Source organism: Microplitis mediator, chromosome 1, assembly GCF_029852145.1.
Source record: "Microplitis mediator isolate UGA2020A chromosome 1, iyMicMedi2.1, whole genome shotgun sequence".
Lineage (NCBI taxonomy): Eukaryota > Metazoa > Arthropoda > Insecta > Hymenoptera > Braconidae > Microplitis > Microplitis mediator.
In genome coordinates, this window is record NC_079969.1 from 25,008,132 (window position 1) to 25,152,310 (window position 144,179).

Below are 144,179 nucleotides of genomic sequence, written 5' to 3' on the forward strand. Positions count from 1 at the left end.
TTTTAAAAAATGAAAGCACACTCAGAAATAATTTATTTCGTTTAATTTTTACAAGTACGGTGATTATAAAATAATGGTAGGATAAAAATTGAGTTAATTGAGACGGGTGAGGTAAGAGGAAAAAAAAAAATAAAATAAAGTGTTGTGACTTTTTTCGCGTACTAAAGTAAGGCAGGAAAATGCAGAGTTAAGTTATAGTAAAATGAAGGCAGATGAGGGAAATAAGAGTAAAGAGAGACAAAGACAGAGAAGGATTGGCTTTTGCTCGGTTGCCCGAGGTCGAGAGCTAGTGACTATGAGTTCACGGGACAAAGGAAACTTGCGTCGTATGTTAGCTACCAGACGTGCCGAGACACACACGTTCTCATATACTCTCAGTCACACGAGTAAACTACGTAGTGAGTAAAATGCTTGCATACATACACTTACAAACACATAAACTCCCACACAAATACACTGACTAATTCAAGTACATAAAATTCATACACATACATGGCTCAATACAACAGTAATTTCAAGTAGATGTTAACCGCACTCCATACTACTAGACATATCAGTCTATCTGACGTACACAGACGTAAGCCGGAAACCACCATGTGTTCCTCCAACATAATGTTCTCTTCTCTCAACACACTCAACATTTGACCTACCTCCCGCCTCGATCAACACAAATACACCACAAAGATCATGTCTAGGTATGTATGCGAATACAAATAGTTGAATTCGGTGGATCCAAGGTACGGAAATATGTGCGCCCTATTGTCTACAAATATTAATCGCTGGCTCAAGTTGGTCTGTTGCTGCTGCTGTTCTATACTATACTAGAGAAACTTGAGAGCTAGTGTTCCTTACTATAGACATATATATATATATATATATATATACTAGACTAGACTCTTGGAAGGTGTATACGACGAGTCCCTTGCACCACCTGACCCGTACTGTTCTTATCCAATTCTATCTTTGAACGATTCTATATCACTATACCTATATCACTCATCACGTCACCACCGCATTCGGCACGCTCCAACTGGTGCGCTCATATTAGAATACTTGCTAGTGGATTGGCCATGACCAGCAGCCGTACCGTCAGCTTTTGTGTACATCCGTTGAAACGAATGTTCTAATATTGTCCCGCCAAAACTTCTCACTGGCACCAAAGACGTCATTCCAAGCTCCTTGCTGTGGTTTCCCAAGATACTCCGTGTGGTTTCATATAAACTACCATGTTAATTTTCTACTCCAAACCTTGCACTATATTGCAGGACGGTTGATGCATTATTATTATTGACTTAATAATTAATGACTTAAGTAAGGTTAATTTGTCAGAAAGAAGAAATTTATAAAAGAGAACCTGCATTTTGTAATTTTAAAATATTTCGATGATTAGTACAACAAAATTTGATATTTTTTACCGTTAGAATGTATCAGGAAAATTAATGATATTAAATTTGCTTGGACAGCAATCATTAAAATAAAAGTTAAGCACAGTAAAAAATATTGTGTATTTGTGTCGAAAACGGTTTGTGTTAAAAATTGTAGTGTGTTAAACTAACACAGAGTTTGTGTCACTTTATTTTGTAACATAAAAAATGTGTTATACACTCTTTATTAACACATTTTGTGTGTTATTGTGGAATTCTTTGCGCCCTCTTGTGGCGATATTTCAACATAATCTTTGTGTTAAAAAGGGGTTACGCAAGGTTTGTGTTAAAATTTCAATACAAATTTCGTGTCAACCGTTTTTAACACACAAACTGTGTTGATTATACACAATATTTTTTACTGTGGAGGAACAAGCAGTACCTTCATTGTATTTTGGAGCAGCCATACAAATGTTACGATAAAAATTTCTTAGTGAGTTGTTAAAACTTATTATACAATAATTGATTGCATAAATCAATAAAACTACTAAAATTTCATTTAATAAGTCCCTTACAGGAGTTCCCAGGATTGGACAGAGGGGCCATGCTGGGCCAAGCTCCCGAAACTTGAAAAACTAAATTGTAGAAATTAAGAATTTTAGTTGCTAAAAAAATAAGACACCTCAAATCATCGAAAAAAGTCCCGGGTAAAAAACAATCAATTGCGATTTGAGACAATTTTAAAAAGTTAAATAAGTAAAATTATTTTAAGAAATTTTCGAGTATTCTATTTTGCCCATCCCTCATTTGTACATAAAAAACAATTTATATATTATGTGCATGTAATAACATGGATATTAAATATTGTAGATGTTGTTAAAAATGAGGTATAAGTATATATGTATGTGAGCATAAGAATCATAATGGTAATGGGTGTTGAATTATAGCGCGATATCAATCCGCAACAACTTAATTCAAAACGCCAGAGGTTATTCACTGATAATAATGAACAACCATTAGTTGCACGTTCTCTAAGTTACAGAGAGAACCAATGAACGTTGGCACGCTATATTCGATTGCTCTGAGCGCGAGAAAAACTTAAACAATATTATTGCTCTTTTATATACATATGAATATATACATATATGTATACATAAACACATATATAAAAGGAGTTTTTATTTATATATTACAGTTTCGGGTTATTATCAAAACGCACCTTTGACCAGGCGCAATATGAACGGCATAAAGACGTTGATAGTATGCGCAAGTTAAAGATTGTATAAGTAGTAGAGGTCAACGAGTAGAGCTGCCGTATGTCGTGCTAAAAAAATATCGTTCCGGAAGTGTAAAAACTACAACAATTACCACTGTGGCAATGTTACCTAACACAAAAATTTTGCTGGGAATATGTAGATATGAAGCAATAAATAAAATAAAATTGTTGAAGTAAGAAATCGTGGAAATAATTAGTCACTTGTTATGTTAAAAAAATAAAAAATTATGTTTAGTAAAATATAGCGAAAAAAAAATAAAGAATATAACAATTTTGATGTATATAACTGATAATAAATTCACTTAGGATAGAATAAATAGCGTAATAAAATTATGCAAATACCTAGTCGATAAATATAATCCTTTTTGAAAGAATATTGAACGTTATCTCAATGTATAATTCAGTGGCACGAGCTCTGAAGAAGAGAGCCCGCTGCAATAATCGTTTACATAAATCCATGTAAAATTTGACATATGCCTATCAATAATATGAAGAATATATATATATATATATATATATATATATATATATATATATATATACATATATTTAAAAATTATACATACATATATATATATACATATATATATATATACATATATTATATATCTCCATATTTATAATGATATAAAAGTCGAGATGAACTGACATAGCAACGTTTAGAAAATTGTAGGAATTTGTGAATTTAAACCGGCTTAATTTTTTTTTTAACTTTCAATATAAATTTGAAGAAATAAATATAAAGCAAGTATTTCATGGTTGAAGCAAAAATGTTGTTTTTAAATTTGAAAATAGGGCTAAAGCATCGATTTTAGACATCATCTTTGAATAATAAGAATAGAAAAATATTGTGATACGAATAATTGCAGGAAAACCAGGGCAAAATAAAATACCATTTCAAAGAAAATTTCCCCTAGGGGAGTTTTGGACAATAGAAATTGTAAAAAAATTACCAATATATATTGAGGTTAGGTCTTCTATATTTTGACATTTATATTGAGCACAGCAATAATTATAAGCTCTTTTCCCATGTATTCACGTGAAATTATGTTTAAAATTATAAGCAGTTGATGACGAAAATTTTCTTTTCTTCATGAAGTTAAAGAAATAGACTTTTTATTGACCATCATTAATATAATTTCCTTAAGTCACAAACTGTCATATGGCTTATATCAACCATACCACGAAATAACATTTTACATTGTACCGAAATATAAATTATTCTCATAGACTGTCACTTTATGGTAACTATTAAATAATTCAATGTTTTTGCTATCCCTTTTATGAAATTATAATTTAGTGAGTTACTAAAACATTGTACAAATTTAAAACGTAATATTCTATGGTTAGTTATTAATACCTGAATCAATTATTCATTGAAATATTGTGCTTCTTATCAAGAGTTATTCCTATTAAGTTTAAATTTATTCAAGTATTAAGACTCCGGACCGGAGTGAATGCGGATTGAAATAAAATCCATATTCACTCCCAATTTTTCCCAGTATGTATGAAAAATATTTGAATCCTACTCTAAATATTCTAAATAATACTGTTTTAATGGCCTAATCAAAGTTCTTAAAGTATTCAAAGTCGGTAGTCTTACCCTAAAATCGCTCTAGGTAAACTATTTAAATTACTACTTTGTAATATATTTAAAATCCAATATCATATTTACAAAAAAAATACAACAAAAGTCAAAGCAGATGGCTGAGTTAAAGACTTTTAGATGTTAAATTTAGTTGCTGCCAGTGTTTAATTAACACTCTAAAAATGAATTAATGAAATTCACTGCGAATCAATAGATAGTCACTGTTTCCCCAGCTATAAGTGTACTTCTAATTTAACCAGTGGTATATTTATAACTGATTACCAGTGCATATTCGCTACATCGCAGTGAGTTTCAGTAATTTTTAGAGAGCATCGTTAATAAGGACAAGTTATTTCATTCTTTAAAACAGAAACCATTTCTAAATATGTAATTCTGCGAATCTGCTAAAAATTGCAGCTAGAAGCGTCATTATTAATACGACTGGAATAAATGATTTTGCCTGTTAACAGGATAGGAGAACTAAACTTTATTCGACGACCTGGTGACGTGTCAATGAAGTCTATTTTAATCTAACTTTACTTATAATTTCATAGTACAGCAGTACTTATATATATAAGCTTTATATATTTTTCTCTTTTATTAATAAACTCTTTAATTATAGAAGAAAATCAAATTTGAATAATAATTGAAATGTAAAGTATTTTTAACTTTTTTAATTAAATAGTGATCTCATATTGTGGTTCAGTTGAATTTTTTCTGATACTTTATTTAATGAGGAAAACGGATACATATTTTATTCAAGTTAAGAGCATGCTCTGCATGTTCTGCATGTTTTGCAAAACATAGACAATGAAGAAATCATTTTTATACGTCAAGACCGTGAATTGATTCATTTTTACTCGGGTTGAAAAAATTTTTTAAAGTTATGAAATTTTTATTTTTATAAAAAAATAATATTCCATAGTTTTAATGCATTTTATAAAATAACGTACTTTATGTATGATTTGAGTGTAAAATACTATTTTTTATACAATCGATAAGTAACAATGTCAGAAAAAAAAACCCGTTTTCGAGTACACGAAATTTTTAGAAAGAAATTATATTAAAAATAGTAAATTTCACATTAAATAAATTAATTGACACTCGACTGTAAAAGTAATAAACGAGGGTGTAAAGTAATTAGGGAATAAAAAGAAAATATTGATTGCCGTATTAAGCCCAGTCTTCAAGTAAGAAAATGAGAAAAACACTGTAATAGGAGCGTTGTTAAAAATAGACTTAATTTAACACCACGCGGTGTCAAAATGAAATAACACTGGTGTAGGAAATGTAATTTGGTGGTGTGAAAATACCGGTGGTAATTCGGTGTAAAAAAAAATTCCACGCATAGAAATTAGAAAAGAAACTGTATTATATATAAAGAAATATAAAAATTTAATGTATATTGTCTCGAGAAAATTTCAATTTTGCATGTACTTATTTAAATAATTATTTATATTTTTATTTGTTTATTTAAAAATTACACAATTTTACCTCCACCATTTCAATCACCAATAATTAAATTAATTAATAGAATCATTGATTAACTGTAGTGATCGAGTAAGAAAAAATATTCACAAAGTAAAATATTTTCCACTCCGAAAAATATTTTAACACCGGTAAGGAATATTTACACTGCCAGCCGTGTTATTTTAACACCGCTTTCAGTGTTGAAATTTAACACCGAAAATTTTACACCACCTGGATTTACCCCGGTTTTTTTTACAGTAAAGAGATGATGCGACACAAATATATAATGACTACAATAATAATAATAATAGTAATAATAATAATAGTTGATAAAAGGTGATTTTCAGCACATAGTACAGAAGATATTCTCGAGTGTTTGAAATCTTAGTTCCTTCATTCTACCCATATTCTAAAATCTAGAGCCTAGAGCTAGTCTCACTGCCACTCACTCGCTCAGCAGATGCATTAGGCTAATCTGGCGTCGAGTAGGTCTTGAATGCCAGACAATGAGTAAACACGAAAAGCAGCACCGAGGCATTTAGTTGAGGATTTCGATTGACTATATACCATACTACTTACACTACTTTATATACATACATATTATAGAACTTTAACAGTAAGTGTCCTCCATTGTCAGCCATTTATCCGAATGACCTCATTTCATAATAAAATTTGATAAAAATGATAAAATTATATTTAAGGGTGGATGAAGTACCTTCATATAAATCTATAGTTATACATTGCTAGTGCAATATATATGATGCTATGGATATATGAAGTTATCATAATAACAATGCGATGACTCTTACTGACAACAGTTGACTTTGGAGAGATGGTGTATGAGAGAAGTTGATGTAAAATCTATTACGTCTCCCATGAGACGTCTAGGTCATTCATCATGCAGTTAGTGGCCGCTCACGTCGCGCCATCAGGCGGTCCGCAGGGAATATAAAAACACCGATTTACGTTTTAGATTACTTCTTTAGTTTTATTGTTATTCGTTTCTAGCTGTAAAACTACAACAATGCCGTGAAATTGGAGCCACGTATCATAAAATCAGAAAATGCTATAAGTTTATTTTTTTTCTTCCATCCTCTATTTTTATGTATTATAAATTATAATAAGCTATTTCAAGTCGCTATTGTAAGAGCTTATATTTATCATAAATGTAAATGGAAAATATAATAAGAAACTAACTTCTCCAATAAATTCCGCTTAATTATCCAATATTATTCTTACACTGAGAGAACAATTTATCAAATATTAATAAAATTTATCAAAATTTAGTAAACAATTTACTTAGATTGTTTCCAAGTAAACCATTATCAAATATTAATAAACGTGTTTTTGAAATATTGATACACAGTTTATTAAATATTAATAAATACACAGAGAAGAAAAATCAGTAACCATTGCTGCACAGAACAGTTATCCAGTCAGTAAGCGTGTTAAGGCGAAAAATCAAGTATAGTAAAAAAATATTTAACTATACTTATATTTATTCAAGTAACTGAATTACTGTTCTGCGCATTAATGGTTACTGTTTTTTTACTCCTTATATGAACACAAATATCAAAATTAGAAATGATTTTTGCAAGTCCCATTTTCTTAATAATTTTTCCATAGCACGAAGATACGACGTCTGAAAACTGTACAAATCTCACGTATCGATAATTACACTGTATTTACGTGTACTTACGATAAATACACCGTCTAATAAATTAAGTCGAATATTTGATATAATTTATCAAATATTAATAAATTATTTTATCAAATGTTAGTAAGCTTTTCTCTCAATGTAAATATAATTCATCAAAAACAATATGAAAAAACGCTATGGTTTGAAATATATTTCATTAAATATTTATTACAATTTTGACCAAAGACACGACGGGAAGAACAAATATTACTTTGAAGACTGAATAAAATATAAATACTCGTTTATTTATATTTTATTTTTACATAGTTGAATTTCATATTATTTCTATTTTATTTACTATTTTGCATTACACGCACTCAGTCTTTAGGTTTTAACCCTCTAGTATTTCATACGTTTCTAGAATTTGTTTGTAATTTATGATAAGACTTTAATCTGTGTGCCGGTACGCCCATATTTTTACAGCTACAACCACCAAAGCATTTTATATATTACATTTTATACAATAAATAAAAATAAAAATGGAAATAAAAATCACCAATTTAAGCAACAACTGAAATAAAATGAACAATTTAAAATATCTAATAGAAAGAATGAAACACGTTGTCAATAAACAGACTGAGGAATTTAGTGAGTCAATAAGTATAAAGTAAAAGAAGGGACAATATCTTGACAATAAAGTGCAAGTACTGAGAAGGTAATCAAAGCGAATTGCGTTAAAGTTAAGTTGAGCTGAGTTGAGTTGAATTGTTGTTATGTATTTACTATATACTACATATAGATAGATAGATAGATAGATATATATATATATAGATATAAATTACGAAAGAGAAGTGATGGAATTCTCAATGTGTATTGTAAGTTGTACAGGAAGCACTAGTGCCAAATATTTTGACTTTCAAATATCCTGTAGGGGTTCAAAGCTTACGAATATAAAGTAGCACTTTTTTCAATTAGAAAAGTAAAAAGTCAAGTTGATGGCTCACAAAGTCCCAATAATAAATATTTCATGAATCCCATCGACAAAAGAGCCTCAAAACACCGTTGGCTACTATCGATACTTCAAAACATACCAGAGACTGAGAGAGTTCCGCTACTGCTTAATTGCTAACATATATATATCTCTATATAAATATGCCACACACAAATATATCGATACATACTACTGGTATTATTATGAATAACAAATTTCTACATATTTTGAAATTTATCCCAGTCTATTTGATGCATATGTATATATATATATATATAGATGCTTCCAATATTTTTGGTCTCATCCCTCTATCGTAGATAAAGTAACCAGTAGATGAAATTTCCAATCAAAAACCGGAAATAACGTCTGCTTCCGAGATGAGATTTTCGCAAAATCTAAATCTAAATTATCAGACTTTTGTATCCGTTGACATGACCGTTGGATTACTATTAAATAAAATAATTACTTATCATCACCGTTCAGTCATTTTATTTAAAAGTTATTTCCGTTATTTTATATTAATTCAAGTGTCTTTTGATGGCACGAAAAAAAAAATAAGTCAAGACATCAACTAAATTTAATGTATTTATTTTGTCAGAGTAATGATAATAGAAATAGAAATAAATGTAAATAAATAAAAATATAAATAAAACTACATTGAATTGCGAGAAAAGCAACTGCAAAAGGAGTAGATTATGCCAGTATGAGGCTAGAGCGTCCTCATTATGCCAAGTACTCGCTGTCATTTACGCCGAGTTACCAAGAATTCTCTAGAACCCTTGGAACGTTCGTTGCCTATAAACTCGAGACTAACCCAACTACTGCTACTACTACTACTACTACTACTTTCTACGATGTCTGATGCAACGATGCTCTTATCCACTTGCCCCCCTCCCTCCTATTCTTCCTGTACACCAATGACTCCCGCCCTAACCCTCCAATTCTCCTGCCCTCACCCCTCTTCTATCCACTTCTTATACACATTGGCGTTGTTACAAATATTCATACAGTCTAACTCTGTCACTTTTTAATTTTTTACTGTCTGCAATACTCAGCATATAAAAAATAAATAATATCATAATTATACCACCGCTCTATTGTATTCCATGTCAAAAATTTTTTGTATTTTTCGTTATTTTTTCATTCACATATTTCATAAAGAAACGACTTTTTTTACAATAAAATAGATTTATTTACAAAGAAGTCTACTGGTATTGGTATTGAGTATAATAATGAATAATTGTTATGATGACGACAATAATAATAATAATAATAATGAAGGGTAAGTATATAAAAAAAAAAAAAAAAAACAATAATGTCGTTATATAAGGTGTTATTATTATGAAAGACTTAACGCGTATCAGTTTTCATTGACCAGAGAGACTCATTAAAATATATAGGTACGATAGGTCGCGGTAAAACCTTTTTCCTCTTTTACACATCGACTATAGTTAGAATCTCACACGATACCGATAGGAGCGGCATACAAAGAGTAAAAGAGACCGAAAGATAAAAAAAGAGAGAAGGTGTGGCTATGTGTGCGTTTGTGTGTATGTGTAGAGCAATCCCCTTTGGTTAAGTTGCTCACGAGGGGGATGGGATATCAAAGTACTGATCGCGAAAAAGAGCCAGCGGGTTATCTCGGTCGGATTTAGATATGTCTGAGGTGAGAATTAGGACGAGTGTACAAGATACGAGGAGACTGGCGACTGTGTGTGAGTTTAGTTGGAGCTGAGCGAGACCGCGCTCTTGACTGGTCGATAAACGAGATTAAACCTCCTCTAATGGTTTTCAGAGTGAAAAAGACAAAACAGAAAAAAATAGTTTTAAAAAAAAAAATTAGTTGAGAGGACAGTGGCTCTGGTATCACCAGTCAGATGGATCTCGGACACTGACCCTGATTTCTCGAGGGATATATGCGACAGCTTGCGACTCTACGTAACGTCAATCGAACTCACGTGTCCTTCTAATGCCAAATATCCTCTCCGTTTTTTTTTTATTCATTTTATTTATTTACTTTTCTATATATATATATATATATTTGTGTACTCTTCTCTCTTTTTATCTCTCTTGAGCCACCGTCTCACAAATCCTCTCCACAGAAATGCTTTCACTCAAAAATTCTCTCATGACATTTTATACATCATAGTCTTCATATCAATCTTATTATTATTATTTTTTTTCTTTTATATTAATCATAATTACCAAGCAAATTAAAAACAAAAATTCACAATATTTTTTAACCACACATATTCTATATTATAATCACGAGAGTGTTATAATACGTCTAGAAAAAAAAATATTTTTTTTATTATTGTTCTTTTGCAGTTATACGGTAATTCCGTTCGCTCTCCGACAATAATGTATACTTATACATATGCATAATGCACATGTGTAATGTGCGTGTGCATATATATAGACATTATAAGGTTGGCTGTTTTATATATGTGTATATATATATAGATATTAAAAAAAAACATAAAAACTGGATGGGAGGTTGTGAATTGCTCCTTTAATATACGAAAGTACGTAAGCCCTTGTACTAGCTACTACCACTATTACTAGATTCTCTGTCTCTCTTTCCTGTCTCTCTTCTCTTTCCCTCACTTATTTTTATCCAGCGACACAGCAATATTAATCTCCCAGTTTAGCTTCTCGAAGCTAATCTCAAAACTTTGATATACTGCATAGCGCATAGCATCTATTTATATTATAGTTCACTAACAAAAATATATAATTGCAATTATACACCCTACTATATTATGAATAAAATTATAATCATTGTTATTATTGTTGTTTTTGTTATTACTTTTAAAGTATCAGAAAAGATAATACAATATTGTATACAAAATTACTGTGCATGTGTATCATTTACTAAACAAGTTTTGTGTATGCAATCGATATTGATGTACACATATAGAGGATCAGATACTACCCAGCGAACAGAAAACAAATATCTATGCATATATTGTTTACCTAATTTCATTCTCCGACAGTATATTTCGGTTGCTCGATTGCACACTCTGGGGAGCAACAGAAAATACTAAATCGTAACATAATATTCAAATTCTCAGGCATCTCACATATCACTATATCACTAATGATTAACGAACATACATATATATTAGCATACATAGATTATCTATTGTCACGAGAGCAATCAATAAATGTTTGTAAATGAACAAACCGAATATTAGTTCATGCTAAAACACATCTATATGTTTGTGTGTATGGTTGAATAAAAGTTAAAGAGAAATAACAAAAATGAAAATAGCAAAGAGTAAATGAGAATTTAAGAGGATGAAGAGATGGACCGAAAGATAGCAAGTGTAGATTGGTCGAGAGAACGCACTCGGGTATAGTCAAGGGGAGAAGGGGAGAGAGAAAGTCGAGTCCATTTGTTGCTGACAGAGTAAATCCCAGGAAAACTCTGCTGACTGAGTTTCTGACTTAGAATCTCGCGAAACGACTGAAACGTCGAGAACAAAATTTACCGAGGAAAGCGAATAAAATGCGAAGGAGAGAAAGAGTTGGAGAAATAGGGGAGATATTTTGTGAATGCTGGTATAAAGAAATAGAGAATGAAAACATTAGTTAACGTTTTTTTTTTTTTATTTTTTTTTTTAAATTTACTCGTCAGTCTTTAAGTATAGCTTCTATATAGTCTACTCCTAAAACAACAGTTTTTATGCACATATGTTTTCTGGTTACATACTCGTCTACTCGACACTCACTTCAAGTTTTCCGGTTGGTTGAACCTTAAATGACACGTCGGTAATCGAACGTATTCAAATATTTTGCCAATACGTGACCAACATTCGACGCCAACGAGGACACCCCGCCGTCCACCGATTCAATTTACGTTTATTTCATTTTGCATTTGTTTTATCCCGTCCAGAATTCAAACCTCGTTTCCACCGGTTCCTCGATGTGTGTATTTACCACGAGAATAAAATTCAATCACACCCATACAACTTACTTTACTAAATATTTTCGTATAATCATCCCTCGTACCAGAAAATATCTAAGCATATATAGATAACTATGTGTTTGTAAATGTGAATGTGTGTGATATTGATGAATTTTTTCCACCTTTTTTTACACTCTATTACCACAAGGAGAGATATATCACTGGGTAATAATTTACCTTTAACCGAAATTACTAACGAAACTAATCTTCAGCCACAATATTTTTGTTTTATCTATTCCAGATGGTGTATTTTTTTTTTAGCCAGAATTGTATGAGTGTAAAGTACAACCACATGTATACATATATATGAATTTACATCACATCTAAAGTTAAAGTTTTGCGGCTTGTAACTTGATGTACTAACTCCCCGGAATAACTCGTCCTAGTTGTACGCGAATTTCGTACTCGACCAATCGAAAAAGTTTAAAATCTCAGAGTTAGAAATCCTAAGAGAATTTACCCGCAAAAGTCTACTTTTCCTTTAGATAGAATAAGCTTCGAACGAATTGAACCCATGATTTTTGTTATCTATTTTTAAGTGTATATATATACATATATATATATATATATATATATATAGATATATATATGTATATATAAAAGTCTTGCAAAAAGTTAACGTGATACATATATAGGAGACTGTCTTTACTTGAGTACTTTCGATCATCCAACTGGATACAATAAAAAATGTATACTTATGTTGAAATAAAGGAATAAGCGTGATGTCGGTCATTGAAAATCAGAGATGAAAATCCGTTAAAACAGCTATTACACAAGTCAAACGTTTAAAAATTCAATTAAATTGAACAAATTTGCAATATTTATTATTTTAATTCTGATTTAATTTTGTATTTTCATTAAGATTTACGAAGTTTGTCAATTGTAGCTGACGATTTTTGATAATTTATTCATAACTAATAAAAAAATGGGTTAAAATATAATTATTTATCAATATATGACGTTGCTGTACTTGGTGAATAAATCTTTGATAAATCTATCCGGCAATTAAATAAAGCTTTTGAATTTCTTTATAATTAAACAGTTGTCTGAAGTATTATAAGATCAATTCCATAAAAATCGGGTCAATTCATAATATATTGATAGATGACTTTGGCGAGATATGAAAAGAAAATCTGATAAAAACATCGCAATCTGGAATTTTTCTCAAAATATATATATTGTTTCTCTAAACTCTCTATTTTATTGTAAAAAATTTTTTAAATTTCCTCTGGAACAATAAATGCCATTTCTTTATTGAATCCCTCATAAAAAGAATTTAGTTCAGCCTATTTAAGTCCACAATTCGCTTTAGTCTTCATAATCATTTCACCCCATATTTCCCTAAATAAGTGATAGAGTCATCATAAAAACAATTAAAGTAATAATTGTGTAACATATATATATATATATATATATATATATATATAGATATATATATTATAAAACAGCTTTTGTATGACCCAAAGACACAATCAAGTCCGACGATATAGATATGATACACTTTGTTTAAACTCTCAGAAATTCCTTTAGGAACCGTAAAACAAACTCCACTTACGGCGTTGAGGTTGAAAAATACCGAGATCCGAGAAACTGCCCTCTAAAAAAGTCGTTGAGTCAGAGTTAGAGGTACCCCCAGGCTTTTTATCTTCCCCTTTTACTCTACTCTTGTATATATACATATAGATATATATTTATCCTCTACTCGTTGGTTATTGTCATCGTTTAAGCTAGCTAAAAAGAAAGGCAACTGCTTTGTTTCGTAATGCACAAACTCTCTCAAAAGATTCCGGTAAAAAAGATATAGTATAAAAAAAAAAAGAAAACATGAATAAATCTTCAAATTTAATGACCAAGAAAAGCATTGCGATTTTCGATATAGAGTGAACTGAAGAAGAATTGGCAGAGTGGAAAAATAATGTATTTATAATAATTTAATCAAGATTAAATTATTAGAATTATTAGTATCCAATTATTGACCCTCATAATTAATATTTAGATTGTTGACTCTAGAAATAAAACAAATCAGGTACGGAAGGACGACTAAATGGGTGCTGAGGAAAAATACGATTTTTTATGCTGAATCAGCTAAATCTTTTACTTTTCGCTTTTATTGAAAGAAAATAAGACAAGTTGTCAATCGCCATAGAAGAATTTTTTTTTAATTTTGAACACAATGGAGACTCTTAACAAAATAAAATATTTTGTTAGAAGAAATTTAGCAAACATGGTGATCTAAGGGTAATTTTGAGTCAAAATATAATTGGCGTTACAATTTAAATATAAAAGAATCGATGACGAAACTTTAAAGACCGAAGCTTCGATATTTTTTTTTCAAATTATTTTTGTAAAATTTTATAAATTATAATATTATTTCATCAGTTGAGCTTTGATTTAAAAAAATTAAAAATCTTCCAATAATTCAATATTATAGTAAAATTATATTATTATTCAATACCGGTACGAAATCGCAATTAGAGCGCGAATATTTAAATAAACAAATATTGTGATTAAACCTGTTGATGACAAAATACAAATCAGTAAATGGAAGTCACATTTGTAAAAATAGTTATTCATAAATTCTTTCAAACAACCTATTTTACCCAAATTAACTCTGGATAATTTTTTAATGAAAACCGATTTCTCAATGAATGAATAAGTTATATACAAACTTATTTACGAAATAAGCAATAAAATTTTATATTTTTAACGGAAACTGAATGAATTTAAAATAGATTAACTTTACTTTTTCATAAATTATCTATGAATTCTCGGCACCAACCAAAGCCATCAAATAATAATACAGTTGCTAAGTATAAAAATCAAAAATACTATCTGGTATTCTTCGTTATATTCTAAATACATGATTCAAGATGAATTAAAATTTAACATCATATTACTTATTAAATATAGAAATTTATATTTCACGATTACAGTGAACGAATGGAAGAGCTGAAAATATTACTAAGACGGATTAAACTTAAAAAATATATTCATATCATGTTTCTCAGAAGCACCTAAAATTTATGAAAAAATATGTATTGAAATAAATGTTTAAATTTTTAGCCTTTACATTTTTATCGAAACTAAATAATTCAAAGATGGATACAATCTACCGAAAGCATCATTTTTTTAAGCAACCTTATTTTGTTGGCCTATCCTAGATTTTAGTTGTCATCACTAATCTATTCAATCAAAAAACTAACGTTAATAATTTAGAATATTTAATCCAAATAAAAAAAAAAGCAAGACAACTTTAAATAATTAATTGATTCAATAATCGAAAATGTTGATAATATTTCTTCTTTCACTACATGATTTATGTGTCCTAATTTCGGCATGAAAGACATTAAAAACAAACTTCAGTTGATATAAAATACAGTTTCAAACAAAAAATAAAAATTTAGTTATTTTCGTTAACTTCATCATCGTTATCTCCATCATTTTAAAACTGTTCAAAGTAAGTCTTTTTTTTTTATTTTATAGAATTTTGACTTTGTCGTTCCATAATTCTTTCAACTTGAACAAGTTCTCTATATAATAGTTTAGTAAACACGTCAAGCAAAAAATTATTTAAAAAATGATAATGCAAAAGTAAACTTTTTTTATGGACCTAAAAAAGGAATTTTGAATAAAATGTGATCGATTAATGACACGTGTGATATAAACTGGAGATGCAATGTGATTTATTGGAATAATTTATACAAATTTTCAAGTATATATTAATCGGTATGTTGTCATATGTGTGTTGTCACTCATTATCTAATTTCCCGCGTGCATTAGAGCAGGTGTCATAAACAGATACACAAGATCTGCAGTATACTTGCTCTGACATGAGAGAATGACATCTCACGATTATGCAGCAAACAGGTAATTTATTATACCAATCATATGTATACATCTATATACTAAACAGAGTAGTTGTTATATAGTTGTTGCGTTAAGATTTAGATTGATATCAACATCATACACACAAGTAATAAAATAAATATAAAAATATAGACATTAAAAATATTAATAATAGAAGAAAAAACGACTTATTCACCTCTGTACACATTCACATTCACTTGCATAAACATGAATATATATATATATCGGTAATATGTATATAGATATATTAAAGACCATGGCCTAAAATATATACACAATAAATACAACACAACGGACTGGGCCGAATATCCATCAATCACACGCGATGTTCGCATGTGTGATTAATGCTCCGCAAGTCACTCTAATTACTCGTGAACCACGACACACGTGTCTAATACGTCATCATTTACGATCAATCTACGCCAAGTGTAGATTCTCTGCTCGGATAACGTGATTATGTGTTACACCCAAATCCAATATTAAATAAAAAAAAAATAATAAATTAAATGAATAACTCAATTGAGGTAAGAGAAAACGAAAAGTTTTTTCGAGCAATTAAATAAATAATAATATTTTAAGAGCCTTATTTCACCCGTAAATAACATTTTTATCGATATGTAGTAATAAAGATAAATAGATTAATACAAAGTGAGTAAAAGTGAATAACTAAAGCATGAAATTGTGTTATAGCACTCAATTAGTCTGTAGTGGTAATTTGAAAGCATCATATTTTATCAAGTCATGCGGTATGAGCTCTCACCAGCTATACCAATCCAAAGTTCGAATTTCAATTAGTCTAGCCACTCGGTGAAACCGCGAAAGCGACCATTTCCACAACTGCATACACTAATTCGATGAAATAGTATATACCTACAGTCTATATGTGTCTATATATATATATATATATATATATATATACGTATGTGTATATACGTGGATGCACTTTAGAGACATTAGAGTCTCTGCAGTCTTTCCATTCGGATCACGTTTAATGTTCATTCTCGCCAATGCACCCTGCCACACTATATTTATACAACAAAAAACATATACGCGCAGTAGCTCACTGTATTTCTTCTATACAATAAATACACGAAAGTAAATTTAAAAGTAATAATAATAATAATTCTAATAATAATATGATAAAAAATTCTTCAAAACCATTTTACGAATAACGGAATAGTCACTCTCTGTTTTATTTCTTTTGCCATACCGACTATTCATATCCACAGATCCATTATTTTTTAAACTTTTTTACTTTTTGTTTTTTTTTAAAACACTATTTCACTGTTATCCGACAAAGTGCTTGAGATAAGATCCTGTCTTTTACGAGGCAATTCCCATCTGCCTCAGCTATACTACTTCTACTACGAACACTACAACAACTCTCGACATCACTCTCATGCCCATTCAATCTGCTTTACGAAAAAAATTTCTCCTTTTATTATATATATATATTTGTTTTTTCTATACCAGTCACTATTGTTGTTATTATTTTTCATCGTCTACGAGACATAATTAATTTTGCCTAACACGGCGAGTTGCGTATATATGCAGGTATATAAAATAATGAGAGTATATAAGCAGTAAAGAAGAGAAGAGTGGAACAGAGCCGAGGTGTATTGTTAAATTAATAAATGCATTGGGATATGAAACAAGAGCTTTTCATAGTTACCGTGGCATTGTTTACTAGGAAGAGGCCAACATTTGCTTGAGTACCACCGATCGTTAGTGTGTTTGGTTTAATGATACAATTGTGTACTTAGCACTGGGTGTGGGGTGTTGTAGAGTATGCCTTCTGACCGTTTGCGTGGAGGCATAACGGGATGGATGTCGGTAGTAATCACAAGGGTTTAAGCGAAAGAGCAAGAGAACAAGAGACTAAGTGAGTGAGTGAGAAACAAGAGAAGAAGAGAGAGAGAAAGAGAATTTGAGATAGAGAGAACATGAGACATAGACTATCCTCTACATGTCCTGGATATATCAGTGTTTGTCCATCGAGGATCCGTTGTCGAGGCTCCTGACGCCAATGCTAACGTGCAGCCGACGCCTCGTCTAAATCCAAAGGGATTTCTCTGGACAGTTGAAACTGAAATTAACGAGATATATCGACTTAACAATAGTCCTTGAGAGCAACTAACAGCCAATCGATCATCGACAGCTGGATAAGATGTTAAGATCTCCCACGACAATGATCAAAGCTGCCCTAATAACTTGTGAGTGTATGTATGTGTACGCGCAATCAATATCCTTTGATGTATTTACTCTGTTTAATCATCAGTCGCATACATAGATATATATATATATATATTACCCCATCAACATTATTATTGGTAGTGAGGGTATAATTCAAATATTCACGATTGTGTGGCTAAAATCATTTTTAAAATGTTGTCACTATCGATAATCTAGACGATATAAAAAGTATACAATTATAATTGAAAAAAATCGTTATGTGTATCGGTCAAAATTTTCTGGATGTTATGTTAAAAGCTTTAGCGGCAGTTGTTTTTGATTGTCTTTGTTTCCAGTTTAAAACTTTTCGTTATACCCACTTTATTCAACAACTTTTTATGAATTAATTATGCCTGGTATTTGTACTTGTATTCAAATACTTTAAAGAAGTACTTTTTACCAACATAAAACTGGGGTAAAAGAGTTTTCATAAAATTATCAACAAAGGAGTCTGCACATTGCTTATTAAAATTCACCGTTTCATTTTTTATATGGTGTAATTTATGAAATGTCAATCAAAGATCATCAAAATCTCATTTTCAAAGTATGAGATTCTACTGATAAAAATTAGAACATAATAAAAATGTTTTCAATTAAATTTTTTGTGTTTAATTAGCTTTTAAGCGTAAACTTAGCACACAGAAATAATAAGTCATTTAAGAAACAAATAATGGCCATTTTAATAGCTGTAATAGATCATTCATGCACTTTAATGAACAGATATTGCTTGGCATGGATAAAAACTTTCAAACAGTATTCTTTTCATAAAATAATTGCAGCATCAAGTGAACAATGAAGTTGAGCTTTTTTTTAACTGGTATAAATATAAAATAAAAAAATTATATTTATATACACTTAAAAAAAAACCATACCCGGATAGGTCCAGGCGGTGTAGGTGTTAAAAATATTCGGTGTTAAATTTCGTCACTGAACGCAGTGTTAAAATAACACTACCACAAGTGTAAATATTCTTTACCGGTGTTAAAAAAATTTCCTAGTGTTAAAATATTTTACTTTGTGAATATTTCTACTTACTCGATAACTACAGTTAAACAGTGTTTTTATTAATCAATTAAGTTTTGATAATTTAATATTCATTAAATTATTAAATAATTATAGTGACATCGTTTTTTTTATCTCAAGCACATTAACTTTTTATCAATATCACATAAACAATAACATATAAAAAATTCAGCGAATTCTATCCAAAGCCGATTTTCATGAGGAATATTTTAAGTGCATTCTTTGTAAATTTTATTTCCTAGTATTTAATAAAGATTGGAATTTTTGTTTCTATTTGAAAACGTATGTGAGTTATTTTTTATTAAAATACGTACCGGGATAAATTCATTCAATAAAATATTTCAAATATTTTTCACCTGTTTGGATTATTAATTAAATACCTACTCTCAAAAAGTATTTGCATACACTCAGAGAAATTTCGAGTTGCGATAACTAAAACACCTAAACTAGAAGCACTTAGTTGAGGTGCTTAGTTTATTAATTATTATTATTTGTCGAGTTCAGTTGCTCTAACTATTCACATTTTTCTGAGTGTAAATGGTATTTCAATTACTAGTGCCATTGATGTACTTTGATTATTATTTCGATACTTTTGAAAAGTATTTTATGAAACTATTAGTATAATTTCGCACCAATTTATCAACAAATATCGTATATATAGATCTTAGACTTTTCCGAACTCTTAACAAATTTATAGAATAAGTTGCCCAACTAATGGAAGGTTAAGCTTTTTTTTGTGGTTTTTTAAAAAAATAATATATAAAACTAAAACGTTGCTCAATGTTGCAATGCTATGTTGTATTTACATGAAAATTCGAAAGGAATTAAAAAAATCTTATAAAATTATTTAAAAAAAAAACTAATCATCCCGGTGAATGGATCAAATATTCCAATATACGTCTTGTTATACCATTTCAATAAATTCTTATAAAAATTTTTTATCAGAATTTAGTGGAAATTAGCATCAGAAAGTCGGTACTTTTTCATAAAATTTATAACATTTTCTGAGTTAAATGAATAAAAATATTTTTCATCCAATTATTGGGAGGTCGTCCATTTGGTAGTTGAGTTACCCTACACTGTTAAAATTTTTTTCGATTTTCACGGATAATTGCAGCAGAAATTTGTTAAAATTTATTGATTTTACATGGATTTCGCTCTGATTAATAATTAAAAGAGTTGAAGCATGATATTAAATGAAAATATCATATTACTACTTTTAAAAATTTATGTTTTATGTGACTAATAAAGATATTGCGCTGGATTTTAATTCAAAAAATTGTTCAAATACAGTACTAAATTCTTATTTTTTTTTTCTTTAGACAACCAGTGTTTGATTATTGCGAGGTTATCGAAGTCTTGCTATGAAATACCTCATATTTAAAAATGAATTATACATGAAAAATAATAACTTTAATTTAGGATTAAAGCTTTTCAAATATCAATCAGCTTCGAAATTGATATTACTTAAATTTAACTGACTTGTTGACAATAAAAAAAACAATTATTTACATGAAATAAAATAAAAAAAGATTTTGATTTTAATTTTTATGACCTTTAAGACTTGAAAATTTAGAGCAATGTGAAAATAGAGTATACAAATGAGTTAATTGATAATGATATTTATATTTTATATTTCCGACTGTTTTTAACTTGTCAGTACTTTCGAGTAACTTGCTTTAAATTATAGGAAAATTTTCACCAATGTATCACAGTATTTTTTCATTTAAAAATAAATAATTAACACAATTTCTATTACAATAATAATATCAGTCTTTATTAAAAATATTTAAATAAAAGTTATTTCATAAGCATTTGTTGAATTTCAGCAAAACTTCTACCTTTTGTTTCGGGTGTAAGAGTTAATAAAGTAATTGTTGAAACTAAAACAACAATGGCAAAACTCAAAAATGGTATTGAGTGACCAAGATTTGAAGCAAGAACTACATACATTTTTATAGAAACAACAGCAATTAAACTGGATGACACATTAATAAGGCAACTAGCGATACCTTTAACATTGGGCGCCAGAATTTCACCAGTCAATATCGGTTGAATATTTGTCAAACCTATACTCGAAGCAAATACGAGTGATGTTGCTGCTATAAGTGGTACAACACTGTACTCCGTAATATAATCATTACCGGCGTATTCTTTAATAAAAAAATAACCGCCAATAATAAAATCACATATGCCAATAGCAATACCTGCACCACAAATAAGAGGTTTGCGTCCTACTCGATCAACAATGAAACTCGATATAATTGATGCAATAACTTGAGTTGTTGCTATTGAGATGATAGCAATATGGTCACTAATTGAATTTCCCGCAGCCTTAAATATCATATTTCCGTACACAATAATAGTAACTAATCCCCCAAAATATAGGGGAATAATGGTAAGATTAATAATAGCAAACGAACGTAAGTTACTCTTGACTCTAAATAGTAACTTAAATGATTCCATAAAGCCCTGATCATTTTTTTTCGAGCCACTGTCGTTAATCAAACTTTTAATCAACATCAATTCCTCCGAAACATCAAGCTTCCCACGTAATTTTTCTAATACCATTTCGGCCTCCAATTCACGGCCTTTTGACATCAAAAAATACGGTGACTCGGGAATAAAATAAATAGCTATTTCTACAGCAATACTGATTGTTAAAAATATCATAGCTGTCATTGAAATACTTAGATACGGTACTATTATATACGCAAACAGTACTCCTAAATTAGTCATCATGCTCATTGTAGAACTAATTATTCCACGGATTTCAATTGATGCTATTTCACCTAAATAGAGTGGGGTAACACTGAAAACAATACCTAAGGCGACACCAGCTGACAATCGTGCAAGTATCAGTAACTGAAAATAAATATATAATAATAATTTCAAATTGTCTTTCTAAATAAAATTCTATAAGATATAGAAAATTATACACCAAGGAAGGAAAGTAGGACGTTTCAACCCGCGTATGTAATAGCGGATTTGAGACGTCTTACCTTTCTCCCTTGTTGTTGTGAATACTATTTTTCACTAAATATGCACCCGAAAGTTTAAATCAGAGCCTCTGTTTGAAGGAAAAATGACACCTGGGCAGATATAGTGAAAGATAGGTATTGTTAGTGTTACAATTATTAATATTAAAGATAAATTACCCAAATATTGTGAGCGTAGGAGGTCAATAACCAACACATTGTCAGAGGTAATCCACCCAAGAACATTGAATTTTTTCTACCCAAGCTATCGATCATCAGTTTACTGATTAAAGCCACAGCCAAATGACCTATCGCTGATACAGCTGCGATTGTTGAAGCACTGTCATGATCGATAGGAATTGGTGAATCTGACCCTAATAATATTACCAGAGTTGGCGAGCTCCATCCTATTATACATCCAATACAAAATGCCTGAACTGAGCCTAATTTATCATATAATTGCAATTATAATCGCAGCTATTATCACAATTAACTTTAATCTTAAAATACTTGTATAATTTGTAGTCAATAATAAATTAATAAATTAATCTTACATACAAATGCTGCCCAGTACTCCCAAATTTTAGATCCTTCTGGTGATGCATACCTTCCTTTTCCACTCATTTCGATAAACTAATAAAACATACTTGCTAGTAGTATTCATTAGATTTGTTTTTCCATTTTTTTTTAAATTACTCTACCTAGTGATATATCTGTACACAGATAACATGAACTGATAGGAACACGGAATTAATTGACAGTTCAAATATTTAATTGTTATCTTAAACATGTTATTGTGTTGCAATTAAATAAATTAAATGTATAGTCTGATGACATACATTTTTTTTTTATTTAATCTCAAGTATTATCTAGCTAATCATTTCAAAATACCTGATTAATTTGTTTACTTTATAATAATTATCGTAATAAGTCAACGTTTAGTTACTTTATTGCCATGACGGGTTTATTGTCTCATTTTTTTCATATTTCATTCTTCAAGATCAAGAGATCGGTTTCTGACATAAAAATTTTTGGCGTTGTAAAATAATGTTTTCAAAAATTTAAGAAAGTTGAGTTAGTTCATTTTTATTACAAAAGTTACGTTATTTTTAAAAATGATGATTGTTACCATCATATTTCTACAATTTTCAAGTTCAGAGTGTCTAGAATATAAAAGCTATTTTGTCAACTCAACTGTCATAAAAATAAAAATTTTGAGTTATATATTTATTTTGAAATAATTTTAAAATTTAAAATTAATCTATTTGTTCTACAAGAGTTTTACTGTAAGCCATGAAGTTCTTTATGAAATAGGTATTTTACTTCTTAATGCAATGCTCAACCTTCAGCAGTGGCGAGTGATTTTATCGGAATTTCAATAAAAAATAAAGTTTTAGTTTTTAAAACTAACATATCTACAGAATTTATTCATGGGGATTTTTTGTAGAGAATTTAATGTTCTATAAAACTGTATGATTGATAAGGCTGGAAATATTTTTTATGATGATGAAAAGTAATCATAAAAATATTTCATCTTATATAGGATTAAGAAGTATGTTATGAAATTAAAAGCCGACCTTAAAATTAAACCTGATTCTTTTCTTATTACTTCTAAATGTTAATATAGAATTGAACTACATTTAATTTCCAAACTGTATTTCTTGTTGTTTAGTTATAATAAATATATCAAAACCAACAGGCTTTTTTCAGTCTAATCCGATGTATTTATCTATAGTTTTTTTCATATGAAAAAAATGGCGCCTGTTAATAAAAAACGTCGGTTAATTTAAAAAATTTATGTGCCATCGCCGATATACAGCCTAACGATTTGATAGTCATATCAATCAATAGTAATCTCGATAATTTTATACTTCCGCATAACGTAGTAAAGCTTTTACATATTAATTGAAAAATATCACAGTAAATCACAGCAATAATTTATAATTAAAAATTTCGAAGTCTGCAGTTTTCAATATTCTGAATTTATTGTCATTGACTCGTCACATACGTTCTTAATATTTGCGCACCATACTTGTTCAATTTTTATTTATATTAAAAAATCAAGCCCAATGGTTGTCATGACTCAAAAGATTTTTATGAAAAACAGGTGCATACCAACTCATATATAGATATGTAGATATAATACATGTCTCGTTACTGGAATGCTGAACGCAGCATCCTGCAATTACAAAAGCAAGTGACAATTCAACTATCACTCAAGTGACTGACAATTAGTGCGTATACGATCCACCAAGTGGGTCAATAGCACGATTAGAACGGACGTCAGGGAACAGAGAGATTGCCAAATACGTATTTCGAGAGAACACATAGAGACAGATAGAGAGAAAGACAGAGAGATAGTCGGGGTTGATTCATCGTTATATATACAGAGAGATATATACACACATATATATATATATATATATATATACATCCCAGGAGAATAGACAATGTCAATATTATTATATTGATCCAATTATTAACTTATTATTTGTTTATTATTAAATTAATAATAATTATTTTATCATGACATGAGACAACTACTGATACAGCTGATTGATGTACTCCAATGATATATACTACGAAATAACCAATATCTTAATATTCGACTACGTTAAATTTTATTAAATTTATTTATTTATTTTATCATTCATCATTTATGATAGCACACCATTTATATTTAAAATGCCAATGATAATATTGGAACTGCCTTTTTATACGTATACTTGCTCAATAAAGTGACAAAGTTATAGATAAGAAAACGTCGTCACTTGTACAGCTTTGCGGTAGTAGTATACGCGGTAGAGCTACTGAGATGTACCGTAAACTAGTGTGTCAATTATATAAGATACAGACGACAGTAGACAGAAGTGAAACGTGCTTACAGGAAAGCTCTAGCGGAACAACAGTTGCTGAAGTAAAAAGGAGAGAATAAGAAGAATAAAGATAAGGATAAGAAAGCAAGTAATAGTCACGCGTAGCTACTGTTTTACTGGATTGACATCTTTAAAATCAGGACTTTTACGGCAGCACTGGAGGGAAAGTTTTTCAACGTCAAATATGTCTTAATACAATCTCCCTACGGAATTTTCATCTTTCCCACGAGTAGTATGTCGTGCAACGTTTTTCTATTCAATAACACCAATGGAATGCTTTTTCTATACGTTTTCTCAATATTTACACTGCTATCGAGTGATGTATGAAATTTTAAAAGAAACAGTTGCCATCGACATGACATTTTCGTTATTTTTTTCATTTATTTCTTTCTGTTCATCACGGACAAAGGCAAAAAGCACATATTTTGAAGGAGCTTTTTATAAATATCAAAGTTATATCAAAAGCCATTGACGCGTGAAAAAATTTATAACTAAAATAATATTTTGTTTTTTTAGTTACGATATGCACACTGTAAAAAATTTACGGAGTGAATCCGGAGTGAACGCGGAGTGAATAATTTTTTATTCATTTAACCCCCTTGGAGTGAATTTCAGTCCGAAGGGGAGTTATGCAAAATATTGGTTATAAAAAAAACTCCACGGAATGAAATCGTAGTAAAACTTGGTGACATAAATTACCTATACGTAGTGAGATTAGGTCTTTTATATTTTGATATTGATGTTAAGAACACAAAAAAAAAATTGTAGTTTCTACAACAGCATCTGTAGTTGAGGTTACTACAAGTTGGAGTAAAGAAATTCCATCTCCAACTTGGAGTAACCTCAACCACACATGCAGTAACGCCAATAACAATGATCAATATTTACTACAATATTTAATTATCAGTACTATTTATGAAGTATCTTTTACCACACATTGGAGTACCCGCTACTAGAATGTTTTTCTACAATATTGTGGTTGGAAGAACCACAATTTTTTTCCGAGTACAAAAATAATTACAAGCTCCCTTTCGATATATTCACGCGAAATAATTTTAAAAGAAATAGATTTTTCATTTTTCATCACTAATGTAGATATACTGAATCACAAATTGGCATATGACTTACATTAACCATACTACGAGACATCATTTTATGCTGTACCGGAATGTCAAACATTCCTATAAAAAACCATGTCTCTATATCTGTTAAATAATTTAATGTTTTTACTATATGTATTGTATGAAATTATAATTTCTAAATTAATTTATAAATTTAAAAAAATATTGTATGTTAAATTATTAATACAAAAATCAATTATTTGCTAAAATAGTTTTTTTTCTCATAAAAAAATTATTTCTATTAAATATAAATTTAATTGAGTGTTTAAATTCCGGCCCGGAGTGAATGCGGATTTAAATAAAATCCGTATTTACTCCGGATTCACTCCCAATTTTTTACAGCATAAAAAAAATAATCAAAAAATGAATGGTCATTTATAAATAATTAATGTTCAAGTTGCTGCGTAATGGGCTAGGTTTTATTTTTCGTTATTTTTTTATATTTTTTCTATATAAATATATATGTATTGATAAAATCAATTTTATAGCGTGATGAAGCAAAGTGTATATACAGAGAGCTAAGGAAGATTTCAACGAATGATATTTCATAGCTCCCCCTCTCTATTTACTCTGGCAATGGCCCTCATATAGCTCCATTCACTCTTACCAACGATATCCGACAAGCCACTTTGAGGAAAAATATATATGTACTATATCCTCAGCTCGAATATCTTCGACAATGTCATTCTAGATGAAATCCATTTCTCACAAAACACACCGATATATATATATACATATAGATATACATCCCAACCCCTCTCGACATTCAACAGAAAATCTTTTGGGTTTCTATTAAATTTATATTATATTGATAGAGAATAAATTTAGGTCACTAAATTAAGTGCTAAGCTAAGATTTTATGAGATATATTTAGTATCGATATCTATGTACATCTATATATATTTATAAATAACATAAAAAATATATGTGACATAAATGCAACCTTAAATATTTTGAAAAATAATTGTTTTGTATTTGTTGTCCATGAATTTGAATTTAATTACGTTTCATGTGCATGAATATATATATATATTCTTTTGACTGGGCCAAAAAAATCAACTATTTTTTTTTTTAACGATACTGTGTAAATATTATTTGGGATGACAAAAAAAAATTATTGTGAAAATTTGAGCCCTTAATATTGATATTAAGAGGTGTATCATGGCAATTTTCAATTTTTTTTAAATGAGCGGGTTTTTGTCTCATAACTCTCAATCCATCGAGATAAACGAAATCGACTCAGATACATTTTTTGAAGGAAATTTGATGCTCTACAAAAAAGGCCTGATTGAAATTTTTCGTCAGATGAACCGTTTCCTTATAATCATGCTTTGAACGTTGGTATGATTTTAAAATTTGATTGTTCAACTTTGGAATTTTGTAATTCATGTAAAAATAAGTTTCCGGAAAAAGACAATGAATATTCTTGAAGGAAATTGAATGCTCTACAAAAAAAGTCTCTTAACGATTTCCGCTAAATTCACTCCTTCAAAAGTTATTCAAGATTATTGAAATCGTTTTACATAACTTCAACCTTGAATAACTTTTGAAGGAGTGAATTTAGCGAAAATTGTTAAGAGACTTTTTTTGTAGAGCATTAAATTTCCTTCAAAAAATGTATTCGAGTCGATTTCGTTTATCTCGATGGTTTGAGAGTTATGAGACAAAAACCCGCTCATTAAAAAAAAATAAAAAATTGCGATGATACACCTCTTAATATCAAAATTAAGGGCTCAAATTTTCACAATAATTTTTTTTTGTCATCCCAAATAATATTTCCACAGTATCGTTAAAAAAAAAAATAGTCGATTTTTTTGGCCCAGTCTAATATGTATATATTATGAATTCATAAAACTCACGTAATTTAAGACTAATATAATATCACAACCAAATAATAATCCTTATTTCTGACAAATTGTAATTTAGCTTAATTTCTTTGAATTTCTGGGTGTATGCAAACGGGAATCAAAGAGTAATAAAAAACAATTAATCAACTTGATGTTATTTTCAGCAGTAGCTTTGCATATGTCTGATACATAACTTAATTGAAAGTGCATTAAAATTTTGCCATTCGATTATTAATAAATTAATTTAAAAACGACACTATCGTAGGGTTATATCCTTACTCCCTAATAACTATTTCTAACATCAGTGTTCACTGTTACCACTAGTCACAATACGCTTTGAAAGTTGATAAGAGTTCCATATTATTACTTATATATTTTATAAAAATTTATTTTTCAAGTACATCAACTTTTTTTCTTATTAAATTGTATTTTCAATATATTCGTCATAGAACACTTATGTAATTGCTTAGATGAGTTGAAAAAAAATACATAAAAAAGTTCAGACAAAGTGAAGTTGCTTATATTTTTAACACAAATGATTAAACGTCAATCATGTCAGTTCTCATTTAAAAATTCTAAACATTAGTACGTCAATCGCGGAATTTGAGCATAAAAAAAGAAATTAATAAATTATTACATTATGATAAATGTTTATGACATAATTAAAATTGATTCCGAAAGGTCAAATAAATTTAATTAGCAAACAGTTTGAAGATAAAAAATATATTTAACAATAAAAGTGAGTGTCAGCTCACAGCTAAAAACTTTATGTAATGTTTTGATCCATCGCTATAAATACAAGATTATATCTTTATTGTAAATGAAATCAATTTAACTAATGGAGTAGAGTGCTACCGGTTTTAGACATTTTAAGTACTTGTTCTGGACACTAAAAAAAATGATTTATACAATATACAAATAATACACAATAGATATGCTTCTATTGTATTTAAAAAGGGGACAGTGGGGTAAAATGAGTCACCATTTTTTAACAAGAAAAAATAAAACATTTTTTTTTTGTTTATGTTTAGGTATAATCTCTAATTATAATCTCTAGAAAACATATGGGATAATTAGGTCACCCATAGAAGTATGAAAATTTTTTAATTTTGACCGAAAAAAATGTTTGCCTATTTACTATTATTGATAATAATATACTAGCAATACTTGTATAAAAAATAGAAAAATAAAACTTTCAAGCTCTGTGTTGAAATTAAAAGCGGTAATTTAACATGAATAAAATATCAATTTCAAGCCATAGTTTATATTTATAGGATAATTTTTTTTTAAATTATCGGACAATTTTAATGAAAAAAAAAACTCTATTCGAAAGTTTATCTAACCCTCGAATCAACTTTTTGCCGATTCATACAAAAATAACTTCCATAAAACGTACGAAAAAAAATTTTTTTTTGTCAAATTTCGAAACAGTCGTACTACTTAAGGTGACCAGCTCGCCCTTTCTTGTTATAGAGACTGTAGATAAACATTTACAAACACAAAGGTTGATTTTTAAAAAAATGGTGTCTCATTTTGCCACACTCACTTATGAAGAGTATGGTGTCCCCTTTGGTCCCGCTCTTCTCTACTTTAATTACATTTTTTATTTCACACAGAGATTATTTTTTGTTGAAATTTACAATTCTAGACCGGCAAAAATAGACTTTACAATGCTCTCTATAAAATGCACAGGTCTATAGCACGCTTTGAGACTTAATATTGAATTAAGAGCACTATAAAAAATCCGGTTGGTCCTAGTTACTCTGGGTTTATTAGACAGACACTGTAAATTTTTGTAAAAAATTATCTCTGTGTAGTAACAGTAATTTTATATTTTAGATTTCACAATGGAATATAGTGCCTACAAATAATGTAGTATCCAAAACCAGTGCTATATATGTCCGATTTTTCTTTTAATAGAGTGAATGAGCTATTGACTAAGTTCATAAATCACAAATAAACTCCCACATTTCTTAAAATTTTCACGCGAAAGAAATTTGAACGAATTAAAATAATAATTCTTCAAGTTACTAGTCAAAAGATACACGGAAAAAACGAGTCTTGAAAATATGTTAATATTTAATATGGTTCAATCTAAGAAATATCCATGAAAATCAATAAGCGCATTACTTTAACTATTTGTTACTAAATGTTTAGTAAAAATCACAAAATATCGATCAATGTTGAATGTTTATCCGAAAAATTGCTACATTATTACTTTTATTACTAATTCATTCGTATTCTTTATCAATGGAACAGCAAATTTTGTAAAGAAAATATTAAATTATTACCAGACGTTTAACAATACGTTTTATTATACGATTCAACGATTTTTATTCTGTAAAAATATATAAAAATTAACTTAAAATATCTATTTAATACTCTACAGAATACAGAAATATTTTTACGTGAGTGAATCAGCTGGTACCGAGTAAGCGTTAGCAGAACACCACTCATTGCTTCGCAATTGAGTTGTGCAATTTCTGCACAACCAGATTAATAGCGTAGTAACAGCAACTAAAAATTACTAAACGGTTTGTAATTTTTCCAAAGCAGATCGACAAAATTAAAAGTTGGTAGGGATAACGTATACGAAGATTCAAACATTCAGATGACTTAGTTCAAAGGAGACAACGGACCAACAGTCTAAGGAAAGGACTCGCGCGCGGGAGATTAGGATTCGAATCTCGATCAAAGCAAGTGATTTTTTAAAAATAAAAATTGATACCAACACGGAAAAAACAATATAGTACTGGCAACTCTCTGGGATAACACTGAGTACTTTCTGTAAAAAAGAATTCAGACACTACTGTATGCTATCTAAACTGTATCCACTACTGTCTGGGATAGTAGTCAGTAATATACCAATTCAGATGACATGAATATTAATAATAAAAAAAATAACTAAAGTAGTAACAATAGCAATAATAAAAAATTCAAAAACTAATAAAAATTTGATTTTATTTATTTCCATTCTGATATCGTAAAATTTACTAAACTGAATAATAAAATTTACTAAACGGGATAGTAAAATTTCCTAAATATACAGTCAAGTTTACTAGTGCAGTTTACATTTTTTTCTATATGCAAATAATAAAAATTACTAAATATCAATAAAAATTAAATTCTCAAGATGGTAAAAATTACACAATTTCAACTGCATTTTAGGTTTACAATATGAATTTCGTAATCTTAACTCATATTTTGAAGTAAAGTCTCCTAATTTTTTTTCTCCGTGTAATCAAATACGGCATTGAAAATTCACCAAAAGCTAATTCTTGCTTTGACCTAAGTTTGTCACACAAAGCAAACGATGCTAACATAAAAAAAAAACTATGTTTCAATAAAACAAATTCTAATCGAAAGAAGATAGAATAATGTGCAATAAACATCACAGAGTGCAAAAGTACTACTAAAATCAGCTCTTAAAAATTTCTCTCTCTGGCTTTCGAAATCGGACAGCCGAGTGTTCATTCACTGGATCAATATACTATAAAAAAATATATTTATCTAACTTTTTAGCGATACTTGAGGAAAAATCACAGGCGATTTATTTTCAGTAAAAATATTAGTCAGCCTATTTACAATCCACACTCATACTATTTTCTACAACGATCCCATTTAATCCTCATTTCCCAACATAAATACTGCTTAAATTTATTCAATATTTGACGTTTAGATTTGAAGTAAAAATAAAAATACCTAAACATACATTTAAACAAAAATTTCCCAACATTTAACGAAATATTATCCTCTTATGATCTTGAGCTCTATTATCATTTCAATATAACTTTAAAGCGAGTCAAGTGCTTGTTAATTCAACGATAGTCCTCTCTATGTATACATTAGTGAACCAACCATTTTCACATCAACATATATATATATATATATATATATATATATATATATATATATATATATATATATATATATATATATATCATTTATTGATTGAGTTACGATAGGCAATATGCGCGTATAGTATATAATAAATATATACCAATAAATTCAATCGGAATATAATAAAGCTACGAAAAAAGTTCAAACTCATCATATATTTGAATACATAATGTATCTATAAATAATAGCAACCAAACAGAATAAAGAGAAACTAAAATAAAAAAACAAATAGTTAAATAATGCATGAGTAAATTTTGAATAAAGTAAGCAGTAGACAGTAGCACGAAATAAAAAGTGAAATGCAATCTGGCATCGATTACTTTACAAGTAGATTATATTCTTATTTTTTTTCTTTCATACCTATATATATGGTTTATAACTGTATACATATATAGTGAGGTCAGAAAAGCCGTTAAAACGAAAATCACACACGTTGGCGTGTCTGTAAACCGTAAGAAATGATAATACCCCAGCACGTATTTAATGTACGTATGTATTAATGTATATATATGTGTATATGTATTTATACATGGTTTTCGCGCATATCGCGACTCAGACATTCAGAGCACAGAGGATGTATGCGCCAGCAAGGATATTTATGTCTGACATAGCGTGAGCACAAAGCATACTATGTTCGTACTCTCCACTACTAGTAACCCCCTCGCACCCTTTCCTTCTCTCTACTCAGAGAACCCTGCTCCCTGCTACCGCGACTTATTATTATTGTACTCTCTATATACTGAATAGAACAGAAATAGAGAAGAGTACAGAAGAAAGTAACTTGGTGGTTGCCGTACCAAAGTCCCAAACACTTGCGGTGCTTATGTATATACATCCTTTTCTTCTCTTCATTGGCTTTGGCTTCAGCTTTAGCTTTGGCTTTGGCTTTAGCTTTAGCTCTTCCAGCTATTCTACTACTCTGGATTATATTACTGGTTAGATCGCCATTATTTTACCACTGTATAACTCATCCGATAAATATCAAATTGAGTAATTTTACCTTAATAAGGCCACGACCCAATAACACTATTTATGGATACATACATATATATGGAAGTGAATTTATAGTTATCTTATTATATGTGATGACAAACATTACATTTTTTTTCTATTATCTTATGATATAACACGAGAAAAAAAAATATATGTGTATAAGATTTTTATAAAAAACATCCGGAGTTTAATTTTTTTTGTGGATTAAATTATTGTATGATGGTATATAATGTATACGGTGAAAGAAAATGAAGAAATTTAATATTTACCGAGTAAAAAATACCGGCGCTTATATATGTATTGTAGGGAAGTAAAGAATGTATAATTGATTTTATGTATAAATAGGTCATATCTCGAAGAATCCTTAATTAAATATCAATAAAGGGGAAAAAATTTAATATTGGAACGTTGTATAAAAAATGAAAATAACTAAAACTTGATGAAATAACGTTATGTATAATTTATGTTCAAATAATCCATTAAAGAAAATAAATTTCAATTTTAATGGAAAGTATTAATTGAAAGCTAGTGTAATTCGATATTGTAAAATAAGCTCTTTGAAAATCTATTGTAATTTTTAATTAATTAATACAATTTAATTTATAGATATTAATTCGTGATGTTGTAAATTGTATGTAAGCGATGAGAATAAAATGATTCTGCAAATTAAAATTAATGAAATGTGACATGATTTAAATGAATTAAAATAAATAATCGTTGATATGGATTTTATGATTGTTATTGTTATTAAATTTTTGTTCATTTATTTTTAATTTTTGATTATTTACTGAAAGATATTTAGTTTTCTATTATAATTTATGGTAAAAATGTATGCTATTGCTGGTAGAATACCGGCGGTTGATTTGAATTTTTGGTAGAAGCCAACTGATAATAAGATTTTTCTTAGCAACTGCTAGTATACATTTTTATCAGAGGACTTTCCCAAAAAGCTACCCTGATATCCACACTTTAAATATAATTGCTCAGCAAGTTCTGCAGTAAAACATTTACGGCTAACTTAACGACAAGTTTCTGGTAAGCCTCGGCTGGGTATTACCCTGATAGCCACCTTAACCGTAAGTTAACTTCAAGCTACAGCCGTAAGCCAACTTAAAGGAAAGTGTTGGAGAGGAAGCAGTTACCTTCAAGTTGACAGTAAATTGTCTGTAACTTGAATTCAATTTGACTGCAAGTGTTACAGTCAGACAATGATGTTAAGTTGATTGAAAGTTTCACTTCAAATTGATGGCAAGTTTTTCATTCAGATGATGGCAGTAGATTTGCATCAATTTGCACGCAAGTATTATTCAGCCGAGGCTTACCAGAAACTTGTCGTTAAGTTAGCTGTAGATGCAAAGTTGATGCAAATCAACTGCCGTCAATTTGAAGTGAAACTTTCAATCAAATTAACGTCATTGTCTGACAGTAGCACTTGTAGTCAAATTGAATTCAAGTTACAGACAATTTACTGTCAACTTAAAGATAACTGTTTGCTCTCCAACACTTTCCTTTAAATTGGCTTTAAATTACTGCAGTAGCTTAAAGTTAACTTGTGGTTAAGGTGGCTATCAGGGTAGTTGAGCTCAACCAACAGTAAATTTAAAGCGGATATTCCACGTATACGTGAGATAAAAAATTGTAGTAGAAAAAATGCCTTCGATGAGAACTCTCTAGATGATCAAAATTTCAACTCAAAGATTGATATGAAACTTTCGACATGTCGATAACGTCTAGTGCACATAAAAAATTTCATTCAATTTTTTGCTCTCTTCCACACGTAAAATTACATATAAACTAAATATAAAATAACAGCATCAATTTTACGTGAAATTTATATTACTTTACGTATTAAAGAGCTAAAAAGTTTAATTGAAATATTTTATATATACTGTACGTCATCGAGATGTCAAAAGAGTCATTTCAATTTCTGAGCTGAAACTTTGATTTTCTGCGTTTATTGCCTCGAAACGTTAAATACAAAATCATAGTCACGCTTTAGATATATATATTTTTTTTTTAAATATCAATGATCAAATTTTAGGGGATTCTTTCAATTTTTGTCAAACTCTAGAAAACTAAACAGCCCTGACATAGGAAGGTACGACCGTAGGGCGACGCAGTGGATATTCATCAAAATTAACTAAATTATGTCATTTTGTGTGGAATTCTCTAAAGAGTAAGATGCTAAAATCGTGGAAACTAAATAAACCTCAGGAGTCCTCGTAAACCCGATCAATGATTCAGAATGCTAAACAATATCTTTTTTTAATATATCTACACTCATGCCATAAATTAAAGGAACAAAAAAATTTTAGAAATTTTTTAGTGATTTTTGCAAGGCTATAACTTCGTGAAAAATAATCGTATCGAAAGAAAAAAAGCATTTTGTAGCTTAAAATTTCTAGTTTCGACGCATTTTAATCAAAATTTTTTTAGACCTTCAGTCATTGTGCAAACATGGGAAATACCGTAAGACTAAAAATTTCTAAATTTTTTCTTTTCTTTGAGAGAGTCCACGGGCTGCGAAAAATTTTTTCCAGCTAAACCAATGCATAGGTCGGTTAGCAAATTTCATCAGCTTTAATTTGCATTTTTTTTTAAATTCCTACGACAACTTGTCGCTGAGATATCAGCCTTCAAACGAAAAATGATCCTTTTGGGTTTGATCATCAATATTTCAGGTACCAATGATCACACAGTAAATTTGAAGACGACGTTGAAAACTCGAATAAACTCCCTACAAGACCCATTCATCATTTTTTATGAAAAAATTTACGAAGTTACAGCCTTGCAAAGATCACTAAAAAATTTCTCAACTTTTTTGATTCCTTTAATTTATGGCATAAGTGTATATCAAAAGAATTTTTCAATTAAATAAAACTACCTTGTTAAAATCGTCTCTACAATATGGTCCTGAAATCGTCAATTACGACAGTGGGTCCGAAATTTAGAGAAACTGTATGCTAGTCTTTCTGTCATTCGTAAAAAATATTTGTACTGTTATGGAGATAATTTTTGTTGTTTTATGGCGTTTGTTGGAACATTTAAAAGAGTAAAATAGGTGATTTTCAAATGAACCGTTTTCATAGATAAAGACCCAAATCATTACATAAAATAATTCATTTAATTCGTCAAGTTATTATGTATCGAATGAAATACTTCTGGTTCGGAAATTTCAGTTTATATCTGAGAACAGCTCATTTGAAATTTTCGTTTGTTAATGTAAGTGCAACAAGGGCCGTTTCGATTGTTGACATGTGTGTGAGATAGATAATAGATGGCAAATCCTCTTAATTGAAAATTAGAAAGATTGAAGACCAAGGCAACCTTACAATCGCTACCAAAAATTACACTCCAAAAATGCTGATAAAATTAGCGGGCAGTTAGTGTTTTACGATTAATATGCCAAGGAATCAAAGCTTGATTAACTGGCAATTTTAATTATAATTGACTATTTTTTTCGATTGTTTACTACAATTTAAATCCTAATTCGATAGTATTTGAAGTCGAATGGTATGTATCAGATAAAATATAAATATTTCGGCTTTTTGTAAGATGTATAAACATAGAAAATTTTGACTTATTTTCCATAAAAATATACACAGAAATAAATACGAGCCAAGTACTCAGAGCTCGACGCAAATACAATCCAACGATATTGTTAAATGATTTAAATAGATATACTGGCACACATTTAAAATTTAATAAAAGAAAAGATCCACTCACCACGCCGAGAAACGTCCAGACAAACAGCAGACAATTTCTATAAAAAAAAAAAAATGATGTCAATCAATAAATATATATTCCATTTAAATGATTATTTTGGTCTGTATTAATTTTTGTTTTACCTCAGCGGCCGTTATTCATAATTTTCTGCAAGTAGACCCATCTTGTTCAGTTCGTAATTCAAGATTTTAAACTTTCTCACGAAAAATAATTTATTGTATTTTTTCTATATTTTTCTCTGAACTTATTTTTTGTAGATTGTAAAATTTATTGCTTCTTGTTTAATGTTAAAATTGTAAAATTCTCACGACAGCCAACTCGACATCTGTTCAGTCTTAAAAAATTGTATCTTTTCGGTTCTATAAGAGTTAAATTTTCTTCATGTTGTTTTTTTTTATTTAACTGCGTTGACCTTCATTTTGTGAACCTTGTTTTTTTGCTCTACAATCCGACCTTTTGGGTCTCACATTCTTTTACTGCACCCTGGAAAAATACCCCGGTATTTCAAAATATTCTACGTATTTACTTCTAAACAAAATGTGAATTTTCATTCAAGTAAGTTATAAGTAAAATAACATTTTATAATTTCTGACCTTCAACCTCTCAGCGCTCCTTTAGCCTCTTGGGACCGTCCTAATTGACCCACCCTGATTAGAAAATACGATTCATGAGAATTAAAAACGATTAAAAATTCAATCCTCATTAATCGTTTATTATCGTCATAATTTTCATGGTCTTCCACATTTAATCGTCTCTAATCCTCAAACAACGATCAATCATTTTACGATTAAAAACGATTCATGAGGATTAAAAATTTTTAATGCTCATGAATCATCTTTAATCTTCATTCAGAACCAGAAATTGCGATATTATTTTACGATTAAAAACGATTCATAAGGATTAAAAATTTTTAATGCTCATGAATTATCTTTAATCTTCATTCGGAACCAGATATTGCAATATTATTTTACGATTAAAATCGATTCATAAGGATTAAACATTTTTAATGCTCATGAATTATCTTCAATCTTCATTCGGAACCAGAAATTGCAATATTACTTTACGATTAAAAACGATTCATGAGAATTAAAAATTTTTAATGCTCATGGATAATCTTTAATCTTCAGTCAGAATCAGAAATTGCAATATTATTTCACGATTAAAAACGATTCATGAGGATTAAAAATTTTTAATGCTCATGGATTATCTTTAATCTTCATTCGGAACCAGAAATTGCAATATTATTTTACGATTAAAAACAATTCATGAGGGTTAAAAATTTTCAATCTTGATGAATCATCCTTAGTCTTTAATCGGAACCGGAAATTTTCATATTACTTTACGATTAAAAACGATCGATGAGGATTAAAATTTTTTAATGCTCATGAATAATGTTTAATCTTCATTCAGAACCAGAAATTGCAATATCATTTTACGATTAAAAACGATTCATGAGGATTACAAATTTTTAATGCTCATGAATTATCTTTAATCTTCATTCGGAACCAGAAATTGCAATATTACTTTACGATTAAAAACGATTCATGAGGATTAAAAATTTTTAATGCTCATGAATTATCTTTAATCTTCATTCGGAACCAGAAATTGCACTATTATCTTACGATTAAATACAATTCATGAGGATTAAAAAATTTTAATCCTGATGAATCGTCTACAATCGTGAAATAATATAGAACAATATCTGGTCCAGCATGAAGATTAAAAAAAATTTTAAACGATTGAAAATTCGATCGTTTCCAATCCTCTTTAATCATCAATTGACGATTCGTGAGGATTCCGAACGATTAAAACAGTTTTAATCCTCACGAATCGTATTTTCTAATCAGGGCACTAACGTACTACTTTCTAAGGCCTTCTTTCCCTTTCCTTTACTTAGTTACCAATCACTTGTTTTAATTTTCCCTCTACCAAAATTGTAAACCCTCTGTAGTTTTTCACATCCGTTAAAATTTGTACAACCAAATTATTTTTCAAGTCTGTAAGTTAGTTACCATCAATGTACCGTATCGTCAATACATCTATGACTAGTACAAATAAACTCAACAATAAAACTTAACTAAGCCGAGTCTCAATTTATTCGACTGCCCTTATATTTATTTAAATATTAAGAGCAAATATTTCACAACAAATTAGTGGTGAATCTGTTTACATCTTACCCGGAAGTAAGCTATTACTCTTGAATTTCGGGACAAACTTTCACTACTGCTGAAAAATAAAAAAAAAAAATCTTCATCAGTTCAAAAAAAATAAATACTATAAAAGTAAAACAATTTATAACTTTTGAATGCCCGAATATTGTCTATAAAAATACTACCAAGAGTAATTAAATTGGTTCATTAAAATAACTTTTATCGAATTAACAAAAAATACTACTAAAGTTCAAATTTTGTAGCTTAATAAAGGAAATTTTACCTCAATTGTCATCGACATCTTGAAGAATCATTTAAAATTATAGAAAATCTTGCTCAAGTAAACTCGAGCGTCAGTCTGACACTCGACTCCAGCGGTTACTTCTGCAAGCTTCCAGGCCGTTTGTTTAAAGTATCTTTTCTCATTGCTATCTTCTCTTGTTTAGTCAGCGGGGTCATACAGGCCATGACAACACACATTGTCACTAATTAAAAAAATATATTTTTACTTAATTTTGTAATGTATTCTTCTGGATATCTATTGAATAATTTTTTTTTCGCCCAGGTCGAAAATAAAACTTGATATACACTTGGTTTGCTAAGTCGAAATTTAGAGCCGTTTTTCACAAGACAAACTCGACTTTTTTTTACGTAGATATGAAATACATTGAGTTTTCGTCTTGGCTTAGACTTAATTGGCTTACTTTGTCACGATTTAAGACGAAAAACTCTCAACCAAGTCGAAATTGACTTGGTTTGAACTCATTAAACTTGAATTATACAGCGAAAACGTCAAAACTATACTCAGAAAATTAAGTAATTGTGTTTATTATACTTAAATTTTAATTCCAATCATCTAGAATGATTGGAACGTTCTTTCATGCAAAAATAGTTAGTGTTTTAATTTTTTTTAATAGAATTAATAATTATAGGATGATAACTACTGTAATAAATTTCGTAATAGTTATTATTAGGATTATAAATATAACTATTTAGAATAATAATAATAATTAACTCTAGTTAACACACAGGATTGTAACACGTATTATAAACATGGTGAATATTACAATCTAGATGATTTATACAATCATCTAGATAATATTCACTACTATCGGATTAATGGTAGAAATTTTACCACAACTAGATAGTAGTTTCTATAATTTAATTTTCTGAGTGTAAGGTAACACGAAAAAGAAATTTTACATTAAAAAATACTGCTTGCTTTTGAGTTGGCTAATCAAGTCTAAAGTAAGGCGAATAAATAACTTTTTTTCGACTTGGTTCAGCAAGTCATAAGTAAAGTGAACGACTGTCCTGCTCGAAATAAAGACGATTAAGTTTAAACTCAAATGAAAAAAATCCTAAAAGTTAACGAAAATTTGATTCAAGGCGAAAAAGTAAACGACTTATTGGAAAATCGTCAGCAAACCGATACCTTCAAAAAAAAAATAAGGTGACGCGAGCCTGAACTGTTTCATTTTTGACTTGGGCGTCTAAAAATATACTTTACCTTCAAGCATAATCGTATATGATTAGATCTAATAATTTTTCCTTGGTCCGTCAGACATATGTAATATCTTACGAATACTACAACTTTTAGTCTTGAATCTTCATAAACAACTGGCTCTAAACCAATTTGTCACCGAAAGAAGTCAGGGACTTTCACATAGCAATTTTTTTTTTATTGAAAATCGTAATTTCTGCGATTATTCATACACGTAGAGCAAATTTTTAAGTAAAAATGATCCATTAAGTTTGGTACTGTAAAGACATCTATGATAATAAAATTTTTACTATGTTGTTAGTAGAAACTGCACTTCACTTACATGCTATCAAGTACATGGAGAATAGAGGGTTCTATTCTCCATATATCAAGTAGTATATTTTACAATGTGCATGGGAGAAATTTAAATATTTACTACATGTCAGAGTACCAAACTATATGAGTGATTTTTACTAAAAATTTCTCTGCGTGTATATAAGACGGTTCATTTTATAATTTTGTTTTAGTTTTTTTTCTATACATATTTAATTATTTTAAAAGTTTTAAAAATAAAATAAATGTGAAAAAAAATTGTTTGAATGCTACTAAATATTTTTACTCTGGAATTGAATCTCCGGTTGTTTGATTTGCAGAAAATGAAAAGATTTAAAAAATAAAAACTTAAAAAAGTTTTTTTTTTATAATTATCAAGATACCTAGTACCCGATTAGGAAACTAGTACCCAATCACTCATGTATTTATTTATCTATATTTACGGAATTTTCATAAGTATAGAGATACAAATACATGGAATAATCGAGTACTAGTTCCCCGATCAAGTACTAGGTCTTTTACCTTAATGATAATTATAAAGATTCAAGTACACGAAGTACTTGGACCTTAGCATAAGAGAATTTAACAATATCGTTGGATTAATGAAATTATTTTATTGTAAAAATAGTAAATTAAGTTCACTCACCACGACGAGAAACTTCCAGACCAGCAGACAATTCTTTCTGTTTCTACAAAGATAAAAAAAAAAAGATTTTTATTAATCAATATGTAATTATGTATAAAGGAAATTATTTCATCATATAATTTATTTGTTTCGTTACCTCGGCGGACGTAATTATAAATTTTCAGCTTCAAGATCAACTCTCTTCACAAACAAACTCGATTACTTCTTGATTACCACACGATCACAAGTACCTCACTCACTGAAAAATAATATTTAAAATTTTTATTACCTGTTAAAAAATTAATAACATCCTAAATAGTTAATAATTATTGATCATTTCAATATTAATTACAAAATTCCACTGAAATTAAATTAATTCATTCAAAAAATCACTATCGTGGAACTAACACAAAATATATTTAAATTTTTACGAGTGTGAATGTAGTCGACATCAGACATTTTTGAATTATAAATAGGGTAAATAATTAAAAAATTAATGTTTATAAAAATGCACTCACTAATTTTAAAATTTTTTAAATGCGCATTTTTTAAAAATTTTATTTTATTAATTATTTACTCTATTTGTTTATAATTTTGAATTCGTCTGATGTCTGCTACATTCACACTCATGATTTTTTACTTAAAAAAAAATAATATTTACCTTAATTATTATTATTATCTTCAATAAATATGTAATTGAATAAATTCTTCTGCAAAGTGAACTCGATCAGTAGACTTTAGAACCCAACGGAAACTTTTGTGAGCTCCGGCGCTGATGACAATCTTTTCAAATTTGAATTTCCCTCTCGGCGGCCACATTTGTCGGATGTCTCAGAATCTTTTTCCGTGACATCGGTATATTTTATGAATTTCTTCAGCATTTTTTTCCTGGAACCTGAAATATAAATTGAAATTTCCCATTAATTTAAATTATTAGTTCAAAAAAAATATTTATTTAATTTTTCTAGTGAAAATTTTAATCTGACCAGATAATAAAAGTGAAATATTTCCTAATCATTAAGATGTTAGAAAACAAGATGATACTGAAAAAAATTATGCGAACTAAGAGCAGTCAGAATTAAAATATGATATTTTAGCTGTTAAGTCTCGAGTATTTTATAAAAATTATTACCGCAATATTTTTATAACAACATAATAAAGTTAATGTAAAATAAATTATTAATTTTTAGATCGAATTAATGCAATAAATAAATTAAATAATATGCAAGTGCATTAAAGATGTTAGTCTGTTGCGAACATGACAATTTTAGAGGTCTGAATCCGAAGTATTTAAGAGGGGAAGAAGCTCAGCGGCTATTGGCTGCTGCAATGGCGCCCGCATCGCACCAAAGCGCGGGATATTTGAATATGGATTACTTATTACTAAGTAAAAAAAATTACTCGACTGTTTAAACTGTAGTAGCTTGTAAATGATAGATCTTACGGTAATTTTAGAAAAAAATGTTGCATAAAATTAAATTTCTTAATTCATTAACACCTACATCTATTTCTATCTACAAGTTCTTAACATATCAATAAGAAAAATCCAAATTATAAATCAAAACTTGGCGATTAAAAAATAATAAATCACTGAAAAAGAAATGAAACTCTTTTCATCATGCAGGATAAGAATTAAAATGAGTGTTAATGTAGCAGACATGATATAATTAATAACTTTCAAATAAATGAATTAAAATAATGAAATTTAAAAAAATGCACGAACTGATTATTCATTGATTCAAATAGGCATTTTTTTATTTTTATTCTACTTACATTTCATTTATTTATTCAAAAATTTTTTAAATTTCCACTTGTCAATTACATTCACACTGCAATTTTCAATTATATTTTTTACAAGTTTTGAATAATCGATCATTTTAATTTTAATCGAAAAAAGAGTGTGAAAGTAGCAGACACGAGACATTTTACGAATTTTAAATGCGTAAATAAATAAATTAAAACAATGATTGTGAATGTAGCAGGCATCAGACAAATTTAAAATTATAAATTAATAGAGTAAATGATTAAAAAAATAATGTTTATAAAAAATGCACTTATTAATTTTTAAATTTTTTAAATGCGCATTTTTCAAAAATTTTATTCTATTAATTATTTAGTCTATTTATTAATAATTAAAAATTTGTCTGATGTCTGCTACATTCACACTTATATTAAAATAATGAAATTTGAAAAAATGCACGTACAGATTTTATGATCCTGAAGTTAGCAGACTGTTAAAAATTTTCGATTTTTATTTCAGCGACTTAATTAACAAAAAAAATAAAAATAAAAATATGCACATGTAGAAAATTTAAGAAACTGTAAGTGAAATTTTTTCAAATATTTTTTCTTATAACTTATCGTTAAAAAAAAATCCAAAAATTAGTGGACGTCGGCTTACTTCAGTATTATACGGGTTCGCGAGTGTTAACGTAACAGACATCAGACAAATTTAAAATTACAAATAAATAACGTAAATAATTTTTAAAAAAATATTTATAAAAAATGCGCTTAGTCATTTCAAAATTTTTCAAATGCGCATTTTTTCAAATTTTATTTTATTAATTATTTACTCTATTTATTTATAAATTTAAATTTGTCTGATGTCTGCTACCCCATACGAAAAAAATATATATCCGGATATGTCCGGGCAAATCTGGAATATGTTACATATATGTTGCATATGTATACATTCACACTCATACGGATTTTTTATTGATGTAAATGCGCATTTTACTTACATGTTATTTATTTATTCAAAAATAAAAAATTTTCCACTTGTCAGTTACATTCACACTCACGTCGAAAATTATAATTTAATATTGAATCATTAAAAAATTTTTCAAAATCAAATTGATTTATTTCCAGTAAAATAAATAAAAAAACCTTAAATAATTTTTAAATCAACTTACTTTTGCCGCCATTTTACTGCTACCCGCCTGACTCGAGCACTCTCACAAATTGGTTAACTTTAACTATAAACATACAGTAAATAAATAAAATAACTATCGCTTATTGATCATCAAACTCTAACGATTATTTAAATATATTGATGTTAAATGAACTCAGACATTTTAAAACATTTATTCGTATAATAAAATTATGACAACGAACGCGGCACACAATGACGCGAGAGCCAAGCCAACACTGAATTTACTTTATTTATGAGCTTACGTTAATAAAAATATTTAATTAATTATTTCAAAATATGTCTCAATCACTCAAGAATAAATTTTAAGGAATAAGAGAAATTATGTGATTAGTAACCTAATTATTTTAACGAAGTTCAACGCGACCGAAAACGACAACATTCGAGCGGGAAGCCGGCTGAGCTCTAGTAGCTTCTATACATGACAAAGGAACTCTCGGTCTCAACTGCGCATGTCCGTCTCGACCTGTGGCGCCCTAGTCGCGATTCAAATTTTATTGTACCGCCATGACAAATAGATGTAGCAGACAGTTTCCAGTACGCAATTTAATTAAATAATTAAATATTTGTACGTTGTAATTAATTAAAATTCATTTGAAAAAATACTTTTTTCTAGCCAACGAACATTTATTTGTGATTATTTTTTTTTATTCAGTATAAATAACAAAAATAATTAAATTACTTCTTGTCAACTTTTACACTGTCCAGATCTTGGCGTTCGTTGACGTTTAGAATTTTGATAAAAAATCAGTTCTACTGAAATTGATTTATCATTATTTATATATTTTGATATGTAAGTTTTATTAGTTAACGGAAAATTGCCTTCAATTTTCTCAGAAAGTCGCCGACAAGTTGCGGCAGTAGATTGTCGCCATGAGTGTAAATGTAGCAGACATACGACAATTTTTTAATTGCATATAAAAAAACTAAATAATTCAAATCATGAAATTTAAAAAAATCCATTCACTGATTTTTGAATTGTCTAAACATGTATTTTTTATTTTTATTTTATAAACATTTTAATTTATTATTTAACTTAATTGTCTTATTGTCAACTTTTTGAAAAAGTTGGTAACAACTTGCAGTCAATAGTTACAAAAGCTGAAAGTTGTTGTCAACTTGATCGCAACTATTTGACATCAACTTTCTGACCAGAAAGTCTTGCTATCAGGGTATAAATACTCTGCCAAGTTGGCAGCAAGTTGACGACAACTTTTTCCAGCCGTTTGTCACCAAGTTGGCCGCAAAAATTGGCCTTTTCATAAGTTGACGACAATTTTCTGAGAAAGTTGGCGTCATTTTGCAGCAGTAAATTGTCACCAACTTTCTGGGAAGATTGGTAACAACTTGCAGTCAACAGTCACAAAAGTTGAAAGTTGTCTTCAACTTGATCGCAACTAATTGACACCAACTTTCTGGCCAGAAAACCTTCCTATCAGGGTATAAATACTCTGCCAAGTTGGCAGCAAGCTGACGTTAACTTTCTGCAGCAGTTTTTCACCAAGTTGGCCGCTAAAATTGGCCTTTTCATAAGTTGACGGCAATTTTCTGAAAAAGTTGGCGACATTTTGCAGCAGTAAATTGTCACTAATTTTCTGGGAAAATTGGTAACAACTTGCAGTCAATAGTTATACAAACGCTGAAAGTTGTCGTTAATTTGATCGCAACTAATTGACACCAACTTTCTGACCAGAAAATCTCTTCCTATCAGGGTATAAATAATTTAAAAATAATTTCTCACCACAGGTGCCCATCTTACCCACTACGAGTACACTACATACCATCTGTTCACCTTCTCCTAGCTAAAGTTCATGTCGGCATTTATTTCCACGACTACAGCATACGAGTACGAACCAACACGAGCGATCCCCCACCCACGAAAAAAATCCATGTGTAATTTAAAGCGCAAAGTCGGAAGCAGTCGGCCGTCCTGGTGTCGTATCGCTGTCAGAAGCAAAGACTAAACTGAGTAGTCGGAGTAGTCGTTGGTCGCTGGTTAATTTTCGTCGTCGTCGGTCATCGGTGGTCTCAAGGCAGCCTAGACCTTGTACCGTCTTGACGGTCTTGACAGTAGTCAGTAATAGTAATAAAATAACTAAATCACTCTTCAGCTTCAGTCTGCTAAAATCATTGAGACTCGACGTATCACAATACCAATACCACAATGCCGAATATAATAAATGATGTCAAATTAGATTTTAAAGACGTTTTATTGAGGCCTAAAAGAAGTACTTTGAGAAGTCGATCAGAGGTAACTCATTTTTTATTATTTTCCTATTTATATTTTATTGATTTATTTTTATTCAGTCAAAGCTATGGAGTTTATTTTTATATTTATAATTCTGCCTGCTGTCATTATTACAATTAATCAGAAAATTTTATATTTATTTATTTAGTATTTTGTAATATATATAAATATAAATATAAATACTCGGAAATAATAAGCAACCGTGTGTAATATTTTTAGTAATCAATGAATTATGAAACGGGTGGAAATAAAAAATAAAATAGTGAAAACATGTGATGGATGTGCTTTTTTTAGGTAGACCTCTTTCGTGAAATGACGTTTCGTAATTCTAAACGTACATACAAGGGTATACCTGTGATGGCCTCGAATATGGATACTGTTGGTACATTTGAAATGGCCAAAGCTTTAGCTAAGGTACACTTATTATTAATCATTACTATTATTATATATTTATTTATTTATTGTTACTAATAACTTATATATTTTACTGATATTTGCAATTATCTGTATCAATAATTTAAAATCAATTGTAAGGTCAATATCAATATCAAGGCTGGATATTTTGATCTTTAATTATTTTACTCGACAATGAGACGTTTTTTTTTTTTTAAATTTATTATCAGATAAAATTAGTGAGTATCAAATAAAAGTGTCATTTGATACATTTAATTGTAAACAAAATGATATTTTTTTCTTAGTAATAAATATTTATTTTCTTTTTTAGTGAAAATTAATATGATACTGAAATTATCTGACGTCTGATAATTTTTAGATTTTTTTAAAATCGACAAATCATAAAAAAAAATATTCAAAACAATTGCACTTATAGTTCTTTAAATTTCCTGCATGTGCATGTGCATTTTTTTTTTTTATTTGTAATCGACCTATTGAAAATAAAAATCCAAAATTGCTGATTGTCTGTTATCTTCAGAATCATAAATTAATAAAGAAATTTTCAGATAAATATATAGAGGCTCTCAATTTGAACCTTTGAAAATTTGAATTGGCTTTAAAAATTTTTTACATATTTTAAAAAACTTATTTTACTTTTATTGAATAATTAAAAAATATATTTTGTATCTCTTAATTAATATGATACTGAAGTTAGCCGACGTTTAATAATTTTTGAATTTTTTTAAAAACGATCAATTGTAAAAAAAAATATTTGGAAAATTGCACCTGTAGCTTTTTTAATTTTCTATATGTGCATATTTTTTTTCTGTAATTAATTTGTTGAAAAAAAAAATCAGAAAATTTATAATTGTCTGCCAACTTTTTAATGAATTAATGATCCTGAAATTAACCGACAATTAAACATTTTTGGATTTTTTTTTTCAACAATTAAATTTAAAGAAAAACAAAATTAAAAATATACACAGGTAGAAAATCGAAAAAACTATAGGTGCAATTTTTCAAATAATTTTTTGTTTTTAAAAAATCAAAAAACTATTAAACGTCAGTTAACTTCAGTATCATCCTAATTAAATGAGTCTTAAAATCATTGAAATATATTTTCCTTAGCCCGCAAAAATTTGAATTAACTTCTATACATTTATTTTTGTATTCCCATTTTTTTCATCAGAACAATCATTAATAATTAAGTTTTAAAATTCTGTTAATTAATTTTTACTGACTAAAAGTTTTTTATATTTCTTAAAAAACTTATCTTACTTCTATAAATATTTAAAAAATATATTTTTATCACTTAATTAAGTGAGTCTTAAAATCATTGAAAAATATTTTCCTTAACCCGCAAAAATTTGAATAAACTTCTATACATTTATTTTTGTAATTCCATTTTTTTTATCATAACAATCATTAATAATTGAGATTTTAAATTCTGTTAATTATTTAATTAATTTTCATTAACTGATAGTAATTTAAATTAAATGTAATTAGTAATAAATTCAATTTAATCAATAGTAATTACAAAAGAAAGTAGTTCAGACAATAATCTGGAAATATTTTACCTTGAGATTTATCAAGTAAGATAACAAAAAAATTTATTTTTTAATCTACATCTAGTTCTAAAAGAATTTACTTCACTGTCTATAAAAATAATTTAAAAATAAACAAACTTTAAAATGTTTAAAATGAAGACAATAAACATTTGGTTTGTCAGCCAGCATATGTAGGAATATAAAAATTGAAAAATCAGGTGACAGCATTTATATTTTCTTTTTGTAGCATGGAATTTTTACAGCAGTACATAAATATTATACAGCTGAAGAATGGAAAGAGTTTGCGTCGAAAAATTTAGACTGTCTAAAACATATGGCTGTGAGCTCGGGAACGAGCGAAAATGACTTCGACCGATTAAAAACAGTAATTGGAGCAGTACCCGATATTGAATTTATCTGTCTGGACGTCGCTAATGGATACTCTCAGCACTTTGTCGAGCATGTAAGGAAAGTCCGTGCCGAGTTTCCGAGTCATACGATTATCGTAAGTGTAATTTACGGTTTAAATTTCAAGCTCGAGTGCTGGTTGATACCAGCCAGTACTTGTTATCGATCAAATAACCGCTGGAAATAAAATAAAATTAATAATTAATCGTGACTTTTACTATTGTAATTTTATTCCAAGTAACAGCGAAGAACAAAATTGTCGAACATTTTATTGAATCTAAGTCTTGATTTAAAATAAATGATTTTTAGGCTGGAAATGTCGTAACTGGAGAAATGGTTGAAGAATTGATACTATCGGGCGCAGATGTTATTAAAGTAGGAATTGGTCCTGGATCAGTTTGTACCACGAGAATGAAAACAGGAGTCGGGTATCCCCAACTGAGTGCTGTGATTGAATGCGCCGATGCTGCTCATGGCCTTAAAGGTCATATTATTTCGGTAAGAATCAAAATTAATTATATTTATTTATTTAAACGGTTATCAGATAATAAAAACCGCAAATTAATTGATTGATTTTTTAATTAAAATGTTTTAACTGTAATTTTGAAGCTCATTTTTTTAATTTTCTGATAACAAATGATAGCCTTGATTAAGAGATAATTAAAAATTATTTATTTTTCAAAAGCTCGTATTTTATTAACAGTAATTTATTAATAGCATGTCCGTAATGGAACGTTTATAAAATTGTTTCAATTAAATTATAAGAAAATTTATCATAGAAATGAAAAAAATTTTTTTTAAATCTAAAAAATATCAATTTTAAAAAAAAAAGTTTTTTTTTTTTACTTATTACGAAATTTATTTAAAATGAATGAATAACAAAAGTTTTTTTTTGAGCATTAAATCAAAGTTTCTATGAAATAGATTTAAAAAAAAAATGTATCTGATATTAATATTAAATCTCAATAATATTAAATTGGAACCCACATGGAAATCTAAAATGTAACTGATGAGTTAAATCTGAGATAGAACTGAGTATAATCCAGATGTAAGTGGTTACTATCGGAAGTTTTTTTTTACTTCAGGTGTAACTGAGTATAATCTGGGATTGTAACTTCCGCGCATACTTAAATTATAATCTATTTAAATTTTGAAGGATGGTGGTTGCACATGTCCTGGAGATTTAGCCAAAGCATTTGGAGCAGGTGCTGATTTCGTAATGGCTGGTGGTATGTTTGCTGGCCATGATGAATGTGGTGGCAGTGTTACAGAAAAAGACGGGAGAAAAATAAAACTTTTTTACGGAATGTCTTCCAATACTGCCATGGATAAACATTCTGGTGGTATGGCGGAATACCGGTAACTATTGATTATATTTTATAATAATTTATTATGTAACACTTGATCATTAGCCATTTAAATTTAAAACAGTCGATTACCCGCCATAAGCCCGGTCTAGGGGACAGGGAAATTTTTATTGGAATTTCAGTCTCTTCACTACCCGGCGTTTAGTTTTCTTCCCGACTACTCGTTATAAGCCTGTTTTATTTAATATGATTTTAAACGTCAAATTTACGTTTTGTTACATACGTCAGTATCCCGATTTTTCTAGTGCTTATGGCGCTAAAATAAATACTTATCTTTTTATACAAATAATAATTGTACTGGAAAAAATTATAATGACAACGGTATTAATTACAGTAATAATAATAATAATTGTTATTGATCAACATAATGCTCAATAAAACTTTTAAATTGTAACAGAAGCTTTAATTGTAATTAATCATTACAATTATCAACAATAAATTATATTTTACTTAATATTTATTAAATTATTACCCGCGAAAGATCGATAATAAATTTTCATCATTAATTTTGATATTTGTTCCTATTGTTAGTTTATAATTTATAGAATTTTAACGGAGGCTTATAACGGGATGTCTGGTACGAAACTCAAAAAAGTGGTTAAGTGAGGAAGCTTTTTGGACTCAGTACCTGCCGATTGGGGGAAGAGGCTTATGAAGGGCAGGCTTATGACGGACAGTCGACTGTACATTGAATAATAATTATATAACAATAATCATTATTATTATTATTATAAATTTAGATCATCAGAGGGAAAGACTGTCGAGGTGCCTTATCGAGGAGCTGTAGAAACAACCGTACTAGATATCCTCGGTGGATTAAGATCATCATGTACATATGTGGGTGCTTCAAAAATACGTGAGTTGTCACGTCGTGCAACATTTATACGGTGCACACAACAACTAAATAATATGTACGGACCACCTCCGGGACTTTAATAACTAATTACGTTACATAATTTATTAAAGTTATTACGTCTCCGCTAGATAATTCTGGTTATTTAAACAATAATTCGCTTGACATGAGGAATTGTTCAAATTGCCATTTTAAAAATATTATCAACTTAATATTTACGCAACGAAACTTTGTTTATGAATTGCTATTGATTTGTTTATTTATTTGTTTTTTTTTTTTTATTGAACATTAGAGGTTATTGATATTTAAAGATTGTTAAAGTTCAATTTGTCGTGGTTTTATTACTCTAGCCGCAATGCGACAGTATTATATATACATTTGATTAAATCGTACTGATATCATAAAATTCTTTATCATACGACAAGAGTAAATAATAATTTTTTTGTATTATTATTTATTTTATTTTCGTATTTGAAAATCAAATCGAATGATTTTTAAAAACTCGTTAAATTAAAACGAATGGAAATAAATTATTTATTATAGATTTATTGTTGAAATTTAAGTGATTATAGAAAAATTTAATTTATTTTTAAGTTATTTAAATTGTTTAAAGCCATTAACTTGACTTGTTTTTTAAACCGTGAGTTTTAAATTGTTTTGAGCACTTGAAACGAATTGAGAATAATTTAAAACTTTTTTATGGTTTTCAAAAAATAATTTATAAAATTAAATTATTTAAATGCACAGATATATTAGGAAATCGAACGCACATATAATTGTTTGTTAATTTTTTTTTTTTTTTACTGAACAGTATTGATGTCAATTGTAATTCCGTGTAATTAAAAGTAAAAAAAAATTGAATAATTGTCATTGACAACTTAATTCTTTTACAATGAAAGTAAGAAAAATAATGCAATTAGATTTAAAAGTTTATTATTATAATTCTTATAAAAATTGTTCAATTAATGAGAAAATTTTTTGTGCTTCTAACGTTGATATGAAATTTTATCGCTTAAAAATAGTTTTTTTTTTTTCAGCGACTTAAAATTTATAAACATACTATTAATTTATTGTTCAACAAATAGAAAGGTATAAATTGTTTTAAATTTTTTACCAATCTTATCTATTAAAAAATGTTAACAAACCATACGAATGTCTACGATACAGGTTTTTAATGTTTAAATGCTTACTTTAAAAAATTCAATACCGTCTAATTGTCTACTAGAATTATTTTCACACGAATTAATTGCCTGAAAAAATAATTACAGTTTTATTGTCTCCTGCTAAAAATACCATGCCAAGTTATTTACAAAAATAAATTGACGTTAAATTCCACAATTATATCAACACAAATTGATTTACATAAAACAATAATAAGTATACAATTGAAACGTAATTTTAATATCTAAAAAAAAATAAAAAATAACAAAGTCGCAAACTAAACAACATGCAATTAAATTCGCTAAACAATTAAACAGGAAATTGAATTATTAATTATATTTGCCAAAATTACTATAGATACTATCAATTGAATAAACTTGAAATTATACCTTTACTTAATTTATGAAACTTTGCATTAAGTAATTAAAAGTAATAAAATTACTATCGGTAAATGAAAGAAATACAACTCGATGCAAAGTTATTAATTAAAAATAATAAAATATTAATTAATAATCACAGAAATTTGGTGTCTAGTGTGATAAATAATACTGGAATTGTATCCAAAGAAATATATGTTATATTCATCATTAATTTTTATTTATTATATTGTAAAATGATAAAATTATAAATCAATAAAAAATTGTTTAAATTAAAAAACATAAATTTTTTGTAAACAAATTTAATAAATCATCATAATTATAAATATCTATATAATTATTATTATAATGAGTATTCGTAATAAAATTTATCAGTCACCAATCACATTACGAAGACATTAAATTGCAAAAATGTTTAAATTTATCTTTCATGACTCGGTTAATTGCAAGTAGAAAAAGTCCAAAGACATATATATACTTATATAAGTATATATTTTTTTGTTTACTAATACAAAATTTTTAAAAACACACAAATTCACTGATTATATAATACAAGGACGGTCTTAATTGTAGATACATTACATTCACACTTTTGATTAATGAAAACAAATCAAGTATTTATAATTAATTTAATCCTTTTTATTTTTCATCCATGACCACTTCCGGTTTGAAGACTCCGATTAAATTCCTGAAACGATAGATTTCAATTAAAAATTTTATAAATTATTTTATTTATTAATAGTTTATAAATTACAGTAACAGTTAATAAATATATGTATATATTAATGAAGAACAAAATATAATATAGGACAGTACTTTATATATATATATATATAAATAGCTAGAGACTACAATTTCAAAAAGAAAGTTGGTGCGTCAAGTCTAAAAAAAAAAGAAAAAAACAAGAGTGCTGTTGTTCAAAATAAACAATTCAACTAATACAAGTGTTTAATGTGATTTAATCTAAGTAAAAAATATATATCATTCACTAAATAATAGGATAGTCAATTATTCAATTATTAAAATTTTTTTAAACAACAATATCAACACTATTCAGCATGAAACTTATTTTAAACATTAAAAATAAATAGCAACTCATGTTGAGTATATTATCGGTCATAATATATAGATTTAAATATAAATATAAATATATATATATACATATATAAATTTAATTAGTTTAATCATATGTACCTTTTAGTCATTTATAACTATTAAATTAATTACCATTTATAATTAATAGGGTGGTCAGTTTGGAAAGACTATTTTTTTTTCACTCCCACTTCAAAATATTGTTGCAGACATTGAAAAAAAATTCCTGAGTTTCAGCTCGGGATTTTAATTTTAAATACTTGACATTTGATTTTGAAGTTTCCCATTTAAAATACATAGGAAAGTTTGGATTTTTTAAAATTCTCTATAGCTCAGCCGGATTTCAAGTTATCGGGTCGTCGTTTGCGGCATTTTGTAGGTAATTTAATACTTTTCACAAGTCTCCTTAGTAATTTTACTGAGATTTTAATTGTTTTTTCTGTATTGGTTCTGAAAATCATTTTTTTTTATAATAATTTGGGTTTTTAGTTGATATTGACTAAATAACGAAAGTTACAGTAAAAATGCAGATAACGATTTTTTAGGAAATTTGATTCTCTACAAAAAAGGTCCTCTTGGTTAAGTGGCTCAAGTTCTTCGTTTACGTGATATGGGAATTTTATTAATTTTGTAAATAAAATATTTTTTAAAAAATTCGACCAAATGCCTTTTAATTTTAATTTCAAATAAGTAAATAATTTTCTTTTTATTAATTTAACCCATTAATGAAAATACGAAGGATTAAATTTGATGAGCTTCGGAAAAATTTTTGACAAACTTTTTATTTACAAAATTAATAAAATCCCTATATCACGTGAACGAAGAACTTGAGCCACTTAACTGAGAGGACCTTTTTTGTAGAGAATCAAATTTCCTAAAAAATCGTTATCTGCATTTTTACTGTAACTTTCGTTATTTAGTCAATATCAACTAAAAACCCAAATTATTATTAAAAAAAGCGTTTTCAGAACCAATACAGAAAAAACAATTAGAATCTCAGTAAAATTACTAAGGAGACTTGTGAAAAGTATTAAATTACCTACAAAATGCCGCAAACGACGACCCGATAACTTGAAATGCGGCTGAGCTATAGAGAATTTTAAAAAATCCAAACTTTTCTATGGATTTTAAATGGGAAACTTCAAAATCAAATGTCAAGTATTTAAAATTAAAATTCCGAACTGAAACTTTCAGTAAATTTTTTTAATGTCTACAACAATATTTTGAAGTGGGAGTGAAAAAAAAAATAGTCTTTCCAAACTGACCACTCTAATAATCAATCATATTAAGATTTTGTTTTGTTATAACTGAGCTGATGGATCGTTGATGGTATCGTTGAGCTCCCAATTGATTTATCCACTTGTTTGTTCCGATTATTTATAAATACTAAATTTTATTGTATTTATGTTTCCTTAGTTTTAATATTATAACACTTAGATATTTATAATTAAATACATTTAATTTATTACATTTTTCTTCTATTATTTAATGAGGTTTGCCATTCAAAATAAATTATTTTCACTTAATGGAGAGCTAAGTTTTCAGAGCATCCAAGATTGTTCCGTAGATTCGTGTCTAAGCTTTATTTACCTCTGACAAAAATTTCAATTATTACAAAAACTATTACAATTTTTAGTCGTTTCAACAAAATCTCCTAATTGTTCGTAAATTTTTGAATAATTCGAGAATTAACGAATAATTCAAAAACTTCAAATAATTCGATTCGATACGAATAATTTGTAAGTTAGAATTATTCGCACACCCCTAGTTTTTCATTAAGACAATTACCCTTTTTTCAAATTTGTTCCCTATAAGGTAAAAGACCTAGTACCCGTTCAGGGAACTAGTACCCGATCACTCCATGTATATTAGGGTGCTTCAAAAAAAACTTTAATTTTTTTTTTTCGCTCTTACCCCATAAAACGTTAGTGGTTGCCGAGAAAAAAATCTTCGCAAAAAATGGGCTTTCTAGCTCAACTCTAAGTGGTCGCTATTTTAATTTTAATTTCCTATCTGATTAACATGTAAAAATTTTTTTTTTTTTTCAAAGTGTAAATACTCGTAAGCTGCTGAATATTTTTTAAATTTATACATAGATCTTCAAAGTAGAGATCTCAAGCTTTCTAAAACCCTATGACAAGTCATAATTACCATTATTCAAATGTCAATTAAAGCTATCTAAAAAGTATCGATTTTGTATTTCAAAATGAAATTGTTAATTTTCGATTTTTTTTTTTTGCTAGCTTCAATTGGGGATAATTATGACTTGTCATAGAGTTTTGGAAAGCTTGAGACATCAACTTTGAAGATCTATGTATAAATTTGAAAAATATTCAGCAGCTTACGAGTATTTACACTTTGAATAAAAAAATTAATTTTTACATGTTAATCAGATGGGAAATTAAAATTGAAATAGCGACCACTTAGAGTTGAGCTAGAGAGCCCATCTTTTGCGAAGATTTTTTCCTCGGCACCCACTAACGTTTTAAGGGGCTAAGAGCGAAAAAAAAAATAAAATTTTTTTTTGAAGCACCCTATTGTATATCTATATTTACTAAATTCTACTAAATATAGATATAAAAATATATGAGTGATCGGGTACTAGTTCCCTGATCAGGTACTAGGTCTCTCACCTTAAATAACAATTATAATTTCGAACTAAAAATTAATAATAAAAACATTTTTACTTATAATACTTATCGATGTCGTTTTCGTTGTAAAATGACAAACCTCATATCTTATCATATAAATATAAAAAAATAAAAATTAAACCGTATAGATCATAATGAATGATAACTGATACGAATGTCATATAATATAAATAATAATAAAAATAATAAAGTTGATAAAGAGGACGTCCATCAATAACTGGTATTACGTTAAACCTCTTAGGCCTCTCCTATTTCCTGAAGAATGCATTTCATATATTGATATATATCATTTGACAAGTGAGTAAAAAAATAAATAAACAATATAAATTAAATGCATTGCAATTGCTAAACTAGAATTTCAAGCACATCTATATGTGTATGTAATATGTTAAATACATATATATATATACATCTACATAAATATATATATGTATTGATAATTGTACAATTTGTAATACGTCGCAGGCTCTAGACAGCTGGGATCCGCATCTAAAAATGAAACTAATGCAGTACAATGTAAACCTAAATTACATTAATTGAAATAAATAAAAAATTAAACAAATAAATGACTAATTAATATATAGAATATAATATATTATATTAAGGCATGGGTATTTAAATATCATTAAAAGTGTACACAAGTAAAAATTTTCTCAACTATTAATATTGGTTAATTAATACAAGATTATCAATTAAATATTTTAATAATTATAGTAATTGATAATATAAATGACAATATGAAAAAGCAAAAATAATTAAAAAGACAATGATATTATTATTATAATTAATAATAATAATTATTAAAGCACACGAGGCTGCTGCATCAGACACGAAAACCTAACATACATATTTTTTTATCATTATACCAATTATAAATTATATTTTTCAATTCGTCCACATCAGTTATTATTATAATTGTCCATTATTTAAATTTAAATTTTACTTTTTTTCCAATTCATTTTATAAGCAGTCACGTCATACATTTTCCCAAGATCTTCAGTTTGCTGCTTCACCTGCCAATACATACCGTCTTTGCTTGCTTGCTATCATCTTTTATATATTTTTTTTTCTTTATATTACAATACAGTAAAAATTTTTTGATAAGAAATATCTGACAGTATTTATTTATTTTTTTTTTTATGGAACACTGACGGACTACGTTTGATTATACATTAATTATTAATTAATATAATTTTTCAGCGATTAAAAATATAATATCCTACGGTGTTTTTATATTTTTAGTAATTAATACTATTAATTATAATCAATTAATTAAAATAAAAAAAGAAAAGTAAAATAACATAAAGAATAAATTTACGGAGGACTTTGTATTATACTGTGATCTTAACTATTTTTATCTTTATATTCATTTAATATTTTTTTTAAATTTATATTTAAATGATTTTTATACTTAGTCATATTTTTTTTTAATCGCTATGCAAGCGGATCGTAAATTACCATAGACGTTTATCTTAATCATCATTATTAATATAATTGTAATTGTATATGTAATATTTTTTTTCATAATTTGTTTTTTTCTTAATTATTTTAATGAATTAATTTTGTAATATATTGTGAAGACAGCAGGTAACCGCGTCCCAATGGAAAGCTATCTGAAAACTGTGGGAAATGAAATGATTACTGTAGAAAAAAGAAAATAGTTTTGTTTTTTGTTATAATTAACAAATCACAATCAATTATCACAATCAGTTGATAATTATTATTTTTTTTTGTTAAATATTTGCAATAATTTTCAAAGGTGTAAAACATAAATATACATTCAATATCATATTTTTTAAGTTAAAAAATAGCAACAGTTAATTTATGACCCTGAAAAATTTAAATAACGCCAGATATTTAAAACAAATATATAAATATATATATGTATAATAATAATAGTAATAATAATAAAAAATACATACATGATATATAATATAAAATATAATTATATAATATCGGATTAATATTGTTACACCATTGATAAACAATCATGTTTAAAGATTGATAATTGTTTAAAATTGTTAATGACAATTTTAAACTTATTCATTAATTGTTATTACAGTCGACTTGGTCATAAGCCTGGTCTAGGGGATTCAGGAGAAATTTTTATTGGAATTTCGATCTCCCCACTACCAGGCGTTTAGTTTTGTTCTCGACTACTCGTTATAAGCCTGTTTTATTTAATCTTCTATATTATTAAGAGAATAAGGAAAATTTTGTTCCCGCCATACCCTCGCAGATTTGAATCACGGTGGAAACACGGTGAGTTTGTTCCTTTTCCCCCACTGTGATTATGCGGTGTATCCACCGTGATTCCACGGTGTTTTCACTGTGATTACGCGGTGGATACACCGTGGAACCACAGTGGTGAAATAGCGCAAAGCCACCGTGGAATCACGGTGGATACACCGCGTAATCACAGTGGATACACTGTGTATATCCGGTGGTAAAATAAAAACCACGATGGATCCACGGTGTTTACACTTCCACGGTGTTTCCACCGTGATTCAAATCTGCGAGGGTATCTATATGATAGAATTAGTTAATGTTATTGAAATTGGTATCATTAGATAGGTCTTGACTTGAATTTGTGTCTTTTCATAGTTTAAACTCTTTTTAATTGCCAAGTATTGAGATAAATAGATTTATCTATATCATTCGAATTACATTTAAATTACGCGGGAAAAAAGACGATCGTATTTATTTTCTTTACATAAATTAATACTTTAATTATTCTGTCACTAAATATGACTGAATGTCACTGAATATATAACTATATTATTTATATCGCGTTACTTATTCCAAAATGACAGATTTTTATGCTCCCTTTTGGATTTAGGAAGCTTCTCAAAGCCAAAAAAGTGTGCATAGAAAAAAAAAGGATTCATTGACACAAGAAATCTTTACTCGCCTAAAGAAAATTTTTACTTACCCCAAGAAATTTTTTGCATTGTGAATTGAAAACAAAAATGTATTTAGAACTAGAAAAATTACTTGGTGCAAGGAATTATTTCTTGACCAAAAAAATCTTTTCTCCCCCCAAGACAATTTTTGTATTTAATCGATAATGCATAAAATTTCTTGGAGCAAATTAAAATTTTCTGCGGCAAGAAATCCTTTTTTTCTGCGTATTTTATAAATTTAATAGAAATATTTGGGCAGTCACGTAGTGACTGCAGGTTGCTCGTATGATTTCAAACGTCAAATTTACGTTTTGTTACATACGTCAGTATCCCGATTTTTCTAGTGCTTATAGCACTAAAATAAATACTTATATTTTTACACTAATAATAATTGTACTGGAAAAAATTATAGTGACAACGGTATTAATTACAGTAATAATAATAATAATTGTTATTGATCAACATGATGCTCAATAAAACTTTTAAATTGTAACAGAAGCTTTAATTGTAATTAATGATTACAATTATCAACAATAAATTATATTTTACTTAATATTTATTAAAATATTATCCGCGAAAGATCGATAGTAAATTTTCATAATTAATTTTGATATTTTGTTCCTGTTGTTAGTTTATAATTTAAAGAATTTTAACGGAGGCTAATAACGAGCTGTCTGGTACGAAACTCAAAAAAGTGGTTAAGTGGGAAGCTTTTTGGACTCAGTACCTGCCGATTGGGGGAAGAGGCTTATGAAGGGCAGGCGTATGACGGGTAGTCGACTGTCTGAGCTTTTAAAAATTGCATATTTTATTTTAAACTTTCAAATACTTAAATTTAAATTTGAAAAAAATGTATTTTTGAATGACATATGCAATTTCTAAAAACTGTTATAAAAATAAAAAATAAATAAATACTTACTTATTAATATTGTAGACTCTTAATTATCAGCGTTAGGCTGGGAGTAAGAGTAGTTTTGATAGCCAGTGGGAAACCCTGGATTCTGTTGCCCTGGATTTTGTTGTTGTGGTGCACCAGCACCCGGTGCATAATAATTTCCGGGAGTTGATCCAGGATTCATGCCTGGATAAGCTCCGTATGCTTGTGGAAAGGCATTTGCTGGTGTTGGTGCAGCTGGTGTTGCTGGTTGACCTTGCATTGCTTGTGGTTGCATTTGTGTTTGGCCCATTGGATTATTCTGAAAATTATAATTAAATTTGTTATGCATCAAATTATATTTTGTTTATCGTTCATAAATACAACCGACAAATATTTTAAAATAATAATTTTATATTTTTTCATGAAAGGTTGATCCAAAATAATAAGTTTTTTCGAATTCCGCATTGTTTTTTAGTTATTTTCGTTTCAAAGTCAAGCTCTTAAATCGATCAGAAGACTATTTTATTTATGAGCTTACCATTAAAATGAAAATAACTAGAAAACAATGCGGAATTCGAAAAAACTTTATTGGAAATAATTTGTAGGGAATAAAATTGTCTACAAAAAATGTCCCATGATATTTTGTGATAAGTCTTATAGTTTTGCCAGAAAAGTAAAAAGATCTTAAAATTTAATATGAATTCGACTTCAACCTCAAATAACTTTTCAACAAATGGATTTATCAAAAAATGATAAGATACTTTTTTTGTAGAGCATTCAATCCTCTACAAAAACATGTCGGTAGATTTATACTACGGCGAAGCGGAACCTCTTAATATTGAGAGCTCTAATTTTCACAGGCGTATTTTTATACCTAAATGAAATTTTTGAACCTGTTTCCGAGAAGAAAAAAAAATTGCCGAAGTGAGGCGAAAAAAATTTTTCGATCGTAAAGCACACTCTGATGCTTCACATCATGAGTCGTGCAATTGTTATTTCTTGAAACACCCTAATATATACAGTGAAACCTGGATAAGTGAGACTCGAAGGGACCAAGATTTTTTCTCACATATCGAGGTTTCTCAGTTATAGAGGGACAATCAGATTGGGAAGATCAGCATCATAAATAAAAATGTAATATTTGTTATTAATGTATACAGAATTAAATAATAATAATCTATTTAAGGACATTAAAATTAGTATAAAAACATGAACTTAAAAATCGGAACGTTTTTCATGGAACGAAAATAAAAAAACGAAATGAAAAGTGAAAATCTACAGGATTTAGATTTCTGAAATGTTTCGCACGTCAGCCGATAATTGCAGGCCATCCCCAACTACCCCTTAAGTCACCTTTAGATTCAAATTACATAAATTATTTTCATTTTCGTTGCGTAAAAACGTTCCGATCTTCAGGTACATATAAAAAACTAAGTTATTTTGGTTTGTTTGAAACAACTTTTCCGTCAATAATATTTCTACAGTAAATAATTTGTCCAATTTTGCTTTATCACCGATAGCTGAATTTTCAAAATATTTGTGTAGAGTTTCTAAAGCTATTTCTGCTTCACGTTTTGTCACTTTCTTTTGAAATATTATTTATTTGTTTAATTTATTTATACGTATATATATAGAGACTGCAGATAACCGAGTGCTTAGTCACAATGTCGCTGATAATAAAATAAAAAATCGTCCGTAAAATCTAAATCGAGACTTAGCTTATTAAAAAACCAAGAAAAAAAAGTAAATAATAATAACGATATTAATAACAAATAAAAAATTATACCTTTCCAGCTTTCATTTGTGCTTCAATAGCTTCAGCTTCTTTTATTTTACCAATACTACGATAGTACTCAGCCCACTGAGCACTGTAATCAGCTTGTCCGCCATTCTGTGTAGCATTTTGTGGCTGAGCTTGTTGATTAGGTTGGGGCTGCTGCTGTTGCTGAGTCGCTTGTGCAGCAGCTGCGGCACCTGGAGCTGCAACAGCAGCGACCGCTGCCGCAGCTTGCTGCTGGGCTGGATCGGCCTTTGCTTGTTTCGACTGTTGCTCAATCAATTCAGCCTCGCGATGCATTCCCAAAGAACGATAATATTCAGCCCATTGGGCACTGTAGTCTGGTTGACCAGTTTGAGGATTTATTTGCACGGGTTGCGCAGTAGCAGCTGTCAAAAATCACATTTTAAATAATTTAGTACCAACAATAAACTATCGCGTAATATTATTAAGAGTAAATATAATATATACTAACAGGCATCAGTTGGTTGAGCTTGAGTAGGCCATGTTTGATAACCTGCACCTGCGTTCCATGTCGGATTGTAACCAATTGCACCCTGAGCACCAGCGTATGCTGCATTTGCACCTCCTTGGAAATCATGCATCGGATCATTTTGCTAAAAAAAGTTCATGTTTTTTTTATAATTTACAATTAGATAAATAAATATAGTAATTTATTGATGATAATTTATATACCACGCCTAGTTTTTCATTAAATATCCTCTTGGCATGTTCTACTTGTTCTGGAGAGCCACGAATAATAAAAATCTTTTCAGTTTCAGTGCCTGGATTTCTACGATCAAGTTCACAGTGTGCTCCTGTTTGCTGATTTATTTGTTTTATTGTCTCGCCACCTTAAATTTTAATAAAATAAATTTAAAAAAACAATTAATTAAATGAAATCAAAATAACTCGGGAAAAAGTTTGGATCTGCCTAGATCGAATTAGATCAGGTCTAATCAAATTTTATGTATGAATAAGTATGAACAGATCTGATATGCTCTGTTCAGATCAAAGTAGATCTAGGCTAATACAACTTCCTGCTTAAAAATTAGTCTGTCTAGATCTGAACAGATCTAATTTCATCTGGGCAGATATAGACAAAATGCAGATCTAAACTTTTTTCCCCGGGAATAAATGAAAATAATTTATTCACACTAGTGGTGTCTCTTTAATTGTAAAAATTCATATACAGTCCAGTCGCGTTATAAGTCCGCCGACTTATATTTCTTGGAAAACACTCCCTCTCTATGACTATGAAAATAATCATGTACACACTCACACGCTTGCAAAGTAGGGGAAGTGTGAGTTACGGCGTTCAACTGCTGAGCAGAAGTGGAGGTACAGGAATTCTTAGAATTATATTCCCCTACACCCCTGTAGGCGGACTTATAACGCGATTCGACTGTAATTTCTTTCATTTATTGTTTAGAGTCGTAGACATAAATAAATAATTAAAAATGTATATTACCTTTGCCAATAATTATTCCACACTTAGTTGAAGGTACATTGTATGTAGCTTCTATTTTGTCTTGCATCGAGCCACCTCCTTGTCGTCGATCCCAACCTCCGTATTCATTAGGACGTCCACCACCGCCTCCATTATTATTACCACCTCCGAAGCCATTGCCACGTGATCCACTTCTTCCTGCAGGCGGTCTATCATCTCGTCTCTGTAATTTAAAAAAAAGTTAGTATGTTAAATTTCTTACTGATAACTCAAAATTTAAATTTAAATTTAAAAAAGTTAGAGACCGTGACACTATCGATGAGCTCTTGAATTCGCTGACGAGCTTGTTCTACAGCTTGTGGTTTTCCTGACAGTAAACATTTTCTATCACCTGGACCCTCTTCTCTTCCCTGCTGAAACTGTACTCGTGCTCCGGTTTCAGATTGAATTTTCTTGATCATGTCACCTCCTTTGCCGATAACAACACCGACAGCTGCTCGCGGTACTAATACTTCACATCCGTCGCCATTATTTGACGGTGCTGATGACGATCCGTGATTATTGAAGCCATTGTCATTAGAAAAACTATTTCTCTCATTGTTTCGTGGTCCACGATGAAACATTTGCATTTCTTTTTCGGCTATCAGTTCATACACTAATTGTTTAGCGTACTCTACTTTCTGAGGATCTCCAGTTATTCTAAAATAATTTTTTATTTATTTTTATTTTTATTTATTAAACTTTAATGCCAAGGCTTAAGCCGAATGGCAAATATACAAAACAATATTAACAGTATCAATATGAACATTGAATAATATCAATAATTCATACTATTAGTATTTATATTTATATTAAATGTATAAGACTATAATAAAAATTTATGAATAATTCTATAATAAGACTATGAAACTCCAACCATCCAACCCATTAACAATTTAAACGTTCAGTTTTAGACGAGTAGCTCATTCTTGAAAAGGATTAGAAACAAGATTTTCTAAAGATTGTCTATCACAATATTTTATTTCATTATGCTAAAAGAAAGCCAATACCAGTAGCATTTCCATTGATTTCGAGATTAAGAAACAACTCAAACGCTTTGTTTTTAAAAGCTTCGAGGCCTTGAGAGTTTATGACTTCGCGTGATAATTCCTGCCAAAGACGAATTGCGGTGGTAACACGACTTTATCTCTCAGGACAAAATCTCCTTGGCAAAATCTCTCCAGGATAAAATTTCTAAAATTATTTTTATGTCCAATCCCTGATGGCCATACTATCACTTCAAATATTTGACGTTCAGTGATTTTGATTAACTTCACAGTAAGTTTAAACCAAGTTTTTGCAATTGACGATGATGTCCAATTTGGGCTGGGAATTTCCCTTGATTTCATACATGTATGTGTAACACATTCTATTTATTTATGATACATACATAAAATGTGAAAAAAAAACCTGAATACGATTCCAGTCGTAAGTGTAGAAATCATTATAATTACATAGATTATTATAAGATCTCGTTTATAGAGTTCGTGTTCGACAGATTTTTTCCTGGAGAGATTTCGTCGGGGAGATATCATGGTGGAACCAATTACGGTAACTACAAACGAATCCTCACAGGTGGTGGTGTCAAAGTTTGCTACTTTCAAATTTATATTGTTTTAAGCCGCAAGTCTAACGGATGCCTTTGGTCGTCATCTTCATTTTTATAATTCCCGGTTGCATTAAATTTCCTGATAATTCTCGATATTCTCTTTTGTGGCCACCTTGTAAAAGGCTACTAAAAAGTTTATCATTGAAAAATCTTCTTATACGTATTTTTAAAAATGAAATTTCGTATTTTATATCAACTATCCCAAACCCTAGATTACTACTAACGAATTGATTAAATTCCAAGAACATGTATTTAAATATTTAAATACTTTCGAGCGGTATCTTAAATTTTAACTGCCGCAATCAAATTCCCAGATACTCTTCAAATTTCCCTGACATTTCCATACTTCCCAGTTGCATTAAATTCCCGATATTCCCTTTTGTTGCCCCCCTGCTAATTAATTAAACAAACAAACAAATAAAATATTTACCTCAAAGGTTTTTCTTGTTCTTGTGAAGGTCCATCCTGAATAACAACCATTTTGGCGCCAGATTTTTCTTGAAGCTGTTTAATAGTTTCCCCGCCTTTGCCAATAATTAATCCAACTTTTGGACCAGGTATCATTATTTCCACATTACCTGGATGACTATTACTGCTCATCATCGGACCTCCACCTCCACCACCACTTCCTCCGCTACTTCCGCCGCCACTACTACCTCCGCCCCCTCCCCCGCCTCCTCCACCACCGCTATTATTAGGATTAGGCATGTTCATGTCACCCATACCGCCTTCAGATCGGCAGCGCTGATTGACGATCGACAGTACTAAGTCCTTAGCACGACTGCAACACACAAATAATAAATAATTATATAAATAATCAAATGAATTAATTAGTTAATAATATTAATTTAAATAAACTAATTATTAAATACTAAGCAATATACAATACACATAATACAATATTTGTTTGCAAAGCACAATCATATATGGCTGTAATAATTCCGAATTATAAAAAATAATAATTTACATCATTTTCTTTTATATTAATATAATAATTAAACCAGTAGCGATAATTACAATTAATTATTAAATTTTTAAATCAACTATTTTTTTTTTTTTTTTAAATACAATTTAAATAAATTTTATAAATTGTCCTCCTGGTTTCTATATGTTTGAGATATCCCATGCACAATTCTATCCTCCCTACAATTTTTTTCACATTTAAATCTCACACTTACAATCCCTATGTAAAAATAAAAAACTATTATTATTTTAACAAAATAAAAATAATAAAAACAAAAAAAAAATATTTCTTTCAATAAAATATCATGATCAGTATTGATATACATGATTATAAATATATATATATGAAATATATATAAATATATGAAGTATAAAATTATAAAAAATGAAATAATAAGACGTAGTGTCCATGGTCGCTCCAGGATCTACAATAATTCTGAAAAAATGTCAACGATTTTGATATTTCTATATAAATGCATGTGCGATATAAATTATTTAAATTATCAAACAATTATATGTGTATATATATAAATATATAGTGAAATATGGCAGACATTTATTTAAAACAATATCAAGGAGGATAGTATGCTTGGTAATTATATTTATAAATAATAATTAGAAAACAAAAAGTAAATCTAAAGCAGATAAAAATCAATGTCGTAAATATTTTAAGGGGTAATTTCATATGGGATTGCATTGCATACAAAATAATAACAATAATAATAATAATAATAATGAAAAAATAAATAAAATATAAATAATACTGCAGTAATAAAAACAAGAAAATAAAAAAAAAGGGAAAACGAGTTACTTGACAGCTTCTCTTGAACCCGTTAAGGTACAAAGACGTTCAGGCAGACCGCCACTTTCGGGTGCCATTTGTATTTTACACCCCGTTTCACTTTGCAACCGTGTAATTTGTTCACCACCCCGTCCAATTACTAAAAAAATACACACAATTATTAATTTATTAAATAGTACTTAAAGTTAATTGATTAATTAATTACTATAATTATTTATTATATGAGTAGTTACACAAAATTTGGTTTAATTTATGTCTAAAAATATTTCAGATACTGCTAGACATATATAATTATTGATAATATATAAATACAGGTAATTTATGGACATATGATAAATATAAATATATAAAATTTGAAATTAGGGGCATTCTCAGACAGTGCCCGCCATTATTTAAATAAATTGTAAAAAAGACAACGCAGTTACAATTTTGCCGAGATATAGATTTAAAAAAAAATTATAGAATTGACATAAAGATTTTACAGAAATTTATTTTCCAAATTTCGTTTGACTCCTAATTGATATCAACTGTAAATAATTTTTTTAAAAATCTATATCTTGGCGAAATTGTAACCGCGTTGTTTTTTTTTTTCAACTAATGCTTCAACTTTTTTTTAATTAATTATCAAAATTTTATTACGGGAATTAAAAATTAAAGTTATTTAATGTTTTTAAAAAGGAGGAGGAAACTGTCTGAGAATGGCCTTAAGTTTTTCAAAAATTTATATTTGTTCTCCTGAAACGTCGGTCTATTGTCACTCAGTTTTTTTCTGTCAGAACTTGGAGTGAATTCGGATTGAAATAAAATCCGTATTCACTCCCGATTTTTTACAGTATCAATTTTATTTTAATAAAAAATTAATTTCTTTCAGTAAATGTCTTATTGATTCAAATAATTGTTAAATCAAGAGTATCCATTTTTTAATAAATTTTTTCTGTTCAATGTAGAGCCCTAGTCATGTTGCCTTTACTGTAAACTAATACTTTAAACCACATTATTTACAAAATAATTCAAACACTACTAAAGTAATATATTTGATACTAAATTTTTTCAACTCGTGACTTTGTCAGCATTCATGTCGACGTCTCGTGTACCTGAAGATCGGAACGTTTTCCGCACAACGGAAAAAAAAATTGAAAAGTAAAAAAACTACTGGATGACTAGATTTCAAAATTTTTCGCATATAGATGCTGGTATGTCAGCCGAAATTCTTCGGCCAACCCCAACTTCCGAAACTACCCCTTAAGTAATCAAATTACATAAATTTTTTTTTATTTTCGTTAAGCGATAAACGTTCTGATCTTCAGGTACATGAAGTCTCAGGAGTTCAACTGTCAAAAAATTTAAATTTATCATCAAAAAATATTATCGATAAAATAACTGTAAAAAAAAAAATAAAAAAAAGTTTGATAAATCCAAAAGTGCACGACTCTTAAGACTCATTTGCAAAAAAAGCAAAAAAGAAAATGTACGATAAAAGTTTCAAGGACAATTTGTTTTTGTTTTTTTCTTTCCGTTAGACTAGAAATTAAAATTTCGCTCCGAAAAATAGTCAGATGTATTTTTTCGCGCAGGTGCAACTGGTGTGACGAAAGTATATGTAAGAAACATATATAGATATACAAAATTAGTTAAGCTCTTTTTATTAATTATAATTAAACGGGGTCAAATTTGATGGCCATTTATGACACACTTCTTCTTCGGCCCTAAAATAATCTTTTTAAAAAAAAAGTTATCCAAATAATGGCTTTTTTCTCGAGTTTTTGTGTTTACGGACACTTTCTACTGCTTGACGGGAAAATTTTTTTTTACATTTTGATGCTTTTCTAGTTATTTAATACATCAAATTTTTCTTTATAAGTAATAAAATTAATCCTTATTAAATTCTCTATTCGATAATGTGTAACTTGGTTAAGTTCCGTGGACTAACAAGAGTAAAACAGTAGCGAAAAAAAGGTAAACTGAATTTTTCGATCGTAAAGCACACTCTAATACTTCGCATTAAGAGTCGTGCAAAAATAAAAATTAGACTTAAAGTTACCAAAATTTTATATAACTACCCAACTATATCTATTTCACATTATTAATCTCACTGAATTAGTTTCTTTTTTTAATTAAATTAATTTTCAAATAAAATTTATTGGGAATTAGAATCACTGATTGCTACATTATCGGATAAAATTAATAGATAAAATAATTCCGGATAATAAAGTTATAAATAAAAATAAACGAATTGAATAAAATGTGATTCTAACTCATAATAAATATTAAATAATTTTTTATTTGATATATATTATTGGTTAAAAAGTAATCGGTGAACAGCCGATTATATATTTAAATCCAACTAGTCCGTGATAATAATGTTAATGATAATAAATGTTTTACTCGGATTAAGTACAGTTATTTTGACTGAATTATAATCATTATAAGAAAATAAATAAATAAATAAAGCAGTAAAAAAATATATTAATGAGTATAAATACTAATAACTGTAATTAATTAATTAATAAATATTGTTTAACTTCAATCAAAATAGTTGTAAAAATCAGTTAATTAAAACAAATATTATGTTAAATTAATAATAACGCGTGGATCAGTTTTTTAATAAAGATTAGGAATTTTTCTTTTAATGAATAAAATTCCTAAACTTACTTAATCCGACCATTTTGTCCGGAACTCTGATATCTTCATTGCAAATACCTCCCAAGCTAGATGTTGGCGATGATACTGGTGCTCCTCGATTCCCTCCATTGTCTCCTATTCCTCCCAACGGTCCGCCTCGCATTCCAATTAATGGATCTTGTGCTAATTTCTTTGCCTCTGGTTCTGTAAATTCATCACTGAACCCTATAATCAAACAGAATAATTACATTAATTTCAAATGCAATTTATTAGAAAAAAATTATTTACTGTGTATAAATAATAACATGGTGGCCACGGATTTTCGAGATAGAAATTTCCTGACTGTTCCAGGTAATCCAGTCAAACAATTCAAAAAAATTTCTGACTATATGTAGTAATATTAAACCATTGGAAATATTTATTTAATTCAAAATAAAATGCTATCAGTCAGTTCAATAAATAATCAATTATTGTCGTTAAATGAAACTTTATTTTATTATTTGTCAATGTTCGTAGATTTTTTTTATTTATTAAATGAATAATTTTTTATTTTTTATTTTAAATCTATGTTTTTATATAACTTACTCTGTAATAAAATATAAATAAATTTTTCATTTCCACTAGAATAAATTTCATAAATAAGAACGTTTTATACAATAGTAATAAAATATTAATCAAGTACGCGAATAATAAATATAGTGAAACTTATTAGTTCAATACTTATGTATACTTTTAATGTTTTTGGTTTTTTAACTTGTCAATATGCATGTTAATAACTTGAAGATCCTGAGGATTGGTTTCTACTAAGACTTTTTTTTTCTAACAGCCTTTTTAATTCTAACTGCTTCATTTTTCCGCTGTTTGAATCAATTTCTACTAATTTTTTTTCAAGATAAAATTACAATTGCATTCGCGCCGCACACTTTTTGAACAGTTTTGACAGACAAAAAAAATTTATCGGATTTTTTCAGTCAAAAGAAAAGAAAGTAAACATTTTTCCAGCTTTGTAATGAAATTCGCTGACTTTTTCCTGATTTTTCCAGTTTTCTGATCTGGTTTTAAAATTTTTTTATTATGCACGATTCCGGAGTAATAAAAAATCAATCATAATTATCGGAAAAATTTATTGAAACTCGTAGACCGTTTTAAGACGAGCAGAAATTTTGAAATTTTCTTTTGATAGTTTTCTTAGGATTACTCCGGGTCCGTGAAGAATAGAAAAATTTAAAGACCAAATCAGAAAACTAGACACTCAAACTACAATTTTTTATGTTTGTTTTTATTGTACGAACATTTTCCTTCGAGTTACCACTTATTGAAAATCACTTGAAAATTTTGAATTTTTTTTTAATATCCTTTAATTTTTGAGACTAATGTATTATTTTTTAAACTGTCGCAATTAAATTTCTGGATAATTTTCGAAATTCCCTCAAATTTCCATATTTCCCGGTTGCATTAAATTTCCCGATATTTACCTTTTGTGACCACCTTGTAGAAGGCTACTAGAAAGATTATCATTTAAAAATCTTTATACAGTCGACTTCGTCATAAACCTGGTCTAGGGGACGTAGAGGAAATTTCTCTTGGAATTAAAATCTTCCCACTACCGTGCGTTTAGTTTTGTTCTCGACTACTCGTTATAAGCCTGGTTTATTTAATATGAGTTTAAACATCATATTTACGTTTTGTTACATACGACAGTATCCCGATTTTTCTAGTGCTTATAGCGCTAAAATAAATAAACTTTTTACACTAATAATAATTGTAATGGAAAAAATTATAATGACAACGGTATTAATTACAGTAATAATAATAATAATTGTTATTGATCAACATAATGCTCAATAAAAATTTAAATTGTAACAGTAGCTTTAATTGTAATTAATCATTACAATTATCAACAATAAATTATATTTTACTTAATATTTATTAAATTATTATCCGCGAAAGATCGATAGTAAATTTCCATCATTAATTTTGATATTTTGTTCCTATTGTTAGTTTATAATTTATAGAATTTTAACGGAGACTTATAACGGGCTGTCTGGTACGAAACTCAAAAAAGTGGTTAAGTGGGGGCTGTTTGGACTCAGTACCTGTCGATTGAGGGGAAGAGGCTTATAATGGACAGGCTTATGACGGGTAGTCAACTGCATATCTAAAAAAATGACATTTCATATTTTATATCAACTATCCCAGACTCCAGATTACTATGAACAGATTTATTAAATTTCAAGTACCCGTATTCAAATATTTAAATACTTTTAAACATTCCCACCAAATACCAATTAAAATATCAATAAACAATAATAAAATAATGACGTCAAAAAGCTGGTACTGGATTACAACCAAATATGAACCCCTTGCATGCAATCTGTTGTTATTTATTCCCCAATCTTTTGCTAGTGGTAATTTTTCATTATCCCCTTTTTCTTTTCTCTTATTTTATCCTTCTCAAAACTCATATTTATTTCACCGATTGGCTTAAACAAGTAAACAAATAAATAATTTAAAATTACCTGTACTGTCTTCAAGTGACCTCTTGATCCCACCATCGGTATTTTGATTGCCACCAGGATTTATTTTAGCAGCGATCTGAAAAAAATAACAAAATAAAATCCATCAATAACAGAACCAATCAAAAAAATTTAATCGGAGAAAATATAAATAAAAGCACTGCATCCTATAATCAATACTATCATTCATTTATTCAGCTCCAGACAGCAGTCTCGGTATAAGTCGCTATAAAATTTATGATTCTAAATCCACGTTTTCTATATTAAGTTCAAGAGTTTAATGGAAAAAAAAAAGTTTAAAAGTTTAAAAGTAAAATAAAAGGTCAATACAGTATAAGTCTGTATGATAAATTTAAATTTAAAACTTAAAAGCATACTTGGAATAATACTATTTATAACTATTAAATTATATATAATATTAGAATATATACATATATATGTTGTATGAATCATATACCTGTTTCGCACGTTGTAATGCCGCGGCAAAAGCCGAACTCTGGCTGAAATTCTGAGGCGGAGCAACCGCTGAATAATCACTCATTGTTAACCATCAAATTTTAAAACGTACCGGTTTATTTATTAGTCTTTAATTACTATTGTTAATTAGTATATAAATTTAACTGATTTTAATTTTTTTATTTTTTAAATTCACTGCACTTTAAATACTCAAAATTTATATTTATTTATATTAAAGTACTGATGCTATACGACGTGACAAAAAAAATTAATCAAGAAAAAAAAAATTTTTTTAACTACAACTGAAGAATGCGTTAAGAGAATATGGATAATTAGTAATGGCGCGCAAGCGTCAGTAATCTACTAGAATCACCAGGAATCAGATACGTGATGCTGAAGAACGAGAACGAGATTTAAAGTTGATAATAATGATGGTTATAATTATGGTGATGGGTGATGACGATGATGCAGCCCTTGGAACTTAGGCCGACACTGGGAACTTGTGACTGATTACTTTTTTTTTTTTTTAAAACGCACCACACTTTGTTTGAGGTACCACCAAAAACTCGAGATTTAGTTTTAGAGTAATAAAATAATTATTTTTAATTACCCGGTGGTTAAATTAATTTAAACTGAAGGTATGTATTTAAATAGTGAGTAAAAATCCACGAAGATTTAAATATTTCGTGGTTTTTAAGACAAAAATGCTTGGATTTGGACTCGAGTATCTCCAAGCAATTTCCAAGCTCTTTAACTCTTGCCAACTCCCTGGCTCCAACTACTGGAATTAAATGGAAACTCGAATGTTGACCTGGATGATCCTTTCACCAATCAGAATCCATTATGACGCTTTTTTATGTCGACGTTTGATGCTTCTTCATTAGGATGATTTTAACCAATCATCATCATCAGACTAAACAATTATCATTTTATTGAAAATACTTTTGTGGAATGAGTGTGAATGTAGCAGATGTCAGAAAAATTTTAAATTATTAATAAATAGAGTAAATAATTGATAAAATAAAATTTAAAAAAAAGCGCATTTTTTAAATTTTAAAATTAAGCGCATTTTTTACAAATATTATTTTTTTAATTATTAATAATTTTAAATTTGTCTGATGTCTGCTACATTCACACTCGTGTTGTGGATGATCCTGAAGTTAGCAGACAATTGTAAATTTTTGACTTTTTTTTTTCAATGAATCATTTACAAGAAAAGAAAACTAAAAGCACGCATAGAAAATTTAAAAAACTCTGAGTGTATTTTTTTAAATATTTTTTTTTCTCCATCATTTTGAAAAATATCAAAAATTTATGAGACGCCGGCTAACTTCAGTATCATTTTTTGTGGTAAATTATTTTTTATTAGTGTGAATGTAGCTGACAATTAGCAATTTTTGAATTTTTGAATAAATAATTAAAATGTAAATACTTACAATAAAAAATAATAATATGTATTTAGATAATTTAATAATTAGTACGCGCATTTTTTTAAATTTCATTATATTTATTTACTTAAAATTTAAATATAAATTGACGCATGTCTGCTACACTCACACTCATCATTTTTAAATGTTTCTTATAAACGTGACTTTAATTTATTTGAAAACATCACCACCCCAACTTAAGAACAAAAATTTGTTTAATTTTTTAAAATAAACAATTATCGGACGAATAAAAAATTATATCGGACATTGACGGACATTAGACGGACGATTCAATTGTTTATAACAAAATTTAAAAAATTCATTTTTAGGTGCCAAGTTCAGGGAGGTAACATCACTTTGTGACAAGTGTGAATGTAGCAGATATGAGATAAATTTAAAATTACAAATTAACGAATTAAACAATTTAAAAATTTTAAAAATTCACATACTGATTTTCAAATTCTATGAATGCGCATTTTTTGAATTTTATTCGATTTAAATTTAATCCACTCGTTTCAAAATTTTAAAAGTTGACAATCATCAGCTACATTCACAATCATAACCTTGTGGCGGGCAATTCTACAATTGTTTTTTTTTGTTTTTGTTTATAATTATCATGTGATAAAGAGTTATCAATTTACTTGACGTGATATTTTCCATTCATTCCATTTATATATATAGATATACATCTATGTATATTGTTAATCTGTTGATTGTGATACTTTTTATAATTTATAGACTTCGTGTCATATTTTGTAGGTAACAAGTGTTACTTTTCTTATCATTAATTGTAAAGTTTCGGTAGATGACATTTGTAATTTTATTATTTACATTCAAACGTCTAACGTCTTCACGTGCAATTGATTTCAGTACTTAAATATCTATTTGCTTTGTAAATAATAAGTATTATTTAATAATGAAATCATCGAATATTAAATTGTGCGTTGATGTGCCATTGGAAAATAAAAAACTTGAAGAAATAGTTGATGTTGCCAAAGATTTTGCTCTTATAAATGGTAAATAATAATAAAATATTTTTTTTTATTAAAAATATTAATTGTTTTAATAAAATTATTTATGATTATGATCCTGAAATTGAAAAACAATCTAAAGTTTTTAGATTTTTTTCAAACAAATTAATTATAAAAAAAAAACTAAAAATATCCACATTTAGAAAATTAAAAAATCTAAAAATGCATTTTTAAAAAATTTTTTTTTTTCATAATTTATCTTGAGAAAAATAATCGAGAAATTATTAGACGCCGGCTAACTTCAGTATCATTTATGATTTCGACAATTAGCAATTTTTTTTTTTTTTTTTTTTTTTTACAACAAAACTATTGTAAAAAAAAAAAAAAAAAAATATGCACATGTAGAAAAATAGAAAAGCTTTAGGTGCATTTTTTGAAATATTTTTTTTTGAAATCCCTGGGTAAGAATTCCGATTGAGTCCGATTGAAATCCTATTGAAGTAAATCGGATTTCTAAATTAGAGAAATTTCTTTTTAAAAAAAATTCAAAAATTATTTGACGTTGGCGAACTCGAGTTTCATAATTATTTTTGTTAATTTTAATATATTTTTTTTCAGGTATTTCATTGCATTCAAATGCGTGTTTTGATCGTAATTGTGTAAGAATATCTAAATTCACACTAATACCGACAAGTTTTCCGAGAGATGAATTTAATAAGGCGAAAAACATACAAGTGGCGATAAATAAATTGATGCACAAAGTTGCTTATGATGATGAATTTCTTACAAAAACTTTACAAAGGTATTTTATTATACTAATAATAATCATTACTATTATAAGTATTATGTTTCAAATTGATACTCAAAAACAGCTTCCCCACTTAACTACTTTTTTGAGTTTTGTACCAGAGAGCCCGTTATAAGCCTCCGTTAAATTCTATAAATTATAAACTAACAATAGGAACAGAATATCAAAATTAATGATGAAAATTTACTATCGATCTTTCGCTGGTAATAATTTAATAAATATTAAGTAAAATATAATTTATTGTTGATAATTGTAATGATTAATTACAATTAAAGCTTCTGTTACAATTTTAAAGTTTTATTGAGCATTATGTTGATCAATAACAATTATTATTATTATTACTGTAATTAATACCGTTGTCATTATAATTTTTTCCAGTACAATTATTGTTTGTGTAAAAAGATAAGTATTTATTTTAGCGCCATAAGCACTAGAAAAATCGGGATACTGACGCACGTAACAAAACGTAAATATGACATTTAAAATCATATTAAATAAAACAGGCTTATAACGAGTAGTCGAGAATAAAACTAAACGCCGGGTAGTGGGGAGACTGAAATTCCAATAAAAATTTCTCCTACGTCTCCCTGACCAGGCTTATGAGCAAGTCGACTGTACTAACAATTAATAAATAAGTTTAAAATTTTTATTAACAATTTTAAACACTTATCAATCTCTAAACATGATTGTTTATCAATGGTGTAACAATATTAATCCGATATTACATAATTATATTTTATATTATATATCATGTATGTATTTTTTATTATTATTACTATTATTATTATACATATACATATTTATATATTTGTTTTAAATATCTGGCGTTATTTAAATTTTTCAAGGTCGTAAATTAACTGTTGCTATTTTTCAACTTAAAATATATGATATTGAATATATATTTATGTTTTACACCTTTGAAAATTATTGCAAATATTTAACAAAAAAAAATAATAATTATCAACTGATTGTGATAATTGATTGTGATTTGTTAAGTGTAACAAAAAAACAAACTATTTTCTTTTTTCTACAGTAATCATTCCAATAAAATTTCCTCTACGTCCCCCCGACCCGGCTTATGACGAAGTCGACTGTATCACCAACAAATAAATCAAATAAATATTTATTTTTTAATTACAGTACAATTGAAGCTGACGATTTTACAATGGAATTATTTAATCTGTATAAAATAATTTATAAAGAAGGATATGCGCAGGTATTATTTATTCAATCATTAATAAAATAATAATAATAATAATATTAATATTAATTTTAAAAATATACAGCACAACAGTTTGGGATTATTTAGATCGGATTATTTATTAAATGGTGATTTAAATATTAAACAAATCGAATGTAATACCATTTCATCAAGTTTTGCCGGATTAGCACCAGTTGTTTCTAAATTACATAAATATGTACTGTCACAATTAGGGCATGCAGATAAAACAAAAAATGTAAGTCATAATAAATTACAAAATTTAATTTTACTATCAATTATTAATAATAATAAATTTATTTATTTATTTAATAATTATGACAGATACCTGAAAATAATTCAGCCGTGGGATTCGCCAGCGGATTAACTGAGGCATGGAAAATTTACAACAATAAAGAATCTGTGATATTATTTGTTGTGGAGGAAATAACATATAATATATGTGATCAGCGAGTTATTGAACATGCAATTCATGATATTAATCCTCAAATAAAAGTTATTAGACGTACGTTCAATGAATTAATAAAACAGGCACAGCTGAGAGCAAACAAAGAATTATTTGTGTAAGTTAATCATTTATTTAGTGAATTATTTTTTTATTTTTATTAGTAATTTTATTTTAGAGAAGATCATTTAGTGGCAGTTGTTTATTATCGCACGGGTTACGAGTCATCAGCTTATACATCACAAGAAGTCTGGAAAGTCCGTTTACTTATGGAACGCTCGCGTGCTATTAAATGCCCGTCAATACAGTACCATTTGGCGGGAACTAAAAAAGTTCAACAAGCTCTTGCACAACCTGATGCATTGAAACGTTTTCTAAGTGAAAACGAAATTATGCTTGTGCGTCAAGTATTTGCAGGCCTCTATTCACTAGACTTTGTGAGTATTTATTTATCTGATTGATTAAAAGTAATTACTGGTTTAATTTATCTACAATTTTAAATTAAGGATGAAAATGGAGATCGAGCAGCAGAAATGGCAATATTGCATCCGGAAAAATATGTCATGAAACCACAGCGCGAAGGTGGTGGTAACAATATCTATGGGTTAAATGTTAAAACGACTTTAGAGTCTATTAAAAATTCTAAAGTACGTACTGGGTATATTTTGATGGAGTACATTGATGCACCACGTCAGAAAAATTATCTTTTGGGTCCTAGCGATGAAGACATTTGTCTACAAGAACTTATTTTTGAGTTAGGAATTTATGGAATAATAATTGGGTATTGTATTTTACACTATTTTATAAATACTAAAACTTTTAAATTTAAGAACTTGTATAATTTTCGAACTCAAGACAGACAGAGTTTAAAAGTATATAATTTTCAAACCTGGAGACTTTTGCCATGGCAACGGTTGCTATGGAGATTGTTGCTATAGTAAAGGTTGCTATGGAGACGGTTGCCATATAAACAGTTGGTATGAAGACCGCTGCCATATCAACGGTTGCTATTGAGACAGTTGCCACAGCAGCGGTTGCTATGGAGATTTTTGCCATAGCAACGGTTACTATGGGGATGGTTGGCAGCTAATAGGTATAATAGGCATCCATGATGAATGTTTTTAATGACTTTTTCATAAAGGGAGCGTAGAAGGTAGTTATCAAAATATTACAAGAAGTAAAAAATATTGGAAGCGCAAAAGCCTTCTAGTTTATATAAAAAAAAATATTTTCTTTGAGACATAATAAAATTTGTCTCATCCTTTTTAAACATCTTTATGGCTTCTTGAAGTTGTCTCTGGGCTACTCGGGTAACAACTTCCGTTTATTTTTAAAATTTAAAATTTTCTTAGCGGGAAGTTAAGAAAAATAATTTGTATAAAAGTCAGTATACATTTACATTAAGTATTAAGTCTATTATTTTTGTTTTTAAAATTTTTTATAGTTTGAAAAAATACTTTTTTTTTTACACTGGTTAGTTAATTTATTATAAATTTATTTATTGTTTAATTACAGAGACCAAAATAATATAAAATTAAATAAAGAAGTGGGTCATGTGTTACGAACAAAACCATTTGGTGAGGATGAAGGCGGTATTATTGCTGGTGCTGGTGGACTCGATAGCCCTTATCTTGTTGAGTAAATTATGTAATTATTTATTTATTAATTGTTATCAATATCATTATTGCAATAATAGTAATAGAAATCAACTAAAAACAGCTTTATATTAATGCACGTATTTTTAAACATATGTTGAAGTAATACTTAAAATTTTTATATTTTATTAACAATTTAATAAAAGAAATTATAATATTTTATTACACGGAAATTTTTTATCTCCGTTTAATTTTTACAGAAATGGGATCAAAAGTTTTTATTGTAACGTCTGCTTTAATTTTAATGTCTTCAATTTTAACATGTTTGTCTTTCATGAATATATAATTGCGCAAAAGGGTAGCAAGGAGTATTTTCATACTGATCATCGCGTATTTCATGCCGATGCAGTTACGAGAGCCAGCGGCGAAAGGAACGTAAGCGTATGGGTGTCGTTTTGCGACTTGCTCGGGCAAAAACCGATCAGGATTAAAGCGCAGAGGATCCTCCCAGATATCTGCATGCCGATGAAGTTTTATTGTGGCTAAAACTACAGTAGTACTTTTTGGTAGTGTATATCCACCGCCAATATTTAAATCATCGCTCACATGACGGATGGAAAGTGGTCCGACGGGAAATAACCGCATTGTTTCTTTAATTACTCTCTCTAAATATTCCATACGGCTCAGATCTTCATTTTTTATTTCTCTTCTTTCATTTATATTGTCCCCGTATATTTCTACGAGTTCTTCATAACATTTATCCTATTGAAAAAAATAATAATTTATTACCCCAAGTCTTTTAGGAGAAAATTAGAACAGAATTTAAATAATAGGTTGTTCAATTCAATTGCATGATTCGATTTATAATACATATTGCCTTTAATCCACTACTTGGCATTACACTGTAAAAAATTTGCGGAGTGAACGGGGAGTGGATGATTTTTTATTTATTTAATTCCCTTGGAGTGAAGTTCACTCTGAAGGGGAGGTTCGGAAAATATTAATTATAAAAAAAATTACTAATACATAGTGAGCTTAGGTCTGATATTTTGACATTTATATTGAGTACGGAAATAATTACGAGCTCCCTGTCCTTATATTCGCGCGAAATGATTTTTAAAAATTATAAGCAGCTGATAAAAAAACTTTAACAAATATAATTCCACTGAGTCACAAACTGTCGTATGACTTACATCAATCATCTCATGAGATAACATTTCATATTGCACCGAAATATTAAAGATTCCCATAAAAACTATGTCACTACAGCTATTCAATAATTTAATATTTTTACTATGTATTATATATATGAAATTATAATTTACTGAGTTACTAAAACATTTTATAAATTAAAAACATAATATTTTAAGTTTAATTATTAATATCTTAATGAATTATTTTTTAAATAATTATGTTTCTAATTAACAGCTGTTTCTATTAAATAGAAATTTATTTAAGTATTAAAACTCCGGGCCGGAGTGAATTCGGATTAAAATAAAATTCGCGTCACTCCGAAATCACTCCGCTCATGAAAAAATCCCTATTCACTTCCCATGCGGAGTGTTTTTTTTTTTTTTTTTTATAAAAAAATCAGGACTTATCACCGTATAAGAAATTCCATAGAAAATCTATAGAAAAATCAGGACTTGTCGCCGTCTAAGAAAATCCATAAAAAATCTATAGAAAATCCAACTCCGGAATACCGAGTAACGGAATAAATTCGGATTAAAATAAAATCCATATTCGGATTCACTCCCGATTTTTTACAGTGTATAAATTATAATATTATTTAAAATAAACTCTACTAAAAAAATATATTCATTATCTTTCATAATTAATTAAAAAGTTTTATTGTAACACAAACTCACTTGTATTTCTGGAAAGTTAGCAAGCATGTATATCACAAAGGAATTAACTGTCGCGGTTGTATCATTACCACCAAACATTATTGTATCAACTTCTTCGCGAAGTTCTTCATTCGTTAATTCACTTCCTTGGTTTGATAATTCAATTAGTAAATCAAGAAAAGCTTTTCTTTGTACTTGGGATGTATCTCCCGGGTTATTTTCATAATTTATTTCTTTTGAATACTGCTGACGCTTTTGCTTTATGACATCATTTGTCTGTTTATGTAAATATTTAATATACTTGTCTTGGTCTCTTGAAAATTTTGTTAAATTAAAAATAATGTCTGGGTACAGCCATATTGTGAACATTCTTCTGTACACTATTTCCTTTACTCTAGATTCAAATTATTGTCATTTAATTTACTCAAAATAAATCTTATTATAAATTTATGTGTACATACTTTTGCAAAGCTTCTAAGTAACTCGTATCTTTTGTTGTTTGTGTATTCGAAGTAACTCCCATGGCTGTTTCTAAAAATATAAACGTACTTTTTAATTAACTAATTGAGGTACTGATTAAATTTGTTTTTTCTTTGTTTTAAGAAAATTATTACCGCAAATTATGTCGAGAGTACAAAGTGATATGTACGTAAATATATCGAATTCATCTTTATTCAGTTCAACTTCCATTACTTTTACCATAATCTCGGACTTTTTATCCATTATGTCGACAAATGATTCAAGTATTCTTGGATGGAATGTTGGCATTATTAATTTACGATGTACTTTCCATTTATCAGCTTAAAAAAAATTTTTATTTGCAATTGTAATAAAGTTTTATTTATCATAGATTTATTGTTGAAATTTAAGTGATTATAGAAAAATTTAATTTATTTTTAAGTTATTTAAATTGTTTAAAGCCATTAACTTGACTTGTTTTTTAAACCGTGAGTTTTAAATTGTTTTGAGCACTTGAAACGAATTGAGAATAATTTAAAACTTTTTTATGGTTTTCAAAAAATAATTTATAAAATTAAATTATTTAAATGCACAGATATATTAGGAAATCGAACGCACATATAATTGTTTGTTAATTTTTTTTTTTTTTACTGAACAGTATTGATGTCAATTGTAATTCCGTGAAATTAAAAGTAAAAAAAAATTGAATAATTGTCATTGACAACTTAATTCTTTTACAATGAAAGTAAGAAAAATAATGCAATTAGATTTAAAAGTTTATTATTATAATTCTTATAAAAATTGTTCAATTAATGAGAAAATTTTTTTGTGCTTCTAACGTTGATATGAAATTTTATCGCTTAAAAATAGTTTTTTTTTCTCAGCGACTTAAAATTTATAAACATACTATTAATTTATTGTTCAACAAATAGAAAGGTATAAATTGTTTTAAATTTTTTACCAATCTTATCTATTAAAAAATGTTAACAAACCATACGAATGTCTACGATACAGGTTTTAATGTTTAAATGCTTACTTTAAAAAATTCAATACCGTTTAATTGTCTACTAGAATTAATTTCACACGATTTAATTGCCTGAAAAAATAATTACAGTTTTATTGTCTCCTGCTAAAAATACCATGCCAAGTTATTTACAAAAATAAATTAACGTTAAATTCCACAATTATATCAACACAAATTGATTTACATAAAACAATAATAAGTATACAATTGAAACGTAATTTTAATATCTAAAAAAAAATAAAAAATAACAAAGTCGCAAACTAAACAACATGCAATTAAATTCGCTAAACAATTAAACAGGAAATTGAATTATTAATTATATTTGCCAAAATTACTATAGATACTATCAATTGAATAAACTTGAAATTATACCTTTACTTAATTTATGAAACTTTGCATTAAGTAATTAAAAGTAATAAAATTACTATCGGTAAATGAATGAAATACAACTCGAGGCAAAGTTATTAATTAAAAGTAGTAAAAATTGATTAATAATTACAGTAATTTGGTGTCTGGTTTTTATTCAATTAAAGACTTCTAATAGCTTATATCCTTCTATTAAAAAAAAAACTAATTTCTTCAATGAAATTATTGTTAATCATTTTCATAAAATTTATCTATTATATTTTTTATCTGTATACTTATCAAAATATTAAAGGTACTCAGTAGTATTATAACAATCTCCTCAATGCATAGCACGCACAAATAATAATAAACCTCCTTTTCTACATATATATATATATATATATATATATATATATATATATATCTCAGTATCGCATCAGAGTACCTTCATTGCGATAATTAAACTACTTATACTAGAATCACGTATTGTAATATTTAGTGTGCTTATATACACATATACTTTGTATATATATAGACTTACCTGGTGCTGTAAATAATCCTGTTCCCAACCAAGGACGAAAAAACCTGAACATTTCATCCTTCTCAATGGTTTTTGGACTATGAAAAACTATCTTAAATTTACACAATAATTAATTACAGAATACATTATTCCACACTCTAATGAAGACAAATTATCTTCATAAAAATTTTTTTTCTTACTACCCAGTACCCACTATCATGATTTATTACTTTCAGTTGCATTATATACTGCAATTCATCACCTTATCTTTGTAATATTTGTTAATTTAAATATTAAATTTTACAAATTAATTACCTTCAGTTGTTCGGGATCAAATAAAACAACACATAATTTATGTCCAAGCCAAGCTCGCGCTGGTGACGATGGATAATTATCCAATAATAACATAACTTTATTAACAATATCCTCGGCTTCGCCAAAAAAATGATGAGCGTTCCCGATAATTGGTAGTGTCGGTGGTCCTGGTATTTTATTACCAGCTCTATATAAATCTAATCTTTTGTAATGATAAATCACTAGTTTTTTTACCGCAATTATAAGTATTATTAATGATAATAACAATAATATTAATTCCATTATAAATTTTTAGATAACGTTGCAATTAGCAATAGTTATAATTGTTTTTTAATTTATGATCGTGACTTTGTAGAATTTTAATTACCGAGTTTTTAATTTACTTCGTACTTTTTTTAAATTACCTCACACTTTTTATAAAATTCTAGAGTGAAAAAATTATTTGTTAAATAATTTAAAAAATATTTAATAAGGGAGTGTAACTTCTTCGGCGGTTAAATGACCATTGGAAAGAATCAACGAGTCCTCTCTTATAAATAAATAATTTTTAAAACGTATGGGAGAGACGAATCTTAATATATTGTCGTAAACATATAATACATCTTAGAGTATTTTAAGTTCTTGTTCCTTTGACGTAATTTTTGAATTAATTACTAAAAAAAATTTTTAAATTAATGGTTGGAAGCAACTTTTTTTTTTTCTAAACCCGTTTTTTGTTTATCATAAAATATTAAATTGCAACAACAAAAAAAAATATTCCGGTCCGAGGAATTTATATATATATATATGATTTTACTATGGAAATTTTGATCGATTCTATAAATAATTAAAGAGATTATAGTAATGGTAAAATGTAATTATTCTGTCTCAATACTTCGTGATTTGCGTTAATACAAGCTCGCTTACGTACCTCGTTAATCAATATATATTTCGAAGCATAATTAACAAAATTTTCCCACGTGTATTATTTTACTATTAATGTTTATGTATATGTTTATATATCATATTATTATATTTATATTTGTATTTGTATACTTGTAAATAAATTTGCGGTTACTCGGAACATATTTATTGTTTCATAATTTCATAGAATTATTCATATTACTTTTAATATTTATAGATAATAGTTAAATTATTAAATTGTATGCAATTCTCTTTACGACAACTTTCTTATATTTGTGGTGACTGAAAATTTTAATTTTGCATAAGGGACGGGGACGGGACAAAACGGGGTACCCCTCAAAATTTTATAAAAATTTTTTTTTTAAATTTTTTTTTACTCTCAAGGGGAGGTTCGGAAAATATTAATTATAAAAAAAATTACTAATACATAGTGAGCTTAGGTCTTTGATATTTTGACATTTGTATTGAGTACGGAAATAATTACGAGCTCCCTGTCCATATATTCACGCGAAATGATTTTTAAAAATTATAAGCAGCTGACAATAAAACTTGATCAAATATAATTCCACTGAGTCACAAACTGTCGTATGATTTACGTCAATCGTACCACGAGATAACATTTCATATTGCACCGAAATATCAAAGATTCCCATAAAAACTATGTCACTACAGCTATTCATTAATTTAAAATTTTCACTATGTATTATATATATGAAATTATAATTTACTGAGTTACTAAAACATTTTATAAATTAAGAAGATAATATCTTAAGTTTAATTATTAATATCTCAATGAATTATTTTTTAAATAATTATGTTTCTAATTAACAACTGTTTCTATTAAATATAAATTTATTTAAGTATTAAAACTCTGGACTGGAGTGGATTCGGATTAAAATAAAATTCGCGTCACTCCGAAATCACTCCGCCCATGAAAAAATCCCTATTCACTTTTTATGCGGAGTGATTTTTTTAAACTCTAGTAAACTCTAGAACTCCAAGTAAGAGTGAGTTCGGATTAAAATAAAACCCGTATTCACTCCCGATTTTTTACAGTGTATTGTTAGTTCCAGTTAATATTTTAAATTATATTTTCTAAAAACTTGTTTGTTTTAAAAAACAACTGACTCTTACCGCCGTCTCATTCTAAATCTTTTTAGATTTTTTTGACTTTGTTACCACAGCATCCGTTTTAAGATTTTTTAATACTCGTATAAACTTTTAATCAACGACAATTTGCTTTCCTCGTATTTTCAGAAGTTGTAAATAAATTTATCATTGTTTTGCATTTCAAAGTTTTGAACTTTTCTTATGCACATGTAATTTTTATATGCAAAGAGAACTTTGAAATTGGGTTGGCTGTTTCTTTTAAATTTGAATTACGAGTATACTGGAGTCTATAGACTGAATATTTACAATTATAAACAAGAATCCAATCCGTATGTTTGCAAGAGTTTAGTTGTTTTTTTCAACAACCAAAGTTACTTTTTCATTAGACAAATTGACCTGAAATAATTTTAAAGCCCAGACTCGACGATCACGTTATAAAATTTATTAAAATTAAATATGTACTTATTTTCTCATTAAAAGTTAAAAATTTTACTGTCTAGACTCGGGTATGTAAATATGTTTTTTAAATATTCTTCTCAAATAAATTCTCAAAAAAGAATAAAATATTTAAAACGCTCTTTTTACTCGACCAAAAAAAAATTTATATATGTATATAATAATAATAATAATAATAATAAATGGCTGAGTGTCCCAGATTAAATTTAATAAAAAAATGGATTAAAATTTTATTGCTCACAAAATGATATTTCTATAAAAATATTAGATCAATATTTTAAATTTAATAATATTACCAAAGCTTAAATTAAAAATACTATAAATATTAATAATTATATCAAGTGAACCATTAATAAAATATAAGCTTGCATAAAATTTTTTTAATGCTGTAAAAGCGTAATAAATTAATTACAAAATCTTAAGGATCATCATTACTCCTTATAATTAATAATTATATCCAACGTAAAACCCGAATAAATTATTATTTGTTGCATGCATATAAAAAAACCCTTCAGTGAACTGAATTGTTTGAAATATTAATGTATAAGAAGCATTGACTTTATCTCTTAACTACCATTAAAAATTTAATTCACTTATTATTCACTTGACTCACCTTTTGCTCGTTTAAGAAATTCAGTGTCTGATTAACTAATTTCCGTTCAACGAAAATTATTAAATTCATTCATTCATTTTTTATTCAATGGCTTTTATTATCTATATTATTAAGAGAATAAGAAAAATTTTGTTCCCACCATATCTATATGATAGAATTAGTTAATGTTATTGAAATTGGTATCATTAGATAGGTCTTGACTTGAATTTGTGCCTTTTCATGGTTTGAACTCTTTCTTATTGCCAAGTATCGAGATAAATCAATTTATCTATATCATTTAAATTACATTTAAATTACGCGGGAAAAAAGACCATCGTATTTATTTTCTTTAAATAAATTAATGTTTTAATTATTCTGTCACTGAATATATATAATTGTTATATATATAATCAAGAGAAAATAAAAAAAATTTCGTCTATGCCATGTTTTTTATGATAATCAAAATTAAAAAAAGTTAATTTGGTAGCAGTGAAAAAAAATATAGAAGACGACTAATAAAAAAATTTGACCGTGTAGATTTTTTTTCAAGAATCCCATAATTATACAATCATCGAAATCAATAAGTTTGCGAGTTAATGATAAGATTGGTCTCATAAAATTTTAATGATCATAGAAATAAACTAAAAATTCTAGAGTTGATTTTCTAGTATAGACTTTAATAAACAGGTAAATTCAAATCATGTTTTCAAATTTGATAGTAATACTCTGTATGACAGTAAAGTTGGCGTACATCTGCCAATTTTTAAAATTTTTAAACAATAAAATAAAATTTTTTTAACAAAAAAATTAAAAAATGGATTTTTAGAAAACTGTAAAATCAGTACACGACAGCAAAAAATCACCGGGGTAAATCCAAATGGTGTAGGTGTTAAAATTGGCGGTGCTAAATTTCAACCCCGAAAGCGGTGTGAAAATAACGCCGTCGCCGGTGTAAATATTCTTTATCGGTGTTAAAATATTTTACTTTGGAAATGTGTGCATATGTGTGCGCGTGTTTGAGTGCGTGTGTGTGTGTCAAAATATTTTTTGCTTTTTATAAGCTTTCCAAAGCTGATACTTCGAGCGGACGCAGTCTACTCCACTTTTACACCGGTTTAACACCAATATTTTAACACCGCCGAATTACGCCTTTTACACCGGTGTAATTTCATTTTAACATCGCGCGGAGTTAAAATGAGTCCATTTTTAACTCCGCTCTTTTACAGTGATCCATTTTTTTATATTTTATCAATTTAATAGTTTAATTTTTTAATACGTAATTTAAAAATTGTCTGCTACATTTACACTCATATTTTTATACAATATTTGTAATTTCTACAAATAAAAAATTTTTAATTTAGACATTTAATAGTTTAGTAACTTAATTATTAATTAACTTTGACTAAAATAATTTTTTAAATTAAATACAAAACCAAAGTAAAATACAAAATTTTTTATTATTAAAATTTTTTAATAAATTTTAAATTTACAAATAATATTAAGCCATTAAAAAAATATTGAAATTATCAAGATGATCTACACATGTCTATAGTACATATATATGCAGTAAAATTTAAAAAAATTTAAAGAAAACAAATGAGTGCAGAAAATCCTGTCTACAGAGTGTCGCCCAGTGATTTAACTCGACAAAGCTTGTCACCAAAAAATAATTATACTCATATTAATAATAATTAATAAATGCATTTATAACTATTATTTTTTTTATAATTGAATAAATAATTCTCTTTAATATAAAGAATAATATCAATAATATGCCACGTTGTTTAATGAAATCAATAGTAAGATATCGTCAAGAAAATAATTATGAAGGTAAGATCTACAGTGATTTTAATTAACGAGCTACTACTTAAACTTACATACAATTGACATTTTTTAAATAAATTTATTTAATATTTTATATTTCATATATTTATTATACTGACAGATAAATTATCAAGAACAGCTTCAGCAGGAATTTCAAATAAAAAAAAGAAAGTTAAAGAAACCAAAAAAAATAACAATATTAATTACTCGTCACTGCCTATTATGACGAGATATTTTTTTAATAAAAATAATTCATTAAGAGATCAAGTACCTCTGGGATTACGATTGAATTTCGTCGATATTGATAACAATGCCGGTTGCTCAGCCGATAATAATACGGATTTAAATATTAAAAATAATAATTATTGTAGTTTGTATAATAATAATTACCCAGAAATTAAAGTGGTGGATAATTACGTCAAAAATAATATTGTTGATAATATTTTTAATGATAATAATAAATTAGATGTTGCTGTGTCTAGCAAAGAGCTTCAAATTGATGAGGTAATTTTTTTTTTATAAATTAAATTAGTAATTATATATTTATATATATTTTTTATGGTTTATAGAATGAGCAAAATGGTAAAAAAAATAAAACACTACATCATTGTCCTTATTGTCACAAAAGTTTTGACCGTCCTTGGGTTTTGAAAGGACATTTGAGACTTCATACGGGAGAAAGGCCTTTTGAGTGTCCGGTTTGTCAAAAGTCATTTGCTGACAGGTATATTACTTATTTATATTTAATTTAATAATAAATTATAAATATTATTAACAGTCAACTGAACGTCAAAATGTATCAGAAAAGTATAGAAATTGTTTTTACGAAAAAGCCTCCTTGAAAAATAGTCCAAATTCACATACGAAAAAAGTATATGTCCGAGATACATCCTGGCAAAATTTAATATATGCATATATGTTTAGATTTGCCTGGATATATACTTTTTTCGTACGGGTTTTACAATAAAAGTTTATAATTTTTTTAAACAGACCTTAAAATAATGAGACTTTATTTTTATATTTATCATTATAGATAAAATATATAAAAAAAAAAGTCAATAAGATATTAGTCGTCAGTTCCCATTAATTTTTCATTAAAAAAACAATTTACGAGATCTAAAATGACTAAGGTAATAAAAAATCCACTTAGTCAGTAAAAAAAAAAAAATAATAATTGTTTACCTAAATATTATTTTTTTAATAAAATATATGAAACGATGGGAGGGGTATTTTGATGTATCATCAATCGAGAATTTTACGTTGATATATTTTTTGGTTCGATATATAAAAATTTTATAATTTTAAAATCAGAATAATTTTCTGTAAAAATTTTTTCTTGTTCATCCAGAAGAGTATTTTTTTTAATTACATAAATTTGATTACGTAATTACATAAAAAAAAATGTTTTATTGATTTTAATGAAATTATTTAAATAAATTTTAAATAATAATTGAATTCTTTAGTAGGTGTTTAGAATTTAATTGCAATGATTTTAGTAAAATACGTTTTCTTTATATTATTCATATTAATTTTAAAGAAATCGTATTGGTAGATAAATGGAATTGATAAAACTATCATTTATATACAATTAAACAAACTCAATTATTTGTATTGAGTACGAGTTTATTGAATAGAGTGAAGTAGACAATATAATAAAGAGAATCGAATAACGATAATTGCTATTCTATTAGTATAATTATATTAAGTCCTGTGCAATTTCCTTTATTCAGAGATATTCAGGGCTTTAATTATCTAGTCTGTTTGAAGAAAATTTTTTTTTGTTTATTTGTGTTTTTGAAATTAAGCAAAAATTGATTTAATCGTTCCTTTTTTTTTGGTACGTTTTTTAAAAATTAGTGCTGAGATTTTTTTGATTTTTTAGTTAATTTTTATTTTGAAAATTTCGCAAAGAAGTTCAAATTTTGCATTTTTTTGAACTTATGATTTTGATAATTTTAATAAAATCGAGAATTATGATCTTGAAGTTAGAAACTGTCTCCCAAGCAAATGCTCACCCTAGTGAGTTTTTATAACGATTTTTTTTTATATGTAAGAAGATTATATCAATTTTTAAATTTATCGTAATTTAAATTATAAATATTTATTTTTACAAAAAATTTATATAAATTTTTAGGAAACAAATGATACAAGTACTTTTTATTTATTCTTTGTAAGAATTCAAGAACTTGGGGCCAGTTGTTCAAACCGGGTTTATTTTTAATCCGGGTTTAATTATCATTGCTGGTATATCTATATATCATTAATATATAGACATACTAGCAATATTAATTAACACCTGGATAAAAATAAACTCGGTTTGAAAAACTGGCCCTTATTTTTTTAAAGATGATTCTGAAGTTAGCAGACAATCAACAATTCTCGAATTTTTTTTTTCAAGAAATCAATTCAAAAAAAAAAAAAAAAAAAAAAAACTAAAAACATGCGCATGTAGAAAATTAAAAAAGCTTCCGGTGCAAATTTTTGAATATTGTTTGTTTTTCAAATAAATTTATCGTTTTTAAATAAATTAAAAAATTAGACGTCGGCTAACTTCAGTATCACTTTTAAAAGCAGTCTTATGTCTGCTACATTCACACTCATACTATTTTTACTCATTTATTTATTTATAAATGAATATGATAATAATCAATAATTATTTATAGATCTAATTTACGAGCACATCAAAGAACGAGAAATCATCACGAGTGGCAATGGAAGTGTCAAAATTGTTTCAAAGCATTTTCACAACGACGTTATTTAGACCGTCATTGTCCCGAAGCCTGTCGTAAATATCGATTATCCCAAAAACGCGGCGACTAATAAAAATAAATCGATAAAAAATAAATAAAATCATTGTTAAAATAAAATAAATAATTCTTTACATTGTACTCAAATTGTAAATTACTATTTGTCTCAATCAAATGTATAAATATTTACTTATTACAAAATTATTATATATATTTTATTTTTAAAAAAATTATAAGGTAACAAAAACGAGCAACCTCCAGTCACTACGTGACTACCCGAGTATTACCACAAAATTTGAAAATATGATTTGAATTTACCTGTTTATTTAAATCTATACTAGAAAATCAACTCTAAAATTTTTTGTTTATTTCTATGATCATTGAAATTTAATGAGACCAATCTCATCATTAACTCGCAAACTTATTGATTTCGATGATTGTATAATTATGGGATTCTTGAAAAAAAATCTACACGGTCAAATTTTTTTATTAGTCGTCTTCTATATTTTTTTTCACTGCTACCAAATTAACTTTTTTTAATTTTTACTATCATAGAAGACATGGCATAGACGAAATTTTTTTTATTTTCTCTTGATTATATATATAACAATTATATATATTCAGTGACAGAATAATTAAAACATTAATTTATTTAAAGAAAATAAATACGATGGTCTTTTTTCCCGCGTAATTTAAATGTAATTCGAATGATATAGATAAATTGATTTATCTCGATACTTGGTAATAAGAAAGAGTTCAAACCATGAAAAGGCACAAATTCAAGACAAGACCTATCTAATGATACCAATTTCAATAATATTAACTAATTCTATCATATAGATATGGAGGGAACTAAATTTTTCTTATTCTCTTAATAATATAGATAATAAAAGCCATTGAATAAAAAATGAATGAATGAATTTAATAATTTTCGTTGACCGGAAATTAGTTAATCAGACACTGAATTTCTTAAACGAGCAAAAGGTAAATCAAGTGAGTAATAGTGAATTAAATTGTTAATGGTAGTTAAGAGATAAAGTCAATGCTTCTTATACATTAATATTTCAAACAATTCAGTTCACTGAAGGGTTTTTTATATGCACGCAACAAATAATAATTTATTCGGGTTTTACGTTGGATAAAATTAATAATTATAAGGAGTAATAATGATCCTTAAGATTTTGTAATTAATTTGTTACGCTTTTACATCATTAAAATAATTTTATGCAAGCTCATATTTTATTAATGGTTCACTTGATGTAATTATTAATAACTATAAAATTTTTAATGTAAGCTTTGGTAATATTATTAAATTTAAAATATTTTTATAGAAAGATCAATTTGTGAGCAATAAAGTTTCAATTAATTTTTTTATTAAATTTAATCTGCGACACTCAGCCATTTATTATTATTATTATTATTATTATTATTGTTATATACATATATAAATTTTTTGTTGGTTCTTATCTTTAAAAAACAAGACCTTTTTAACGATACCGAATTTACTAACATCAACTAATTCTGTCATACAGATATGGCTGGAACAAAAGTTTCCTTATTCTCTTAATATTATGGACAATTATTTAAATATTCCCGCCTTTTTAAAAATCCCGCGCAAGCGCGCAGTTTAAAATTTCTAACCCAATGAAAAATTAAAATTTAAAAGAATAAATAAATTTCCGAATTAAAAACTCCCCTTGACGTTTCGATAACTCGAGCATGCGCGTCGATTTATGGTGTGCGCCATCTTCAACCGCTATAAAAAAAAGATAAAAAAACGGTTACTGTTATAATAGTGTTTTTATTCTTTCATAAAAGATACCAAGTGTATTATTCACCAAGTAAATTATCGTCCGCATTTAGCGCAGTGCGTTAGTTGCCGATTAAATAAATAAAATAATTTAAACTTCAAGTTCTACTTAAAAAATTTTATTTGAATTTAAAAAAAAAACAACAAACAATTAATTAATTAATAAATATAAATTACAAAATAAATAACAAGTTTATCAACAAAGAAAGTTTGAAAATTAATTTTAGCTTTATAATTTATAAATATATTTAATTACAATAAATATGAATATTATTTTGTAAAAAAAATATATAATAAGTGGACGCGTAGAGACGCTCGAGAACATTTTTGTGAGAGAGAGTGAGAAGGCGCGAGTTTTAACTGCAGATTAAGAGAGAAAGAATTATTGTCGGAAGGGAGAACAAGGAGTAATATTGTATATATATATATACATATATATAACATATAACGTTAGTTAAAACGTATGAGCGGTTGTTGGTGTGTTCTCTCTCGTAGCGCATACGGCTAAAGATCGAAACTTGACATTGGGTCTGGACGGCCATTTTGGCATTTTGTGTTCACCATTCAAGTGATACGCTTCGATATAAAATATACAATCTCTGGCCATCCTTTTCACGGTAAATTATTTTATCTTTACCTCATCTTATTATTATTTATTCAAATCTTATCTAATTTATTTTATCAGACGTTATATTATTTAATAAAATAATTATTTATTTATAACTTTTTTTTACTTGGACCAAAGTACAAGGAATTTAGGTTGAGGTTTTGTCGCTTCCATTTTTCTTTTTAGGCTTTACCGGTTCAATATCACATATTTTTTATTTTACTCAACTATTCTAATTAACTTTTAAGTCATTAATTTCTGTTACCATTTTATTAGGGATTCAATTTTTTCATTTTTAACTTCAGTCCGGGTGATGATTTTTTTTTTGTTGTATGAAATGTTGACGGAATTTATGAATTTGAAAATTTAACGGTATCATAAACTTATGAATTTTATTGTTTAATTTGAAATTATTTCGTATTTGATATTCATGGAGCTAAAAATAAAACAGAAAAATAAAAATGAATATTGATCTAAAGTATTTAGAGAAGAAAAAAAAATTCTCAGGTAGTCGAGTTAATCCGACAATTGTTTGGGGATTAGTGTAATAATACGAAAAATGATGATCTCATTTTGTTTTTACTTTATTTAGTTTCGGTTATCTATTGTATTTCAATTAAGGTTTAATGTTCTCGAACTTATTTTCTTTGTTTCGGAGAATTTTCTATTTACTTTTCGTATGGTTTATTAATTATTTATTTGAGAGTATTAAGAAAGAGAGTTTAATAAATAAATTTTTGATTCTAGTTTAAGAAGATAGAGTAAAACTGCGTTATCGAAATGATGACCGAAACGCATATTAATTCCAATCACATGTTGAATTCGGGCTTGGGCTCAAAGTCAGAGCTCGAAAAAATGGACGATGTTGGCTGGAAATCCAAACTGAGAATTCCACCGCGAGATAAGCGAATTAAAACAAGTGTAAGTTATTTTTTATTATTATTATTATTCAAAAAATGTCAATTATTGACATTAACTTTGTAAGACATCAATTTATTTATTACAATTATCAATAATTGTCACGAATAGTTTCCTAGCATCGGAACTATTAAAAACTTTTAAAAAATTTGAATAATTCAAATTATTATGGTGGCCACATTTCTGGAAAACTTGGAAATGTCGGAATTATAAATGTATTGGAAAAGTCAGGGAATTTCGTCATAAAGCTGGAAAAATTTTTACTTTCTTTTCTTTTGACTTAAAAAATCCGATAAATTTTTTTTTTCCGTCAAAACTGTTCAAAAAGTGGCGCGGCGCGAATGCGATTGTAATTTTATCTTGAAAAAAAATTAGTAGAAATTGGTTCCAATAGCGAAAAAAATGAAGCAGTTAGAATTGAAAAGGCTGTTAGAAAAAAAAAGTCTTAGTAGAAACCAATCCTCAGGATCTTCAAGCTGTTAACATGCATATTGACAAGTTAAAAAACCAAAAACATTAAAAGTATACATAAGTATTAAACTAATAAGTTTCACTATATTTATTATTCGCGTACTTGATTAATATTTTATTAAAATTCTATAAAACGTTCTTATTTATGAAATTTATTCTAGGGAAAATTAAAAATTTATTTATATTTTATTATAGAGTAAGTTATATACAAACATAGATTTAAAATAAAAAATAATAAATGATTCATTTGATAAATAAAAAAAACCTACGAGCATTGACAAATAATAAAATAAAGTTTCATTTAACGACAATGATTGATTATTTATTGAAATGACTTATAGTATTTTATTTTGAATTAAATGAATATTACTACATACGGTCAGGAAATTTTTTAATTACATGACTGGAATACCTGGAAAAGTCAGGGAATTTCAGTTTCAAAAATCTGTGGTCACCATAATGAGTAAAATAAATTAATTTATCTCAAGCTTCTAAATAAAAAATTAAAGAAAATCATTTTTTTAAGTATTCGCTTGTCTACATAAAATTTTTAATCGGATTTTCATTTAGTTCTGTAATAATAAGTATACCAATAAATACTGAAAGTATGATAGATTAATAATAAATTTTTTTTCAATGAAAGATATACTAATTCATATGCGAATTGAAATTTTAATTATAAAAAAATCTCTGATTGAAACGTCAAAATTTTTCGTAATTAATTACTTAATGATGTGCCGTAATTTTTATAAATTCCACAGCTTCCATGTAGTTGGTATTTAATTATGATATATTTTTGTCAACAGGATGTTACAAACACACGTGGTAATGAATTTGAAGAGTTTTGTTTAAAACGTGAACTATTGATGGGAATATTTGAGAAAGGATGGGAAAAACCATCTCCTATTCAAGAAGCTAGTATTCCAATTGCATTGTCCGGCAAAGACATTTTAGCGCGTGCTAAAAACGGTACAGGAAAAACTGGAGCATATTCTATTCCTGTCTTGGAACAGGTAATTAATATTAATTAGTATTACATTTGCATATTATAAATATCAATTATTAATTTATTTATAATTGTAATGTCATTGAATAATGTTCATTAATTAATCAATAATGAACTAATTTTAGGTTGACCCACGAAAAGACGTAATTCAAGCTTTAGTGATAGTGCCTACTCGAGAGTTGGCATTACAGACATCTCAAATTTGTATTGAACTTGCTAAACATATGGATGTTAAAGTTATGGTAACTACCGGTGGAACAAACTTACGTGATGACATTATGAGGATTTATCAAAAAGGTTTCATTACTTTTTTCTTTACCTTTATGTATTAATTATCACCATTATTATTTTTTTTTTACTTATTTTAATTCTGTGTATTTATAGTTCACGTGATCATCGCCACACCGGGAAGAATTCTTGACTTGATGGACAAAAATGTCGCAACCATGGATCACTGCAGGATTTTAGTACTAGATGAGGCTGACAAACTTCTCTCACAAGATTTCAAAGGAATGTTGGATCACGTGATTTCCAGGTAATATATATTTTTTTAATTTTATTATTGTCTAGTTTTGGATAAATTTATGAACGGAAATTTTTATCAATCTCGAAATTTGAAATTTTATTCTGCAAAATATCTACTAGAGTTCAATGAAATTACTACTGTTTTTTATTTTTTAAATATATTTGTATGATCATATATATATATGTACTTGATCATTTAAAACAATGATATTTCTTGATATAATTTTTTGAGGTAAAAAAAATGACGAAGTTCAAATTTTATAAGTTAAAATTTAATCAAACACTTATTTAAAGTGTACATGTATATTTACGTATATATATTTTATCTTATCTAATATTTTTTTTATTATAAATTGTACTTGAATATTTTCAAATGAATAAATTTCTCTACTCGATAATTGAGAACAATTAAGGAGGCTAGTAGTTGAGATAAAATAAATATTTGTCCTGATTTAAGAGAAAAAAAAAAAAAATTAATTTTTAGTGACTGATTCATTGAAGACTTGAAATAAAATTTCTTATGAAATAATAAAGACGAAAGAATTTTATTTACTCATTGATAAATACAAAAAAAAAATAAACAGAAGCTAAATAATCTTTAGGTATTTTATTATTTGATAGTCAGTATTTTTTTTTCTTTTGTATGCACGGTTACTAGTTTGGAACATAACAAAGAAATTAATTTAAATTAAAATATACCTTGAATAAATACCTAATATGGCATTGAATGATAATGACTGTTATTGTTATTAATTAACATAATTCTAAATTATGATGTATCTGAAGATCGGAACGTTTTTCGCGCGAAGAAAATTAAAAAAATTTGTCATTTGATTGCTTAGGGCCCGTTCATAAAATACGTTCGTACTTATGGGGAACGAAGGGGTGTCGCTTACTATAACAAGGGGAGTCGGGGGGTTTGGAGATCTAAGGAAACGTGTCGTTCGCAGTTCGTGAAAAAATTTTTCTCTTTTTTTTTAATTTTATTTTCGTGTTACGATAGAAAGTCCTGATCTGAAGTTAGCCGACGTCCAATAATTTTTGAATTCTTTTTAATAACGATAAATTGTAAAAAAAAAAAAAATTTTCAAAATTGCGCCTATAGTTTTTTTAAATTTTCTACATGTGCATATTTTTAGTTTTTTGTAATTGATTTGTTGAAAACAAAAATCCGAAAATTCTTAATTCGTCTGCTATCTTCAGGATCGTTAGAAAGTCATTCATTTTATATTTGTAAGTACATAAATATTTATATGTATACATTTCCGTCATCCCGAGGGAGAGGTCTATCATTTGTGACGCAATATTGATAGGGAGATCGCAGAAAATGTGACAGCGTGACGAAGGGGAGGGTTCTAAAAAAGTAAAATTTTGCGTGACGTATTTTATGAATGCTCCATTAAGGGGTAGTTTGAGCTGGCTGGCAATTTTCTACTGACATCCGAGCACCGATGCAAAACATTTCGGAAGTCTCGACCCAGTAGATTTTTTTACTTACAATTTTGTTTTTTATTTTCACTGTGAAAAATTTTCTGATCTTCAGGTAAAGTACAAGACCTAGTACCCGATCACTCCATGAATTTGTATATCTGTATTTAGTCAAATTTAGTAAATATCTATATAAAAATATATGAGTGATCGGGTACTAGTTCCCTAATCGAGTGGGTCTCTTACCATACATGAATTTTGATGATTAGATAGTAAAATTTTTTTGGTTTAAATTGCAATCTTGTATTTATAAATTCTATTACTAAGTTGAAATTTATCAAAACTATAATTATTGTAAATTAAATAAATGTTTGAATAATCGATAAAATTTATTTGTTGAATAGATTGCCAAAGGAACGACAAATATTGCTGTATTCAGCCACGTTCCCACTGACCGTTAAGCAATTTATGGAAAAACACTTGAGAGATCCATACGAGATCAATTTAATGGAGGAGTTGACGCTAAAAGGTGTTACACAATACTATGCATTTGTACAAGAGCGACAAAAAGTCCATTGCCTCAATACACTGTTTTCGAAGTTACAAATAAATCAGAGTATTATATTCTGTAACTCGACGCAACGTGTTGAACTGTTAGCTAAGAAAATAACAGATTTGGGATACTGTTGCTACTACATACACGCCAAAATGGCTCAAGCACACAGAAATCGCGTTTTCCATGATTTCCGCGCCGGTCTTTGCCGAAACTTGGTACGTTACTTTTTATATATTTTTATCTTCATGGAGAAAAATTTACATTTATCATAACAACTAGCAAACTCAGTGAGTAAAATACACAATGTAATTACCTCAGAATAAACACCGCAGTGTTTATTTGTCAAAGCAGGAAATAAAACCCATAAAACAAAAGATTTATTCCCATGTTCCACGGGCGTTACTTGTGTAAATAAAAATCAGTTTGTAAAATCTTCAGCACGAACTTGTAACTTTGAGACAGGAATTTTAATTTAAACTTGAAAAAAATTATGTCTATAAATCTAAAGTCGAGACGTTACTTTTCCTAAAGTTTTATTTACTTTTTTTAAGTATCAAATTTCATTGGTTAAAAAATATCTTATAAAAGTACTAAGTCGACTTTAATTACTAGTTTTACAATTTTTTTAAATTACTTGACTTTAGACTTTGAATTCAAATTATTTCAAATTTTAAATTTCGCGCAATAAAAATATTCCTGTTCAATAACGGAATGAATTCCTTGCAATATGGGTTCTATTTATTATCATGACAATAAAATGCTAATTAATTAACCCACATACAAAAATTTTTTCCAAAAAAATTCGACACGTGGAACTTCTAAACTTGAGACAGATTAGAATTTCAAATGGAACTTTTTTCAAACTCCGTAATTTTGATCGTAAAAAAAAATTTATCTGGATTTTTATATGAGCAAAATTTAAGTAAAAAAAAAATATTTTTAAAAGACATTTTTACTAAATTTTACCCTCATTCCGAAAAAGTTTCCATTAAAAACCAATAGCCCCATAAAAATAAAATAAAAAAAATGTTCATATAAAATTCCAAGTCAGAGTTTTTTGAATTTCTACAGACCCAGGGTAAAATCCCAAATTCGCGCATATAAAATTCCCGATAAACTTTTTTTTTTTACTATCCAAGTAACGAAAATTCATCCAAGTTCCACTTGAGGTTCAAATTTTTCTCAAGTTTAGAAGTTCCATATATCGAATTTTTTTTACACGCGACTTGAATGTAAATTTTTCTCTCTATATATTAAAATAAAAATACTAGTATCATAATTTATGTATACATATTTTTTTTTTTAGGTGAGCAGTGATTTATTCACACGTGGTATCGACGTACAAGCAGTAAATGTCGTGATAAACTTTGATTTTCCTAAAATGGCCGAGACGTATTTACATCGTATCGGTAGATCTGGTCGATTCGGTCATCTAGGTATTGCCATAAATCTAATAACTTACGAAGATCGTTTTAATCTTCATCGCATTGAACAAGAACTTGGTACCGAAATAAAACCAATTCCCAAGGTGATAGATCCTAGTTTATACGTAGCACGACCTGAGGACAATACTAGTTTGGATGAAGGTAATGTGTCCAAGTAGTTTCTTCAATTAAAAGTAATATTAATAAATATAATTTAAACAACAACAACAACAATAAAAACAACAACAAATGGAGAAACAAGTGATTTGTGACTCGTACTACACGTGGCATATCCATTATTAACTTCGAACACATCGATATGAGCGTATAAATAATCAAGGTAGTGAATTATTATTTGAAATAATATAAATAGATGGAAAAAAAAATAAATAATTATTAAAAGAATCGTTACTTAAGTCTTGGGGTGCGCGTCAGTGTCGATAAGAATATAAATAATGGGAACAGCAAGTGCTTTTGAGGATAAACTTAATAGATACACAAAAGACTTTTGAATAAACGGGGAAAAATATAAAATTATAAATTCATCGTAACAAAATATTATAAAAGTTTATAAATAAATGTGTTACTTGTACATAAAATTAATTGCCGAGCATTGGTAAAAAAATAAGAAAAGAAGTTGAGAAAAAAAAGTATATGAAAATTTATTATTTATATTTTTTCGCTCGGTTTATAATTAAAACTAATGATAAAAAAAAGAAATTTAAACAAAAACTCAGTGACTGAAGAAGTGAACGTCAGTGTGCAAGTGCGAGTCATTTTTCTTTGTAAATAGATATTACTTATAAGTGTAAATAATTAATTATAATTAGCTCAGAGTCAAGCCATTATCAAGTGCACAATGCGTAGAAGGAAAACAAATAAATAATTTAAAATAATTTTTATTATTAATTATCTAAATAATTAATAATTTAAAAATATTAATTAACATTAACATATATAAATAAATATATATACATTGAAAACAAAGTAAAAATCATACTTACACAAAAATAAACGTTAAATACACACGTGAATTTAGTCCGTCATTGCATTTTATCGTAAATGTAAATACAGCATGAGATATATCATTTTATTAGTAAAAAAAAAAAAGCAAAAAAAAATTTTTGATACGAAAGGCCTCATACTTTCAATATTCCTTCTACTTTTTTTTTGTTACTTGAAATTTAAAAAAAAAGTAAAGTCTTTGATTAAAATCCATAAGCCGAAATAAAAATAATAAATTAACGGCTTAGTATATATATACACATGTATGTATATATATGTAATAAATTTTACAGTCTTCATTCTTCATTTAGTTTATGTTTTAAAACGTTTATTATTTTTTTTTTCTAGCTCCTGAAGCTTTAAATTATGAGTGCGAATGTACCAGGCATCAGACAAATTTAAAACTGTAAATAAATATAGTAAATAATTTAAAAAAAAATATTTGAAAAAAATGCGCTTATTAATTTAAAAATTTTTTAAACGCGCATTTTTTTTATTTATTTACTATATTTATTTATAGTTTTAAATTTGTCGATGTCTGCTGCATTCACACTCATTAAATTATAGGATATATTTATATACATAATTCATAATATCAATTTTTTTTTTATTTTTTACTTGTAAAAAATAAAATCAGTAATTTACAAAATGTGTGCAAAGAATTTAAAATATAAAATGTATAGGTTGATTGTGGCTTGATTTTGTAATCTCAGTACTGTCATAAAAGCAACTCTGAAGTTCTAATCACAAATAAAACAAAATGTAATTACTTACAAAAAAAAATAATTGCAAATCCAAGTGAATATTTTTTGTTTATAAGAAAAAAAATTAATTTTTTCCGTTTTTTTTTTGTAAAAATATAAAATTTTTTTGTTTATTTTATAATACTGTGATTGAGAATCAGAGATTGTATAAATTGACTAGTTTTATACATTTATTTTTATAATTATTTGGCTAATGGGTTACGTGAGACACAGGGATCGTAAAACAATAATAAAATTTAATTATAAATAATCGCGAGTATTTACGACAAAAAAAAATTAAAAAAATGTTAATTTGGATTCAATTAAATTAACGAAATTACGGTATCGAAATAGAATTTGTTATATATATTTTTATCCGTACTAAATATATACACGTATAAAATTTATCACAACGGTGCTGGTGCTGGAAATAAATTAGAGTAAAAAAAAATGCTAATCATTGTCTGCGAAAATGTCGGAGCGAATGATAAAATACAAATTTTTTTTACCCCAACGATCTCGTGTCCATGAATCACATTATATATTTTTTTTTTTTCTCTAAACGTTAAAAATATCGCAAGAAATACAGACGGAAGATAATCCGTTGCATTGTAAAATAGTAAAAAATAATAATAACGATTAATAAATATAATAACAATTATAATAAAATGTGTATTAAGTCTGGTGACGTGTCAAGACAGACTTGAGCCATTTATTTGTATATGTAATAATATAGCGGGCCAACAAAACGAATTAGCTTCGCGGTAGAAGCGCGCGCGGTTTTTCAGTCGTGATATAAACTACAAATGAAATAAATAAAATAAAATTTAAAAAGTACACAACAATAATTATGAGAAACGGTTTAATCTTGCAACGAAAATAAAAATATATTTTATTTTTATTTACAATACGTTTTTTTTTTCTTTTCTTTCGCTAAAATTTATAATTGCCAATTAAAAGATTAAATAAATAAACAATTATAATTACAAATCGATGACCTTGTCTCACGCCCAGGTCAATTAGCAATCGACAATCAATGATGATACGAGTTAAGCGTGCCTCGTATCAACATTGCAATCAAGTCATCAAAGAGATCGTATTGCTTTTAAATGAAACAAAATATCCATTTAAAATAAACTGTTTCTTTAAAAAAAATTTTCAAATTTTTAAATTAAAACTTGAAGTTTTAAGTAAAAAATCTTTTTCAACGTATGAAAGTATGATCTCAGAGTGTATTGTGTGAATGTGTGTAAAAAAATACAAAACAAAAAAATAACAAAAAAAATATAACGAAAAAAATTGTACATTAAATTTCGTTGCTGCTACACCAGAGATTAAGATGAAAAAAAAAAATAAATCAACAACAAAGTCATCAATTTTGTTATCGATAATTTGGTTTAATTTTACAAGCAAAAGTATTTACGGTTGCAGTCATTTGACTTTAGTCGAATTGTCAACAGACAGAATTTGATGCACTAGCCGCTAATGCACGTCGGCATTGTTGCCAAAAAAAAAAATACGGATAAAATGCGACTAGTAGTGAAGTGATTCGTTGGAAAAAAATTTAAACAACCGATTAAAATAAAAAGTCAAGTAATATAATTACTGATAATTAAATTAATATCGATGACAATTGATGACTAATAAATAAATGTGTGAATAACTTTTTTCATTGTAAATTTAGAGTGATTGAAACGCGTGTATGTTGGTCTTTTTATTAATTATAAATAACGTCTATTAAGTTGGTCTGTAAAACATTTAAACAGAAACAATAATAATTGTAATTTTAAACTGCGATACTTGTAATGTAATGGAAGCAAAGACTACAAGAGATTTGTAAACATCGGATTGTTTTCTATGAAAAAAAACGAAGAGAAAAAAAAATGGTTTAAAATAAAAAATTAAATCAATGCCTTGTTATGAAGGCAATGATTTAATTTACTAATAATTAAAATTAATTAATTAAGAAGATGTAAGAATTTGAAAATATGGAGAAAGAGTAAGAGAACAAATATCATCAGTGATGCGGATTAAAAAGTTTAATAATTGTAAGAAGAATAAATGTCGGGATAAAATAGTTAACGATAAAATTCCCAAAGACTTTTTGCCCGCATTTGTGTTCTCTTGAGTGCACTTGACGTAATAAAAGTAAGAGGAATTATATGCAGGTACGTAAGTGCACGACAAAAGACGTAGTAAGATCGTAAAAGCAATGAAGGTTTAGGAGAAGAGAGGAAGAGTGAGAGAGAAAAAGATAGAGCTTGTTGAAGGAGATTACAGGCGCATTGAATGGTAGTGAGTTAAACGACCGGGGAGAATATTCGTTCACTCAAGCACAAGAGAGAGAATTACTCAATTAATATCATTGAGATTTAACTCGGTTATTTTCGCGCATGCTCCTGCGTTTCCCGGTTTTTTTTAAATATTTAAATATTTTTGGGACGAGATTTTTGCCTTAATTTTGAAATGAAAGTTTCAAATCTTTAATATTACGGCGAAAATATTGGTCGGGTAAAAAAATTTTTCGAACAAAAGTTGTAGGAAATTTAATTTTGGAAAAAAATCGTCTCTTCTGATTTTTTTATACGACCAATATTTTCACCGTAATTCAAAAATTGAGGTTCATAATTAACGATTCAAATTTTTAATAACTCTGAAAATGTTAATTTTGAAATTGCGGTGAAAATATTGGTCGTATAAAAAAAAAATATGAGACATTTTTCCTCTAAAATTAAATTTCCTAAAACTTTGATTTATACAATTTTTTTATACGACCAATACTTTCACCGTAATTCCAAAATTAAGATTCATAATGAATGATTCAAATTTTTGTTAATTATAAAAATCTTAGTTTTGAAATTACGGCTTTCGTATTAATTCTACGAATATTATGAAAGACATTTTTTCTGGAAAATTAAATTTCCTACAACTTTTGTTTGAAAAATTTTTTTATACGACCAATATTTCCGACGTAATATCAAAAATTTGACACCATCAATTACTTGTTATTTTTAAATCAAAGCAAAAATCCTGGCCCCATTGATAACTTTATTAATCGCGAGCCCGTCAAGTCCACTTTGAGTAAACGTAAAAGCTTGACAATTTTTTTTTTTATTTAAATAAAATATAATTAAAGTCTGTCTAGATATTTTTTGATCGGCAAACGCAGGCGAAAAATATGAAAACTTTTAAATAGATCATTTCTCTTGGCTCGTAAAGTGGGAAGGTTATATATATACATACATACATCTATGTATATATATGTATAAATTTTTTTTTTATTTAAAAAACGTTTACTCGCGAGGTGGGTTAACGTTAAAGCGAAAGTTAAAACATCACCGGTAAAATTTGAAATCGAATTGAATTAAAAATGACGACCCTGGTAATAATAATAAATAAAATAACATATGGGTCTTAGTGTACGAGTATAATAATAATAGTAAAAAAAAATTGAAAGAAAATAATAGTGGGTAAAAATTTCAAGGGAAATGTTAGCAAGTGTGCGTCAATTGCGCTCTGTTAACATTGTCGTTGAGATTTGCGAGTTGAGATGAGAGATGAAAGGGAGGAGGGTTAAGAGATGAGAAAACTAAAAAAAATATATTTAAAAAAAAAAAATATAAGCGAAGGAGAACGAAAATGTATAAGATAAAAAAAAGGCGAGGTACATTGGGGCGTCGTCAAGATGCTGGAATCGATTCCCGTGCTATCGTTGTAATAACTTGTGAATATTAAAAAGTAAAGACTAACAATTTAAAATTATCTATTACAATTTGTGAAATTTTTTTTTTACTTTGTTCTGCGGTTGCACAACACGTACTGCGATAACACGGGAGTCGAGATTGTTTTTTTTAATAAATTAAAAAAGAAAAAAAAATGTAAAATGATAAAAAATACTTAAAAAAAATGTAAGAATGAGGAAGAGAAAGAGAGTGATAAAAAATAGCAAGTCGCCGTAAATATCAGAGAGTAAAAAAAAAGTTTTGTGATTCAAAGCGAGAGGGTAGCGAGAGTTTAAATAAAAAAAATATGTGGGGGAATGAAAAATATTTCTCAACAATTTTTTTGTATTTTGTCGAGTCGATTTATTTTTTCTTTTACTTTATTTTATTATTTATTATTTTTTTCTTTTCTTTCGTCGAGATATATTTGCAATTTTTATTTTATAATGAGGTGTCACGTTGAGATAATAAAAATACACTGGTATATAATGTGACACTTGAGAATATAATCGTGATTTGTGATGTTCGCGAGATGATGATAAAGCTATTGTCGTTTTTTTTTGTCATTTGGAATATTTTTATTTTATTTTTTTTCTGTCTTACGATCCCTGATCACGTGTAATTATTTTTTTACACTGATAGAAAAAAAAAAATTATTTAATTACTCAAATTACTTTCTATTAATTGCCATTTATTTTTTTGATACAATGCAACAACAAAAAAAAAAATAAATACTTCTTTATAATGCTCTATTGGCGTTTGAAGTTTAATCGATTTTCCGTCGCGCTAAATTGCATCGAATAAATTTTAAAGAGCATAAAAAATAAAGTAAAATGAAATTTTAAAAAATAAAACACTAGTTGATTTAAATTACAGACTGGCGGTCTTACGAAAGAAAACAAAACTTGAATCATTATTTCTTTGATTTAAAAAAAAAAACAATTAAATCTTTTACTGATTATTTACATACATTAACTAAATCTTCAAAACATAAATTTATATCCGACTTTTTTTCCCGCCAAAATTTAAGTTTATAAAAAAAAAAAAAAATTGTAAAAGTGAATTCGTGCAAAAAAAAAATTACACGAGTTCACTTATCATTTAAAAATGTCAGAACAATATTTAAAAAAAATTAATTTTATTTTTCACAATCTGAAAATTATTTGAATTGATTTAATAAAAAAAAATAATATTTGATCCACTGAATTAAAAGAGTTTAATTATTTATAATTAAAAGTTTCAGCTAATTAAATTACATAAACGAATTGTAATTAAATATATCTGCGTGAAATATTTGTTAATTAATATATATATATACATATATGTGCGAGACAAAAGTACAGTAGCAATTAAAATAATTTTAATTGGCCATTAATCACAATTATTTATTCAACGTCATTCAACTTAAATTGAATCATACATATATATATATATATATACTTTGAAATAATCCAAAGTTTACTATTCAGTTAACATATATATGTATAGTTGTTCACATGGATACAGGATTCACAATAAAAGATTACTACTACTTAGTTAGGTAGCTGTCTAGCTATTTCTCAAGCTTTCTGAGCTATTAGATAGTAGTCTGGAACGGGAGTATATCTTTCAAGGTAATTAGTGTGAATACGTCGACCGGACAAATGATAATTTAATCAGGAAGATCTTACCCTAGGTAGCAACCATAAATTTAACGTTTAAATTTCTCTGCGACGACGCATAACGTCTAACTAACACTGGCAGTTCCACTGCCACCAACAGAATCACCAGATGCTGAAATTTAGTTTGCTGTATCTCAACCAAGTTTAAACTCAACATGAAACGTTGTTGCGTAGTTACCTAACGCAATGTCTCTATAGTTTCTCTATTCTGTACAACAACAACACCAGCAACAACAGCGACAATGACAATGACTACATCACTAGAATAGCTGTTGTAGTAGCAGTAGTAGTAGTGTAGGAATGTAATATACGAAGCCAAACACTATGGTTGCACTTGCCCGATTCCTCGAGCAGTAGTAGTATAAGGGAAGGTATCAATCTCCCAGAGGAACACAATCTATGTAGGAGGCTAATTAATTACATTTGATCAACATCTCCATCTCCATCACTATCTTCATCTACCTGACGCTACGACTGTCTCAGGATCCACATTTGAACGGCTATTATGAGTTCATGTGCTGGTCGTTAGTGAACTATAATCACCGGCATCAAAGTTATCCAATCAAATGTTTACCAGTCTATCAATCCTGAATAACGAATCTTGTGCATCAGGTACTCGGGCACTCAATTACCATCAATCTTTAATGTCTTGATGTAGTTACAGTTTCAAATTTTTAACTTCCCGCTAAGAAAATTTTTAATTTTAAATAAAAGGGAAGTTGGTGGTTTTGATCCGATTTTTGGGAATCGAGGTTTCAATTGATCTCGACGTTTTGAGGTCCTAGGAAAATATTCCTGTGTAAAAAAATTATTGTTCATAATTAATTTAGATGTAAATTTCTTCTCGAAACTCAGGTCGTGACACAAATATGACTCATCATGAATTTGTATCAAGAACTTTAATCACGTGAAAATTATTACTCAGTAAAATTTGAATTCAAGTGATCCCAAGTTCATTCACTAAATTAATTTTAGAATCGAAACTGATTTACGTAACTCAAGTACTTGATAGAAGAAGTTTATTGGTAATTTCTGAATCGATAAATTTGACAAAAAATTTAATTCAGTAAAAATTCAGTCAAGTTTCTATCGAAGTCATCCCAAGTCCAATTCAAAGAACTAATAAATTAATTTTATAATTGATACTGATTTACGATAGACGAAAAGTTGGAGTAAATTCATGATAAAAGTCATATTTGTGTCACGATCTGAGTTTCGTCATGAAATTTAGATCTAAATTCATTATGAACGGAAGTTTTTTTTACACGGGTTCTGACTAATTTCGAGATGATGTCTGAATATATGCATGTACGTACGCATGTATGGAAATATTCTATAATTTTTGAACGGATGAACTGATCGGCTTTTTGGCGTTTAAGATTTTTAAATTTATCTATTTATTAGGAAATTTCACGTAGAATCGAATTGTATGGCAGGATGAATTCGAGCATTAGAATCGAACCCACGCTCTACAAGTCCGATAAATTTACAGTTCATAGAGTACTCGCGTGGCGTTCGAAGCGGCGAATTGATTCCAACAATTTTTGAAAAATTGAGCATAATTGGTACGGTACGTTGAGATTTCAGAAATAAAATTTTTTCAAAAATCTTGTCTTTGGATAACTTGTAATTTACTCCATGGATTGATTCCAAAATCTAATCAGCTCTAAAACTCGATAAGCCGCATCGAATGCCACCTCAACCATCAAAATTGAATCATTTGTTCAAGAGGTCTCGTTAACGAAAAAATTTCGAAAAAGTGTTTTTTTCGAATAAAATCAAAAACGTTTCATTGAGTATTTCCAAAAAATTTCAGTGTTAGAGACTAAAAAACTGCGTCGAATGCCACCTCAAACATCAAATCGGTCTATTGGTTCAAAAGATATCGGCGATGAAATATTTTAAAAATAACAATTGCCCTCCTTTTCCCAGGATAACTCACTGTATAATTTATCAAATGTACCGAAAGTTGAACCGAGTCTGCCATATTACAGTCTTTTTTATCACTACAGATTTCATAACAATCGTTTCATTAGCTTAAGTAATATTATCGAATAAATATAAGAAAAATCAATGCATTTTACGCTTCTCTCGGATATTTTATATATAAATTCTCTGATCTGATTCAAAACTCATTTAACTTTCTATTTAAATCGCATTTATTGATTTTTGTCCGAATTCATTGATTTCATTAAACTGAATTGGGAACAAAAATTTAAAAACCGCTTGTTGGAGCTCGAAGAACTCACAAATACGAATGTACCCGAGTCGAAATTTAAATCGTAGATTGCACGTACTAGACGTTGAAAACGTAAACAGCTGTAAAAACTATTTTTGACGTAGTTGACGCACGAAAACGTAAATAAGACTTGCGTAATCGTAGATACAACCTTTCGAAACTTGTAATAAAAAATTAAACCTGATGGGAAGCATTTCATTGTCAAAAAAACATGCCTAGTAGCCAAAAAACGAGAAATAAAAATTGTTAGCAGGTTTTGAAAAATATTTTGGACCTTGCTGGAGATAAATCTACTGATGCCTCGTGAGTTTAGAGAGTAGAGTCTAGTTATCTCTTGCAAGGCTCCAAAATAATTTTCAAAAGCTGCTGAAAATTTTTATTTCTTGTTTCCCAGCTTCTAAGTAGTTTGTAAGTCCCAATGGAGCATAAGAAATTAGTCATCAGTAGAGTACTGTCTCACAAGGCCCAAAATGTACCACAGCTGTTGAGAATTTTTATTTTTGGTCTCCTAGCTACAAAGTAGTCTGTAAGACCGAAAAAAAATTTCTATTTCTCGTCTTCTGGCTGCTAGACATGTTTTTTTGACAATAAAACGTTTCCGATATAGTTTAATTTTTTTAATTGCAAGTTTTGAAAGGTTGTATCTACGATTACGCATATCTTATTTACGTTTTCGTACGTCAGCTGCGTCCAAAATACGTTTTTATGGCTATTTAGGTCTTCAAAGGTTGAATTTACGTTTTCAACGGGACATTAAAAAATATTGTCGAGCTTTTCGAACTCGAATATGTATTTTGACAAAAGTGTTTTCGGGGCTGACCCACAGAGTCAACCGATTTCCAGATTTTTTTTTTGTTTTCAGACTTATATATATTTTTTTATTTTAATATTTTATTTAAATTAATAGAATTTTTTTACACTGACGGGTATTAAAATCCATATTTTTTACGAGTGACAGTAAAATGTACAACAGCTTATTGTAGCGTGGGATAAAATAAAATTTTTAGTATCAGTCACTGGAATTCGTTAATATGAGGATAGAATTTGGAAATAAAAAAATTATATATTTATATTTGCGCTGGGGGTAGTGAGAACTTTAATAAAATTTATTTTATTTTTAAAAGTTTAATGTCTTGATAATATTTTATTAAATTTAAAAGCTGATTCATGAAAACTTACAGAAATACGAGCATAAATTCAAACGTCTGTAAAACGCTCGAACCAGTACTTAAAACTTTAAACGCGTTTTTATAAAAAACTACATGTTTTCAAAGTCCATGAGTTATTTTTTTTTAACCGATAAATTTTTAATTTCTACAATATCTTTTAGATAAAAAATTATAGCTTACAAACTTTTTTTTTAATTTATAAATTTTTCATTCCGCAGCTGGCATTTTTTAAAAATTTTTTCTCTTAATTATTTCGTTTACTACAAATATTTTTTTATGAAAAACTTTTGCAGAGATTTTCTATAAAATTTTACTCAGCTGTAAAAAAATTTAATGTCTCCTCCAAATTGCTCTGTTATTATTTTTACCAACTCGGACCTTTAAATAAACAAATAAAATTATTTAACGTACGTACATAGAGAATATATATTTTGATGACAGCAATTAAAAGTTAAGGGGATAAAAGCTCTTTAATAAAACGCTTTTCAACAATACACCCTTCATCGATTCAAGGATAACCATTATAGAGTTATCTTCCAGCAGCAGCTCTAAGTAAGCAACCAGATCCTTGCGCGCCGCGGACAGGAGAAAGACAAAGCCGTTATATACATATATATATATATGAGTAGAGGCAACTTTTCTAAATATAGTCATCGGGATAAGGGATAGGAGAGTCGAGAAGTGTTTGCCTTATCATCAACGAATGGACCCTCGTTCACCCCAATCTACTCACTTACTAAAAGAATCAAATAAAATATAATAATATGAAATTTAATCTCTACTATATATATTGGAGTGATCCAAAAAAACCGACTTTGTTTTGTTTTCGAGTCTCATTTGAAAATTTTTTTCTGAAAGAACCCTCTCCAAATATCAGTTTGATAAACAATTTTTAAGGGGTCGTTCGAGAAATTCGGAAATTCCAAAAATGAGTGAAGTTCGGATTTTTTTTTAATTTTTTCTTTCTTGTGGCAAAAATATTTTCTATCTGTAAAATCAATACCATGCTGAAAATTTTAGCTCAAAATATATATTTTTAAACGTCGCTCAAGAATTTTGAATATTAACTCGTAATAGGTCGCTAATACTTTGAATTAATTTTTGTATTTTTTTGTAACTCAATTATTATCATTTCACTAAAATATAACTTTTGCATAACCAAAAATATACTAGTCAGTCTTAAACAATAAAATTTGCTAAGATTTGAATAACAAAAAAAACCTAAAAATTGAATAAAAAGATAAAAAGTATGTAAATAACTAATTTTTACTATGTCTCGGGTTCTATTTTTATTCATTATGATATAAATTAGTGGTGAAAAAATTAGGATGCTTTAATATTAATATTCAAGGCTCGCTCGGAAACATTCAAAATTCTTGAGCGACCAATAATTTAAATTTCGGCCTAAAATTTTCAGCATATTCAATATTTTACATATAAAGTTATGCTGTCACGAGAAAGAAAAAAATTATAAAAAAAAATCCTAATTTCAATCATTTTTGGAATTTTCAAAATTTGAGCGACCTCTTAAAAATTTTTTATCGAGTTGATTTTTGAAGAGGGTTTCTAAAATCTTAAATCATCAAATTTTCATTCAAGACTCGAAAAAAAAAGTCGGTTATTTTGGGCCACCCTAATATATATGATCTCATGTGTCTAAACTTAGCTCTTAGTCACAAAGCTACCCGATGAAATAAAATATCATTGTGATTTTAATTTCCGCAAATGTGTTATAAACGATCGATGTAATTCAATACAATGGAATAAACCCACAAGATGCGTTTACAATTTCATCCCAAGTGCTCATCTTGTTATGACTATAACTATGACGTGCAAATGGAAAACGATGGTAGGAAGCTATTGGGTATACTCAATCCAAGCATCAGCATCATCCACAACCCATTCACGTCAGTTCACTTTACTCTTTTCAAATCTCTACTAACCTACACTATCTCTGCCACCTATTCCAATCTATATACATATACATATATTTATATCTATATCTCCATATATATATATACTTTATCCCTTTTGTCCTGACTCTCGTGGTGGCCATTCGTCTGCTCTCACAAGCTCTCCATCTCACCCAGACCATAGCAACATCAATATTCCTCTCGCTCGGTAGTACCCGACGAGAGTGATATCGATTCAGACAGCCAATTAGGTCTAAAAGGCCCTTCAGTGTGAATTTGTGCAGAGACAGAAGCGTTCACCCGTCAGTCTGCTACTACTACTACTTCTGCTACTACTACTTTTGCTTCTGCTTATACTTCTTTACATTTATTTTTCTTAACTTATTTTATTATTTTTATTTCTCTATACCGTAGCATCAACCCCAGTCATCGTCTACTAAATCTTTTTCTCCTATTCTTCAATACGATTTTTCTTACCAAGATTTTTTATTTAACCTCGACAAGATGGCGGGTTCCATGAATCAAATCACAATTCAAATTCCCAATTGACAATAGCTCGTTACCGGAAGACACTATTTCCTTGGGGGACATACTAAATTATCTACATCCATTTGTCTGCGCGATTTACATGAGGTCAACAACCCCTTTGTTGGTTTTAAAATAAAACTAAACACAAAAGTTTGTAAAAATAAATAAAAAAAAAGCATTTGAAACGTGAAAAAACAAAAGGAGCTGCTGCTGGTGCATTTAAATTTGGCATTCTAGCGATTCGTGGTAACCATTTGTAGATTTTTAAGAAACACCAGCACTCTGTGTACCTACATCTATCTACATCCAACATTACCTAGCATTCAATGTCTATATGTCTATATATATACATTTAGATAGTATGTCGAGTCGTTCATATACGGGGGTAATTTAAAATAGGTAGGGGATGAATTTGCGCGCGCACACGTCGCGCAGCTGTGCCAACGGCGAACGACCCACGACCGGCAACGGCAACCAGCCAGTTGGGTTTATTGTAAAATGGGTGCAAGTGAGCAAGATATATTCGTACACTGGTCCACCCAGTGTGTGTGTGTGTGCGTGTGTGTGTGTGCCAAGTAAAACGTCATCGCACTAGTGATAGTGGATTGTCGAGGGGTTGCTATAGAGTTTAGGGGAGACGCTCATCGTATCTCATAACGTAACAGTGGGGGCTACCTTTTCTATATACATATACACATACATATATTTATATATAAATGTTTCTTTATCCTTGTCTTGTGTTATATAGCATTTCATTCTATTCTGTATACTACAGAGCAAGAAACGTAGCATAGAAACTCGTATCCAGTGAGTCTGGCTCTGAACTCTCTATGAAGGGTAGAAACGCGAGATCGTGCTCAGAGTTAACCGGGGCTGCTACTGGGGTGGATTTTATAATAAAAAATCACAGTAATACAGACGTACTTACTCAGCCGTACTCTTTGGAATAGACCTTTTTCAAACTACAATATTAGAAAAAAAAATAAAAATAAAACGAAGACTGATGTGCGTTTATTCATAAAGTCTAGACTGAAAAAATGAAAAATAAAGTATAATGTTAAGTGAGTGAGATGCGAATGAAACTCGTCGTATTATTCATCTCACTGTCTTTGTTGTGTTAAATTTAAGCCGGTAGATTTTAAGCGCGCGCGCGCGCGTTAAAAAAAAATTTTAAGAGTAAAAAATATAAAATAAAAAAAAAACGGTTTTACGGGCGGGGGTAGTTGTAGTTGGTGTGCTGCGACGCGGTGGTGGTGAGCAAACCAGTGGCGCTTTCAACCGACTCCCGCAGTTTTCACGTACCACCGAGGCGTTAACATTAAATCCTGACCGTGTTCTTTAGTTTTAATTTTTTACTTAAAAAAATTAATATCAATATATTATTCTTAACAAACTACTCATCTATGATATCAAAACTAATCAGTGACAGTGTTAATTATTTATAAAAACGATTATTTAAAAAAACATTAAAATGAAGTCGAATTTGTTTACAATAGGACCGAGCTTAGTAGTGAGGGTGAAAATTTGAATACCAAAAGTTTTGTGTCAGAGTGGGCGGTCCAGGATTTTGTTATCACTCTCCACCCTTTTATTTCCTCTTTCCTCACCTCGCCTCGCTTCTCTCCTCTTCTCTTTTCATCTCTTCACTCACACTTGTCTTAAACTCTTTACTCCATACCAGAGACCAACTTTACCTTCAAAGCTTTTCACCCCGTCTGTCTATTACTGCCGTTACTACTGAAACCGCAACTGCCCCAATATATTTTTATATATCGTAACAGTAGAATAGTCGGTTATCGTGGCGTCCTCGGCGTTTAGTTTCGCCCCAGTGGACATGTTTAGTGATAACAATACGAGTATTTTACACCTTAACCAGGAATATTTAAGTGAATTATTTACAGTAAAGACAACAATGAGGTACATTTGTACATAGAGGATTTATAAAAAGGATTAAATATTTATTTAAAATATTTATTTTAAAATTTTAGGTAAAACTGGGTGGTAAATTAAATGGAAGTAAGATTGACGAGGATAAGTGCGATGCCACGACGTGAACACTGTTCATTGGCGTCAATAGGCGTTTTGTTGTTACTGTTGATAATATTATTGGGCAGAGTTTGTTATGTTATTGGTGACAAGTGTGCTGATGAGTGTACGTGCAAGTGGAAAGGTGGTAAACGTACTGTCGAGTGTGTAAAACGTTTATTAACAAGTATCCCAGATGAAATAGATCCTGAAACTCAGGTATTGGATGCTAGTGATAATGATATTAAATTATTGCCGAGTAATATATTTATACGGGTTAGTTTAACAAATTTACAACGTGTTTATTTACGAAATTGCCGTATGGAAAAAATAGATAACGATGCACTTAACGGTCTGACGAATTTAATTGAATTGGATTTAAGTAACAATCGTCTGACATCGGTACCAAGTTTGAGTTTAGCCAAGGCTCCATTTTTACGGGACTTATCGTTGTCTAATAATCCGCTTATTCGCATACAGTCAAATGTATTTCGTACGACGTCTAATTTAATAAAACTCGATTTATCAAACGCTCAAATAAGTGAAATAGAATCGAATGGTTTACGTGGTCTTGAATCATTGGAGACACTTAAATTAAATGGTAATCGTTTATTAACATTAAATCCGGGTACTTTTGAACCATTAAATAAATTAACAAGTATTGAATTACATGATAATCCGTGGATATGTAATTGTCATTTACGTGAAATGAAACAGTGGTTAGTAAAACATAATTTGCCGACATTGATATCACCAATATGCCATGGTCCTGAACAATTAATAAATAAACCATTTATTGATTTAACAATTGATGATTTTGCATGTCGTCCAGTACTTATGATAACTTCACGTTATGCTGAGGCAACAATTGGTGAAAATGCAAGTATCGTTTGTCGTGTATCAGCAGTACCACCGGCTAAAATAAAATGGTACTGGAATAGTAAATTATTGACAAATCAAACATCATTCAGTAGTTATCAAAAAATATATATTTATGAAGAAGGACAGTTCAGTAAACGGAGTACATTGATACTGACCAACGCCCAGGAAACAGACTCGAGTGACTTTTTTTGTGTTGCTGAAAATCGTGCCGGAAGTGTCGAGGCTAATTTTACGCTTCATGTTTCTGTAAGAACTGCTGGTATGTCGACATTGGGAAGCGGTCAAATCGCTGGTATATCCGCAGCTCTTGTTGTCCTAATACTGATAATATTGCTGATAATACTCGTACTCTTTGTACGTTTGCGTCGGATGCCAGTGAAGGATGTTAAAACAAACGCCGCAAATGCTATGGAAGTATTGCCATCGGACACGAGTAATCACGATACCAATAATTCAACGACAATGGGAAACACACTGAGTCGTAAAGTCGATCAACAAGAAAACGAAACGACTTTTAATGATGGTATTATTATTACGTCGTCAACAAAACCTCCAGGATCACTGAGTCTTAATTATGTACAAAGAGTCCCACTAGATTCATCCCGTGAATATATTATCGACGAGCATCCGGTGATACATGGCGCGCGGTTTTCATCAACGGCGTCTCTTGTTCCCATTGAAAACCCCGACTTGATACGTGACACACGAACCTCCATAGAAGAACTGGGTAATTATACATCGGATACGCTGATGAGCGGCCTTATGGTCGACGATACGCGATTACTTTATTCAAGTCTGTGGGACACGCGTGAGCGAAATAATGCCACGGGAACAAGTAATACCAATAATAGCAATAGTACAACATATGCTGGTAAAGACATAATTCAGTCTACCGTGTCTTCAATGTCCTCAATCGAACACCAACAGCTGCACCACCACCACCAGCAGCAACAACAACAGCAACAATTTCCACCTGGCGCTAAACAATTAAGGGTATGGCAAAAAGGTGTACCTGTATTACCACCTGTTTCCGCTTTGAAACGAGTACTAGGGTCAACACGCAGCTCTCCAGATGAGGGATACCAAGAGGGTACTGGTACTGATGTCTAGGTACCGCTACTTCATTACTGCGATCCACGGCACAGGTATCTTGAACTTATGAGAAGACATCAAGACGAAATTGTTATGTCGAGTCTCACGGACTAATTATTTATCAATAATAATAAATAATAAATAATAATAATACTAATAATAATAATATTAATAATAGTTATAATAATAATAATAACAAAATACTATTGTGCACGTGATTCTGGTCGTGGTAGTGAATAAAATAAAAAATAAATAAATTTAAAAATATATATAAGTGTCCGATAAATAATATTTGGATAAACAATAAATATGTGAAGAACTTGTATTTAAAATAATAGTTTAAGATGAAATAAATAATTAACTCATTTTTATTGTGTATTTATAAGTACAAGATTTTGAACATGAAATAAAAATGAGTTAAATTTTTTTTTTTTAAATTATAATAATTATTATTTACAATAACTTATGTCGAACTAAGACTGTACATTACTTTTAAAATGTATAGATAGCAATGATGGAATTATTGACAAGTCAAAATGAGTAATAATTAAATCGTTGAGTATAAATATATATAAATATAAATATTAAGATTAAGATGAAGAAGATTATATATATATATAAATATAAATATGAAAATAAAATTATATATACGTGAATTTTTTTAGTCAATTCAATAATTAGGATAGATTGGATGAATGAAATGTAATGGAGATATAAATTTTATCGCGTTATTTATAATAAAAGACGTGTTATTATTAATTATAGCAATGAAATATAAATTTTAAATTTAGCGTTGGTTATTGTATGGTATCGTATGTGGATCGTGTGGATTAACGTTTTCATTTTTTATTTTGCTAATTTATTGGAAAAAAGCGCGAATGAGATTGATTGGATTTTTAATTCAAACTTTTTAGTGGATTAACGTTTTTTTAAATTAGTACTTTTAGTCGATAGGTTTTTCAAATGGAATATTTAGTTTATTAATTAATTATTATTATAAATGCTCAGATTAACGACTAAATTTTTTATATTGTATATTATTTATTAAGTAAATAAGTTCTATTTATATTTAATTAAATACAGCAACAAAATATATCAAAATTTCGTATCAATAAATTTTATAATCAAACATATCGTACTCGATGGAAAAGTGCGCACTGATATGTATAAATATATACATGCATATATGTATAATATAAAAAAAAATATATATATATACATGCATATATGATGTATGTTGATGAAAGTGCCGTATAATCATTGTTCTGTTTATTTGATTATCGAAATAAACTGGAGGAACGTATCATGAATAAAAAAAGTAATTTATCATTAACCAGACGTATCAAAATTAATGAGATTTAATATAAAATTTGTCTGAAAATAAGTATTTTAAAATTACTAAGATAAATATTTAATAATTAAAGAAAGATGGAGTTGAGTTTATTAAATTTTTCGTAAACTATTTCAAGTTTTTGAACTATAAGATATTTAAATTAGATAATTTATTAAGAAATGTCGATAAAATTAGTGAGATCGGTGACCTAAATAAATTATGAATTTAATTACTATTAAAAGATTGAGGAAAATGGTTCTTATTTGGTCGATGAGAGAACATTGAGTAATAATTAATCGATTATATTGGTGATGTCGTAATCCTTTATGTCTTGTGATTTTTTTAATTATGCAAAGGCACTGGGACTAAATGGGTACTGGGAAATAGTTTACTTCTTTTTTAGCCTGGGTTTAAAGTACACTGAAAAAAATCGGGAGTGAGTACGGATTTTATTTTAATCCGAACTCATTTTTACTCGGAGTTCTGGAGTTTGAAAAAAATCATTCCGCATAAGGAGTGAATAGTGATTTTTTATGGGCGGAGTGATTTCGGAGTGACGTGGATTTTATTTCAATCCGCATTCACTCCGGTCCGGAGTTTTGATACTTATAAATTTGTATTTAATAGAAACAGCTGTTAATTAGAAACATAATTATTTAAATAAATAATTCATTGAGATATTAATAATTAAACTTAAAATATTGTGTTTTTAATTTATAAAATGTTTTGGTAACTCAGTAAATTATAATTTCATATATATAATACATAGTGAAAATATTAAATTATTGAATGGCTATAGTGACATAGTTTTTATGGGAATCTTTGATATTTCGGTGCAATATGAAATGTTATCTCGTGGTATGATTGACGTAAATCATACGACAGTTTGTGACCCAGTGGAATTATATTTGTTCAAGTTTTATTATCAGCTGCTTATAATTTTTAAAAATCATTTCGCGTGAATATATGGAAAGGGAGCTCGTAATTATTTCCGTACTCAATATAAATGTCAAAATATCAGACCTAAGCTCACTATGTATTAGTAATTTTTTTTATAATTAATATTTTTCGAACCTCCCCTTCGGAGTGAAATTCACTCCGAGGGAATTAAATAAATAAAAAATCATCCACTCCGCGATCACTCCGCAAATTTTTTCCAGTGTACGTTTTTATTTTTAATTTAGATCCAAAATTAAAAAAGAAATAAACTACTATTTAAAAGTTGGAGTTGAAAAATTATTTGTAATACGATTGGAAGATAAAATTTTAAAAAATTCTTAAAGAGGATAAAAAAAAATTGAAATAATTTTTATTAAAATTACAAATTTAAGTAAAAAAATAAATGATCTAGAGTACGATTGGAAGAAAAAGTATTAAAAAAAAAAAATAACAGAAATTTAAAAAAAAATTATGTATTTTTTTTAACTTCCCAAATAAACTAATTTAAGTAAAAAAATTCATTTTTAATACAAGTGAAGATTAAGAGTATAAAAGAAAATTTATTGAAAGAACTCGTGCGAATCATTGAGATATAATTAAATTACAAGATTGGAAAAAAAAAATTTTCTTTACAAAATATCCAGGTCACCCATTTTACCCCGTCTTATATATTATCAAAGTTGTACTTTTTTCGATAAAAAACTTCTGTTTTGTGTCAGTAGAACATGTTTGCTGTATTTTAAGACTACGTGGAATGTATCGATGTTAAAGAGAATAATAAATATTGTAATAAAAATTAATGAATGTAAAGAGTTTTTAGGACAAAAATTTCGATTATTTATTTATCAGAGTATCTAAGAATGCGAATAAAATAATTTAAATTCTTAAATAACTAACTGCAGATATATACCTAAGGTGACTCAGAATGATAAATAATTTGTCTGAACTAAAACCGCTCATTCCACTCAATTTAAAATGAAGCTTCAGTTTAAAAAAAAATATTCATAGTCGATATGAATTATAAATAATTATTTTATAAAAATAATAAACCTAGTGTAGTCACAACAAATATACTTATTTGCTTCTAAGAATATATATCGATATTTTTAATAAATAAATATCAAGTACAATTTTAATTGACAATAGTATTGAATAAAAATATTATAATTCATTGATTATTTATGTTTAAATTTATGAATAATCAATGATTTTATAAATGTATAATGTAAAAAAAAGCTTTAAATGTGAATATAAATATATATCTGAGTCATAAATACAGCAACATGACATAAAGGGTTAATGTAAGACATTTGTTATTACACGATGAAAAAAATTTATCACTCGACGAACATATCTCCTTTTTATGAAAAGCAAAAAAAAATGTAATGGTGCAAAGAATGAAAAATTAAGACATTAAGGAGGAAAAAAAAAAAAAATAATAATAAAAAGTGTCATTTTCAAATACGGTCGAAGTGTGAGTTGATGGATTTGGTACTTAGTGAAGACGTCGAAGTATTACGGTAACGGTTACGGTAACGGGATTTTGTCAATCAGTCATAGAACGTCGATGCTCGTATCAGAAATTATTTTAAAAAAAGTAAATTTATCTATAAAGTAACGAGATAATAAAAGTGTGTAGTAGGGATGTGTGAATATTTATTGAATCGAATTTAATTTAATATTACTATTCAATTTGGAAATTCGAATTATTCTTACGCTTTCGAATAATTCATGAGCTTTTGAATTATTCGTATGATTTCGAATTTGAATATTTTCTTGGAATTTATAATATCAAATTTTTAATTTACATGTGATAAATTATTTTTCAAATTTTACATTAATTAGAATTTTTTAAATAATTCGGAAATTTTAAAATAGTTATACATTTTTTTTTATACACTGTAAAAAAGTGGGAGTGAATTCGAAGTGATTATGGATTTTATTTAAATCCAAAATCACTCGGAGGAAAAAAAAAATTAGTGCGCACACGCAGTAAATAATGATAACGAAGTGAGCAGACGTTAAATAATTTTTTGATTTTTTTTTTAAACGATAAATTATAAAAAAAAAATATTTAAAAAAATTGCATCTACAGTTTTTTTAATTCTCTACATGTGCATATTTTTAGTTTTTTTTTTTTTGTAATTGATTCGTTGAAAACAAAAATCCGAAAATAGTTAATTGTCTGCTAACTTCAGGATCGTAGTAAATACGGAGTTTTTTTCAGCGGAGTGATCTGGATTTTATTTAAATCTCCATTCACTCCGATTCGGAGTTTCAATTTAAAATAAACTCCTTTTACGAGTGAATTTCACTCCGAACCGGAATTTTAATATTAAATTAAGCTTCCCTTCGTAGCAAATTTCACTGCGAGGGGATTAAATAAATAAACAGTCATCCGCTCCGCATTCACTCCACTTTTTTTACAGTAATTAGAATTTTTTAATAACCTTGATTATTTTGTTGATTTTTAACTCATGATAAATTATTGAATTTTTTTACAATAATTCAAATTCTTCGGCTTTGTGAAAAAATACCCGCGGGCAAAATAACCGAAAGATATAATAAGCCCGTGTAAAAAAAAGTGTTGAAAAAAGGTTGAAAAAGTGTTGACTTATGAAAACTTTTGAAAATTCAAGAGAAAATTCAATAAATATCCGATATTATTAAGAAATGCTCAAACAAAAAACGTTCAGAAATAGTTCGAAATCAGTTTTTTCAAACGTATTTTGCACTAAAAAAAATTATGAACTCTAGCACTTAATGGAGCGTCAAAAGTTTACAAAAATGAATCGGTGACACGACCGTTGATCCGAAGACTATTGATCCGCGACAATTGATCCTAGCGACAATTGATCCGCGACAATTGATCCTAGCGACTATTGTTCCGTCGACAATTGATCCTAACGGCAATTGATCCGTAGACAATTTATCCGAAAAAATTTTATTTGTATTATTAAATGAAGATTATCAAAATTACACGCACACACAATGTGAGTATATTTTTAAAATTACACTAATTGCTGTTAGGATCAATTTCCACGGATCAATTATCGCTGGGATCAATTGTCCGCGGATCAACGGTCAGGTATTCAAATGAATCAAAAACGATAATTTGTAGTATCAAGTCAACTGTATTATTCTTTATATTTTCAAAAGTTTAAAAATCGTTTGAAAAAAATTTGTCACGGTGTGAAGTTTTTAAGTTTCGAATAGTCAATACTTTTTAAATCTTTTTTCAACGATTTTCCTACACGGGAGTGTGATAAAATATTGTCATCATATCATTAATATATTTTTATGTCGATTGCTTCATTAGCAATTCTAACATCGGTTATTTTGCCGCAGCGCCAATTTTAAAACTGATTTAAATCGATAAGAATAATTAGTGAATAAAAATAATTTGCACACCCCTAGTGTTTAGATGTTTTATCAAACAGAAAGAAATGAAAATAATGATAAAAAATGAATAAGAAAAGTAAAGTTACCTTCGGAAAAAAAATGTCTCACCGTTCTCAAAGATATTTTATGTCTCACTCACTAACTCGAGATATTTTATCGTCAGGGTGGTGAGAATAGTGAGAATAGGCCAACGTGGAATAAGTTACGTCGCGCTGTCACGATAACCACGCATATACAGTTGAGCTGATGTCAACATATTCACTCTTATGTATATGTAATCTTTATATATATATATCTACATATTTATATCTAAATAATGTACAAGTGGCCTACTCTTGTTAGTAATTATTTAAATAAATCAAATTATTATTGTTCAGTAAACGTTACATAATTGTAAGCTCAGTAAATTTGTTAGAGAAAAAGAAAAGGAAAGAAACATCAGTACAGATAATTAAAGAAATAAAAAGAGAATTAAGATTGTTTAAATGGAATAGAAGGGTATCGTGAATTCTTTAGAACTGCATGTTCGTGACATAAACGATTCTATTGCTCTCAAACACGTCCAGTGTTAAATAATTATACGATAGCAATTTGTATGTGGATGTCGTTAAAAAGGTATAATACCATTACTTTTTTATGATAATTAATATATTACTATTTAAATTTATTTATCGTTTAATAAATACTCTATTTTAATTATATTTAATTGATTAATTGTATTTAACTTTTTTTTATTTACTCTAATTGGTTAATTTATTTGATGCATGGCGGATTTTATTTGTCGGTTACAAAATTTCGGGGCTTGAATTTAATTTTTTTTTTACTTAAATGCAAAAAAAAATTATGGGAAAATTTTTATTTTTCAGTGTCGAGGTCTGATTTCAATATTTGATTTTTTTTGAAATTTTCTTTTAAAATTTTGTCAATGGGGAAAAAATAATTTAGATATACGGAGACTTAAATCCTACATTACGCAGACTGTAGATATAATTTTTTCATTATTTAAATCCGTAGAGATCTAAGTAGATCAAAGTTTAATAAGGCAAATTTCCAAACTGTAAAAAAGTATATAATCTCTTGAGTCAAGACTTATCTTAAATAATGCTTTTAATTACTTCGATATTTTTACTCAAAACAATTAAATTATTGTAAGAAAAAAAATTAATACACTGTAAAAAATTTGCGGAGTGGATGACTGGGAATTTATTTAATTTCCTCGGGTGAAATTTACTCCGAAGAGTTTATTTTTATACTAAAACTCCAAATCGGAGGGAACGCGGATTTAAATAAAATCCGTAATCACTCCGAATTCACTCCCAATTTTTTACAGTGTACTAATTACTAATTTTTTAATCAATAAAAAAATAATCTCCAATTACAATAGGGAATTTTCAGAGTAAATAAATTTCTATAATCACTTTTCGAGATAAAAATATATTATATTGATGATCATAAACAATAATATTTTTCTTGTTGATAGTATTTTATATTGTTCAGTATATACATAATTTATAATTCAAAACAGATATCGTAATTTTATGAAAAAAAAAAAAAACAAAATTTTAGATTTAATGAGATTTACATAAATTTGAGTGCCCCGCCTTTTTTTATAATTTTTGACATCACAATTTTTCAGTAAAAATTTCTCATAACAGAATTTACTCGAACAAAAATTAATTATGCGATACACCTTGACACTTATATCATGATCATGATCATGATCATCATCATATGTCTCTTACACCCCCAAGGGAAGAAGAAACAATGAGAGATGATAATGTACTTATATTAAAGCAATTATTATGCATGATATATAATGTACAATATACATTTTCGATTTTCCAACTGGGAGACTTCACCCTCTAACCCCCACTAGGGGATCAGCCCCTGGACCCCTCAAAAATTTTCGCATGAGAAAATATATCCGATATTTTTACCATGAGAAATTATGGTCGGGATAAAACATTGCACGAGAAATTATTACTGAGAAATTTTTTCGCGAGAAATTATTGCGGTCACCAATTTAAGTGGATCTACACAGACATAATTTAAAGTATATAATTAAAAATGATATCTAAATTATTTTTCCCAAAACTCAGCAAAAGTTTGAACTAAAAAATAGATTAAAAAATATTTCATTTAAAAGTAGAAAAATATAATCCAGGCTGCATATTCACTCATAAAGTGAATTAAAATTTATTCAAAATAATTTATCGTTTAAGTTTGGGTTTATTCAAAAGATATGTATATATATTAATGGTTATAAAGAGAAAATTGAATGGCCTAATGTACTGTAGAGGGCGGTTAAATAACTGTTTGTTATAAGGTCATAGAATATTATATCATTTATCTATGTATCTATATTTATATCCATATATATACATATATATGTATAAAGTATGAGCTCAGGCGCCGAGTCGTCGAATTATTTTCGTGATTGGTCTACTGAGTAAAGCCCCTATACTTTTATGCAATCGATTTCACGTTGGCCTAAATATTCCTACACATGTATGACTATAATACACACTACAAAGTATTAATATAAGTACAAGTCAGCTCAGTGAACTGGTTATTTGAGGGATATGAAGAGCAAAGAGGTAAAGAAAAGAAAAAAAAAAAAAATGTTTAAGTCGAGTCGAGTCGACATTCTCATCGACCACAAATACTTGTTAGGCGACATAAAACACGATTAATAGCTATCGTTTGATGGCAGCTAATAAGCTTTGGGCGGCAACGTTTTTTAAATTATTTTATTTTAAAATTAAAAAATTTAAACTCGTGGATTTTATTCAGATACTTTTTTTTGTTCCTGTATTTTAATTGGTTTTATTTTAAATTAATCAATTATTTAAAAGTATCGGAGTGGCAGTATAGGAATGATGTAAACAGCAAGAGCGGCAAAAGCACTCGTTCAAACTCATTGAAAGTTAAAACCACAGTGAGGTGGAAGCCAGTAGCAGTAGGAGTTGCTGAGAGAGGGTTGCTAGTTGACGCGTGCGTTCATTTATTTCCATGACACACCGACAATACATTTACTTACCCTTGCCTTTACTACCCTTTTACTATACTACTAAACTACTGTACTACCCTTTAGTCTCTGTATTTTAACCAAGTGCATGTGAAGGGCGTGAATAAAAAATATGTCGGAATATTTTACCCTCTATGGAAGGGGGTGGGGGTGATGCGTGCTGTTGACACATGAATTAGTTGTACAAATGATAAAGACGTTATTCTTTGCTAAACTTTTGTAAATTATCGACTGGATCAACTGTCAAGATAATTAAAATTTTATTTTTTATTATCACAGCCATTAGGCTGACAATTATGTTCTGTAGTTTTTTTTTTTTATTGCTGTTTCACCCAAAAATATCTCAATTGTTATTAAAAAATAAAAAGTCTGAAAACTTTATGAGGTCAAGCCATTTATGGATATCGTAAATTTAGAAAATGACAACAATGCATGTATTTTAATTTTGTATTACTATTTCTGATAGGGTATTATTGAGCACTTGTTAAAATATTTATGTGCTTGACCATTGAGGTATGAAATAAATATGATGAAGCTGTTTTAAATTTTTAAACGTTTGATTTTAAAATATCTTGTCTACGAGAGTCCTTTCAATTTAAATATTAACTCATTTTAATTCGCATATGTCTGAGCGATTAATTTTAGCAGGTAAATATAAAACAAATTAAACTGGCAGTAATAACTGAAGTAAAGTTAAAGTTTCTATCGGTCACAAATCATTTTTTATGAACTCAATACAGAGTTATTTATATGAAATATCGTGGAAATTCACTCGGAAAAAAAAAGTTTTAAGTCATATCTTTGCTTCATTGATACTTGAGTTTATTACTGGGTTTTCATAAAATTTGATTGATAAAAATGATTGAAAAAATCAAAATTATGACTAGAAATTTTTTAAATTCTAAGAAATCTTATAGAAATTTTTTTATTACTTGAGTACTCGTTATAAGCCTGGTCTAGGGTACGGGGAAATTTTTATTGGAATTTCAGTCTCCCCACTACCCGCCATTTAGTTTTGTTCTCGACTACTCGTTATAAGCCTGTTCTATTTAATATGATTTTAAATGTCATATTTACACTGTAAAAAGAGCGGTGTTAAAAATAGACTCGTTTTAACTCCGCCCGGTGTTAAAATAAAATTACATCGGTGTAGGAGGAGTAATTCACCGGTGTTAAATCGGGGTAACTGGTGTAAAAGCGGAGTAAAATCGGTGTAAAAGCAGGATAAACTGCGTCCGCTTGGAGTATTAATTTTAAAGATTATAAAACACAAAAAATGTCAGTTCTTTATGAAAATTAATAAAGAATATCATTTATTAACAAGTATAGTGATCGAGTAAGTAAAAATATTCACAAAGTAAAATATTTTAACACCGGTACAGAATATTTACACCGGTGGCGGCGTTATTTTCACGCCGCTTTCGGGGGTAAATTTAACACCGATAATTTTAACACCTACACCGTTTGGACTTACCCACTCCGCTTTAACACCGGTATTTTTAACACCGGTGTATTACTCCTCCTACACCGGTGTAATTTCATTTTTACACCGGGCGGAGTTAAAACGAGTCCATTTTTAACACCGCTCTTTTTACAGTGTGCTAATAGCGCTAAAATAAATACTTATCTTTTTACATTAATAATAATTATAATGGAAAAAATTATAATGACAACGGTATTAATTACAGTAACAATAATAATAATTGTTATTGATCAACATAATGCTCAATAAAACTTTTAAATTGTAACAGAAGCTTCAATTGTAATTAATGATTACAATTATCAACAATAAATTGTATTTTACTTAATATTTATTAAATTATTATCCGCGAAAGATCGATAGTAAATTTTCATCATTAATTTTGATATTTTGTTCCTATTGTTAGTTTATAATTTAGACAATTTTAACGGAGGCTTATAACGGGCAGGCTTTTGGCGAGTAGTCGACTGTATCCATGAAGATATTTTTGGGTGTGGTTGATAAGTTAAAAAAAAATGGAGAACTAATTATCGTTATAAAAAAACAACTTTGAATTCTCTTTTTATGGTTTTTGCGGCTGTTATAAAATGGTACAACATGAGTTTAAATTTATTAGATTACTTTTAAACATTATTTGATTTCTGATCATATCTTCATTTCCATTTATGATGTAAACAGAATTACCTGTTTCAATAGAGATGAAATATATATTTTTTATATAAATTGAATTACGGACCGAGGAATATACTCTTTTTTCATTTGTACATCTGTATTTCAATTAAAATTTATTTGATTTCATTTAAAAAATTTCAATTTAAAATGAAGTAATTCTATAACTTACACAAAAATAAATATGCTATAAAAATCATCAAACAGTTTTTCACCACGAATTTAAAACTTGCATTCAACTATCAATTTTTATCTTTGCGAATAAATAATATTAATTTACGTATACAAATAAAATATTAATTCAATACCAAAAAATCATATTCATAAAACAACTGAAATTAAACATTCAAACAAATATATCAAATATCGAGTCATTTTTATTTTAAACCTCTACCTCAAATTAAAAAAAAAAAAACATGAAACTCGAATCTAATAAATTGTTGAAGCATCTCAAATTTCATACTTTTTTACCATCATTTTGCTTTTTACATCAGACGTCATCCGCAAAGTTATCAAGTGACATAAAACAATGGACCATAAAAAAAAAAAAGAATTAAAAAGAGACAAACAATTTCGGAAATATTTCCGTTTGTCAATAGCATTGAATTACGTGACAAAAGTGAAGTAGATATAGATATAGTTAAATAGAGATCGCGAGAAGACTGGTAGACAGATAGACAGGCTAGTAGACAGATAGACAGACAAGTTCGAGTTCGTCAATGTCAAATAATGTTACACACCCACGCAAACCCACACACACACCCACCCACATATATATATATATATATATATATATATATTCCAGTTAATGCAACCGGAAAATGTGTCTCTCAACTACTTTACCATACTCTCCTATTAAATATATGCATATATATATATATATTAGGGTGACCTAAAAAACCGACTTTTTTTTGTTTTCGAGTCTCATTTGAAAATTTTTTGATTTCACATGTTGGAAGAACCCTTTCCAAATATCAGTTTGATAAAAATTTTTAGAGGGTCGCTCGAAAAATTCGGGAATTCCAAAAATGATTGAAATTCGGATTTTTTAAAAAATTTTTTTTTTCTCGTGGCCAAAATATTGTCTATCTGTAAAATCAATGCCATGCTGAAAATTTTAGCTCAAATATAGATTTTTAAACGTCGCTCAAGAATTTTGAATATTAACTCGTAATAGGTCGCTAATATTTTGAATTAATTCTTGTATTTTTTTGTGACTCAATTATTATCATTTCACTAAAATATAACTTTTGCATAACCGAAAATATACTAGTCAGTCTTAAACAGTAAAATTTGCTAAGATTTGAATGACAAAAAAAACCTCAAAATTGAATAAAAAAATAAAAAGTATGTAAATAACTAATTTTTACTATGTCTCGGGTTCTATTTTTATTCATTATGATATAAATTGATGGTGAAAAAATTGAGATGCTTTAATATTAATATTCAAGGCTCGCTCGGAAACATTCAAAATTCTTGAGCGACCAATAATTTGAATTTTGGCCTAAAATTTTCAGCATATTCAATATTTTACATATAAACTAATGCTGTCACGAGAAAGAAAAAAATTATAAAAAAAAATCCTAATTTCAATCATTTTTGGAATTTTCAAAATTTGAGCGACCTCTTAAAAATTTTTTATCGAGTTGATTTTTGAAGAGGGTTTCTAAAATCTTAAATCATCAAATTTTCATATAAGACTCGAACCCAAAAAAAAAAAGTCGGTTTTTGCGGGTCACCATAATATATTATATTAGGGTGCTCCGTTTGAAACGAAGATTTTTTTTTTTTCGTTCCCCATCGAAAATCTTGTTCTACATGTAAAAATAAAAATTCAGTAAAATTTTGAGCTCTTAATAACAATTTTAAGAACTGGAACAACGTCGTTGAAGTTTTCCCATGCTAAAAGCATGTAAATTTTGATTCTTTTCTTTTTATCGAATAAAACTCAGCCCCATATTCACGTATCTTATCGGTTCAAAGTTTTCTTGGAAGAGAATTGTATGCTCTCTGAAAAAGCCTGTATGTGCTTAGCAGTACCTTCAACTACAGCCCTCATGGAAGCCTTGAAAGTCTAATTTCCTACGAAATTAGTGGTTTTTTGTTGTTAACTTGTAAACGGTTGACTTTTGGGAAAAAAAGTACATGACATTTTTTGTAGGAAATTCAGTCTTCTACAAAAAAGTTCTCATAAGTCAAATCTCTAAAATCAATATTTAAAAAGATATATGAACTTTAACTAAGTAAAATTCGCAATTTTAGCTAAATGTCAATGTTCAATACTATACAATATATTCAGTTATTAATTTATGGTAAGTATCAATTAATATATATTTATATAAAATATAAAATGCCCGTAATTATTCATCGAAATTGTTCTTAAGTACTAACCTCATTTGTAATTCTTTTGAAATATTGAATGATTAAAACACAGGTTTGAAGAATCTCGTTCGAATTTTCGATGTCCTCGGGACCTAACAGATGGATTATGTTAAAAGAAACATGGTTTATGTAATGGTTTTGAATTATAAAACCGTTAATCTTGACATTTAGCTAAAATTTCGAATTTTACTTAGTTAAAGTTCACATATCTTTTCAAATATTGATTTCAGAGATTTGACTTTGAAGAACTTTTTTGTAGAAGACTAAATTTCCTACAAAAAATGTCATGTACTTTTTTTCCCAAAAGTCAACCGTTTACAAGTTAACAACAAAAAACCACTAATTTCGTAGGAAATTAGACTTTCAAGGCTTCCACGAGGGCTGTAGTTGAAGGTACTGCTAAGCACATACAGGCTTTTTCAAAGAGCATACAATTCTCTTCCAAGAAAACTTTGAACCGATAAGATACGTGAATATGGGGCTGAGTTTTATTCGATAAAATGAAAAAAATCAAAATTTACATGCTTTTAGCATGGGAAAACTTCAACGACGTTGTTCCAGTTCTTAAAATTGTTATTAAGAGCTCAAAATTTCACTGAATTTTCATTTTTACATGTAGAACAAGATTTTCGATGGGGAACGAAAAAAAAAAAATCTTCGTTTCAAACGGAGCACCCTAATATTATATACTATTAGTAGAATGTAGTGAAGTATATAATGAGAAAGGATATTGCTAAACACGCTGGACACCCGTTACGGAAATTCCGATCGGACATAGAGAGGAACTAGACGAATAAAATTAAATATATATACATAGATACAAAGACTTATTAGACACTCGTTTGTACTAGATTCCAGTTTACATTGTCGCGTGTCTCTATGTATTCAACTCTTTTACTCTTTACAACCCTCTTTTACTCCCAGCATATATATGTACATATACATATGAAACTGGCATTGTGGCTCGTGTTGATTTTTCTTTTATAACTTCATGTACATTGAAAATCTAGAGCAAATTTTACCGCGAGTGTTTGTGTCGCGTGCTAACTGATAGGTACTATTTTTTTTTATTTTGTAAATTCTTTTTTGTTCTTTTTAAAAAAAACTTTATTTCTTCTCATATACTTGACTATTATTTTTCTTAGTCCTTTCTTGCTTGCCGCACTTTAAAGTGAAATAAATCGTCACGACGAACACATATACCTATATATAAATTTATATATATATATATGTACATTCAACACACACAGTATCTCAAGTACGATATACTTGAAACGTTGCCAAAAGCGATTAGGAAACGGAGACCAAGCGAGTGTACGACCAAGTTGAGGCACTTATAGGTGGTACTGAGGGTGATAAAAAAATATATATTTTGAAAAATAAATAAAAATTCTCTGAGATTTAGAAAAAAAAAAATTTTGAGAGGTTTCACTGACATCAGACAACCGATTTATTGTCCTCTAGTCGTTTCTCCAAATTTATATACACAGATATATTTACCTTCTATATGTATATATCTGTGGTTATTTTTTAAGAAATAGTAAGAAAAGAAAAAAAAAATTATTTTCTGGATAATTAAGACTTCCGGTATATTAATGATTATTTGTATGTCTAATTTTTAATGCGAATTTTATATTTTGTATTAATTAATTTAAAATTAATTGTATTGTATTGTATGGTATGAGTTAATGGATGTGTGATCGAATGATGAGAGTTTGAATAAAATGAAGATTAAAATAATTAATAAAATGAAACAAGTGCGAAGACTGTAAAAAAAATTATCACTCAAATCGTGTAATAAAATCCATTAAAAACGAATTATTCATTAACTGTACTTCATTTCATCCCTTTTTTAGTAGATTACAGATCAAATATCCTCGTTTTTTTTTTATCTCAAATATTTTCTTATAAGCTCATTATAGTAGATAGTTATTACACAAGCTATAGCTACTCAGAAAAAAATATATAAACGATACACTTTTCTATAATTATCTTATCGATCTTTCAGTTAAGTACTAATAAAGATTCTTAAGACAAGTAGCTCAATGGGTTCTTCGTAAATTTATCGGTGAGAGAAAAAAATATTGACCAGATTATTTCAATCAATTTATAACAAAACGGTATTTATAACAAAACATATATGTTTTGTATTTATTTTTGAAAAGTACATTCAATGACAAAAAATTTGAAAAAAAAAACGTCCCAATTAGTCAAATCTTGAAGAAGTTATAGCTATTTGATAAAATAAAAGCCTTATTTTTGAAAAACTGATAACTTTTTTTGGGTTGGGTAAAAAAATTTGAAAATTTTCTGAAAAATGATTTTAATGGGGTATAAAAGGAAAAAAAATTTTCAGCCAAATCGAAAGGGGTCGGGGTCATAAGTGGTCGATTTGGCGTGGAATGCCCCATATATTTTAAAGTTTTTTATGTTCATTATGAGGAAAATTTATTATTCAAATGTGAAAGGGGAGGAATTTCGCTGGAAAAAAATCGTGAGTGAATCTGGATTTTATTTCAATCGAAATTATTCCGTCACTCGGAGTTTCCAAGTTTTGAAAAAAAATCACTCCACATGCGAAGTGAACCTGGGTCAAAAATTAAACTTGATGTAGACCTGGTTTACCAAGTCGAAATTTCGAGCCGTTTTTCACAAGACAAACTCGACTTTTTTTACGGAGATATAGAATACATTGAGTTTTTGTCTTCGCTTAGACTTTACTGGCTTACTTAGTCACGATTGAAGACGGAAAAGTCTAAATCAAGTCGAAATTGACTTGGTTTAGACATGTTTGACTTAAATTATAAGGCTTCAAAAGAAAATAAGGTGAAGCAAGCCTGAATCAAGTCTTATTATTGACTCGGGAATAGGAATTTTTTTTTTTTGTAAAGTGATTTCGGAGTGACGTAGATTTTATTTCAATCCGCATTTACTTCGGTCCGGAGATTTGATACATAAATAAATTTATATTAATAGAACTAACTTTTTTATGAGAAATAAAATTATTTTATGTAACTCATGCCGAAAAATACGCCGCTAACTGGCTAAAGTCAGCCTCGTAAAGTTTTATCTTTAAATACAACCCTTTTTGATTGGTCAAAAGAGTGTTTTAATGTTTATTAAAACACTCATTTTTAAATGAAACTACTTAATTTGAGTAGAATGGGTGGAGATATCCCTATACAATAATTCAAGCTAATAACTACCTTTCTCTTTTATGACGTCACTTTGAATTTAGCTACACTATTAACATGACCAAAATCTCTATACTGCACATGCGCATTTAATTATTCAGCACACGCATGTGTAGATCAAGGCAACGTCAGCTGTATTTTATAACCTTACATATCTCTGTTAATTGATACGACATAACATCAAGATGACTTTTGTTTATTTCGAGTTAACTTTTTTTAAGTGAATACTATGAAACAAAATATTAAATTTTATAAAGTATAAATCTTTTTTGATAATAATAAAGTAGACATTTAACGGAATTTTTTTTTGTACATTACTTACATAACAATATGTCGCATAGGTAGGATACTAAGATAGTCCTATGTGGCGAAGGCAATGTTTTCAGCACGAGTCGTAGGGTCACATGTATGGGCCTGAGGCATAATTTATGGGAATATTTGATATTTTGATACAGTATAAAATTATGTTTCGGGGTATAGTTGAAATAAGTCGTATGACTAGTGATGCGGAATGACTGTCGTTTTGAGTTTTGGTCACAAGAAGATCCGCTGACAGTTTTGTGATCGACGGACCTAAATGACGAGCCTGTTCTTATACGAAATGACCGTCACAAATTTTTCGGTCAGAGTCCGTCATTTCGGACCGTCAAAAAATTTGTTGTCACAAATTTGGTCAGTCGCATCTAGTTAGATGATTTGTGACCGTCATCAAATTGTTAGTCACAAATTAACGTGTAATCAAGAATTTTGTCAGTCATAACCAGCTAGATAATTGGACTCAATCTTTTTTTGTAAATGATTGAAAAATTTATTTTTCCCTTCGTATTCTTATCTCGTGGTATTTTTAAGAAAACGGCGGTTTCAAAATTTGAATTTGTATAACAGTTATGATGGCTTTTGTAAGATGTCGCCACAATTGTGACGGTCCGTAATTTTATGAACAATCCGCTGATGGTCTTGTGACCATGATGGTCAAAAAATGATCTGACGACCAGCTTCACTTCACTACGGTATGACAGTTTGTGACTCAGCAATGAAACTATATTAATGATTGAAATTGAATAGTCCATTTCTTTAACTTCATCAGCGAGAAGGTTTTCATTATTAGCTGGTTATAATTTTAAAAAATCATTACGCGTGAATGTATGTAAAGGGAGCTCGTATAATTATTTTCCGCGAGTTTTTACTACGATTTCAGTCTGCGGAGTTTTTTTATAATTAATATTTTTTGAATCTCCTCTTCGAATTGAATTTTACTCCAAGAGAATTAAATAAATAATCATCCATTTCGCATTTACTCCACAAATTTTTCAAAGTGTATCAAAAATTGATTTCTTATCCTCAATATGGTAATTTAAGGGTAAAAAACAGAAAAAAATTGTATTTTCTTAACATTAATACAATAATTAATTACTCGGAATCATAATTAGTGTAAACAAGAAAAAAAAATTATATACGTGAATAATTTTTTTTTATTACTAATACAATAAATTTTGAGCTGTCTCAGGATGTACATGATGATTTATTTAAGTACGACCGATTCAATATTTATCTTACACCCTCACGGAAATTGAATACAAACTGTTTAATTAATAGCTACGAATAATTAATCAAATTCAAATTAATTGGTTATCGCGTCAACTATCAGTTTATATTATGAGAAAAAAAAGAATTAATTATAATAGTTAAGTAAATTAAAGAAATTAACATGACGTCGAATAATTTATAATAATATTGAAATAAACGAAATTACATGAGAAATATTTATTTAAGCAAGATAGTTTTACATTGAATCATTTTTTGTTGACTGCATTTAAATAGTATATTTTTTTTTGTAAATTTAAATTTACATACGTGGGATACATAAACTTCATTATTCTTCCAGATAGAATGGTAAAAATTGTTTGAGGAATAATTATAATAACTTTTTCTTTAGAGATATTTTCTTTAGATACATACATGGAAAAAAGTAAGAAAAAATTACTATGTGCGTAAAATCATTTTTTTCGAATAATGTTATACATTATTTAGTCGTATCTAAAGTATATTACAAAATATAATGATTCACACACCTGCACAGCATATTTACTCAGAAATCGCTATTAAATAGAATTTGCTGGAACTCAATTATATAAAATTTTGCATTATAGAATAAAAACAAAATTTACTTTGGGACTAGAATAATTTTTCGGCGTAGAAATATTTTGTATTCGCCTAAACGCCCCAAGAAAATTTTTCTTTTCAATTCATTATGCAAAAATTTTTTTAGGACAAGTCAAAATTTTCTTGGGGTGAGTGCAACTTTTTTTGCGCCAAGAAATTCCTTTTTTCTGTGTACTTATATTGATAAGATAACTTAAAATGATAAGCTTTGTTCATTTTAATAATTTAACAATACACTTTAGAAAAGATAATTATCAAAAATACTGAGAAAATAAGAAAATATGATTAACGGAGGATTGGAAACTATAAGAAAAAAATATATCAATAGCGAAGAAACCATGAAATCATCGTGAAAACAACGAGGAAATACCGAACTACCACAGTGAAAACGCTAAAAAATCGACGCGAAAATACTGTGAGGCCACCGTAGGACCACCATGAGCTCACCGTAGAAATTAGTGCAAACCACTATAAAGCCACCATAAGAACACTGGAAATTTACCGTCGGAACACTGTGAACTCGCGTTCGAAACACCCTTAAGCCATGGTAAAAACACAGTAGGGACACAAAACATAGTAGCGTGACTGCACAGAAACCACCGTAGTTCGACCGTAAAATCACCGTCGCTTTACTTTCAGAACACTGAAGGCGTGTTTCCACGGTAAAAACACCGTGGTTCGACCGTGAAACCGCAAAGGAAATAACCCAAAATCACTAATGGCACCCGATACAGCTTTTACTTTTGACAAAAGTAAGAAATTACGCTTCCATAATCAAAATTTTCTTGCTTCACTCGGGCGCTAAGATTCTCACTCGTTCTCTTGTGAAACAGGGCAACCTGACGCCTCATTTTGGAACCGACCCATGCTATAATCTTTTACTTTTCCGACTTATATCGTAAATGGTTATTTTTTTTAATTATCGCTATTACACTGTAAAAAAATCGGGGGTTGAATTTGGAATGAATACGGATTTTATTTCAATCCGAGTTTACTCTGTTCTGGCGATTTTTAATGTTAAAATAAATGTCTCTTCAGAGTAAATTTTACCTCAAAGGGATGAAATAGAAAAGATCATCCAATTCGCATATAATTAGCGATCACGCTGCGAATTTTTTACTGTGCAATTTACTTATGTTCTTCTGCTATACATTGGCAAAAATAAGCAGATAATTTTTTATTTATTTATTTTATGAATTTTACTCCAAGGGAGTTTATTTTAACATTAAAACTCTAGATTGAAGTAGATGCGGATTTGAAAAAACTTCACATCATATCAAAATCACTTCGCAAAAAAAAACATTCCCCATTTATTCCATATGCGAAGTGCTTTTTTTAAAAACTTCAGACCTCCGAAAGACGGAGTGAATTCTGATTGAAGTAGACCGTATTCACTCCTAATTTTTTAAAATACATAGAAATTATAGTCGGAAAATGGTACAAAGCTGTACCGTAATGGAACCTAGTGTTACATTAAAATGTAAACAAAAAATATCTCAACGAAATATAAAGATCGGAAATTATTTTTGTCATTAATTATAGAATAATTACTAAATTACGACTATACAGAATAAAAATAATAGAATAATGACAATAACAATAAAAGCTTCTTTATGAAAATCGTATGTAGGTTGACAATTAAATGATCTAGAAATTTTAATGGGATGTACCGAATGTTCCCAAGTGACTAATCAGGTCTTAATTTTCAAAAGCTTTTGTATTTTCATGGGATTAATAAATAATTGATCAAAGTTATATTCACAATGATAACAAAGTTAAACCAAGTAATTAAAAGTACCAGTTAAAAAAGTATTTATTTATAATAATAATTATAATGCTTCATTCAACTATTTATAATGATTAAAGGTTTCTATTGACAATAGACGTTGTAATTAAAATAACGTTATTACAACTAAATGGGATCTTTTATGCTGTTATATTCTCCGGTTTTTTTAACCTTTTGTTAATTATATTTTTTAATTATTATTATTATCAAACACGTCTTTATTTATGTATATGAGGATAATAATTAATATTAATTATAATTACATTCATTATTATTATTATTATTATTATTATTATTATTATTATTATTATTATTATTATTATTATTATTATTATTATTATTATTATTATTATTATTATTATTATTATTATTATTATTATTATTATTATTATTATTATTATTATTATTATTATTATTATTATTATTATTATTATTATTATTATTATTATTATTATTATTATTATTATTATTATTATTATTATTATTATTATTATTATTATTATTATTATTATTATTATTATTATTATTATTATTATTATTATTATTATTATTATTATTATTATTATTATTATTATTATTATTATTATTATTATTATTATTATTATTATTATTATTATTATTATTATTATTATTATTATTATTATTATTATTATTATTATTATTATTATTATTATTATTATTATTATTATTATTATTATTATTATTATTATTATTATTATTATTATTATTATTATTATTATTATTATTATTATTATTATTATTATTATTATTATTATTATTATTATTATTATTATTATTATTATTATTATTATTATTATTATTATTATTATTATTATTATTATTATTATTATTATTATTATTATTATTATTATTATTATTATTATTATTATTATTATTATTATTATTATTATTATTATTATTATTATTATTATTATTATTATTATTAATATTATTATTATTATTATTATTATTATTATTATTATTAATTATTATTATTATTATTATTATTATTATTATTATTATTATTATTATTATTATTATTATTATTATTATTATTATTATTATTATTATTATTTATTATTATTATTATTATTATTATTATTATTATTATTATTATTATTATTATTATTATTATTATTATTATTATTATTATTATTATTATTATATTATATTATTATTATTATTATTATTATTATTATTATTATTATTATTATTATTATTATTATTATTATTATTATTATTATTATTATTATTATTATTATTATTATTATTATTATTATTATTATTATTATTATTATTATTATTATTATTATTATTATTATTATTATTATTATTATTATTATTATTATTATTATTATTATTATTATTATTATTATTATTATTATTATTATTATTATTATTATTATTATTATTATTATTATTATTATTATTATTATTATTATTATTATTATTATTATTATTATTATTATTATTATTATTAGTATTATTATTATTATTATTATTATTATTATTATTATTATTATTATTATTATTATTATTATTATTATTATTATTATTATTATTATTATTATTATTATTATTATTATTATTATTATTATTATTATTATTATTATTATTATTATTATTATTATTATTATTATTATTATTATTATTATATTATTATATTAGTATTATTATTATTATTATTATTATTATTATTATTATTATTATTAGTATTATTATTATTATTATTATTATTATTATTATTATTATTATTATTATTATTATTATTATTATTATTATTATTATTATTATTATTATTATTATTATTATTATTATTATTATTATTATTATTATTATTATTATTATTATTATTATTATTATTATTATTATTATTATTAGTATTATTATTATTATTATTATTATTATTATATTATTATTATTAGTATTATTATTATTATTATTATTATTATTATTATTATTATTATTATTATTATTATTATTATTATTATAGTATTATTATTATTATTATTATTATTATTATTATTATTATTATTATTATTATTATTATTATTATTATTATTATTATTCTGTATTGTAATTAGTCAAATTTGAAAACTAAGATATAGTTAATTACATACTTAATTATTATTTAGTTACTTTAAATATTATATTTTGTAGTTAATAAGATATTTTACCTGAAATAGCTGTACGCGTGCTATTTAATTGTACGCTATTGATTTTTATGTTACATTACGGCATGCATTACACATATACTCTTAAAACAAAATACTGATGCAGGGATAAAAAAAAAAATTTTCAACTTTGTGAAATACACATTTTATTTATGACTTTAATATCCTATCGGGGTCCGATGCTCGATTTTATATAAATGTATACGTTTATTACGTTATTATAAATATAATAATAGAAAAAAATTTTATTTTATTTTATTTTTCCTCTCAATTAAAATTGCTTTTTGCAAAATAAACTCGAGTAATTGATGAAAATATCATAGTTCACAAATGAATGTTTAGCGGCAGTCATCCATTGATAAATATTTATAATCTTAATTACAAACAAAAGTTCGGAATGGATATATATATTTTTTAATTAATACACTTCTATAAAACAAATACATTCTAAATATTTAATAAAGGGCCGGGTAACAAGAGGGCCGCAACAAAAAAAAAAAAAAACCGCGGTTTAAATTTCTAGCAAAATGAATTAACGATAAAGAATTCTTTTTAAATATTTGTAACAGAATTGAAGTATAAACATTAGGTTTAGTATAATTTTGAAGTAAAAGTGCACTGTAACAAATTTGCAGAGTAAACGCGGAGTGGATGATTTTTTCTTTATTTCATTCCCTCGAAGTAAATTTCACTCCGTAAGGGAGTTTTGGAAATAATAATTATAAAAAAAATTACTGATACATAGTGAGCTTAGGTCTTTGATATTTTGACATTTATATTGAGTACGGAAATAATTACGAGCTCCCTTTTCATATATTCATGCGAAATGATTTTTAAAAATTATAAGCAGCTGATAATAAAACTTGAACAAATATAATTCCACTGAGTTACAAGCTGTCGTATGACTTACGTCAATCATACCACGAGATAACATTTCATATTGCACCGAAATATCAAAGATTCCCATAAAAAACTATGTCACATAGCCATTCAATAATTTAACATTTTCACTATGTATTATATATATGAAATTATAATTTACTGAGTTACTAAAACATTTTATAAATTAAAAACATAATATTTTAAGTTTAATTATTAATATCTCAATGAATTATTTATTTAAATAATTATGTTTCTAATTAACAGCTGTTTCTATTAATATTAATTTATTTAAGTATTAAAATTCGGACCGGAATGAATGCGAATTAAAATGAAATCCGCGTCACTCCGAAACCACTCCGCCTATGAAAAAATTTTTATTCACTCCTTATGTGGAGTGATTTTTTTTAACTCCGGAATTCGAGTAACGGAGTGAATTGGGGTTAAATAAAATCCCGATTCACTCCCGATTTTTACAGTGTACGGAAATTAAAAATAGTCTTTGAATAAAAATAAGATGCAATTATACTAAAAAAAATTTGAAACTGTTGGATACTGAATTTCAATATTTACCACCCTCTTCTACATATTCATATATTGAAATTAATTTATAAAATAAACAACTCTCACGAATCATCTAAATAAATTTTTCTTTTCACTGAAAAGTACCCGAGGCAAGTAACTATTTATATCCTCGCTCATTATAAACAGTTATTCGTTTTCACTCACAAGGATATTTTAATAATTATGTGCAATAATTATGTGCAGTAACCACGAGTTACCTTCTACTTGTGAGTAGTTGCTTAGACAAAATCGTGCGAACATCAACATTTGGTTCTGCTTCCATTTCATCAACTATCTCATTTATTTCTCTCCAGAATAATTTATCTTAACATCAAAAGTTTCAAGCAATTCAAACAAATGTTACTTTCAATTTTCATCTAGACCAAGTCTATTGATTTTTCTCCAAAAATATCCATCATTAATGAAAATTAATTTTTTCCAAAAATAAAAAAAAAACGGATTAAAATTTTTTTTTATTATTTACGTAGTAGACTAAAACAAATAGTGTCAATTATTTTTTTAATTAAAATTTAAAAGTAGCTATTTACCCTTCCCATGAAATTTTCCAACCCTACCTTAATTTATTTTCCAGTATTAAAACTTTTCTACTGAATAAATATTTGAAATAAATAATTTATAGTCAAAACAATAATTAATTTCACAAACAAAAGATAAGTTTATGAGAAAAAAAAACAAATGGCCTCATTAATACAACTTTTTTTAAAATAAGCTTATTATTATTATTATTGTTTTTGACCTACACTGTAAAAAATTCGCGGAGCGAATGCGGATTACATCTGGAGTGAATAAATATGTATTTATTTACTCCCCTCGGAGTGAAATTCACTCCGAAGGGGAGTTTCGGAAATATTATTAATAAAAAATAAGTTCACTCAATAAAATCGAAGTAAAAACTCGCGTATTACACGGTAAGAAATATTTTGCAGATATCACTATGTCAGTATGGGCGTGAACGCCATACTGTATGGTATCGAAGATTTTTAAAGGTTATAAAATTGTAGATGATTCCAGTGCAGCCAGATCGTGGGATGTTTTCACCCCCTCCTGACATTACACTCCATGCTATTTCCCCGCGGGAAGGGGTGAAAATATCCCACGATCTGGCAGCACTGGATGATTCAATCATTGCGGGAATAGTTACATTGGCAATAGTTGTCCCGGACGCCGCAATGTCAGTATGGCCGTCAGGCCCATACTGCATTGCCGTATTCACATTGCTTCTGGCAGATAAACCTAGTCTAACGACATATAGGGGAGGGTGGGGCAGAGCGGCCCCCCTGAAATTTTGACCAAAAAAAAATTTTTTTTTTTTCGACTAATTACTATAAATCCGATATGTTTGCGCATTTTTACCCCTACGCATGACATTAGGGGCAAAATGGACAAGCCCAAAGTTTTGAAAAAGTGATTTTTTCATATTTTTATCGTCAAATTAAAAAAAAATTAGTATAATTCCACATTTCTAGCCCTACGCATAACACCTGGGGCAAAATGGACCAGCCGAAACTTCCGAAAAAATTATTTTTTCATATTTTTCGGCCGTTTCTCTATGTAAGAGGCAAATTTGGTCACTAAAAATTTATAAAAATTAAATTTTTTTTTTAGTTGATAAATTTTTGAAATAAAGTAAAATTATAGAATTGATTTTTTTTTTTATTAAATAACAATTAGTAATTATGGTAATCGAGAGTGAACGATTTTTTACGCTTTAAAAAATTTTTTTCGAGTAAAATAAAACCAAAAATAGTTGTCAACAGAAAGAAATACATTCTTAATGATGAAAACAATTTAGAAAAAAAAAAAACGAAAAAAAAAATTTTTTTATCACTTTTTGAATGGGGGCCGCTCTGCCCCACAAAAAAAAAAATTTTTTTTCAGAATTTTGGCAAAATGTCCATAAATTTGTTCGAAATAGGACAAAAGTAAAGTGATCTTATGGTTGAAAGCCACAAAAAATAATAATTGGCTTAGGGGGCCGCTCTGCCCCACCCTCCCCTATATAGTTTTGGCGGTAATACGATAGTATACATTGATTAACACGCCAGAAATTATGGCGGGAAAAACTAGTAGCATTTTGCCCTCGGCATTGTAGTATGGGTCTCAGGGCCATGCTGTTTCGCCGTGCCTGCTATGCATACGTGTGAGCAATACAATAGCTCCAACACTATACAGTATAGCAAATAACGCCGTACTTCTGGGACTCGTTACAATACTGTCTTGGAATATTTCACATACTATTTTAATATCTTGAGTATGTCTTGAGACCATACCAGCATGGTGTTGAACGCCATGCATTTCTTACCGTGTACCTTACTGATATAGCTGATACATACATACACTCAACGCACACATAGACAAATACACACACGCACACTGCTTAACTGTTGTGATCGAATAAGTAAAAATATTTACAAAGGAATATATTTTAGCACCGGTAAAGAATATTTACACCTGCGGCGGCGTTATTTTCACACTTTCTAAAAACGAATTAGTGACAATCACTGTTTGGCAGTGAATAGTTACTTATTGCTTGTGAAAAACATACCGCTGTTTGAATTATCGACATACTTTTCACTAGTAAACAGAGAATAATCATCATTTTCACTGTTTCAAATTTAAGAAAGCACCGCTTTCGGTGTTGAAATTTAACACCGAAAATTTTTACACCTACGCCACTTGGACTTAGTCCGGTTATTATTTACAGGGTAAAACTGGAATTAATTATTTATGATTTTGCATAAAAATATTATTTCTACTAAATATAAATTCATTCAAATGTTAAAACTCTCGACCGGAGTGCATTGGGAGTGAAATAAGATCCGCGTGCGGAGTGATTTTTTCTAAAACTCCGGAACTCCGATTGAAATTAAATCCGTACTTACTCCCGATTTTTTCCAGTGTATCAATTAAAATTATACAGCATAATTTTAAATTCAAATTTCATTGGTTTTATCTAAGTATATATAAAACCCTCGTATTCTCTCTTGAACTAAATTCTCACTTTTCAACTTTAATTCCATTGTTTCTTTTATAATCCCCATTGTCAATTAGTTCCTTAACGGGACATTAATCTGATCGTATTTCAGTAATCTTGTCTCGTAAAGTCTACGTCGTCTCGTGATTTTATATTTTTTTTATTCGTTCCCATACTCCGAGTTTTCTTGTTCTTGTCGCCTACCCAGTGCTCTGCTTTCCCTTCAGCACTGTCTTGATCCTTTTTATCTTCATTTTTTTTTATCTCCTTTTCGTCTGCTTTTTTTTATATTTTATTTTATTTTTATTTTTTTCATGTTACCCACTGTCAGAGACCTGGAGAGTAGTTGATGGTAAAAACGTAGTAGA

At 28.0% G+C, this 144,179-nt stretch overlaps 8 protein-coding genes, 1 long non-coding RNA gene and 1 pseudogene across 13 annotated transcripts; 5 read left to right on the forward strand and 5 right to left on the reverse strand.

Annotated features, from left to right (window-relative positions):
* Positions 1 to 21,195: 21,195 nt before the first annotated feature.
* Positions 21,196 to 23,161, reverse strand: LOC130669269 (facilitated trehalose transporter Tret1-like). The gene is made up of 3 exons (XM_057472049.1): positions 22,953 to 23,161; positions 22,579 to 22,841; positions 21,196 to 22,285 (listed from the first exon to the last, which is right to left on the reverse strand). The coding sequence occupies exons 1-3, from the start codon at positions 23,020 to 23,022 to the stop codon at positions 21,221 to 21,223; spliced, it is 1,398 nt and encodes a 465-aa protein (XP_057328032.1). The 5' UTR covers positions 23,023 to 23,161; the 3' UTR covers positions 21,196 to 21,220.
* Positions 23,162 to 41,378: 18,217 nt separating this feature from the next.
* LOC130669292 (uncharacterized) lies at positions 41,379 to 44,578 on the reverse strand. The gene is made up of 4 exons (XR_008990147.1): positions 44,365 to 44,578; positions 42,114 to 42,347; positions 41,610 to 41,711; positions 41,379 to 41,516 (listed from the first exon to the last, which is right to left on the reverse strand). It is a non-coding gene; the product is annotated as an uncharacterized LOC130669292 (long non-coding RNA).
* A 1,714-nt stretch (positions 44,579 to 46,292) lies between these two features.
* Positions 46,293 to 52,341, forward strand: LOC130663736 (GMP reductase 1-like). The gene is made up of 6 exons (XM_057463198.1): positions 46,293 to 46,632; positions 46,924 to 47,043; positions 48,817 to 49,074; positions 49,287 to 49,475; positions 50,134 to 50,336; positions 51,085 to 52,341. The coding sequence occupies exons 1-6, from the start codon at positions 46,546 to 46,548 to the stop codon at positions 51,278 to 51,280; spliced, it is 1,053 nt and encodes a 350-aa protein (XP_057319181.1). The 5' UTR covers positions 46,293 to 46,545; the 3' UTR covers positions 51,281 to 52,341.
* A 753-nt stretch (positions 52,342 to 53,094) lies between these two features.
* Positions 53,095 to 73,266, reverse strand: LOC130663573 (far upstream element-binding protein 3). Of its 3 annotated transcripts, none has more exons than XM_057462992.1 (12): positions 72,494 to 73,266; positions 72,040 to 72,115; positions 69,551 to 69,745; positions 66,908 to 67,037; positions 65,564 to 65,914; positions 63,791 to 64,184; positions 63,507 to 63,708; positions 62,732 to 62,889; positions 62,511 to 62,652; positions 62,045 to 62,424; positions 60,301 to 60,577; positions 53,095 to 53,423 (listed from the first exon to the last, which is right to left on the reverse strand). In XM_057462992.1, exons 1-11 carry the CDS (start codon positions 72,575 to 72,577, stop codon positions 60,320 to 60,322), a joined length of 2,370 nt encoding a protein of 789 aa, XP_057318975.1. In that variant the 5' UTR covers positions 72,578 to 73,266; the 3' UTR covers positions 53,095 to 53,423; positions 60,301 to 60,319. The 3 variants fall into 3 exon arrangements, with proteins under 3 accessions (XP_057318975.1, XP_057319063.1, XP_057318887.1); XM_057463080.1 differs by lacking the exon at positions 53,095 to 53,423 and adding an exon at positions 54,479 to 58,098 and having other exon boundaries at positions 69,599 to 69,745; XM_057462904.1 differs by lacking the exon at positions 53,095 to 53,423 and adding an exon at positions 54,479 to 58,098.
* A 1,348-nt stretch (positions 73,267 to 74,614) lies between these two features.
* LOC130666366 (glutathione synthetase-like) lies at positions 74,615 to 81,536 on the forward strand. 3 transcript variants are annotated; one of them, XM_057467301.1, is made up of 9 exons: positions 74,615 to 74,935; positions 75,509 to 75,692; positions 76,839 to 76,914; positions 76,985 to 77,155; positions 77,242 to 77,480; positions 77,541 to 77,799; positions 77,869 to 78,143; positions 78,878 to 79,009; positions 81,408 to 81,536. In XM_057467301.1, exons 1-8 carry the CDS (start codon positions 74,836 to 74,838, stop codon positions 79,002 to 79,004), a joined length of 1,431 nt encoding a protein of 476 aa, XP_057323284.1. In that variant the 5' UTR covers positions 74,615 to 74,835; the 3' UTR covers positions 79,005 to 79,009; positions 81,408 to 81,536. The 3 variants fall into 3 exon arrangements, with proteins under 3 accessions (XP_057323284.1, XP_057323292.1, XP_057323274.1); XM_057467309.1 differs by lacking the exon at positions 81,408 to 81,536 and adding an exon at positions 79,218 to 79,353; XM_057467291.1 differs by lacking the exon at positions 81,408 to 81,536 and having other exon boundaries at positions 74,617 to 74,935; positions 78,878 to 79,190.
* On the reverse strand, positions 78,779 to 83,958 carry LOC130666365 (cytochrome P450 4C1-like). Its single transcript, XM_057467273.1, has 6 exons — positions 83,468 to 83,958; positions 83,174 to 83,264; positions 81,419 to 81,604; positions 81,266 to 81,335; positions 80,826 to 81,198; positions 78,779 to 79,719 (listed from the first exon to the last, which is right to left on the reverse strand). Exons 1-6 carry the CDS (start codon positions 83,747 to 83,749, stop codon positions 79,195 to 79,197), a joined length of 1,527 nt encoding a protein of 508 aa, XP_057323256.1. The 5' UTR covers positions 83,750 to 83,958; the 3' UTR covers positions 78,779 to 79,194.
* Positions 83,959 to 86,938: 2,980 nt separating this feature from the next.
* LOC130665393 (zinc finger and SCAN domain-containing protein 5B-like) lies at positions 86,939 to 92,220 on the forward strand. Its single transcript, XM_057465743.1, has 4 exons — positions 86,939 to 88,358; positions 88,474 to 88,856; positions 88,922 to 89,076; positions 91,016 to 92,220. The coding sequence occupies exons 1-4, from the start codon at positions 88,301 to 88,303 to the stop codon at positions 91,170 to 91,172; spliced, it is 753 nt and encodes a 250-aa protein (XP_057321726.1). The 5' UTR covers positions 86,939 to 88,300; the 3' UTR covers positions 91,173 to 92,220.
* A 684-nt stretch (positions 92,221 to 92,904) lies between these two features.
* LOC130678304 (ATP-dependent RNA helicase me31b) lies at positions 92,905 to 102,949 on the forward strand. Its single transcript, XM_057485455.1, has 7 exons — positions 92,905 to 93,526; positions 94,264 to 94,437; positions 95,712 to 95,918; positions 96,037 to 96,208; positions 96,296 to 96,446; positions 98,269 to 98,635; positions 99,727 to 102,949. The coding sequence occupies exons 2-7, from the start codon at positions 94,297 to 94,299 to the stop codon at positions 100,021 to 100,023; spliced, it is 1,335 nt and encodes a 444-aa protein (XP_057341438.1). The 5' UTR covers positions 92,905 to 93,526; positions 94,264 to 94,296; the 3' UTR covers positions 100,024 to 102,949.
* A 10,707-nt stretch (positions 102,950 to 113,656) lies between these two features.
* Positions 113,657 to 117,134, forward strand: LOC130674041 (leucine-rich repeat-containing protein 24-like). The gene is made up of 2 exons (XM_057479318.1): positions 113,657 to 114,741; positions 114,813 to 117,134. Exon 2 carries the CDS (start codon positions 114,835 to 114,837, stop codon positions 116,839 to 116,841), a length of 2,007 nt encoding a protein of 668 aa, XP_057335301.1. The 5' UTR covers positions 113,657 to 114,741; positions 114,813 to 114,834; the 3' UTR covers positions 116,842 to 117,134.
* A 20,205-nt stretch (positions 117,135 to 137,339) lies between these two features.
* On the reverse strand, positions 137,340 to 139,030 carry LOC130673427 (uncharacterized protein DDB_G0287625-like; annotated as a pseudogene).
* Between the last annotated feature and the right edge of the window lie 5,149 nt (positions 139,031 to 144,179).

Bases quoted from the DNA above. Each gene is read 5' to 3' on its own strand.
- LOC130669269 (XM_057472049.1), bottom strand. From the start codon at position 23,022: ATGAGTGGAAAAGGAAGGTATGCATCACCAGAAGGATCTAAAATTTGG. The intron at 22,842-22,952 runs GTAAGATTAATT...ATGATAAATTAG, and splicing joins GTACTGGGCAGCATTTGTAT to GCTCAGTTCAGGCATTTTGT. The intron at 22,286-22,578 runs GTAATTTATCTT...ATTTATTTTCAG, and splicing joins CCTACGCTCACAATATTTGG to TTACTGATACTTGCACGATT.
- LOC130663736 (XM_057463198.1), top strand. From the start codon at position 46,546: ATGCCGAATATAATAAATGATGTCAAATTAGATTTTAAAGACGTTTTA. The intron at 49,075-49,286 runs GTAAGTGTAATT...AATGATTTTTAG, and splicing joins TTCCGAGTCATACGATTATC to GCTGGAAATGTCGTAACTGG. The intron at 49,476-50,133 runs GTAAGAATCAAA...TAAATTTTGAAG, and splicing joins TTAAAGGTCATATTATTTCG to GATGGTGGTTGCACATGTCC.
- LOC130663573 (XM_057462992.1), bottom strand. From the start codon at position 72,577: ATGAGTGATTATTCAGCGGTTGCTCCGCCTCAGAATTTCAGCCAGAGT. The intron at 64,185-65,563 runs GTAAATATTTTA...AAATTATTTTAG, and splicing joins GAACAAGAAAAACCTTTGAG to AATAACTGGAGATCCTCAGA. The intron at 62,890-63,506 runs GTAATATACATT...TTAAAATTTAAG, and splicing joins TGGAATAATTATTGGCAAAG to GTGGCGAGACAATAAAACAA.
- LOC130666366 (XM_057467301.1), top strand. From the start codon at position 74,836: ATGAAATCATCGAATATTAAATTGTGCGTTGATGTGCCATTGGAAAAT. The intron at 77,481-77,540 runs GTAAGTTAATCA...ATTTTATTTTAG, and splicing joins GCAAACAAAGAATTATTTGT to AGAAGATCATTTAGTGGCAG. The intron at 77,800-77,868 runs GTGAGTATTTAT...TTTTAAATTAAG, and splicing joins GCCTCTATTCACTAGACTTT to GATGAAAATGGAGATCGAGC.
- LOC130666365 (XM_057467273.1), bottom strand. From the start codon at position 83,749: ATGGAATTAATATTATTGTTATTATCATTAATAATACTTATAATTGCG. The intron at 81,336-81,418 runs GTAATAATTTTC...TTATATTTTTAG, and splicing joins TACTCTCGACATAATTTGCG to AAACAGCCATGGGAGTTACT. The intron at 81,199-81,265 runs GTATGTACACAT...ATTTGAATCTAG, and splicing joins TACTTAGAAGCTTTGCAAAA to AGTAAAGGAAATAGTGTACA.
- LOC130665393 (XM_057465743.1), top strand. From the start codon at position 88,301: ATGCCACGTTGTTTAATGAAATCAATAGTAAGATATCGTCAAGAAAAT. The intron at 88,359-88,473 runs GTAAGATCTACA...TTATACTGACAG, and splicing joins TCAAGAAAATAATTATGAAG to ATAAATTATCAAGAACAGCT. The intron at 89,077-91,015 runs GTATATTACTTA...AATTATTTATAG, and splicing joins CAAAAGTCATTTGCTGACAG to ATCTAATTTACGAGCACATC.
- LOC130678304 (XM_057485455.1), top strand. From the start codon at position 94,297: ATGATGACCGAAACGCATATTAATTCCAATCACATGTTGAATTCGGGC. The intron at 94,438-95,711 runs GTAAGTTATTTT...TTTTGTCAACAG, and splicing joins ATAAGCGAATTAAAACAAGT to GATGTTACAAACACACGTGG. The intron at 96,447-98,268 runs GTAATATATATT...TTTGTTGAATAG, and splicing joins TTGGATCACGTGATTTCCAG to ATTGCCAAAGGAACGACAAA.
- LOC130674041 (XM_057479318.1), top strand. From the start codon at position 114,835: ATGGAAGTAAGATTGACGAGGATAAGTGCGATGCCACGACGTGAACAC.